Below are 141273 nucleotides of genomic sequence, written 5' to 3'. Positions count from 1 at the left end.
ATGCTTAGGAATTATAAATCTCTTTTCAAGTTAGCTACCATTATTTTCTCTCCATCTCCTTCTTCATTTAAAGATCATTGCATGATAATATATTTCTGAAGCTAAACATACTCTTAGCATTTCACCCATTACCACCTGCATTTGTAAGGACTTCCTGTATAGAACATTTTAAATTTGGTCATTCCTTTTAGTTGTTTATGGCACTTTCAGATGGCACTTTTTCCTGTAAAGTTGAGTGGTCTCACAGAAGCAGACTTTTTTAAAGTTACAATAATGCAGTCCATTTCCCAGCATAAGTGGGTAAGTGCCACCCTGGCTTGGGCTGGGCTTAAAAGCAAAGGAAAAGCCCTTGGACCAGAGAGGAAACACTTGCATAACTGTGTTGATAAATTACAAACCACTCTCCTTGCTCTCATTTGTGCTGCGGAAGACAGAGCACCTTTGATGTGGATCTTTTCAAACAGCAGAACCTCTGTGGGATACCACCCCACACAGGAAGGTGAGTATCAGGCCACAGAACCTGATAATGCAAACATTTGCAGATTTGGTCCCTTCTTCTATTATATGAGAGTTTATTTCTGCTTTCTTCAATAAAGTTATCGGTCAGAACTCACTGCATGACTTACTCTGTAGTTAGACTGGTTATTGATGTTTACAAGGAATATAATCTTCTGGCAGTAAATCTTTTTAAAATGCTGGTGCTAGGGTGGGAGATGGTGGAGGACAGCAATCAGGGGCTGGGGAAAATATAGGAATGTTAAAGATTTATCTTTCTGGGAACTTGAGGCTGTAGAAAATTAGACCTAGGAGATTCAGAAGAAAATCCCTGTGTGTAATGGCATTTTGTGGCAGGAGGACTGAGGGAGAGTAAACCACTACTAACTACTGCTTGATTTTGATGGAGAGAATCTAGGCTTTAGAATAAGACAAGCATCAGTTTGAATCCAGCCAGGGGGTCGCAAAGAGTCGGACACGACTGAGTGACTGAACTGAAAATGAAACTGAAGTCACTTACAAACTATGAGAGTTTTGGACTGATTATGTGACACTGTGAGCCACAGCTTCCATATCTGTAAAGTAGGGGTAATAATACCAACTCTGCAGGGATTTTAGGAAGGACAGATGAAATTTATGTAATGCAATTAGGACTTTGTAGACTCTTACTATCGCATCATACTTGTGTTTTTGCCAATCTTGCTGCTGGCTGTCAAAGTATTCATTGTGTGAAAGCAGCCTGAACCTCAAATGGGTTTATACTCTGAAACTGAATGCAGTTTCCTGATAACTCTTCTTAAAAGTAATTGAGATATAATTAACTTATTAGTTTCAAGTATACAACATAATGATTGAATATCTGTATGCAGTGTGACATGATCACCACATTAAGTCTAGTTAAGGTAACATATGTGGTGGCACTAATGGTAAAGAACATGCCAGCCAATACAGGAGATGTAAGGGATGTGGGTTCGATCCCTCGGTTGGGAAGATCCCCTGGAGGAGGGTGCGGCAACCCAATATTCTTGCCTGGAGAATCCCCATGGATAGAGGAGCCTGGCAGGCCCCAGTCCACAGGGTCGCAGAGTCGGCCTCAACTGAAGCAACTTAGCATGCACACATACCGCCATACATAGTTACAAAACTTTTCTCTTGTGATGAGAGCCTTTAAGGTCTACTGCCATGAAAGTGAAAGTTGCTCAGTTGTGTCCGACTCTTTGATACACCACAGACGGAATTCTCCAGGCCAGAATACTGGAGTGGGTAGCTGTTCCCTTCTCCAGGGGATCTTCCCAACCTAGGGATCGAACCCCGGTTTCCCACATTGCAGGCGGATTCTTTACCAGCTGAGCCACAAGGGAAGCCCATACATGGTTACAAATCTTTTCTGTTGTGATGAGAGCTTTTAAGGTCTACTGCCATAGCAACTTTCAAATATACAGTACAGTATTATTAACTAATATTAACATATTAGTCACCATGCTGACAGCTCTTAATCTCATCTTGATAAGGTGCATAAGCATTTCCTCACCCAAAAGGAAGATACAGTTAGTTTACTGGGCTGAAATTGCCAATATTTGACTGTTTTAGACTTATGAAAATAGCAATTTTGTATAATTCAACCTAAAAGTATGTTACTATCCCTAGAATTTACTTCTTTGTCCATCCTTTAAAAACTCAATTCCATACTCTGCAGTTTGTGGCACAGAATGGGTATCAGCACACATTAACTGAGTAAATGTATGAATGAATGAATGAATGAAAGCAGGGTCATATAGTGATATATTTGTGTGCAGGCGAAATCAGGTAAAACAGCCTCCAGGACACAGCCTTGAGTGGGAACTGAAGCTCCAAAGAACAGCCTGTGTGTGGGGTGGTGGAGGTGTTTGTGTGTGTGTAATGGGAGATTGCTAGAGAGGAAAACAGCCGTGCTATTGCTTCTGCTTGGGTGATAAGAGATAGAATGTGGAGAGGAAGGGATAGTTTAACATCAGCTGGCAAGAGCAGAGTCTCTTCCTTTGTTTTCTTGTCTCCAGCCACTGCTGTAGTCAGCAATAATTGGTTGGTTTCACTCCCAGTCATTGTACTCCTAACAGTAGCTACTACTTTAAAGATAAGTCACTAAAAATAACTCAAATGGCATCACATTATGTTCTGAGTCCTTTGGTTCAGCATGGAATATTCATAGTGTTGTTTGAGAATTCCAGAGCTCCTATTGTATTCAAATCAGGCACCACTAATGAGAAGGTGTATATTTCCTAGGAAGTGCCTCCTTAGTGGAGACAGTTATTCAAAGCTGCTGCATTTTAAAAGTTAGTGCTGATAAGTCAGGCAATGAAGGTAATGGTTTAATGGTTCTCCTTAAGAGCTCAGGATAATCTTCGTGAATTTTCTGTAGCCCACAGTCTTGCTGCACCCAGAATTGCTCAGATTTGGGGAGGCTGATTACCGCATGTAAGACTTCATGAGACCGGTATGTTTAAACAGAGGAGGGTAGTCTTTTCTAATTACTAGAAGACTTACATCCTTTGTTCAGGATTTGAACTTTTGCTAAATTATTAATAATCAGAAATGGCCTCACAGAATCAGAGCAATCATGGAAATTTTGGGGTTTGAGGTATCTTTCATCAAGGCTGTGGTGAAGTCTAATGATTGTCCTGTTATGGAGTACAGCTGACCCTTGAACAACATGGATTTTAACTGTGTGTCTTGTTTTCAATAGTAAATACTGTCGTACTACACTGTTTGTGATTGGTTGAATCCAAGGTTACAGAACCTCAGATGGGGAGGAACTGGGCGTATGGACAGAAGTTATGTGAGTGGATTTCTGACTGTGTGGAGAGCCTGTGCTCCTAACTTTGGCATTACTCAAGGTCAACTGTGTGTCACTCCAGCAATGGAAAACTTCATAATTTCCTCCCATGGATACTTAGTCAGTTGTGTCCGACTCTTTGTGACCTCATGGACTGCAGCCTGCCAGGCTCCTCTGTCCATGGGATTCTCCAGACAAGAATACTGGAGTGGGTTGCCATTTCCTCTTCCAGGGGATCTTCCTGACCCAGGGACCGAAACTGCATCTCCTGTGTTGCTGGCAGATTCTTTACCCCTGAGCTATCAGGGAAGCCCAATGAACACCGATGAACACTGCCAACTTTTTTTCTGTGACCTCTCCTTTCCATTTCCATAGTCTCCTTCCATTTAGGATACATTTAGTTGAATAAATTCCTGCAACTAAATGACAGTGTTAATTTTCCAGATCCAACTATCTTGAGTGTACACCCAGGCTTCCTTGGAAGAAGTTCAGAGTGAACTCAAGTTTTTCAAATGCCATTTTACAAATACATTATTGGTTTACTCCCACAGTTAACTAGAATCACTTCTGTGCACGCATTTTGCTAGTTGCACTCTCAGTTGAACTTATTTCTAAGTTCCTGGGAGGTACCTCACATTTGTCCACTTTTACTACCAATAAGCAGTCATGAGTGGTAGTTCTCTGGTGTGTGAGGGGAAGTGGAAAACGCCCTGGAGGACAAACAGGTGTTAGGGCATTGTCATTCTAGCAAAGCTTATTGACTTCCCCAGTCATCAGCTCTTCCCTCTCTTTGCACATTCTGTGCTCTCCTTGCACTATGGTAATTACAGCACTTATCAGGTGACATTTGCTATTACTATCTGTGCTTCTGTTGCTGCAAGTAGATCAGTGGTTCTCAACCCTTTTCTCTTCTACAGCTTTGTCTCTGGGTATAATTTAGTACTGTTAGTACTGCTGTTTTTTGTTAAGGCTTTAAAAATTCACAAATAATAAGTGAGTATTCTCACTGTAAAGCAAAGAAGCAATAATTAAAATTAATTAAAATATTTAAGTACAAAATATTCAATATTTAATATTGATAAGATTTTAAAATGCAAAAGCCTGTGTTGGAATAACAATTTGAGCTTTAGCACTTATAATTGCTTATTTATTCAATCATTGAGACTGTCACCATCATGTCTTGAATAGTGTCTTCATGACTGGGCCTCCCTCACTTGCCAGTATGCTTTTAGAACTTGTAAAGGCATGCTTTTTGGCTAAGAACCTGAGAAAATTAAGACATTGTGAATAGTTGGATGTTAAAAAGTGCTATTACTGGGAATTCCCTGGTGTTCCAATGGTTAGGACTCTGAGCTTCCATTGCAGAGGGCATGGATTCTGTCTCTGGTCAGAGGAGCAAGATCCCACATGCTTCAGGGCAAAAAAAAAAAAAAAAGAAAGAAAGAAAGAAAAAATTCTATTCAAGGCCAAAAAAAAAAAAATCTATTGCTGTTATAATTAATTTTCAAAGAACACTTTTATTCTTCAATGAAAAATTTAAAAACTTCATAAATTTTATACTCATTTAAATCAAAATGTTTTTGGAGAGATTAGCCACAGCTCTTGAGTAACAAGCATTAACTATTGCTGTTATGTAACCAGTCTTTTGTTGTTTCATAATGGTATTTCTATGACTATGGATCCAAGTTCTCACTCTGCTTTATTTTGCCTTAGGCACTTTCAGCTAGTTAGGTGTTTCAACTGGTTTGTGTGTGAGAAAACGTTATCCCTGTGGTTTTTGTCCAGAAATGCTGCATTCAACTTTTCCTAAAATGATTTATTTTGCTGAAAAGTCTCCTTTTCCCCCCATAATGGTATGTCAGCTGAAAATGTAGCATCATTTATTTCTTTCTGAAAGTGAGATATTGCCTTTACATTTGCTTTAATCCTTAGACTATCTCACCATCTCATCTGGAATGACGTGAGGCGCCAGCAGCCTTTTTATTCTAATTATTCCGCAAACAATAGTGAATGTCTACCAGGTACCAGGCACTGCCTTCCACACTCAGGCTTCACAGCGAGAGAAGCTCCACTCTTCAGCAGCTCCCTATCTGTAGAGAAGCCAGCAGGTAATCTACTAAACACCGTTCTGTGTGCTGCGTGCACAATACAGAAGGCGTGGAGGGCGGCTGGGGCGCAAAGGCTGACCGACCGGCGGGCCGAGTCCATCTGGGAGCTCAGGGAAGGTGCTTTGGAGAAGGCTGGCTCTGAGCTGAGTCTGGAAAGATGGATCACTTTGTCAGGAATAGGAAAGAAAGGACATTCTAGACAGAAGGAACCACATGGACAAAGCATGGAGATGTGAAATTGCATGGTGCTTTTGGGAAATGACGAGATGCCTTGTTTAGCTGGAGCGGTCAGCAACTGAGGCAGAGACTGGAGGACAGTACTGTCTTTCTGGAGTGTAATCTTGCTGGCTGGTGTACTTTTTGTATTATATAGTAGAATTGACTGTGGACAAAATAATTGACTGGGGTAATGGAATAATCACAGAGGGATCTATGTGATGCTAGCCAAATAAATATAACAAAACAGAATGTAATACAAAATATATAAAATAAAATACCTTTCCTCAAAATTCCCAGAATCTGCTTGTCACTAGAAACAGAACTGTTGAGGAGAGACAGGAAACAACTAACTCTTGACTGATGATATTCTCTGTTCTCTTTTCAGCCTCCCTGCATTATTTGGGAACAATGTGGGCCTGGACACTGTGGACGCTCCCTCTAATCTGCAGATTTGGCCTGGCAGGTAGGTCAGCCTGTGCCCTTTTATGGATTATGTGATTCTTTTTGCCTTTTTTGGATAAGAGTTGTTAACTTGAGAACCAAGGGGCACCTGAACATGGGCGTTCATGGATGAACAATGGGGGATTTGTGAACTCCCTGAATTTGTGTGGGGTTGTATGTGTGTGTTGATATATACTTATGCATGTGCAAGTTTGACAAGATGATCTATCATATTTTCAAAGGGAGATATGGCCCTTTGAAAGTAAAGATTCACTGTTTTAGAGTAATAGTAGGTGATTATCTTGGTGATTCCTGTGTTAAGTGTGCATTGGTTCATGTAGGATACACACACAAAAACATATATACATTTTCACACTATTTGCGATAAATTTCAAGGGTATAAAGGGAAATGAAGCAACATGTTTCTACAATGGTCCAACTCAAAACTATGGGCCTAAAGGCCATATAATACCTTGTAGATTTAAGATGTATTACTTAGATCACATATTATGTTAAAAAAGATAAGACCAGATTAAAAGAAATGGTGACTGAACACTAGGAATGTAGAAAAGGCATGTAGTATAATTATTAGTCTGGTCAGGCTGCTCTATAACAAAATACCACAGACTGGATAGCCTAAACAACAGAAGTTTATTTTCTCACCATTTTGGAGACTGGAAGTCCAAGGTCAAGGTGTCTGCAGAGTTGATTTTCTCTGATACCTCTCTCCTTGACTTGTAGATGACCATCATCTTGCTGCCTCTTCACATGGTCATCCCTCTGTGTATCTTAATCTCCTCTTATAAGGACACCAGTCAGATAGAATTAGGATACACTGTAAAGGCCCTATTTTAGTTAATACATCCTTATATGCCCTGTTTCCAAATGCAGAGCAGAGAGAGGGTAGGGCTTCAACATATGAGATTTGTGGGGAGAGACACAATTCAGTCCGTAACTTATCATCATCAGAGGTCACCCAGAAGGCAGTTGTGATCCAGAGATAATGAGAATGTCTTCTAGACCTCTGGCATACCTGGCCCACCTTGCAGGTCCCTGGGCTTATACTTGTGGACACTCCAGAGCTTTGGAGACAGTACAGGCAGGTAGGGCTTGTGTCTCTGTCTCTTTCAGCCATCTCAGAAATCCCCAATTGCTTCCAACTGTTCAATTTAAAGTTCTGCTTATAAGCATCATGACACCTTTCCTCTCAACTTGTATCTCGGTCTTGTATCTCAGTCTTCTCTTACTACCTTTCATTAATACCATTTCCTGTATAACTGATTCCAGTTTCCACACTACTTCCCTTCTAGACAATTTTTCCTTCGGTCTCAGCCTTGCCCTTCTTTTATTTCAAGGCATTGTTCACAACAAAACTTAACTTTGCAAAGACACCAAAGAGATATGAGCATAGAGGGGAAGAAGGGAGATTGAGAAGATCTTTTTAATTTTGAAAAATGTTCTTTTTGCATGTAGGAAATTTGCTGATAAGCAAGAGCAGAACATTCTCCTGGTCCTTCTTAGAGGAAAATTCTGAATATTTCTGCTTATTTCTAAAAATAGAGGAAATAGTTATTTCTAGAAATGTAGCAACATGTTTATATGCTTTTTCTTAACATGTGGAAGGATACATGTGTGTGAGGGGCAAATGTAGCCCTCAGTTGTCCATGTGTAAAAAATAAACATTCTGTTGTAGTTTTAAATTTACACAAAAATTGTGAAGATAGTACAGAGAATTCTTATATGCCCTTCATCCAGTTTCCCTTATTGCTAGTATTTTATAATAGCATCGTATGCTTGCTAAAACAAAGAAACTGATATTAGCACATGATTATTAAGTACATTCCAGACTTTATTTGATTTCACCAGTTTTTCCTTAATGTTCTCTTTCTATTCTGGGATCCAATTCAGGGTAGCATATTGCACTGAATTGTCATGTCTGCTTAGTCTCTTCTGGTGGATGAAAGCTCTTTAGTCTTCCCTTTTTTCTCATGACTGTGGCAGTCCTGAAGAGTACCGTGAGTACTCTTGGAGTTTTTTGAAAAATAGAACAGAGGTAAAATGCCCTTCATTGTCTATCACAATTATATAATGTTTGTGACAGTCTTTTGATGAAGAATTTATATTCTAATTAGAGGTAAGTTGAATAAGACTTAAAATAGGCACACTAGTTGCCAACAAATAGGCAGGACAACAGATGTATCAGCCTTGCTACTCACTGGCAGTTACATAAGTTAGGGCAATTCAGACATATGGGATCCACACCAGATAACTGAGGCTGTAAGTAATAAGTCTAAGTAAAGAAAGAAAGCAAAAATGAAACTGTTTGTTGATCTGGTTTTCCTTTTTATTCCAATTCCCCTTGACACCCTCATTTGTGATAAAACAAATCTACAGTGCCCTGAGATCATATGCAGAGTTAGAATGTCATGAGGACATAACAAAGAGAAGAAGAGGGAAAATTACTCTTAAATGAATTCCTCCCCCAAGTCCTAAAATCTTGGATTTTCAAGCAAGCTATTTTTCACATGAGACAGGGAAAGCTGTTTATGCCATGAAAATAAACAAGCCTAAAATCTTAGTGCTTAAGACAACAAAGTCTGTATGCCCATCACTGGTAAGTATGGACCTAGACTGATGGAGGCTGTACCAGCCTAAGACTCATCATCTCAACATGGATTTGCAGGGTGTGCAGGGCAGAGGGAGGAGAGAAAGGATAATAATGTACCAGTGCTTTAGTCTCCTCTCATATCAGGGGCCAAAGAAGTCATGTTGCTATGCCCAAGGAAGCAAGGAAATAAAATCTTCCCGTATGTCCAGGAAGGGGAAATACTGATGAGCACTGGAAATGTTCCTGGGCATTCATTTTATTTATCATAAATCTCTTCTGTAACACCAACATAGGGGATCAGACTATGCCAACCCAAAATATACCACTTTGTCCATAAGGATTTATTTTGATTCGGAGTCAAATGAGAATCAAGAGATGCAGAAGTGAAGTCTTTGTGAAACTTCTTTTATTTGTTTAAAAGAAGAAACTTCTGAAAAGTGAGGACTGCTATAAATCTCCTCTCCCGGAGGAGTTTTATGACCATGAGGAAGACAGAAAATCAGTGCCAGGATGGATCTGCACATGTAAACCCTGCTCCATTAGTGTCTCACATATATTTACCTTCTCACAGTTTGCCACCCTTGAAAGCCTAAGTTTGTTTTCCTTTGCCCTGTCAGTTCTCTGCAGATTTATTGGTTTTGTCTTAAGATGCTGTATCAGCCCAAGTTCTAACCACCTCTTTAAGTTACTCTTTATTGAGTTTTTGCCTGTGTAATTTCACTGCATGCATTAATATAATGGTTTCTCTTATTAACCTGTCTTTTGTCAGTCTGATTTTACAGGGTCCTGGCTGGAGAACCTAGGAGAGTAAAAGGAAGCAGAATTTTTTCCTTCTCTACACCAATATCAAGTGGCCTCTGCAAAAATATTTCTGTCTTGCCATGTACCAAACAGTGAGGGTAAAACAAATGTAGCTCCTTAAAAAAAGCTCAGGAGAAGAGGAAAACCATTTTTACAACTCCTTCCTCTTCTGATATCTGAGGACACTGATGGTTCTGGTAACCAGAGGTTGGATTCCCCTCTGACTTATGGTTTTTATAGATTTAATCAAAGCTTCTGAAAGAGCTAAAGAGAGATGTTCAAGGAAGAATAGTAAAGACCAGAGTTGACCATGGTTCGATAGGAATATGTTCAGATCCACAAGGATCTATTCCTGTGCTGTGCTATGCTAAGTCACCTCAGGCGTGTCTGAGGCTGCTCTGTCCATCTATTTCTACACTGGTTTTTTTGGTGGCTATCGTTGGAATCAGCCTGTGCAAGACAGACTGAGAACGAAGGTGGAAATAAAATGTGACTGTAGGGGGCCATAATGAGAATGGTGCAAAACTAAACACTGTTCTGAGGAGACAGGGAAAGGCATCTTATTTCTTTGTTTTCCAGCCAATGATCAACTTTGAAATCCTGCTAAGAGTTCATGTGCTGGTATGAGTAAAATGGAGGTGGAGGGCAGGCTAGCTTTGGATGACTATTTGTAAGGAACTTGGCTAGAGGACTAAAGACAGACCCACATGTACACACAAACATATCCAGCCAATATCTCTGAGCCAGAGAGTGAGTCAGTCAGTGTGAAAGCCGTTCCCCTGGGGACATTGTTGGCTAACCCTTGGCTCACCCTCTTGGAGAATTTTGCCTGTCCCACTGACAGTTGTGAAGTGTGTATCTGTTAATATTCTGCTTGCTCTCCTGAGGATTCCTGAAGGAGGGTTTTCAAGCTATGTGGGCTCTCTGAGGAATTACTGAGCTAATTGGTCTACCTTCTGATCTCCACTTAACATGTAGTATTATTTGGTTCAGGTCAGTTAACTTTGGTCCTTTAAGCAGTTGGACTTGGAGATCACCAGCTTTTTCATGGTTTTCAGCATGCAAGTAGCACAGATAGAAAGTCATTGACTTAACTACTGACTAGTGGATGTTGTCAGGATCAGGCTCATCTGCAGGACGCAGAGGAAGGCTTCTCAGGAAAAAGCTGGAAATGTGGACATGACATGAAGGCCCCTTGCTCTCCTTCACTCTTGTTTGGCACTCCCAGGGGCTGCTTTACCTATGTGGACAATTCTCATTTCTTAGACCACAGTCTCCCACATTGCAGGCAGATTCTTAACCATCTGAACCACCAGGGAAGCCCATGAATGAATATACAAATCCCGAAAGTCCCAAATCTAAGCAGTGAATACAACCTATTCTGAAACCGTTTATCACTGACTTCCTATTAGAAGGTGTTACCTCTGGAAGAGTTGAAAAGTATACATTAGTCAGATATGCAGATATATTTTATAGTATCCTTATCTTCTATGATTAAGCTAATCAGTTTTCAAAAAGTCCCTGCTCCCCTGGAAAGCCAGGCAAGCCCGAGGAAGGGAACAACATGGGCAGCACTTACATTTGTTAGCATTGTCTCAGTTTCTCCTGATTTATAGTGTTTTTCAGCTGATTCAGTCTCTCTGGGGTAACTGTGTGCAGTTCCAGAGTTTCTGCCTGTCCCCTACTCCTGCCTAGGGTGGTGTCTCAGTATATGATAGGGTTTACGTAACTTCGGAGTCCTGGTTTTTAAATCTGTGTGAGCAAGTCTTTGTTTTCCTCTGGACGGTCTGCTGGGGTCTTATCCCTTCTCCACTCTCTGCTGCCAGGCAGCCAGCTTTGCGTGGGCTTTGGGGTATCATTGCCAAACCCACTCCTGAAGTTCATGCCCCAGATGTTTGCCTGTGGTCTTGACATCCCCCTGTGCACAGAAGCCTCTTCATCTGAATCCCAGGCCTGATCTACAGCCATATCACCCTGAATGTGCCTGATCTCTTCTGAATCCCAGGCCTGGACCAACCCCACACATCTATACCCACCCCCAGTTCCTCACCCTGCGATACTGGGGACTTCTGAATCCCTGCTTGCTACTCTTACCTGTTCAGAGCTTACGTGAAGATCTTCACCAAGTCACGCTCTGCAGTTTAGGACTTCCATATTGTGCTGGAGTTGGTGCTGAGTGGTACACGAGGCTCCAACTAGACTTCCTATGCCTGGTGAAATAGGCCACCAGCCCAAATGACCTCGGTTCTTCACACCCATGCGTATTTGTACTGTTGCACCAAGAACGCTGATATCTGAGTTCTTTGCTCCATCTTACCTTCACTCCCCTGCTCCAATATTTTACTTGCTACAAGTGATGGACTTTTTACCTCTTATCTGGTAGGAACTTCCTTGAATAAAAATATAAGAAGTGTTTTTTAAGTAAAAATCTAGCTGTTTAAAGGGAGTAACTGCAGAGATGGAGTTAGATTGCTTCCATGGCCCTGATAAGGAGAACCTATTATACCTAGGAGCTTACCAAGAAGTTCAGCTTTTGATTAATCTGTTTTCATCAAACTCTTCAATGCTGGCAATATTTATCATGCACTAAATTTACTGTGTTTGTGTCTTTTTCTAGACCTGCCAACTAAGCCTGAGAACATTTCTTGCGTCTTCTACTATAGGAAAAATTTTACTTGCACCTGGAGTCCAGAGAAAGAAGGTGATTTTGTATCATACACAGTCAGGAGAACTCTGTGAGTATGGGAGCTTGTGTGCTGTCAGGGGGAGTAAGGGGAGGAGGCAGAGGTTCCCACTTTAACTCATGACTCAAGTCGCTTAGACAGTACAATGTTTTCTCAATTATAGCTTCTAGATAACCATTATTTGCATCTGGTGGCTGGGGTGATATCTTGGTTATTTGCAACCATACTGATAGGATCTACAGCTAAGAGGGTAGGGAGGATGCTTGTATAACCATGACGCAACATTACCCTGTTGGCCATTTTTTGCACTCTATGATAACCATGGAAAACCCTGAGATCCTTTCTGCTTTCAAAATTCCATGATTCTATATTTCTGTATGTTCAGTCTCTGCTCCCTCACCCCTGCCTTTACAAATCCTTACAAAGTGGGCCCCCTCTTCTGGTCTCAGCCTGTTTCATCTCCCACATAGTCCCTAGAGGACTATAGCAATACCCACCTACTTGATTCCTACCAATATGTGTATTGTTTTCATTAAGTTATAGCTTGATAGGGTTTAAGTTATCTATCTAAGAAAATAATTGTAATGAGTTTTCTGAAAACAGTGTACACCAGTGGCAAAAAATTCAATCTGAAAAATATGAAGAGTATAAAAAATCACCCAAAATCCCACCACCAAAGGTAACAATTTTTAACATTTTGATGAAGGCCTTTCTAGACACCTTTAAGAAGAGTTATGTAAATATGTAAGTTCATATTAATGTAATCATTATTTATATAATATGCATCTTGCTTTTTTTCACCATTAATAGAGTACCAGGCATCTTTCCCTATCAATAAATATAATTGTATTAAAAACCATCATTTTAAATTCTATTTATGTATCTACTGTAATTTATTTAACAAATTCTTTTTACTTTTTTCTTTTAAGAATCAGTTCTCAAGATTAGAATCTGAGATTTTCAAGAGCCTATTCATTATTTCTTACCAATAGGAAATATGTTATATGACTGTAACTTTTGATGGACTTACAAGATTCCCAGGGAGGTATCCATGGTAACTTTTCTCTCTCCTCGAAGGTGAGGAAGGAATCTGGAGAGATAAACATCAGTTTCTGGACTATACAGTTCTCAAGAGAGACCCAGAAGGAAGCTACCAAATACATGCTTAATATATTAAATATGCTTATGTTTCTAATCTGCTGTACTAAACTAATGCTGAATCATTTTTTCCTTCAAAGGTATTATTTACATGAAAATGATACTTGTAATTCTACAAGTGAAAATGGCTCTTCATGCTCTTTTTATTCAAGATTAACACCACCAGATATTTACATTATTCAAGTGGAGGCTCAAAATGCATACGGTATAATTAAATCTGATGTAACATATTGGGACTTATATACCATAAGTAAGTGTCACTTTATATTCTTATGTACTTTTTTATTAAAATATGCCCTCTTCTTTTTTTTTAAAAGAGATATCTGTGAACTAAAAAGTAGATTCACAGCTCAAGCATATAGTAGGTGTATGTTATGGATATATGGAAAATTTGTCTTCTTTTGAAGAAGGAAAAGAGAGGGAGGGTCAGAGAGAAGACGAAAGGAAGGAAGGAGGAATTGACCAAAAAAAAAAAAAAAAAAGAATGAGAAGAAACATTTTGCTGGTCCTTGATTTTCTTTTGCAGTTTGTACCATAAATTATATTAGAAGAAACAGTGTTTCTCCCTCAAAACATTATTGCTCCTGTAGGAGAAAGTAAAACTCTTATTTTAAAAAATATCTCACTGGTTGTTACCTTTTAAATTCTTTTTCAAAGAGTAATTTTTACTGTTTAATTTTAAAATAATATCATTTGTGAGATATAATTCACATGTGATTAGATTCACCTTTTTTGTTAATTTATTTATTTTTAACTGGAGGATAATTGCTTTACAATATTGCGTTGGTTTTTGCCATACCTCAACATGAATCAGCCATAGGTATACATATGTCCCCTCCCTATTGAACCTCCATCCCATCTCCCACTCCAACGATTCACCGTTTAAAAATGGCAATTCACCAGTTTTTAAAAATCATATTCACAAAGTTATACAAATATCATCAGGATCTAGTTCCAGAAACTTTTCATCACCCCTCAAAGAAACTTCATGCCCATTAGCAGAAATCCTTAATTCCACCTTCCCCTTGGTCTCTGGCAGTCACTAATCTATTTTTATGTCTTTATGGATTTACTTATTTTTGAAAATTCATATAAATGTGATGATACAGTATAGTCCTTGTATCTTATTTCTTTCACAGCATAATGTTTTAAAGGTTCAATCCATCTTGTAGCATTTATTCCTTTTTATAGCTGAATAATAATCCATCGTAGGGATATATCACATTATGTTTAACCACACGTTGGTTGATAGACATTTGAGTTGTTTCCACTTTTTGGTTATGAATGCTGCAATTATAAATATTTGTGTACAAATTTTTGTGTGGATATAGGCTTCAATTCTCTTAGATATATACATAATGAAATTGCTGGGTCGTATAACTCAGTCTTTAACTTTTTGAGGAACTGCCATATTTTACCAAAATGGCTGTATCATTTCACATTCCCACCAGCAATTTATAAAGTTACTAGCTTCTCCATATCCTCACCAACACTAGTTATTGCACTTTTTTTTTATCATAACCATCCTAGTAGGTATTAGGGAATTTCCCCGATGGGTATTACATCATACCTCACTGTTGTGATTTGCACTTACCAAATAATGAATGATACCGAGCATCTTTTCATGTGCTAATTGGCCATTTGTACATCTTCTCTGGAAAAATGTTAATCCATGTATTTGCTGATTTTACAATTACGTTGTCTTTTTATTGTTCAGTTTTAAGAGTTCTTGTTGCAAGGAGCAGTGCTTTGCAGCATGTGAGATCTCAGTTCCCCTACTAGGGATCAGCCTGAGCCCCCTGCAGTGGGAGAGTGAGTCCTAATCACTGGATTGCCAGGGAAGTTCGAGTTCTTTATATATTCTGGGTGTCAGCTCCTTATAAGATATGTTTTGCACATATTTTCTTTCTTCCTGTGGGTTACATTTTCAATTTCTTAATGATGTCCTTTGAAACTAAAACATGATTTAATTTTGATGATTTTATTATAATTTATCTATTTTTTCCTTTATTGCTTGTGCTCAGGAGTCAGAACGAATAAACTAGTGCCAAACCTGAGGTCACAAAGATTTCTACTCTGTTTTCTTTTAAAGACTATAGCTTTAGCTCTTACATTTAGTTCTATGATCCTTTCTGAGTTAATTTTTAAGCAAAATTAACAAACTTTATATTCCTGAAATAAATCTCACATGGTTGTAAGTGTACAATGCTTTCTATACGTTGCTGAATTTGGATTGATAGTTTTTTTGTTGAGGACTTTTTCTATCTTCATAGGGGATATTGGTCTGTTGCTTTCTTTTCTTGTGATATATTTGTCTGTTTTTGGCATCATGGAAATACTGGCCTCATAGAGTGAGTTGGAAAGTGTTTCCTGGTCCTGTTTTTTGCAAAAGTTACAGGGATCAAGACCATCCGCAAGAAAAAGAAATGAAAAGAGCAAAATGGCTGTCTGAGGAGGCCTTCGAATAGTTGTGTAAAGAAGAGAAGTGAAAAGCAAAGGAGAAAAGGAAAGATATACCCATTTGAATGCAGAGTTCCAAAGAATAGCAAGGAGAGATAAGAAAGCCTTCCTCAGTGATCAATGCAAAGAAATAGAGGAAAACAATAGAATGGGAAAGTCTAGAGATCTCTTCAGGAAAATTAGAGATACCAAGGGAACATTTCATGCAAAGAAGGGCACAATAAAGGACAGAAATGGTATGGACCTAACAGAAGCAGAAGATATTAAGAAGAGGTGGCAAGAATACACAGAATAACTGTACAAAAAAGATTTTCATGACCCAGATAATCATGATGGTGTAATCACTCACCTAGAGCCAGACATCCTGGAATGTGAAGTCAAGTGGGCCTTAGGAAGCATCACTATGAACAAAGCTAGTGGAGGTGATAGAATTCCAGTTGAGCTATTTCAAATCCTGAAAGATGATGCTGTGAAAGTGCTGCACTCAATATGCCAGCACATTTGGAAAACTCAGCAGTGGCCACAGGACTGGAAAAGGTCAGTTTTCATTCCAATCCCAAAGAAAGGCAATGCCAAAGAATGGTCAAACTACCGCACAATTGCACTCATCTCACATGCTAGCAAAGTAATGCTCAAAATTCTCCAAGCCAGGCTTCAGCAAAACATGAACCGTGAACTTCCAGATGTTCAAGCTGGTTTTAGAAAAGCCAGAGGAACCCGAGATCAAATTGCCAACATCCAATGGATCATCGAAAAAGGAAGAGAGTGCCAGAAAAAGGAAGAGAGTGCCATTTCTGCTTTATTGACTATGCCAAAGTCTTTGACTGTGTGGGTCAGAATAAACTGTGGAAAATTCTGAAAGAGATGGGAATACCAGACCACCTGACCTGCCTCTTGAGAAACTTGTATGCAGGTCAGGAAGCAACAGTTAGAACTGGACCTGGAATAACAGACTGGTTCCAAATAGGAAAAGGAGTATGTCAAGGCTGTATATTGTCACCCTGCTTATTTAACTTATATGCAGAATACATCATGAGAAACACTGGGCTGGAAGAAGCACAAGCTGGAATCAAGATTGCTGGGAGAAATATCAATAACCTCAGATATGCAGATGACACCACCCTTATGGTAGAAAGTGAAGAAGAACTAAAGAGACTCTTGATGAAAGTGAAAGAGGAGAGTGAAAAAGTTGGCTTAAAGCTCAACATTCAGAAAACTAAGATCATGACATCCGGTCCCATCACTTCATGGCAAATAGATGGGGAAACAGTGGAAACAGTGCTGACTTTATTTGGGGTCTCCCAAATCACTGCAGATGATGATTGCAGCCATGAAATCAAAAGACACTTGCTCCTTGGAAGGAAAGTTATGACCAGCCTAGACAGCATATTAAAAAGCAGAGCCATTACTTTGCCAACAAAGGTCCATTTAGTCAAGGCGTGGTTTTTCCAGTAGTCATGTATGGATGTGAGAGTTGAACTATAAAGAAAGCTGAGTGCAGAAGAACTGATGCTTTTAAACTGTGGTGTTGGAGAAGACTCTTGAAAGTCCCTTGGACTGCAAGGAGATCCAACCAGTCCATCCTAAAGGAAATCAATCCTGGGTGTTCATTGGAAGGACTGATGTTGAAGCTGAAACTCCAATACTTTGGCCACCTGATGAGAAGAGCTAAGTCATTTGAAAAGACCCTCTTGCTGGGAAGGATTGAGGGCAGGAGGAGAAGGGGATGACAGAAGCTGAGATGGCTGGATGGCATCACCGACTCAATGGACATGAGTCTGGGCAAACTCCAGGAGTTGGAGATGGACAGGGAGGCCTGGCGTCCCGTGGTTCATGGGATCGCAAAGAGTCGGACACAACTGAGTGACTGATCTGAACTGAACTGAACTGAAAGATCAGTGGTAATTTGTCTTTAAACCTCTGGTACATCTCAGCAGTGTAGGTATCTGGGCCTCAGGTTTTCTTTTTGTGAAGTGTTTTGACTTGGGTTTCTTTTAAAAACATTTTTAGGAACTTCCTTTGGAAGGCTTACATCACACTGCTAACATTGGCTCTACCTCTTGACGATGGGCCTGAAAGGGGCAAGGTTTTTAACTTCTTAAACACATACTTTTATTTTATTATTATCTTTACTTTCTTAAAATGAACATATATTACTTTAGCAATAATGTAAATTGATGGAAAACAGTATGAAAGTTCAAAAAAAAATTAAAACTACAACTACCATGTTAAAAATACAACTACCAAATTAAAAACTACAACTACCAAATTAAAAATACAACTACCAGCAATTCCAATTCTGGTATTATCTAAATAGGATCTTATTAGGATCTTAAAGAAATACTTGCATTTCCATGTTCATTGCAATATTATTCACAATAGCCAAGATATAGAAACAGCCTAAATGCCCACCACCAAGAGTCATGAATAAAGAAATTGTGCTATATATATACACTGCAATTACTGTAGCTATTTTGGAAAGCAAAACGACATTTTGTGGAAAGTAGCCCTAAAAATGTTTATGTTGTTGTTGTTTAGTCACTAAGTCATGTCCAGCTCTTTTGCAACCCCATGGACTCTAGCCTGCCAGGCTCCTCTGTCCATGGGATTCTCCAGGCAAGAATGCTGGAGTGGGTTGCCCTTTCCTTCTGCAAGGGATCTTCCCAACCCAGGGATCAAACCCACATCTGCACTGGCAGGTGGGTTCTTTACCACTGAACCACCTGGTAAGCCCCAAAATGTTTATACCTTTTAATTGAATCCTTCTGTCCTAGAGGATCTAAGGAAGCCATGAGAGATGTGGACAAGGATACAACTATTATCCACTTATGTGTTCACTTAACAAATATCTGAAATCTGCTAAGTGCCAAGTGTTAATCCAAGGCCTTGTGATCAAGTCTCTTCTGTTCTCAGAGGGGCTTTAAAAAGAGGAATTAGAAACACTATGTACACTAATAGAGAAAGTGTCAAATTCTGTTCCTCTGTAAGAGAATATTATGAAGCTTTGAATACATGTTTTGAAAAATTTTAATGCAAAGGGATGTTTGCTGATTTCATAATGTTTTTCAAAAAGACAAAAGATTTATTTAGCATAACATCAATTTTGTTTTAAAAAAATACAAATTCTTGTATAGGAAAAAGCCTGGAAATACACCAAAATGCTAATCAGGATGATCTCTGGTTGATGGCAAGGAGGACATGGCAACCCACTCCAGTACTCTTGCCTGGGGAATCCCATGGACAGAGGAGCCTGGTGGGCTACAGTCCATGGGGTCACAAAGAGTCAGACATGACTGAAGCAACTTAGCACGCATGCTGGTTGATAGAATTATGGTTGACTACGTTTTTCTTTGTAGTTTTTCTATATCTAAAAAATTTGGGGAGGACTTCCCTGATGGTCCAGTGGTCAAGGCTCCGCCTTCCAATACAGGGAGCGTGGGTTCGATCCCTGAACAGGGAACTAGATCCTACAAGCTACAATTATGAGTTCTCATGCTGCAACTTAGACCTGGCACAACCAAATAAATACATTTAAATAAATAATTTTTGAAATGAGCCTATATTACTTTTATAACCCCCCCCCCCGCCACACACACACACATTTTCAAGGAGAGATATAGGGTGAGAATGTTTGTAGTGTTCAGGGGAGATAAGAGGTACTTTCTACTGGGCACTTCTTCATCCTGGGGGTCAAAGAAAGAGAGATGGGGACAATAGACAAGAGGAACAACCCATTCTCTGGTCATGGAGTTTCTTTTTACCTCCCTTCTGTTTGACAAAATATCTCAACCAGTCAGTAAAAGGCTGATTTGTAAAAAAAAAAAAAAAAAATCGCAGAAATATAGCCTCTCCTCACTGGACATTCTCTTTTGAAGGAATGGGAGGTGGCAGCATTCTTTTTGCCCTGCTTTCCTAAAGCCTTGTGCATACACTAAATCACTAAATATGCACCATCATTTCCTTTGCGATTCTGGCTGGATGTTATTAGCACTTTCTGGTCTTTGTGCAAATACAAGAACTGTATGATTTTTATTTTCAGCTAAAATCGAGCCTCCTAAGATTTCCAGTGTGAAACCAGTTTTGGGCCTCAAAAAAATGGTTCAAATAAAATGGACACAGCCTGTGTTGGCACCTAAGTCATCTACTTTAAATTATACACTTCGATTCAGAGCAGTAAATAGTACCCACTGGGTAAGTTATGCCACTATAATGTTTCTCAGAGAATTATTGATGTTTGTTGATCTGGAATCATTTTTTCTATTTTCTACATTTAAAATAGAAGATAGACAATAGTGAATATTTTTCTCCCCAGTTTCCCATTTGGGCCTTTTAGATTGGAAAAGTGTTTTACTATATGCATCTTGCATTCTGAACATAGGGGCATACAAAAAAGTGAGAAATTTATTTTTGCATTTCATCCTGTTTTGTGTCTAGCTACGTTTGTTCTTGAGAGTCTATAGCTTGGGAATTTCCTTTTAAATTGTTCTAAACTTTGTGATCTATAACACATATTTAGAAAAGTGAACAAAATATAAATATTGCATTTAACAAATTATTATTAAGTCAGTGTGCATGTAAAAACCACTGATATAAAAAATAGCATGTGATAGCCCCCTGCCTACCTTTTTCTGATGACACACTCCTCCTGCCTTTAGAACTAATGATTATCCTAATTTTCATGGTCATTGCTTCTTTGCTTTTTATTATGGTATTACCATGTAGTCCTGCATCCCTAAACAATGTAGTTTGAGATGGTATATAAATGGAATCCACATACTTTGTATTTTCTTTATGTTTGACTCCTCTCTCTCAATATTGTGCTTTTAAGATCCATTCATGTTTTACAGTGCTTGAGTTTATACATTTTTATTCCAATGTAGTCTTCTGTTGCATGTACACAATGGAATTATGGCTTTGATTTGCATTTACCTGACTTTTAATGAGATTGTATGTCTTTTCATGTATTTATTGGCCACTTGGAATCCTTCTTTGTGAAGTATTGATTTAAGCCTTTTGCACACTTTTTTTCTGTTGGAAGATCTGATTTTTTAATTGACTTATAGGAGTTACTTACATATTCTGTTTATGAGTCTTTTATTATTTATGTGTCTTGTAAACATCTCTTACTATGCAGCTTGCCTTTTCACTTTCTTAATGGTAACTTTAGAGGAACAGAACTTCTTAATATGAATACTGTCAAATTTTATCAAGCTTTTCCTTTATATTTATTGTCTTTTGCATCTTGAGAAATATTTTCTTACCTCAAAATTCAGAAATAATTATCATATTTCCATAATGCAGTCTGATATTATATCAACTTTCTATTTCTAACCAACTTACATTATTGACTCTTAGCTTCCAGCCAATTAAATCATTTAAATCTTTAAGACTTCCCCCCCAACACACAAAAGATTTTCTAGTAAGAACATTTCCACTGTCTTATAACTTATCCCTTTTTAACCTAAAATACTGATGTTTTATTTATTCCTATTGAATTTCTTCAGGTTGGTCTTATCCATCATTTTGGCCTATTGAGAATCTTTATTCTATTACCCGAAGCTTGTAGTTAATTTTCTACTTTCTAACTTTTCAATAAACCTTAGAGTTAACTTTTTACTTTCTAATTTTTTTAAATATCTTCAGATTTGATAACATTTTTATACCTTCATCTAATCATTGATCAAAAAGAATGACTACATCGGAGCCCATCCGAAGACATCAGCCTCTCCTTTGTGCTAAAAGAAGCTCATTTACTCAAGCCTCTTTGAATATAGAAGACCACCACAATCATTCAGCCTGCTTTTTTCATCTTGGCCATGAGGCCATCACTAGACTTTTTCCTTTCTGAAGCCATGGTACTATATCTATTGCATCCTCCACCAGACTAGAATTCTTGCAGAAAAGAAAACTGGTTAAGTTTCACTTGTCTTATATTCAAGTCAAGAGAAATAATGAGTTCACTCTTCCTCTCAGCTTCTTTTCTGTGCCAACTCTGGATCCATTCTCCTAGAACTGACTATATGAACATAAGACTCACTGACTGGTAGTTTCTGGAACCCAGAAAGGAACCCCTAAGTAGGGCACTCCCCAGCACAACATAAGCTCATCTTCATACCACATAACATGGGCTCAGTGAATCTGAGGAACTTCTGTGTGATCTACTGTCTAGCAACTCTTGGTTTCTTTTGTCTGATCCCAGAGTCCTGTGACTACTTTGCAAAATCCAACAAGAAATAGAAGCCAGGAGCTATATTCCTCTGGAAAATTACTAAACCATTTAGAATACTAAGTGAGGGCAACACATGCAAATTACTTCAATCCCTAGCATCCTGTATCCCACCTCTTTGAAAAACTTACCTGCATCTGTACTCATCTTTGCCTCCTTCCTTCCAATCCCTTGGAAGGAAGAGGTCCTTCCTCCTGCTAACCTGGAGAAAGTGGGAAGGAGAGTGGAATGTACAACCAGAATCTCTCTCCTTTCAGTTCTCAAACACAACCAAGTCTAATCAGTTCTAAATCCAACTAAACCAATCCAGTCTTCCCTGGATGGTTCTCATCCCATTGTCAACGGAAAAAGGTCTAAATTCTTAACCCTCCAAGGCCTGGCCCCTATCAAGCCCTCCAAACTCATCTTCCATCTTGCTCTTGCTTCTCTAGTAGTTCTGAATTGCGTTTCCCTTGTGTCATGTCATTTCATTATTCTGTGCTTCTGCCTAGAACAGCTCTATGCTTTGTACCTCTCCTCTTGGCCTAAACCTTGCTAGAGTCACTCATCTCTCAGAACTCTGGTCTGACATATTTTCTTCTGGGAGTCTGAGATAGGTACTCCTCCTCTGTCATTGCACTTCACCTAGTCACTTAAACTCACCTCTCCTCATATTTGATGATAAGTTCCTCAAACACAGAGACCTTGATTTTCATCTTAGTATTCTCATTGCCTGCCATATGTGCTCAACAAATGTTTAGTTAAACTAAACCATATAAAAACCAATTCCAAAATCCCAATATGTTCATATAACAAGACTCATATTTGTGTGATGCTAATATATGGGTTTGCTTCCCAAGTGGCTCAATGGTAAAGAATCCTACTTGCCAATGCAGGAACTGCAGGAGACTTGTTTTCAATTCCTGGGTTGGAAAGATCCCCTGGAGGAGATAACGGCAACCCACTCCAAGATTCCTGCTGTGATAATCCCATGGACAGAGGAGTTTGGTGGGCTACAGTCCATGGGATTGCAAAGAGTCAAATATGACTGAGTGACTGAGCACCCATGCACACAATATATGGGTTACAGAGTGCTTTTTTATATTCCAAGCTACTTAATCCTTGCAAATACCCTATAAATTGTTGTTGTTTAGTTAATAAGTTGTGTCTGACTCTTTGCAATCCCATGGACCATAGTCTGCTCGGCTTCTCTTTCCATGGGATTTCCCAGGCAAGAATGTTGTTGTTCATTCGCTCTGTCGTGCCTGACTTTCTCCAACCCCATGGGACTGCAGCACGCCAGGGTTCCTGGTTCTTCACTATCTCCCAGAGTTTGCTCAAACACATGTCCACTGAGTCGGTGATGCCATCCAACCATCTCATCCCCTGTCACCCCTTCTCCTCCTGTCCTCAGTCTGTCCCAGCATCAGGATTTTTTCCAATGAATAGGCTTTTCACATCAGGTGGCCAAAGTACTGGAGCTTCAGCTTCAGTATCAGTCCTTCCAGTGAATATTCAGGGTTGATTTTCTTTCAGATTGACTGGTTTGATCTCCTTGCTGTCCAATGAACTCTCAAGAGTCTTCTCCAGCACCACAGTTCGAAAGCATCAATTCTTCAGTGCTCAGCCTTCTTTATGGTCCAATTCTCACATCCGTATGTGACTACTGGGAAAACATAAGCAAGAATACTAGTGTGGTTTACTAATTCCTTCTCCAGGAGATCTTCCCAACCCAGGGATTGAAACTGTGTCTCCTCCATTGGAAGGTTGATTCTTTACCACTGAGCCACCTGGGAAACCCCTCCTATAAATAAGATATCACTATTCTTCTTCTTCTTGTTGTTGTTTAGTCAGTAAGTTGTGTCCGACTCTTTGTGACCCCATGGACTGTAGACCACCAGGCTCCTCCTCCTTGGGATTTCTCAGGCAAGAATACTGGAATGAGTTGCTATTTCCTTCTTCTGGGGATCTTCCTGACACAGGAATCAAACCCACATCTCCTGCATTTACAGGTGAATTCTTTACCACTGAGCCACCAGGGAAGCCCCATTGTTATTACAGATTAGTAAACTGCAATGCATTGGAGAAGGAAATGGCAACCCACTCCAGTATTCTTACCTGGAGAATCCCAGGGATGGGGGAGCCTGGCGGGGTGCCGTCTATGGGGTCGCACAGAGTCGGACACAACTGAAGTGACTTAGCAGTAGCAGTAGCAAATTGCAATGTAGAGCACTTCGGTCATCTGTCCAAGATTTGTAAGTTACAGAGTTGAGCTCAGGTTTTGTGACGCCAAGTTCAGTCATTCATTTGACCATACTTTAGCCTCCAAACCACCCTCCCATGGCCGTAGTGTAAAGGGTTTCTACTTTTATAAAAGGGAACCATGTGAACACTCTACCAAAGGATTTCAAGACTGTTTTAAGAATTTGATTTAGGCTCTGCTCCAAAATTTCTGACTCATCTCTTAAGATATAAACACTTGGGATAAGCTAGGACTTGGCACAAAATATAGGTTGCTAGAAACAAAACTGGTGGTTAATTAGTGTTTTGGTAGGAGTCCATTGCTTGTTCTGAGTTAGGGGATTTTTAGATTTAAGCCTGTATATGGAGGATCAATTGGTCTTGGATCCACTGAGGACCAAAGCCATATAGCCTGGAAAAAAGCCACAGTAAAGAAGTCTTAGAGGAGCACTCTTTGGAACTTTAACTGCATTTTTTACTGCCCTGAGGCTGGGTCTGGGAAGAACAGGTTTGCACAGGTACAGTAAAGAGAGCTTTCTGATTGTGAGGAGACCCAACAAGAGACCAAGCATATGCTGAGGGTACTAGCAAAACAGGAGGAAAATTTTGAGAAATTAAAAATAGAATAAGAATATTATGTATTTTAAAAAGCATGAAAAGTAAAATAGAATGTCATTAGACTTCCTTACATGTGTTTTATGTATTAATACTGTTTTTATTTTGATTTACAATTTACTCATGGAGAGTACCATGTGGTTGACCTTCTCCCAAAGGTCTTAATCTGGTTTTAACTGAGCCCCATAACTGAGGTTGGTTGGGGAGGCTACTTCCCCAGAGATGATGAATTGCCCCAAGATATGTTCCCAGCAGCCCTGTTCTACCACTGCAACGTCTCCAGGGGCTTTTGCAGGAATGTGCTCAGGGAACCTGGGGCTCAGCCCCAAAATTGCCCTCAGGCCTGGATGCTGCTTCCTTGCTCTGATGCCATCTCACTAGCCTGGGAGTTCAGAACCGTCCACCTGCAGCTGGGATGCTCAGCTGTTGGCCACATAGACACATCCTGATTTTGCCCCAATTTCCTTTAGGGCCAGCACCTATAATTGTGTACCTATTTTTGCAGTTGTTGTTGTACACATAAGCGATATCAGGACTTCCTATTCTTGCCAGATTCTATGGGCTAGTGTGCATCCTCAGAAAGTAGTCATGTCTGTAAGTACAGTTTATTTTCATTAATAAGCTCAATATAAAGTTATATAAACCTACAGCTAAAAGTTCATGTTGCAGCAACAATGATCATGCTCAGTAAGACATAGCTGAATTTCTACTTTCTTGAGGAGAGTTAAGTCCAGAGGGGCTTTATAGAAAGCAACACGCTCATTTACTAACAAGGAAACAGGTCTAGAAAGGGGAGGTAGTTTATTTGCCTCTCCCTATTCTGCACATTGAGAGAGTGTCAAAATGAACTTATGTATCTAGGATACTGAGATCTTTAGCAACTTGACTGATCACCCAGAGACCAATCATTTGAAATGGGAAGTTTGAATAAAAGGAAAGAGTCTGGGCTTGAGGGAATCTGTGCTCTGATCCTAGTTCTGCTGATTATAAATGCTGAGGTAGTCCATAATCACTTAACTTGTCTGGGTTTTGTTCATGGCATGAGTTTGAACTGAATGCTGTCAAGGTATCTTTTACATACTGTTCCTTGAGATCTTATCTCTAGGTATTGTTGTCATCTCCAGAAATTAAACTGAGGCCTGTATTGGGTGCCAGGACTCCATCCACCCTGCATCTTCCAGGACAGCAAGATTCACTCACATCCAGCCCAGAGGCAGGAATATGTATCTCACAAGCTTAGAAACAAGAAAGGGGATGGGTGGTGGTTCTTGGGGTAACACCTCTATTTGATGCTAACAGTCTCCAAGCATGTGTAGAAGTTTATTTATGAAAATTAAAAAATTTGAAATATAATGCTACTAGTTCAGAAAGGTAAGAGAGGGTTGGGGAGTAAAGAAGAAACATGGAAAGATAACATGTGGTCTCCCATCCAGCTTAAGGCTGTCTTTGTCTTTTAGATGGAAGTCAACTTCACCAAGAGCTGTGTGAATGAAGAGGCAGCATATAACCTCACAGGGCTGCAGGCTTTTACAGAGTACGTTGTGGCTCTGCAATGTGTGGCTCACAAGTCAAGGTTCTGGAGTGGCTGGAGTCAAGAAAAAATGGGAATAACTATGGAAGAAGGCAAGTCGGTCCCTTGTGGTTTCTTTCTTGCCTGCTCTGGTTTAGGGCAAACTGAACTGAGCCCTTGTGGATTTTGTCAAGTACTTTGCCATACTTGGGAATCATGGAATCCCACAATCCCAGAGCCAGAGAGTCTGTACAGTGCGCCTCCACAGGGCATGCATGTCACATGCCTGAGCCTACAGGATAAGCTGGCCTTCCCCTGATGATGTTAGTGACATGAGCAGCTTTTTGCCTTGAAGGCAAAGGACCATATCTTGAATACTTTTATAAAGTTCTTATACTATGCTTGAAGTAGTATAATATTATTTAAAGATGTCCTATGATAAATTAAAGTTTGATGTTGCAAACCCTGAGCTACTGCTAAAAAATAAAGGTGTAACTAATGAGAAAAAAGGTCACATCTTTAATTATAGTGAAGGAAGGAAGGAGAAGAGGATTGCACCTTGATTGAATGGTTACCATGAGTCAGGAATGGTAATTAAGAACACTATTGGGTTGGCCAAAATGTTCATTTGAGTTTTTCTATAACATCTTACAGAAAAACTGGAATGAACTTTTTGGCCAACCTAATCTATGGGCTTAATATAAAATCCAGCCTGGCTGTGGAGTAACTTTGGGCAAGATACCCACCCTCTAAGATTCAGTCTCCTTACTAATTTTTCCCCTTTTCCATAATGAACTATAATTTATAAAATTGAGTTAATAGTAGTATCTACTTTTTAGTATTATGTTAAAGATTAAATGAAATAATTGTGTTTAGCCCATAATCAACATTCAGTAATTGACAAATTTCCTATTAGTGTTATTAATTCTCCTAAGAGCCCTATAAAATATGTAGAATCACCTCCATTTGCAAGTGAGATAGCTGAGATGTTAATTTGTTCAGGGTCACTCAGCATGTTACCATGCTCTATAAATCAAGAGCCTTGCCCAGAGCCTGACCCCAGTAGACGTTCAATAAGTGTTTGATGAATGTGTTCGTTTCCTGTGGCCACTGTAACAAATTGTGGGTGTGTGTGTGTGCTCAGTTATTCAGTCATATCTGACTCTTTGTAACCCCATGGACTATAGCGCGACAGACTCCTCTGTCCATGTAATTTTCCAGGTGAGAATACTGGAGCAGGCTACCATTTCCTACTCCAGGGGATCTTCCCAACCCAGAGACCGAACTCCCCTCTCTTGTGTCTCCTGCATTGGCAGGTGGATTCTTTGCCACTGTGCCACCTGGGAAGCCCGCAACTATTTTTTCTTTTCTAGTTCTAGAATTCAAAGGTCCAAAATCAGTTTCATTGGACTAAAGTCAAAGTGTTGGCACAGTTGGAGATTTTTAAGGGAGAATATATTTTCTTGCCTTTTCTATCTTCTAGTAGCTGTCTGTATTCCTTGGTTTGTGGCCCCTTCCTATGAACAAAGCATATTACTCCAGTCTCTGCTTCTGTCATCACATTACCTTTTTCTCCTCTTCTGTATCAAATCTGTCTGCTTCCTTCTTGTAATGACCATTGTGATAATATTCAGGGCCCACTGGGATAATCCAAGATAATCTCCCCATCTCAAGATCCTAACCCAATCACATATACAAAGTCCCTTTGGCCATAAATGGTAACGTTTATAGGTGATAAGAGATTTGTACTTAGATTTTGGGGCTTCATTTTTCAACCTAATACAATGAATGAATGACTAATTAAATGAATACTTATCAAAGGCCACACATCTTCTGAAATATGTAAGAGAAACAAAAATGCTGATCATTCTAACCTTCTGAGGCTTTAACTTTGTTTATGAGACATGTAAGTTCTAGACCATGAATTTCCCCTCACCCCACCCCGGGCATGATTTCAGGCCCTTTTTAATCAGTCTTACAACAAGTCCCTCACTGATCTTATGCAACATGTGGGGTCAGCTCCCGTGCTCCCTGGTCTATATGGCAAAAGTGTATTCCCCTGGATCCTGGTTGAGTTTCCCATGAGACCCAAGTTAGTGTTAACAGATATTTGCCATGTTTGCCCATATGATCATATATCTGGGAATAATCAGGTGCCTTCTGAATTTTGTATCTCCCACTGGAGATGTTCATACTTAGTCTGGACTACTCATTGGTGGATGTAGTTACAACAAAGATTCATGTGACACACATAGAGGATTGGGCTGGATGGCCTCTGAAGTCCCTTCTTACTCTAAGATTCTATTCATTTATGGCATTCAGGCATCCAGGCTTCCATGCTCAACTGTAGGAATACAGGAAAAAGTAACACAAAATTTCTAATCCCTATGTGTTTATATGCTTAGAACAGTGCCTTACAAATGGTAAGTGCTATATAAATTTTAAATAAATAAAAATACATGCATGATTAAAACAAAACTAGTCAAGTTGTGGACCTAATGTGAATTTTTGATTAAAATTATATGCAGTATTTGGGAACACTGTATAGACATCATCTTAAATAATCCTCAGATGGTAAAGCATCTGCCTACAATGCGGGAGACCTGGGTTCAATCCCTGGGTCGGGAAGATCCCCTGGAGAAGAAAATGACAACCCACTCCAGTACTCTTGCCTGGAAAATCCCATGGACAGAGGAGCCTGGTAGGCTACAGTCCATGGGGTTGCAAAGATTCGGACACTACTGAGCAACTTCACTTTCACTTTCAAAACAAATATACTAGTTTACAAATACCAAACAGCACTTAAATTATACAATATAAAATGACACAATGGTTATAATCTGTTGGAGTGCTCAGTTATTGCTGTCTGTGACTTGACTGACCCCTATCTTTTAAAATATTAGAACAAAATGCAAGCAATATCCTTGTGCAAGTTGTCCTCTCCCTCTGCTATACCTCTCAGCAGGCAATCTGGGAGAGTGAGTTCTACCCTGGGTTTGATCTTGTTTTGTACAATTCTCCTCCCTGTAGCTGTCATTCTTCTTAGAGACCTAACATCATTATGGTTCACTGTCTTAGGTTCATCACAGTCCAACCACTTGCTAATGTCAATTTCATACACTTGTTTCACCACTAGAAATGAGATTTACCATTTCAACTGATTTATTATTTCAGCTTGCTTGGCTAAGATTGACTACCAAAACATTAGATGCTAGTGTCCTCTGTGCCCTGTGCTAGTTAAATAAAATGAACATCTGTCAACATTGCCACTGGACAATTTTTGCTTTTCTTAATTTTTTCAGAATCCCAGAAGAAACTAATGAAAATGTACCCACCCCTGGCAAATCCTAATTTATCCTCTTCTAATTCATAAAGTGTTTCCCTGTTTCACAATGAAATGCCACTGTTTTATACACACCACCTCAAACCTTTTCTAATGTGAAATTTTCTGTTTTAAGTTGAATATGAAGTACTCTTCCCTTTTGCATTTCAATATATTGATTATTAGGATTATTTACTCACATTTAAGCATATAAATATATACTACATGAAACATGCATACTACATGAAACAGCTGATTCATTAGAAAAGACCCTGATACTGGGGAAGATTTAAGGCAAAAGGAGAAGAGGGCAGCAGGGGATGAGATGGCTGGATCACATCACCAACTTAATGGACATGACCTTGGGCACACCTCGGGAGACAGTGAGGGTCAGGGAGGCGTGGAGTGCTGCAATCCTTTGGATCGCAAAGAGTTGGGCATGACTTAGTGATTGAACAGTAACAGGAAACATATAATAATATTTAATTCCTGGCGCCATTACTTAAGAGTTATATTGGGCAATTTTCTCACTTCTTAGCACCTCAGAAGAGGAAATAGTAATATTGATGTACCTAATTATAGGTCTGTGGAGGTTAGATGAGATGAGTCAGGTAAAATGCTTAGTATGTGACACTTGCTAAAAGTGAGCGATTCTTAGTGTTAGTCTTCAGCAAAGGCAGCAGAATGTGTCTAAAGTGTTGATTGGTGGTGACTGTGAGTACTTCCAGATTGTAACTGGAACAACAGAGCGGCAAATTCTTACTACATCTGTCCAAACAGTTGATGCCTTGGAATATGTAAACTCCAATATGTAATTCGAGAAGGAAATGGCAACCCACTCCAATATTCCTTGCCTGGAGAATCCCATGGACAAAGGAACCTGGAGGGCTACAGTCCACGGGGTCACAAGAGTTGGACATGACTTAGCGACTAAACCACCACCACCAATATGTAAATATTTTGGCAAATTTGTGAAAGCTTAGTATTATTTCACAAATACAGAATTATTGCTTTTCCCCATTTGGTTAAGCTGGATTATTAATTTATTCATTATCAACTTATGATCTTGGAAAATTGACTGTAATAATTGTAGAAGAGGGTTTTTCAGATGGCTCAAGTGGTAAAGAATCCACCTGTGAATGCAGGAGATGCAGTTTCAATCCCTAGGTTGGGAAGATCTCCTGCAGGAGGAAATGGAAACCCACTCCAGTATTCTCGCATGAAAAATTCCATAGACAGAAGAGCCTGATGGGCTACAGTCCATGGGGTTGCAAAGAGTTGAACACAATTGAGCATGCACACATAATTATAGAAGATTTAAATGCTAGCCATTTGTTTTACTAAAAGTCGCGTCTGTAGGAAGTCTACATCAGAAAGACTGTTTCTCTTTGGAACACATCTGCAGGAAATAGTGACCACAGTGAAAGAAGAAAATACCTGATTAAATTCCTTCATCAGCACTGTTTACTATCTACTAGAACTAAATGGCTGCCTATGGGGTAAATCTAAGTAGAATTTTACTTTTTCTAATCAATGACTGGAATGATTGATTATTTAATAATCAGTTTATTTTTGTTTCTGTCTATGCTTCAGATGAGTATTTGGAACTGGCTTGTAATGAAAACTTTGCCTTTAGGCTTTTTCTTTCTTATTCTCAATATTATTATCCCAGAGTCTGACTTCCATGTAACTGGAACAGAGAGACTCTGCAAGTAAGAGATGGATTGAGAGTCTTTCCAGTTCCGTGGGTCACCTATGAAGGTCTCATGACTTTGTATCTTTGTGCTGAGAAGACTGTCTTCTGGGAGGAACACTGTCTTTGCTTACATCTCAGGCTGTAACCTGATGACAGGCTGAAACCTGTTACTCTCTGTCTGAGTAAGTTGAGTCCTGACTGTCCAGTCTCTTGATTCGGTAAGGACATTTGGGAAAACTCCTGGCAGAGCTTGTAAAACAACATTTCAATGGAATGAAGATTGAGTCATATATAAAGTTTAAATGTTCCAATTTCCTTATATGGAACTTACATGGAATTATAATAGGTCTCATCGGGACACTTGGAATCTAGCAGTTAGACTGTGTTAACCACACTTTGACTTCTGCAAGCATAGTTGTAGAAATGTCACCCTTCATTGATGACAAGACAGGTCATTGATTTAATTGCCCTTTAGTGCACTTTTCTACATTATGAAGTTGTCTTTAATTAGAGTTCAGTATGTAATTTCACATTGAACACTCAATTACCTAAATTAAAAACAAAAAAATCCTTAAAAATAGTCTCTCAGTACTAAAGTAGTTTAGATCTTGGCCTGAGTGGCAGACCCCATTTTTTGCAGACTCAATTACATTCTTTTCATCCATGTGAATTCCTCAAGAAAAGATTTAGTGTTCATAAACTGCAGCTTCAGTTAGAGACATTTCCTCAATTACAGGCCAATAGCCTTCTGAACAGTTCTTTAGAACGCTGCTTTCCTCTCTTGACTAAAGTGTATGTGTCATTCTTTAGTCAGTAGCTCAGCATTTTGAAATTTCAGGTGCATGTCAGAAGGTTCAACTATAAATTACCAGTGGCCCACTTTGTGCCAAAACTCCTTGAGACAAGATATTTGGGAGATACAGTCTAGAGGTCAAGTGTAATAGAAATTCCTCTCTCTCTCTCTCTTTTTTTTTTAAGTTTTATCCCTGAATAGTTAGATCATCAGAAGCTAACACACTTGAACTATGCTGTCTTCAGGTATGTTGTTTTTCACGGGAGAAATGCATGAACCTAGCTTTCACATTATGACCTTGTATTTCATAGAAGACAACCATGAGAAGTGTACACCTGCCATATTTATGTACTTTTGTTCAACTGTGATTGCAGACATCAGCTTTTAGGTTATCTTTCGTCTTTTTTGACTGGATCTACAAGATAATTCCATTTATGAATTTAATGCCCATAGCCTGAAAAAACTTGCCTCTTCACAATGATTTCTATGTGTTCTTTTTATCAGCCCATAAAGAGTACACAACTAAATTTTATTCTTTTTCACTCTTCCTGCCTGGAAGATCAGCATTAAATTTAGAGCTCAGAGAGGGGCTTAGGAAAGATTATTTCTCTGCTTCTTTCTTCTTTGATTCTTTGTTGTGCTTTATAATATTGTAAGTGTGTGGTTTCATCTCTTTGAGGAGTATATATGGCATAAATTATATATAAAATCTCCTTAGCAGTTATCTATGTTATTCCTAGCTTTCATGTATGTGAATGATAGAGGACATGAGATGTCATATTCCAATCTAGATTTGAATGATAAATTATATTACAGTGGGATCTATTGTAGTTTTATTTTAGCTTACCTTAAGTCATCAGATCCAAGAGCAGTTTTATTTTTTTATTTCATTTTTATTTTTGCCCTACATGATTCTGGTTTTATTTTTTTCACAAAATACAAAGCTTTTCACAACATTATAGTAGTGTTCTAATACAAGAAAATCCCAACATTTTCATTGCAGGGGAAGAGTGATTTATGTATAGGATATTAATTTTATAGATCCTTTGTTATTTTTGACTTTTGGTTGATTCTAGTCCTTCAACCACAGGATAAAGACGTCATTGCAATGAAGTCTTCCACTCTCCACCTTACTCCTGCTGAGCCCCTCGAGCAAATCCTCCCCAACTTCATTTTCTAAACAGACAGCCTCACTAATTTCACCATCTCCTGCTACAACTCCCTTCTGTCTCTGCTGAACACCTCACTCTTATTCTTTACAGCTCCACATGGCCTGGATCTATGGAGAGTCCTGAGATCAGACAAAGTGGATGGAAAAAGGACAGTGCAGTTGTTGTGGAAGGTGACCTCTCTCTGGGTTATTATTTACAATTCTGTGTAAAAGCCTTGGTCTCTTATACCTCTAAGAACTGTGATTATGGACATTTTACCTCCTTAATTTCCTTCCCTAGAGGCTTTGATACCCCAAATCTCACAATGGTTTCCTACCTCAGAAAAGCCCTATATGTCATTTTGTAGAAGTCCTGAATGGGCAATGCAGACCTTGAGCCTTCTTCTTTGATCTGAAATGTTAACACTTGGAAATGTTAACACCTGGGACAGGTACAAAATGTGAGTGCAAGTGTAAGTGCAGGAGGCTCCTTGACCTTCTGGAGAGAACTGTCGCTGGCTGGCCTTCACTCCAAGGCAATGTAAAATTATATAGTCCCCACCCGCACACTGGAGAAGAGCACTGCCTTGGGGTTGAGCTTACTCGTGTGTCCTGAGGTCATTGCACAAGTGCCCCCCAGAGCACTGGGGCAGTGGGGTGCAAGGATAGGACAGGGGCCAAGTGGTCCTTTGTAGGATGGAGGCCTCGGAATGAGGAACAAAGGAGGATCCAGGTGGTTAATATAGAGGACACGAGAGAGGGGATGAGAGATGACGGTAGGAAAAAGGACAGAAAAGGAGGGGAAGAGGGAATCAGTAGGAAAGGAAAGGGCAAACAGAGGGGGAAAACCAGCCAGAAAGCAGGAGAGAGGAGTTGGGGGGAAGAAGAGAGGGAGGAGAGCAGTGAGATGCCCCAATTCTTTGGTGTGTCTCCAGATTCCTCAGGAAATACTCATTGGGTTTTCTCATACTTGCTCAAGTCTGGGCAAGTTTCAAATGCTCTTGAAAATGGAGAAATCACCCTGCTTTTTCCAAATGACATCCCAATCCCAGTTACTTCAGGGTTGGAGCATCCTTCTACCTTTCTCCTCTCCCCACCCTGAGGACAGAAGGACACCCTCAGTGGCAGCAGGCAAGGGAGAACACAGCCAGTGAGTGGTGGTGGGAAATCTTCAAGAATTGCTCCCAGATGTTGTGAGTTCTTTCTCAGTCATCAAGTGTGGAAAGGAATTACTCTGTCAACATATTTCTGAGAAGGAAAGTAAACAAGGGCACATCCTGTGTGTGGCCAGACCCACATAGATCAAGTAGGCCAACCTGTGAAGTAGGTGAGTGAGATGGACTTGAATGCCCTTTTTCTTCTCCCCCTCACCTGGAGACTGGTCTTCCTTTTGCTTCAGTAGAGTTTTCTAAGAATTAGAGCTGCTTAAAAAAGAATGAACTAAAATCAGATCATGGTGATGATTGCACAACTCTTGACTATACTACAAGCCAGTGAGTTGCACATTCCAAAAAAGTGAATTTTCTGGTATGTGAATTATATCTCAATAAAACTATTATTTTATTATAAAAAAAGAATGAGTTATCATGAAAGATAAATGCCTCCCAGTCATTAGGAAGATTTTTAGCTGACTTTTTATGTCATGAGAGGTGTAAAGGAAATTCTCAAACCAAAAAGGCAGTGGGACAAAGTGACTTCTGAAGTCCTTCTGACCTTATGTTCAGTCATTCCGCTCATCTCTCTGTGTTATCAGTAACAGAAAGAGAAAAACAGGAAAGCCCTCTAATTCCTGAGAAATACTCAGCATGCTGATCTCTAGCAAAACATATGATTAATGGGCTCAGGTTCAAGGCTGAATAAAAGGTTGGCCTGGAGACCCTGGGGTCACCTTCATTTCTCACCAAGGATTTGGTCTGGTAGGGTAACCTTGAATGTTCTAGCCCTCTTAGCTGGAATGTCTGGTTGCGGAAGCTAGCTCTCTCCTTGGAGAGGGTGGTATGGAGATAAAAGGACAGGGCACTCTCCAACCCCTGAAGGTTTCCGTGAAAGAAATGACCCAGGGCCAGAACAGACTTGGGATTGGCTCAGAGGAAATGCCTCAACTTTTAAGTTTATGCTTCTCTGTCCATTACCAATATCCACTGGATCATAGAAATAGCAGAAGAATTCCAGAAAAATATCTGTATCTGCTTCATAGACTACACTAAAGCCTTTGACTGTGTGGATAACAACAAATGATGGAAAATTCTTCAAGAGATGGGAATATTAGACCACCTTACCTGCCTCCTGAGAAACCTTTATGAAGGTCAAGAAGCAACAGTTAGAACTGGACATGGAACAACAGACTGGTTCCAAATTGGGAAAGGAGTGTGTTAAGGCTGTATATTGTCACCCTGCTTATTTAACTTATATGCAGAGCACAGCATGTGAAATGACAGGCTGGATGAAGCACAAGTTGGAATCAAGATTGCCAGGAGAAACATCAATAAACTCAGATATGCATATGACAACACCCTTATGGCAGAAAGTGAAGAGGAAATAAAGAGCCTCTTGATGAAAGTGAAAGAAGAGAGTGAAAAAGTTGGCTTAAAACTCAACATTCAGAAAACTAAGATCATGGTATCTGGTCCCATCACTTCATGGCAAATAGATGGGGAAACAGTGGAAACAGTGAGAGACTTTATTTTCTTGGGCTTCAAAGAGCCCACTGTGGATGATAACTGCAGCCATGAAATTAAAAGACGCTTGCTCCTTGGAAGAAATGCTATGACAAACCTAGACAGTGTATTAAAAAGCAGACACATTACCTTGCCTACAAATGTCCATGTAGTCAAAGCTATGTTTTTTCCATTAGTTGTGTATGGATGTGAGAGCTGGACAATAAAAAAAGCTGAGCACCGAAAAATTTATGCCTTCGAACTGTGGTGCTGGAGAAGACTCTTGAGAGTCCCTTGGACAGCAAGGAGATCAAACCAGTCAATCCTAAAGAAAATCAACCCTGAATATTCTGAAGCTGAAGCTTCAATACTTTGGCCACCTGATGCGAAGCGCTGACTCACTGGATAAGACCCTGATGCTGGGAAAGATTGAAGGCAGGAAGAGAAGTGGGTAACAGAGGACAAGGTGGTTGAATGGCATCATCGACTCAATGAATTTGAGTTTGAGCAAACTCCGGGAAAGAGTGGAGGACAGGGAAGCCTGGCGTGTTGCAGTCCATGAAGTCGCAAAGAGTCGGACATGACTGAGCAAGTGAACAACAACCTCTCCCATTTAAGACAGAGAGAAAGATGCTGCCTAAAGGAATAGGAGTGGTTTGCTTGCATTGGTTTGGGCATCATGTTAGTTTAGCTTTGTGGAATTAGATTTATGTCAAGGGTTGATACCAAGAGACCATTTAGAAATCCCCTCTCCTGGCATCTGGAGGGTTAACATGGCATAGCGTATGTTACTCATTCCAGAGGGATCATCATATGATTATAGTTTAACACCTAATAGTTAATATTACCTCCCATCCCTGATTCCCACCATTTATTACTGTCTCAATGACTTTCTTTCTTTGCTGTTAGCAGTAAATTTTGTTTCCTTTGTGTTCAGAAGGCAAAAGGAACCCCAGTCCTGGAGAAAGTACTTGGTTACAACATATGGTATTTTCCAGAAAACAATACTAACCTCACAGAGACAATGAACACTACTGACCAGCAGCCTGAACTGTACCTGGGAAACCAGACCTACTGGGTACATGTGATTTCCTATAATTCTCTTGGGAAATCTCCAGAGGCCACCTTGAGGATTCCAGCTATTGATGAAAAGTGTAAGTATGACATAAACTTCCTAGTTAGATGCCTTACCCCATCTGATTTGCCAAGGAATTGTCCTTATCATGAGTTTGAGTAAACTCCGGGAGTTTGTGATGGACCGGGAGGCTTGGCGTGCTGCGATTCATGGGGTCACAAAGAGTTGGACACGACTGAGCGACTGAACTGACTGACTGACTGACTCTCCCTATCCTCTCAATGGTTGCTGTTTTTTTTAGCATCAAAATGAAAATGAAGTAAGGACATTTTAGGTTATGGTGAGGTAATCATAATCTTCAATTAATTAATGAGCTTCTTGAAATAATGTTCTTTTGGAATAAAGCCTGTGTTGAAAATCAGAGATTTCGTAAATCATAGGATACACAGTCATGAGCCTAGAAGTTCTATGTGCAGCAAGTATTTGTTTTATTCTGAGTGAATATAAGCTGGATTGAGCATTATACAACTGTCAGATCTGCCATGTTTATCCTCAGTGGCTAAAAGATGTCTTTCGAAATCTTCCCTTCACAGTTCTGACCACATCCCAGTCTTGATTTGTTCACTCTCCTGTTTTCTTCCTTTTCTCCCTTCCATTTGATTATCTAGTTAGGGATAGTTCTAATGTTAATTGTTGTTGTTGTTCAATTGCTAAGTAGTGTCTGACTCTTTGTAACTCCATGGACTGCCCCATGCCATAGGCTTCCCTGTCCTTCACTGTCTCCCTGGAGTTTGTTTGGATTCTTGTTCATTGAGTTGGTGATGCTATCTAACCATCTCATCCTCTGCCACCCTCTTCTTTTGCCTTCCATCTTTCCCAGCATCAGGGTCTTTTCTAATGAGTTGGCTCTAATGCTTATTCTTGCCAATAATTGCTCATTACACCTTTAATTAAGTAATTTTAAAAACGTTGCTACTCTCATGCAAACTTATATCCTGTTTTGGAATAAAATAGCTTCTTTGAGTCTTGTTCAAAGAATTGCAGGCAATCTATTTCCTCTTCCTGGCTTTATTTTCTCTCTAGATCTTGTTGCTGTTGTTCAGTTGATAAGTTATGTCTGACTCTTTTGCGACCCCATGGGCTGTAGCCCACCAAGTTCCTGTATCCATGGAATTCTTCAGGCAAGAATACTGGGATGAATTGCCATTTCCTTCTCCAGGGGATCTTCCTGACCCAGGGATCTGACCCTTGTCTCCTGCGTCTCCTGCAACAATGTGTAGCAATGGCAGTGTTGAGCACTTGCAACAGATGCCTGCAAAACCTAAAATGTTTCCTATTTGACCCTTTACAGACCTCTTTGCAATTCCCAGTCCAAGACATTTAAGAATGTGATGTTTTACAGAATTTTGTTTACTAGAGTCACCTGGAGAATAGTTATAATAATACTTGTAAGTTTAACAGTCATTAAGTACAATTATCCAATATTGTCCATTAGGATATGTCAGACATTGTGCTAAAATGATATGATTCAATCTAATTTTAGCCTCACATGACCCATGGGATAGGTGCTATCAGGTTTACTTTTTAGCTGATGAAACTGTGATTCAGGAAAGCTTAGTAATTTGCCCAAAGATCTCTCAGGTGGACTTTAAGCACAGGTCTACATGATTCCAAACTCGTCCAATATATTTTATCCAGAACCTTGGACTTAGTAAAGTAACTTAGAAATCTGATCACAGCTGCTGTGTGATACTGAATGATTATTTTCCTCTGTGGACCTCTGTTTTCCTATCTTTCAAATAAAGAATTGGAACAGAAACACCTTCAGGTTCCTTTTGGCCCCAAGACAAGAAGCTCTGCTTCTAGGAGACCTTAGCCAGCAGACAGCTGTGGAGTGGTCTGAGGTAGGACATGGCAAAACATGGCCAATTGTCCGAGGAGGAGGTTGGTACTGAGTTGAGGTAGGGTTCAGGTTGGGCTAGGATGGTGGGCAAAGACGAAGCACTGCTAGCATCTGAGAATGGTATTTGATGGGCCTGGAGTGACTGACTTCATGCAAATCATAAGAAATTAATGGCATGTGCAGTCTAAGTGCCTTTCCTCTTTTCTCAAGAGGGATCTATTTCCTACCACATCTGGGGGTGTATTGTGTTTGGAGAAGTTGCTCAAAAAGTGATTGTTGAGTGATGGAGGCAATTAGTCAACATTCAGTAGAACAATGACTTGGAAACTTCTTTCAACAACCCTTAATGCTGCCCAGGCCCTTTCGTCTTGCTAGGCTGACTCATGGCTTGATTCCACACCCTCTGTGGTCCAGAATCTGTGCTTATTTCTTAACTCTTTAGACCTGACTTCTGCTCCTCAGAGTTCCAATGCTGCTAAAGAGAAAGAGTGTGGGATTAGCAACCAACAGTCACTTCCATCTTCAAGTTGGGATGTTCGTGCAAGTGGTTTATTAATCAGAAAAGGAAGGAAGGCCAGGGAAGAGGAGGAAGAGGAGGCTGAGCCAAAGATGTTGATTGATTTTCCCAGATCTTCCCAACAAAGCACCATAGACTCGGTGACTTCAAACAACAGAAACTCAACTGCCTCATTGTTCTGCAGGATAGAAAGTCTGAAAATGAGGCTCTGGCAAGACCGTGCTCCCTTAAAAACTTGTAAGGGAGGATCCTTTTTATTCCAGCTTCTGGAAGCCCCAGGCTTTCCTTGGCTTGTAGCAGTCTGATTCTAATCCGACTCATTCCTCACATGACCAGCTTCCTGTGTGTATCTTTCTTTGCATTCAAATTCCACTTTTAAGGAGACCAGTTGTATTGGGCTAAGGACTCTCATCTTATTTTAGCTTCTTACACCTGCTTTCCAAATAAGGTTACATTCTGCAATACCAAGAATGTCTTCTGTGGGCACACAATTCAACCCAGAATGGTTCGATCTGAGTTGACAGTCCTGGGGAGGGTGGTTCCAGCCTGACCCTGCACAGGAACTCTGAAGTTTGTTACAGCTCAAAGTTATCCTAAGCAGGTGACATAAAGACAGCAAAAAGACATCAGAGGGGATTGGTTGGCAGTTTAGTCTCTAAGTCGTGTCCAACTCTTGTGACCCCATGGACCATAGCCTGCAGGCTCCTCTGCCCATGGGATTCTCCAGGCAAGAATACTGGAGTGGGTTGCCATTTCCTTTTCCAGGGGATCTTCCCAACCCAGGAATCAAACCTGGGTCTCCTGTATTGCAGGCAGATTCTTTACTGATTGAGGGGAACAGGGAACACTAATGTTACCTGCTTCAAGAGGCTGAGTAAGTTTCCTAATGCTCCAATAATGACTTTAAGCCTGACTGCAACAGTGACTAAGGATGTTTAGAGGCTGGGAGCCGGGGAGGGCAGGGAGGAGAGAGCTGGAACGCGAGGGCTCAGGTGGGGTTGGTTTCCTGGCTCTGTGCTCCTTGCCCTACTCCAGCTTCACAATTTCCCCATGGCTCCGTTGCTCTTCCGCAGAGCTGCCCTTTCAAGGTGACATATTCTCTGGCCTTGCTTCTAGACCAGACGCTAGAGTCTCTCATAAAGGCCTAGTATGGGGAAAGGACTCCTTTCCCTCCAATTGTGAGCTTCAAGGACAGAGGCTGTGGGGCTAACCCTAACCCTCTGGGGCTTGTTGTTGTTGTTGTTTTCCTTTTATTTATTTATTTATTTTAAATTAATTTTTATTGGAGTATAGTTGCTTTTGGAGTGGGGAGCTTCCTTGGTGGCTCAGACAGTAAAGAATCTGACTGCAATGCAGGAGACCGGGTTCGATCCGTGGGTCAGAAAGATTCCCCTGGAGAAGGAAGTGTCAGCCCATTCAAGTACTGCTGCCTGGGAAAGCCCATGAACAGAGGAAACTGGTGGGCTACAGTCCATGGACTTGCAAAGAGTTGGACACGACTGAGCAATTTTCGCTTTCCCATTTAGGTCACCACTGAGCACTGAATAGAGTTCCTTTTGCCATAGAGTAGGTTCTCATTAGTTATCTATTTTACACATAGTAATGTATTTGAGCTCCGGGAGTTGGTGATGGACAGGGAGACCTGGCGTGCTGCGATTCACGGGGTCGTAAAGAGTCAGACACGACTGAGCGACTGAACTGAACTGAACTGAATGTATTTGTTATATAGGCATAGTAGAACTTAGTACCCCCTGGCCTCTTATGCCAAATCTCTATACTTGCCTAGGTTTCCAACTTCCAGAGGCATTTTGGCTTTTTTGAGGGACTCCACCTCTTCTTCTGCCCTCATCCAGAACCATCTTTGATGTTAATTTAAACATGCTTCCTGTGGATTCCAATTCTATAGGCTCAGGGGTGTTGCAGGCGGTTAGGAGTAGAAGACGGGAAAGCCACATGCTGTGGTCTTCTGAGCCCCACTCCTTCATGCCCTCCTTCTCCTCCTTCTCTCCCCACATCTCCAGTAGTCCTCTCTTCTGCATATTCAGAACATTTTCAATAAGGGAACTCTCTAATTCTGATTAGATCCCAGGTACTAGACTTGAAGCCACACGTTCAACTTTTCTACTAAAGAACACTGTGGACTGTTCCCCCCTGTCTTTTTGCTAGGTCTGCAGGGAATGCAGTCATTTACCTATTGGTCCACATCTAGGTGCTTCAGTTGGGTGTGTCTATATCCTTCTGCACAGACACAGTTCTTCCTACCTGAAGATGGGATTGCATAGCCAGGTTGTATAGCACCAGTTTAGATAGTTGAAATTAGAAACCATCACCCTGGTATGATTTTAGGGTCACCAGCTTCTAGCTTCCCAGTCACAAAGTTATAGATGCCTGAAATTCTACCTTTAGAGATCTATTCTTTGTCTCAGGCTTACTTTCCTTTTGATTTGCACAGACCCCAGAGATGCCTGGTAATTTTTCTTAGGCATCAACAGTCTAGTAAGGTTCTCTGCTGGCAACAGGCAAATTTGGGGAAGATAACAAAAGGCACTTCATCAAATATTAAGAGTAAGGAAAAGGGATACAATAAAAACATTAAAAACAGCATCCCAGTGGAAGGTGGCAGTGGAGATCCTGAACTTTGACCTTCTTTACACTTTGGGCAGTGAATAGATGTAAATGTGGTTGGTGCATTTGGAGGATGAGTTCGGTGTTGTGAAGCAGTCTTTTCCTCTCCTTTCAGTGTTCCAGTGCATTGAGGCCATGCACACCTGCCTCACTCAGGACCAGCTGGTGGTGGAGTGGCAAAGCTCTGCTCTGGAGGTTGATACATGGATGGTGGAGTGGGTCCCAGACTTGGACTCAAAGCCCTTGGCCATTTCCTGGGAGTCTGTGTCTCATACCAGGAACTGGACAATCCAGCAAGGTAGCCAGTGCGGACCCCACAGGTTCTTGCTATGTAGGATTCACTTTCGTTTTCACCAGTTTTAAAATCCTTAATTTTGGCTTCAAACCTGTAAATTGTAAGTAATAGAATTTGACAGGCTAGGGCAAGCTTAGTGACGTGTGCTTCTTGGCATTTCCCAGCAATGCTGGAAGAATAAGCCGTGAGTATCGGACTAGGCAGCTGACATGCTTCCAGGCGGAAAGCACCATATTTGGTGGTGGACACCCACTATCAGAGAGCTCTTCCCAGATACCATGATCATGTGGATACAATGTGGAAATCATGCGATTGTGTGGAAACACCAGAGTTTGTATCCCATCTGTCCTATTCAGGGTGCCTCCTTCAGTTCTGGCTACATGTTTAGGTTCTAGGGCCCTTCCCCAAGTGACTGATACAGAGAATAGCCTTCTTTTCAAGAAAGTCCCTGCTCCGTATAAGACACATAAGTGAGGCTTTACTCTCCCAGTCCTATCACTCCAACCATTTTTTAATACTTAGTAGCATCTATATGAAGAATTATACTTATGTAGGGATGCAGACAGACAGAAGAGCTAGAACGTATGGTAGCTGAGTTCTCTAGGGTGATATGCTATTGAAAGAAGAATTAAATTTATTCTGTAGTGTTCCCCAAATGATGTAACAAAATCAGTGATGAAGGAGAGCCTGGATCTCTTACTTCTCCCTTCCTGGGTGGCTCCGCCATTTTGTCAGAGTGGTGCAGGTTTGGTTCTAAGAATTAATTTTAACATGTTAGAAACAACATAGATATTAGAGACCATCCAAGTTAACTTCCTTATTTTTCAGATGTGGAGATGATTGAGAAATAAAGTATCTTCTGTAAGTCACAGGTCATAAGTCTTAGTCTAGCATTCCGTCTTCTATGCCATGCTCTGCACCTAACGCTTCTTCCTCCCTCCCTCACTCCTTCTCTCTCTTTCCCTCCCTCTGCCCCCCGGCACCTCCCCTTTCTCTACAGATGAACTGAAACCTTTCTGGTGCTATAATATCTCTGTGTATCCAATGTTGCAAAACCGAGTGGGCGAGCCATATTCCGTTCAGGCTTATGTCAAAGAAGGTGGTACGTATGGACAAGGTTCCATTGGGCAAAGGAAACTCTGGGGCCTGTCCAACATTTACTTAAGGCTGTGAAGGCCTGTAGCTTGTTCACAGTTTCTTTAGTGCTCATCCGTGCTGCACATTTAGCTTGTAATAAGCTATGTATACTTATTACAGTTTGTAGAAGTTGACACAGTTGTGGTCAGAGTATGGAGTCACTGAATTTTAAAGCTGTGGTGGACATTAGAGATCATCAAGTCCAAGTCCCTCATCTCACAAAAGCAAGGCTCAGAGAGGTGAACCAACTTGCCCAAAGTCACAAAGAAACAGCGCTAACATCTCTATAATCAGAAAAGAAAGACCAAGCTAGGGACCCTAAGAGTTAACTGTAACTTGGAGATGCTAAAAAATTATATTTGATTGTATAGCAATAATCAAAGGTTTTATTGGTGAACCACTCAGACTTTAACTTCTACCTTTTTGGAAGTTAACATCTTCCAGATTCAGCCTTAGGAAATACATCCTGTCACTCAACGATAGCTCACGGAAGCATAATCTTCAACTGTTTGATAATAGCTATTACACATATGGATGAAAAAGCTGGGTGCCAAATTAGTGAGAAGTCTATGAGGAAGTACTCTTTCTCTGGTCTTTGACTCTGCTTCTCTTCCTGTTTGAGAGGCATGATTCCAGACAACAGTTTTCTCAAGACAAATTGATTCATCATTTCCCTACTCTGCCCCACCTCCCACCCCCAGCACTGATTACAGTTTGAGGACTGGGCAGAGACTTCGTAGGGGAAGGATGTGCTGGGGTGTGATTCAGTGTTCATTTGTCTCCCTGTCCTATAAAGTTCCATCAGCAGGTCCCGTGACGAAGGTGGAGAACATTGGTGTGAGGACAGTCACAATTACATGGAAGGAGATTCCCAAGCATCAGAGAAATGGTTTCATCAACAATTACACCATATTTTACCAAGCTGAAGATGGAAAGGAATTCTGTAAGTGAGCTTATAGTCAAGCTGAAAGAACCCTGAGCCCCAGATAGATGCTGCAGATAGACCTGCTATTGGGGTAGCTCCTATGGTGGGTGCCCTGCCATTTTGCAGGAATCACTTAACTTCCTTGAGATTCTCTGAAAACAGTGTCAAGGGTGTCCATCTCTTGAGTTTTTAAGAGTTAAATGAGATTGAAATGACTGTACCTGAGAGTCCTGTAGGGACTAGAGAAATTGATGTAATTTGTGCCCATCAGGCTGTGAACAGTGGGCCCCCAGGGAGCTCTTGACCTTTACTCCAGAGTGGGACATGCCTAGATTAAAGGCTAGAGGGGACAGACCCTGTTTGGTGGCACTTGCTTCAGTGCAGGACCCTTTACAATGGCTTCTATTGTCCACTGCCTTTTTCTTGCGTCTACAATATTGCCTGACATCCTCAATTGTGGGCTAGGCCTGAGTTTCTGTTTAGGCTAATTTTTTTTTTTTTTTTTGGTTACGGTAAAATACATATAATGTGCATATAATGTAAATTTTACCACTTCAAACATGTGAAAGTATACAATTTAGTGGCATTAAGTATTAAACATCTGTAATGTTGTAACCATAATACTACTCATTTCCACTCCAAACAGAAACCATGTACCCATTAATCAGTCACTTCCTTACCCTTGTCCCACAGTCTGCGGCAACCACAAAACTCCTTTCTATTTCTATGGGTTTACCTATTCTGGATATTTCATATAAACAGAATCCTACAATATGTGACTTTTTTTTTTTGCCTGGCTTCTTTCACTTAGCATAATGTGTTCAAAATTCATCCATGTTGTAGCATGTATTAGTATGTCATTCCTTTTTATGGCTAAATAATATTTTATTATATCAAGAAACATTTTTTTTAATCCATTTATCAGCTGATAAAACATTTTAGCCACTGTTATTAATGCTGCTATGAACATTGGTGTATAAATATCTGTTTGAATCTCTGCTTTTAATTCTTTGGGGGTATATACTAGAATTAGAATTGCTGGGTCATTTGGGAATTCTAAGTTAACTTACTGAGGGGCCACCAAACTGTTTTCCATAGCAGCTACACCAGTTTAAATTTCCACTAGCAATAAATTAGAGTTCTAATTTCTCTACATCCTTAACAACACTTGTTATTTTTCATTTTTAAAAAGCGTGGCTGTCCTAGTGGGTATAAAATGCTATCTCAATGTGGTTTTTTTTTAAAATGTATTTATTTTTAATTGAAGGATAATTGCTTTACAACATTGTGTTGGTTTCTGTCATATATCAACATGAATCAGCCATATCAACATGAATCAGCCATATCAATGTGATTTTGATTTGCACTTCCATAATAACTAATGATGTAGAGCATCTTTTATATGCGTTTGTTGGCCATTTATATATTTTCTTTAGAGAAAGTCTTCTCAGTCTCTTTGCTCGTTTTTAAGTTGGGCTGTTTGTCATTCAGTTGTTGAGTTGTTAGGGTTTGTTTTTGTTTTTTTTTAAAAAGCATTCTGATTACAAATTCCTTATCAAATGTATGATTTGCAAGTATTTTTTCCCATTCTGTGAGGTTTTCACTCTCTTGATAGTGTCTTTTGATGCACAAAAACTTTGAATTTTGATGAAGTCCAGTTTAATCTTTCTGCTGCTTCTGTGCTGGTGTCATATTTAAGAAGTCATTGTCATATTCAAGGCCATATAGATCTACCCTATGTGGTTTTCTAAGTGTTTTATAGTTTTAACTCTTATATTTAGGTCTTTGATCCATCTTAGTAAGCTAATTTTAATAGAGAGATAGGAGTATTAGATGGCCAAGCTTGGAAGCACAGGTTCCAGTGCTCTTATTTGAACTCCAATAAAGCACAGTTTTCACTTGGGTTTGGCTGTGGTGTTTGACTTCTGTATTTTTCCTTTAGCCAAGACAGTCAACTCCAGCATCCTGCAGTGTGACCTGGAGTCCCTGACACGAAAGACCTCTTACACTGTTTGGGTCATGGCCAGCACCAGTGCTGGGGGAGCTAATGGCCCCGGGATAAGCTTCAAGACATTGTCAATTAGTGAGTACTCTTTTAGTCCCTGGGAATGTCTCCTTGACATTTCCTTTAGGCCAGTCACAGATGGTGTTTGCCAGGGGCAGGGGAAAGCCAAATGAAAGGGCGAAGTAAGAAGAACCATTTGTTGTCTGACTCACTGGCCTTCCAGGAAAGCATATGAGTGATGGGACGGAGAACAGGAAGATTGAGAGCTGAATCTAGAAAGATGGTTCGTTTTGCTTCTTCCTCACGGGTAGCCCCAAATCTTCATAGAGAGAAGGGATCAAGTTAATGCCAACTTCACTGACACTTCAAACCAGCCCCACCTCAAGACTGTCCCCAGTTTACAGTCGTCAATCCCTGTGTGTCAAACAAGGAAAAACCTTGCACCATTGACCCACTTAATGTCATCATTCGTGGAGTCTTTTGAGTAAAAAAGTGCATAATATGTTCTAGTAATCAGATTTTATATTAAAAATGGGAGCAATAAAAATTTAATAAATAAAACAATAATGTAAAATGTGATTCATATGATGCTTGTGGGGCCTATTCAAGAGGGGAAAGAAGATGGGCTGAGAAGGGAGATGAAGGAGAAAGAAGGAAGGCAGATGGGAGAAACAGGTTAATTTTTCTAAGTCTTTGAATGACAGAGATTTGATTGTAAGGATATACTAACACTGTTCTTAAAAATGAAACTTAAAAGTGAAGGAATATTACACAATTTCAATAAAAGCTAGAAACAGTCTAAACATTCTTGGAAGTCCCTTGTTTATTATCATGTTTCCAAGAGAAGAAAAGCAGTTTATGGTTCCAGAAAATGTGGGTATAGTATGTGTTTCTACACAGAAAACATGTTCTTTTTTATTGACTGAAACATTGTCTTTAGGGACTTTTTTTTTGCTATTGCTGTCTAAAATCTTTAAAAATCATGTCATATTTTTACAACACTAGACACAAATTGCGTTATCTGGTGGAATTTCTCTAGGGGTCAACTTGAAGGCAAAAGTCTACCTTGGAGCCTAGAAGTTTTTTACCCTTGGTTCTTATAGATCTCCCTGCTTCTATCTTTGATCCTCTACCATCTGTTTTCCACACAGCAGCCAGAGTTTAAAATCCTAGACCCCTTGCTTAAAAGCCTCCAATGGCTTCTGTTGTATTTTAAATAAAACCCAAACTCCTTCCCATAGCTTTCAGGACACTTCCTCATCTGTCCCTTCCTGATCTCACCTCCCACCACTTCCCAATTATGTTCCCATTTATGCTCCTGCATCTGCTCTTTTTTCTGTCTGGAATGCTTTCCCCAGAATGAACATGGCTCATTCCTTCTTATTATTCACATTAGCTCAAATTTCACTTCTCCCAAGAGCCTTCCTTTGCTACCCTATCTAAAGGTGCTAACTCCTATCCCACTTTACCCTAGTTATTCTCTAATAATAAAAATAATTTTTAAAATACCCATTTTATCTGAAATAATCTTACATTATTTATTGTCTGAATTCTTGTACCAGAATGTAAACTCAATGAGAATAGGGATTCTTGTGTTTCTTGCTGTTTGTTTTATTACTCAGAATAGTGTTTGGCAAATTATAAGTGCTCAGAAAATGTTTATTAAATGAATGAAACTGGAGGATGAACCTGGGGAACATAATTTCAGTCAGTATTATTCAGGGAGAGGAGAAATGGAATGAATTTGAATTAAATTGAAAGGAAATTGACAAGGAATATGTTGCTAAAACTACTGGAAGGAAATATTACTCTTTGATTTTTGTCAAGAAAGTAAGGAGCTCAGCCTACTACTAATTTTGTTCTCTTTTTCCCAAAGGTGTCTTTGAGATTTTTCTTGTAACTTCTCTGGTTGGAGGGGGCCTTCTTATTCTCATCCTCCTGACAGTGGCATATGGCATCAAAAAACCCAAGTGAGTTTGGAGACAACAATGCGGGCCCTCAAAAGTGGAAGGCACCATGGGTGGAAGAGGGTGCTCTGCTATTTAGGCATGTTCATTCATGTTTTTGGTTTTTTACCTAGCTACTGAATTTATCATGTGCCTTACACTGTGGTACATTAGAATTCTAACTGGAGCAGAGGACCTCTACCCCCCACAGCCCCATGCACCAGGCCTAGGACTTTTTGAAGCCAGGGAAGTATCAGCTGCCTCACAGGCTTTATCTGCTATGTTCTGCAATTGAGACTAGAGTTGGGGAGAAGATCCTCTCTCTCAGTGTCTAGTGGGGACCACTGGCAGCAGCAAAGGGTCTCCAGGTGGCCAGCTTCTCTTCTAGGTAGAGTAGGGAGCAGGGTGCCCATGGAGTTGGAGCTCTGGCCAGCGCATGCCCAGCATAGACTAGTCCTTGCTAATTACACAGTGTTGGAGGGCTGGCTGAAGGCCATTTGTCCTGCCTGCTCTGGCCACTGTAGGGAAGGAAGCCTGTCTTCAGGGTCTTGTCCTTTCTCTCCCCAGAGAGCCTCATTCTACCCTGAGGGTCATGGGCTCCCTCCCTCTCTCCAGAACTGCACAGTTGTGAGTCTTCTCTGCCAAGCTGAGGTTGTGTGTGCATGTATGCTAAGTCACTTCAGTCGTGTCTGACTCATTGCAACCCTAGAGACCCTAACTAGGGACCATAGCCTGCCAGACTCCTCTGTCTGTGGAATTCTCCAGGCAAGAATACTGGAGTGGGTTGCCATGCCCACCTCCAGGGGATCTTCCCAGCCCAGGGATTGAACCCATGTCTCTAATGTCTCCTGCATTGGTAGGTGGGTTCTTTACCACTGACGCCACCTGGGAAGCCCAAGCTGTGCTTAGTTATGGTCAAACTAAGTCAACCTCAGTTCCCGTGGATTGTAACTGAATCTTCAACACAAATTCTTGTACATTTTGCATATCTAAAAGCTCCCAGGTGGTGACGATGCTGCTGGTTGGGAACCACACTTTGAGAATCACTGCTCTAAAATATGAGTATCTTCTAAGACTTATATTGTTACCTTTCCTGGGGAATAAATCTCAAACAAATGGCTCTGTGATAGTGTGATTCCCGGCACCAGGACCAGGGGGTGGAGATGCGGTGGCAGGAGAGTGGGAAAGAGTAACTTTGTCTGGGGAAAGCTCTCCCTCCATTACGTCCCACAAATGACTTGCAGTTTCGCCACTCTCCTGCCCCTACCGCAAAGCACTTTGTTTTCTCAGTTTCCATCAGGAGGCTGTGAGCTTGCCATTATTCAATAGGGAGTCGTACAATTCCCCATGTGTGTGTGCATGCTCAGTCGTGTCTGATTCTTTGTGACCCATGGACTGTAGCCCACCAGACTCCTCTGTCCATGGAAGTTTCCAGGCAAGAATATTGGAGTGGGCTGCCATTTCCTCCTCCAGGGGATCTTCCCAACTTGAACCTGGGTCTTGTGTCTCCTCCACTAGAAGGCGGGATAGCATTCTTTTGGCTTGGCCATGCAGTACAAGTAAAATGCTTCTTGGACTTACTTTCCATTTTAAAATCTTCTCTCTTATTAGCAAACTGAAGCACCTATGTTGGCCTGATGTTCCCAACCCTGCTGAAAGCAGTATAGCCACGTGGTGTGGAGATGATTTCAAGGTAAACACTCCTGTTTCTATTAAGGAGATTGTGAGCAGGCTGGTTATGGGAGGTGGACAAGATGATGCATGCGGGGAGCAGTCCTGGGCTGAGATTTGCACAGGGTTCACATAAGGGGAACTCAAGGTTTAAATATCCCAGGGAATGGGGCAGGACAAGTGGAATCAGCCTTCCTGGAACAACTTTGACCTCAATCTTTGGACAAGAGGAAAGGGCTTCACCAGGCTCATAGAACCTGGTGTTTGCTGGGCATAGAACTGATCCTTTAAGGGATGCCACAGAAGAAAGGCACTGGCCTTACCTTTAAGGACCTACTGTCCAGTTAGAAAGCAGGAGAGCCCAGCTATAAGGTTGGAGGACATTGAAACAGCAGCCAAGAGCAAATTAATACAGAAACCACCTGGGGACTGCTTATGTGCATTTCTGTCTGAAGGCTAGGGCAGGCTGCATCAAATTGTTTTTCTCAGATTGGAGAAGTTGGCAATGGGTACTCTCGTGAGTTATTCATAATAGAAAGTTTCCTTTCACATACATTTTGAAAGTGAAAACTGTTCTGAAATTTTTAAGGTTTAATTTCCTGGTTAAGTAGAAATAAGCCCAATCAAGTATAACCTTTAAATCCTTATTATTGAAGGACTATTTTCAGTATTCCTTGATGCAGGAATTTTTAGTATTAGCCCTCATTTCAACTCAGAAGACTTCTTTTAACGTGGACATTAAAATTATTTTATTATTTATTTAATTAAATTTTTGTTATTTCTATTTTCTTCTCTCATCATTCATGTATTATCCTATTTAATTTCCTACTGACCAAAAGTTATTAACAGAGTAAATTAATTCATAGGAAGTATTGTTTGATGTCTAAAATGTTTTTTGAATTATCTGCCGCACCCACTTATTAATCACTCTATATATGCCAAGCATTGAACTCGGCACTGGGAATGCAAAGATATCAGACCCTGCCCCTGCCAGGAAGCCATCTTTGATTTTTATGGTGATGTTGGGAAAGTCATTTGTCTTTATGGCTGTGGTTTTTCCATCTGTAACAGTTTTAATTTTGATGCTTCCATTTCCACTGGAATTTTGTGAGCCTATGATTATATGAAAAATAGCTTTGGGCTCCCTAGAAGAAGAAATTATTTGAATATAGTGTGTTCTTCTCAGGAAATGGGCCACTCTTGCCAAGGTCCCATGGAAGGACACCACTTCTGGTCTCTGAGATGAATGTGGCAGACTAGTGCAGAGGTGGGCTTTGGGTGTCCCAAGCCCAGTAGATTTTGGCTACATCATGTGTGGCCCCCATATAACCATTGGAGGCGTGTCTCTCTCACTTTTCCAGGGTAAGCTAAATCTGAAGAAGTTTGACAACTCTGTGTACAGAGAAGAAGACAGGATTCTAAAACCATGTTCTTCACCCAATGGCCTTATTGACAAGTTGGTGGTGAACTTTGAGAATTTTTTGGAAGTGGTTTCCGCTGAGCATCCTGGGAAGGGTTGGGAAAATATCTTGGGAGGGGAAAAGAATGAGTACGTGACCTCCCCAAACAGGCCTTATTGTCCCACTGTTTCAACCGAGATTCCACCCAGAGGGTCCCAGTGCCTGTGTCCTGGGATGCTAGAGGAGACCTGCTCAGAAACCAGAGAGCAGCTTCTCCCTCCCGCCCAAGGCTTTGGGCCAGACCATCTCTGTGAGGAAGGCGCATCAAACCCTTACTTGAAAAATTCAGTGACAACCAGAGAATTTCTTGTGTCTGAAAAACTTCCAGAGCAAATCCAAAAAGAAGTCTAAGTGCTGCTGTGACTTGAATTCCCCTGCGTCTCAGTGTGGCTGACACACAGAGGTAGAAGGTGTGGCTCCAAGAGCTTTCTTGGCATCTTCCCATCCTGCTTGTGTTAGAGAAAGCCTTGCACACCCCCAAACTTGGTTGGTACAGATGTGGAATTCTCTTGAGAAGAAAGGATGGTGATCAGCCCGAGCACCTTGCAGACGAAGAACAATCTTTTGTTGTTATCGTTGTTCAGCTAACAAGCTATCACTGAGGCCCCTGGCAGATGGACTCGGAGGGACAGTAGACACTGAAGGCAGACATATGTGGCCGTCCTGAGGAACTGGGCCTTGGGCACGGCCTCTGCTGGCGCCGCTCCTCACAGCTCCAGGAGAGACTTTCCCTGTTGCCAGAAGACCGTTGTTTAGTTGGCACCTGGGTGACCTGCTGGGAGGCAAGAGGCTTTCCCATCACCTTGACCTCCCCGGCTCTAGGCTCCACTCTGAGGCAGCCCTGGCATCACTTTAGAGTCGCTTTAAATCTCTCTTTCAACACAGAGGCAGAAAGCAGGGTGGCCTTCCAGATGGAGTGCCTGAAACACCTCATTATCCTCATTAAATCTCAAGTGTCTGCAGCAACACCCCACCCAGGACTCTTGCCCTTGGTCACTCCACGCCTGCAGCGGGGGATGGAGGAACAAGGGAGGGCCTCAGCAGGGCGCTGGAGAAGGGACTCTCGCCTGGGCTGGCAGGTCCGCCCCACTGGCCAGGTCATAGCCCAGCCCTGCCAACAGTTTCCGGAGGCCCCTGCTGCCCGTCTGTCTTGTACCCAAGCCTGGGAGTTGAAAGACACTGAAGATGGCGGCGGCTTTTAGACGGGGACTCTGGTGCCTCGTGCTGGCCTGGAGCCCAGGAATGCCTATGGAACACATCCTGCAAAGGCCTCTCCCCAGAAGCAGCTGAGCAGGGCCTGGGCCCATGGAATGCTCAGTAACTGTGCCGCTCCCACGCCGGGGCGCCTCTGCCTTCACCCGGCAAAGCCAGGAGCCCACAGCCTTGACTGGAACCATTAGCCCGAGGGCTGATGGCAGACCCTTGGGAACTTGCGGCTGGCCGTGGGCTCACACCCTGCGCACAGTGACTTGCTGGTGTTGGCGATGGCTTGTCTGGCCATTGCGGGAAGTTGCTGAGAGCCTGGTATGGTGGGGGCAGTGGGGTCCAGTGAGCCCAGCATTTGCCAGATAGAAAGGCTGATGGTATTTTCTCCAAGAGTGGGAAGTCTGTGCTTGTGGTCCACAAGCAGCAATCACAGACTTCACAAGCCACCGACTCGGGTGTGCAAAAACATTGCTTTCCTTTCCTATAACCAAGGTTGATTTCCAGTCCCAGCCCCTGACCTTTAGAAGGAACCACCCCAAGTTAGTGATTCTGAGTTGCCTTGGGTTTGGAGCTCGAGCTCACCTGGGATTTCAATGCCCCGTCCACCCTGGGACTGGCTCTGAGTGCCAGCAGATATTCAGGGGAGTGTGAGGTCTGCTGCCCAACCCCGGGCAGGGACGTGCCCTCTTCCCTGTCCCCTGCCACTTTCCTCCAGTCACTGCATCCTTATTGTGGGCACAAGCAAGGATGCTTTCCCAAAGCTGTCTCCTCATTAAGTCTCCAGTGTCTATAGCACCCCCCAAATTCATCAGGCCTGGTTCACAGAACAGTGACCACTGATAAATCTAGGAAGAAAGGATGCGTGGGGCAGGCGCTGGGGAGCCTATGTTCTCAGAGCAGAAAGGGACCAAATGAAAGGGACTCCAGGCTGTGGTGGGCGCTCTCTGCCCTGATGCCTCCCTCCCCAACCCTGTTGTTATGTGGGCACTTCTGTGAACCCCGTGTCCTCCAGAATCCCAGACAGGCCCTTTCCACCCGCCTCTGATCTCTGAGCTCACAGGAGGCCCTAGGCTGGTACCCCACATTCCTCTCTCTCTCCTGAGAAACACTCTGCTGCCTCCAGCTGAGGGGCAGGGAGTGCCAGTGAGTCCCTGTAGTCTTGTTCTCACGCCCTTTTGAACCTAAAGTCCAAGAATTTGATGATGGGGAGAGGGAAAAGGTCACAAATCGAAGTGGGTTTCAGAGGTGAAGCCATTACCCTTACTCTCCCTCCCTTAACCATTCATTAACACCTGAAGCTTCTGACGAATAGCTGGCAAATACCACACCCTGGGGCTTCCCAGGTGACAATACAGGTAAAGAACCTGCGTGCCAATGCAGGAGACAGGAGAGATGCGGGTTCAATCCCTGGGTCAGGAAGATCCCCTGGAGGAGGGCACAGCAATCCACTCCAGTATTCTTGCCTGGAAAATTCCATGGACGGAGGAGCCTGTCCGGCTGCATGACTGAAGTGACTTTAGCACGCATGCACCACACCCTTGGCCCTTCCTCCGTTTCATTCCCTTTCCCACTTTCCTTCTTGCCTCCTGTCTTCTGCTCCTTTTTTCCCACCATTCCCAGCAGCTTTGCATCTTTTTAAATGCTTCCTTTTTCCCCCTCTCCCATTTCTTGTTTCTTTTCTTTTTATCCTTTTCTCCCCTTTCCATTAGCCCCCTTATAACATCTCCAGATTTACTTTTGCTAGCTTTGAGGGCTAGGACATTTAGGGGCCTCTGTTTTGTTCTAGAAGGCCCAAGGCGGTTTCACAAGAGTCAGTGTTTCCTGCCAGGAAAAGGGGCACATTTCTGAGGCAGCCCGGGAAGCACCCTGCAGCGCCGGCCTGCAGAGCAGATCACAGGCCTGGCCTGGGAGAAGCCAGCGGTGACCTTCCTCCCCTGGAATCCGGTCACGGACTGTCCCTGCTCCAGGGTCCTGCGCTGCCTCTGTGACTGCAGATGGAGAGGGCCATCTGCGTTTTCTTCCTGTTGCTGTCAGAGAGACACTGAGCAGACACAAACAGGAAAACTTGTTTTATCAAGCTCATTAAAAACTGGTAAAATTCTCCTTCGAGTTTTCTAGGGCTCTGGGAACCACGCAAACAGCTACATTAGTGCCCTGTTACTAGCCTTTCTTTTACAGTAATATCAGAAAAAAATTTTTAAAGAATGGCAGAGAAGTGGTTAGTGGTTCAAAAAAGGGAGATGGTACCTTCATTCTTTCTCGGGCAGCTGCAATAAAACGCAGAGTAACAATACCATGTGAGGTGGGGGTCCTGGTGGAGGTGGGGGTTTGAAAGAGGCAGAAGATGGGGAGGTCCCGACACCCCCATGGCTGTTCCTACCTCGTGTGGGGAAAGCCTGTGCTGGCCTGCCCAATCCACCCCCCACCCCCGCCGTTACCCCCCACGCCCCCAATCCCTTCCCTGGGTCTCCAGTGGCTCTTAGCTATTGATGCTGCTGCAGGCATGCTTCAGCCCAGGTCCCTGCCAGCCGGCCCTTGAGCCCAGTCTGGGCTCTGTTTCTGAAGGGCCCATGAGCCAAAAATGATTCTTAACATTTTAAAAGACTAGAAAACAAAATTAAATGAAGAAAACATTTAATGATATGTGAAAATGCTACAGAATTCAGTGTCTACTGCTGAAACTTAGTTGGGACACTGTCACACTCATCTTTGATATATCATCTCCAGCTGCTTTCTGCACACAAAGACAGAAATGAATAGCTGTGACAGAGCTTCTTCCATAGAGCCTCAAGTGGTCACCATCTGGTCCTTTATAGAAAAAGTTTGCTGACCCACCCCTGTGAAGCCCACAGACACAGGCTCAGACTGCACAAAGTGTTTTAACTTTGAAGTATCTGCTAAGGAAAAACAAAATCAGGCTGTGTCATTCTGGACTCCTAATTGGATCGAGACAGCCCTCTTAAAAGGGCACACTGCGGCCCTCACGATCTCTGTCTGCCTCTGCCTGTGGCTAAGCTGGATAGTTGTGGCTATTTAGCACTCACTCCAGTAGTTCTTGACCCAGGTTATTTTGTCTCCCATCCCCGACCGTCAGACATTTGGCAATGCCTGAGGGCACTGCTGGGATTGAGTGGGTAAGAGCCAGCAAAGATGGTGGTCACCCTACAATGCACAGAACAGACCCCGCAACAAAGGGTTATGTGTCTCAAGGCATCAGTGGTGCTGAGGTGAGAAATCCTGACTGAGCTAACCTCTGCCCTGCGCCTACAGCAATGATCACAGGTGCCTCTCAGGGTCCACACATAGCTCTAGGGGGTCTCTCTTTTTAATTTTTTCATAAATTAAATTTTGTTTTGGACTCAACTTCACAACAGCAACAAGAACAAACATCTCAATACCAATTATTTCATTCTTAATTCATTTCTGATATGATCTGTGTCCCTTAAGTGAAATACATTTTCATTTAATTACTGATACATTAATTATTGATTCAGTTGGAGTCTCCCTTTACTGTTACTTATTATTTCATGTATAAAATTTCATATATGAATACAGTTCACAGTGGCCACACCGAACCTCTCAGTGTACCTGCATATCATGGTTTGCTCAGGATTGTTTTAAATGTCCTCCTCATATAAGTAGAAACTTCAATGAACCTTGTTGCACAAAATTTTCTTTTTGCACTTTTGTCCTCACTCCTTGGGTAGAATTGCTGGGTCAAAGTATTATGGTTATTGCATGACTGTGCCCCCCAAACAGCTGCACTGATTTGCAATAGCACCAGACACGGCTGTAAACTGAATTTTGTCTATTTACTGGGTATGGTCAATGAAACTTCATAGTCATTTGTGTTGCTTAAATCATTGTGAAGCAGACCATGAGAAGGGTCATTAGCAGGCTTTTACTGGACACTGGGGTCAGCAGGGGGAGACTTTGCTCAGAAGCTTGAACAGCCCCAGGCCACATTTGCAGACTCGTGGAGGCCGGCCCTGCCCTCCACACTGCTGGGCTGCTCTGTCACAGTACCTGCCCCCTTGCTGCTGAGAAAGGGGGGTGACTCCTGCGGGAGGGCAGCCAGCCAGCCCGAAGGGAGCCACGTGGTGGGGGGTGGGAGCGGGTCCAGGTCCTACCCAGCTTCACCATATGTGTGTGGGGGGGTGTGAAATGCCAGGAGGGTATCCCAAGGCCTGGACTTAGAAATCAAGATGTGCAAACCGGAATGCTGATGTCAGGGAGGAAAGCTGACCCCCTGTACCAGGGAAGCGTTTCTTTGTGGGCTCTGCCTGTCGTCTTTTCCATGGATTGTTCGTATGTCGATATAACATGTAATGCTTCTGCATGAAAGTTCATGTGTGTGAAAAACACGGTTATTGTAATGAGAATAGCTTTTCAGATGCTTTATTGTAAGTGCATTTATATTTTGATTTTTCAAATAATAAAGCTGTAACACCATTTGTATGTAATGCATCAGTTCAGTTCAGTTGCTTAATCGTGTTCCAACTCTTTGCGACCCCATGAATCACAGCACGCCAGGCCTCCCTGTCCATCACCAACTCCCGGAGTTTACTCAAACTCATGCCCATCGAGTTGGTGATGCCATCCAACCATCTCATCCTCTGTCATCCCCTTCTCCTCCTGCCCCCAATCCCTCCCAGCATCAAGGTCTTTTCCGATGAGTCAACTCTTCGCATGAGGTGGCCAAAGTATTGGAGGTAATGCATATACATCCATTTAAAAGTTTTACCCACTCAGATGTTTAAAATGAGACTTCAAAATGTAAAAGACCACCTTTGTTAGACATGAGGGGTGACTGTGGGAAACACCAGAGCTCCAGGTGGCCAGGAAGCAGAGGTAGGCAATTACTCCTGCACGCACACCACCCACCGCGGAGCCAGCCGGGCCTCAGGCAAGAGCCCTGGTTGTCCTCCGACCTGATTCCTCCTCGTGGCAGCGTTTCAAACTCCTTCCAGCTCCTCAAGCTCCCCGGGGTCTCCCCTCACAGCTCCCCTCACGTCAGCAGGTGACGTGGTCCCCACTCACGGAGGCCCGTCTCTCCTGCGAAGGTCAGAGGTGAAGGTGGCCCTGCTTGCATCCATCCCTTCCTTGGCCTCTCCTATACTGTCACCTTCTCCCTCTCCAGCAATTCCTCCCCCTCAGGCCTCTAAACAGGCTTCCAAGAGAAGAGGAAACGCACCTCCGTCTCCACCTCTGCTGTCTGTGACCCCACAGCTCTGCCAAACGTCAGGGTAGAAAGAGCCGCAACCCAGCAGCAGCTTCTCCAAGCAGCTTAAGTCTTTTATTTTTATTTTCGATACTGAGAAGATGGAACTGCTAAAATGTTCTACAGGAATAGAAAGACAGTGCTTTAGGAGCAGACAATTTGGGAACAAAGGCTTCAGACTGGCCTCTTAAGTGTTCACATATAAGGCACATGTGTGCCCACTGTTGTTGGAGAAGCCCTGGGGTGGGGGGATTACCTCAGGTTTTGTTCTGTTCATCACTAAGGTCAATCCTACCTGATGCTTAACGGCACTTACTAAGAGCTTTCTGCGCACTATCCAGCAATTCTCACAATTTGTGTGGTTATCCAACTTACAGAAAGGTGGGTACCATCGATAGGGTAGTGTTGTTCAGTCGCTAAGTCGTGTCTGACACTTTGCAACCCCAGGGACTGCAGCACAGCAGGCTTCCCTGTCCTTCACCGTCAAACTCATGTCCATTGAGTCAGTGATACCACTGAACCACCTCATCCTGTGCCACCCTCTTCTCCTTTTACCTTCAATCTTTGCCAGCAGCAGAGTCTTCTCCAGTGAGTCCTCTCTTCACATCAGGTGTCCAATGCTGGAGCTTCACCTTCAGCATCAGTCTTTCCAATGAATATCCAGAGTTGATTTCCTTTAGGATTGACTGGTTTGATCTCCCTGTAGTCCAAGGGATACACAAGGCTGTGATTCATGAAGGGGTGAAAGGGTAGTGAAAAAAGCGAAAGTGTCAGTTGCTCGTAACTCTTTGTGACCCCATGGACTGTATCTCTCCAGATTCCTCTGTCCATGGAATTCTCCAGGCAAGAATACTACAGTGGGTTGCCATGCCTTCCTCCAGGAGGTTTTCCCAACCCAGGGATCAAACTCCCTGCATTGCAGGCAGATTCTTTACTGTCTGAGCCGCCGGGGAAGCCCAATAGAGTAGTACCATTATCCAATTTACAGACAAGGAAATTGAGCTCAGAGAGGCTTCAGGGACTTGGCCAAGACTGGGCAACTGGGGAATGGTGGGTTGGAACTGGGCCGCTAATTCCCCTGAGCTGCTCTGCCTCTCTGGCCAATAACAAGTTGGCTCCTGAGGTCAGAGAGAGTTAAAGAGGAGTGGATTCTTCAAGGTGTGGAGGTGCCTGCCAGGACCCCGAGATTGGTTTTTGATCCAGGAGTGAGTGGAGGTGGAGGCAGACACCATGTCCCTGTTCTCAGAACAGGGAATGACAAGAAGAGAGAAGACCCAAGGGAGCCTGAGTTTCCGGATGGGCTTGGGATGCTGCAGAAGCAAGACAAGATGCCGCAACAGAGTGATAGACTCTGTGAACACCCTGGGCCCTCAAGCAGGACACAGGGAGGTCTGCTGGAAGAGGGGACTTCCCAGGAGAGTTGAATCAGGGCCCTGCATGTGACCTTCCCTCCCAACCAATTCGCTCTTTCCACTCCTCCCTAATCACTCTTCTGATCTTTGTTTCTCAGACTCCTCTTGGTTGACTTACCATCTGAACCTTGCAGATCCCTGGGGTTGAGTCCCTGGTGGACAGCTTACTCCACAAGCTCTCTGTCATCCACACCCAGGCTTCAGCTGCATCTGTGTCATCCCCAAATTTCCATCTGCACTGACCCCAGGATCTGCATTTCCAATTGCTCATTGGACATCTCCACTTGAAATGAGCATGTCCAAGACAAAGAACGTATATCCCCAACCCACCCCTCCTCTTTCAAACCTTGTTTCTCCATTCTCCTACTTGGACAACCTGAAGTCATTGAAACTCCTTCCTTCCTCGCCACCAGCATCCAGTGGGTCACCGAATTCTTACCTTTTCTCTGCAAAGCTTCTCTCCCCCATAAGCCTTTCTACTCTATTCTCCCAAATCCCATGCCAACCCCTAGCTAGGTCATCTTTGGTCTGGGTCTTTGAGCAGCCTCCTCCCTGGTTTTCCTTGCTGCAACCCTATGGATCCACCTTCCACATGACCTCTAGAATGATTTCTACACAGAGGTCTGGTTCCATCTTTGGCCTGTTTCCTAATCCCCAGTGGAATGGTCCATAGGTAACATCCAAACTCCATATCATAGTAATGGGTGAGGTTCCTTTTAAATTATTTGCTCATGTGCTACACTTTTAAAGAGTTAACAAATATTAGTTTTTTATGGCTTCTGTAACAAATTACCACAAACTTTGTTGTTCAGTTGCTTAGTGGTGTTCGACTCTTTGTGGCCTCGTGGACTCAGCACACCAGGCTTCCCTGTCCTTCACCGTCTCCTGGAGCTTGCTCAAACTCATGTCCATCAAGTCAGTGATGCCATCCAACCATCTCATCCTCTGTCATCCCCTTCTCCTCCTGCCTTCAATCTTTCCCAGCATCAGGATCTTTTCCAATGAGTTGACTCTTCTCATCAGGGGGCCAAGGTATTGGAGCTTCAGCTTCAGCATCAGTCCTTCCAATGAATATTCAGGACTGACTTCCTTTAGGATTGAGTGGTTTGATCTCCTTGTAGTCCACGGGACTCTCAAGAGTCTTCTCCAGCACCATGGTTTGAAGGCATCAATTCTTCAGCACTCAGCTTTTTTTATTGTCCAGTTCTCACATCCGTACATGACTACTGGAAAAACCATAGCTTTGACTAGACGGATGTTTGTCGGCAAAATAATGCCTCTGCTTTTTAATATGCTGTCTAGGTTGGTCACCACAAACTCAGTGCCTTTAGTGACATGAACTTGTTACCTTACAGTTCTGTAGGTTAGAAGTTCAATGTCATCTCACAGGGCTAAAATAAAGGTGCCATCGGGGTTCTGCTCCTTCTGTTTCAATGCCTTTTCCAGCTTCTAGAGGCAGCCTTTGTTCCTTAGCTTGTTGCCACCTCTTCCATCTACAAAGCCAGCACCATTGCATCGCTTTGATGGTTCCTCTGGAGTCCTGTCTCCCTCTTTCCCCTGGGGCTGAGCTCAGTCTGAGGTCTGAAGCACATCACTAAGGGTCCAACCAAGGCTTCACTCTGTCTCTGATTAAGTTTGTCTACCTCTTAGTGTTCCTGACCCAGGGTCCAGCCTTGTCTGGCTCAGTCCCTGAGTCTAATGGAAGCTAGATACAGACCATGCCTGGACAGAGACCTGAATAACCTTATTGCCAGCCAAGCTGCCTAGAGTGCCTGGCATGATCTGTGAACCAGAGGACTTACTAATGGTCACCCCAGAATTAGACACACTGGATTATGAGCTCATTTGGATTCCACAGGGCTCACTCTGCAGGGACAGGTCCCTTTTCTCTGGGGCGGAGAGCTGACCAGGGTGCATAGTCCTCTGGATGGGCTGGCTCCCAGACAGAGGCACCAAGAAACCAGACCGTGGGCTGACCCCTGGGGCCCTTGAGAGTCTTGGCCCATCAGAACTGCAAGGCCAAGGTCCTGGGAGAGGTGCAAGGGGAGTCTGTGCTGGGTCTAAATAACCTTCCACTCAGTTCAGAATTCCAAGTACTAACGTGATGTTTAGGACACAGCAGCGTTCTGCACTCCAAGGAAGCACATCCCAACTAGTGGAAAACCCCCGGTGCTGGGGGGTCAAAAACACAATGTGATATATACACATCTCAGAGTCACTTTATTCCAGATTTTCCTTCATAAGAGATCAACCTGAAGGATGGGAAAAACTCCCCTTTGCCCTTGCAAATAAATCACAAATAACTACTTAGAAGCTAAGTTGAACATATTCTCTACAGGAGTCAGCATGTGTCCGTAACTCGAGCCCCTCCCAAGACATAATTGATCAGCTAGCCTTTGTTGTCTTCTAGGGAAAAAAAAAAAAAGTTCCAGGAAAAAGCTTCTAGGATTGTCAATGAAGATTTTCTGATGGTAAGATAACAGCCTCCTAAACTGACAATTCCATGAAATCTCAGGACTGGTTCCAGAGAACACATAATACTTCGAACCAGACAGAGAACATGCTGTACAAAGGCAGTGTCTCTTGGATCCAAAGCAATATTTTCCACCTCTCCCTGCCAAAACAAAACAAAAACAAAATTAAAAAAATATCCCCCAAACAGGCATACAAAAACAAGAAACCAGAAACAAACAAACAACAACAACAAAAAACAAACGCAAAGGGAAAACTTCAAAAGGAAACAATCCTAAGAGAAAACAACAAAATGAAACCCAGGGCTCCTATCATCTGCATCTTGTGCTTTGAGACCCCCTGCCCTTCTTGGCTGGGAGAGCCTGATGCAAATGAGCTTGGGAGGGTCCCTCCAAGGTCTGCAGTCCCAGGTGATGACAGGGTGGTCCTGGGGACCCATGGCTGTGCTGCACACAGCAGAGTGGATGTGCAGGCCCACAGATGGACACATTCCTGACTTCACAGGCCGGGCAGGCAGCGAGGCTCTGTGAGAGCCTGGGGATAGCAGATGGTGGCATCAGAACCACTACATGTGAGTTGGGACCAAACCTGGGAGATGGGGCAGGGGGCTGCCACCCTCAGGGCTTGTGAATGGTCATCCCAGCTTCCCCCCATTCCTTTCTGGCCATGGTGCCTGGTCACCTTCGCTGGAGAGGGGCAGTGGGGGGAGGTGACTGATGGTAGTCTCTGGGTATTTGCATCCCTGTTTCAGTTCAGTTCAGTCACTCAGTCATGTCTGACACTTTGTGATCCCGTGGACGGCACCATGCCATGCTTCCCTGTCCATCACCAACTCCCAGAGCTTACTCAAACTCATGTCCATTGAGTTGGTGATGCCATCCAACGAACTCATCCTCTGTCGTCCCCTTCTCCTCCTGCCTTCAATCTTTCCCAGCATCAGGGTCTTTTCCAATGAGTCAATTCATCATATCAGGTGGCCAAAAACTGGAGTTTCAGCTTCAGCATCAGTCCTTCCAATGAATATTCAAGACTGGATTCCTTTAGGATGGACTGGTTGCATCTCCTTGCAGTCCAAGGGACTCTCAAGAGTCTTCTCCAACACCACAGTTCAAAAGCATCAACAATATGGTGCTCAGTTTTCTTTATAGTCCAATTCTCACATCCATACTTGATTACTGGAAAAACCATAGCCTTGACTAGATGGACCTTTGTTGGCAAAGTAATGTCTCTGCTTTTTAATATGCTACCAGTAGACCATTCAGGTATGACCTAAATAAAATGATTATGAATATACAGTAGAAGTGAGAAATACATTTAAGGGACTAGATCTGATAGACAGAGTGCCTGATGAACTATGATTGGAGGTTCATGACATTGTACATGAGACAGGAATCAAGACCATCCCCAAGAAAAAGAAATGCAAAAAAGCAAAATGGCTGTTTGAGGAGGGCTTACAAATAGCTGTGAAAAGAAGGGAAGTGAAAAGCAAAGGAGAAAAGGAAAGATATTCCCATTTGAACGCAGAGTTCCAAGCAAGGAGAGATAAGAAAGCCTTCCTCAGTGATCAGTGCAAAGAAATAGAGGGAAACAATAGAATGGGAATGACTAGAGATCTCTTCAAGAAAATTAGAGATACCAAGGGAATATTTCATGCAAAGATGGGCACAATAAAGGACAGAAATGGTAGGGATCTAACAGAAGCAGAAGATATTAAGAAGAGGTGGCAATGGGGAATAAGTGTAAATCTATGGCTGATTCATATCAATGTATGACAAAACCCACTGAAATGTTGTGAAGCAATTAGCCTCCAACTAATAAAAAAAATTTAAAAAAAAAAAAAAAAAAAGAAGAGGTGGCAAGACTACACAGAAGAACTATAAAAAAAGATCTTCATGACCCAGATAACCATGATGGTGTGATCACTCACCTAGAGCCAGACATCCTGGAATGCAAAGTCAAGTGGGCCTTAGGAAGCATCACTATGAACAAAGATAGTAGAGGTGATGGAATTCCAGTTGAGCTATTTCAAATCCTAAAAGATGATGCTGTGAAAGTGCTACACTCAATATGCCAGCAAATTTGGAAGACTCAGCAGTGACCACAGGACTGGAAAAGGTCCGTTTTCATTGTAATCCCAAAGAAAGGCAATGCCAAAGAATGCTCAAACTACCGCACAGTTGCACTCATCTCACACACTAGCAAAGTAATGCTCAAAATTCTCCCAGCCAGGCTTCAGCAATACGTGAACCGTGAACTTCCAAATGTTCAAGCTGGTTTTAGAAAAGGCAGAGGAACCAGAGATCAAATTGTCAACATCTGCTGGATCATCAAAAAGCCAAGAGAGTTTCAGAAAAACATCTATTTCTGCTTTATTGACTATGCCAAAGCCTTTGACTGTGTGGGTCACAATAAACTGTGGAAAATTCTTCAAGAGATGGGAATACCAGACCACCTGACCAGCCTCTTGAGAACTCTATATGTAGGTCAGGAAGCAACAGTTAGAACTGGACATGGAACAACAGACTGGTTCCAAACAGGAAAAGGAGTATATCAAGGCTGTATATTGTCACCCTGCTTATTTAACTCATATGCAGAGTACATCATGAGAAATGCTGGGCTGGAAGAAGCACAAGCTGGAATCAAGATTGCCGGGAGAAATATCAATAAACTCAGATATGCAGATTACACCACCCTTATGGCAGAAAATGAAGAACTAAAGAGCCTCTCGATAAATGTGAAACAGGAGAGTGAAAAAGTTGGCTTAAAGCTTAATATTCAGAAAACTAAGATCATGGCATCTGGTCCTATCACTTCATGGCAAGTAGACGGGGAAACAGTGGAAACAGCATCAGACTTTATTTTTGGGGGCTCCAAAATCACTGCAGATGGTGACTGCAGCCATGAAATTAAAAGATACTTGCTGCTTGGAAGGAAAATTATGACTAACAAAGGCGGTATATTAAAAAGCAGAGACATTACTTTGCCAACAAAGGTCTGTCTAGTCAAGGCTATGGTTTTTCCAGTGGTCATGTATGGATGTGAGACTTGGACTATAAAGAAAGCTGAGCACCAAAGAACTGATGCTTTTGAACTGTGGTGTTGGAGAAGACTCTTGAGAGTCCCTTGGACTGCAAGGAGATCCAACCAGGCCATCCTAAAGGAGATCAGTCCTGAATATTCATTGGAAGGACTGAAGCTGAAGCTGAAACTTCAATACTTTGGCCACCTGATGCGAAAAGCAGACTCATTGGAAAAGACCCTGATGCTGGGAAAGATTGAAGGTGGGAGAAGAAGGGGACGATGACAGAGGATGAGATGGTTGGATGGCATCAGTGACTCAATGGACATGAGTTTGAGTGGACTCCGGGAGTTGGTGATGGACAGGGAGGCCTGGTGTGCTGCAGTCCCTGGGGTCACAAAGAGTCAGATGCAACTGAGTGACTGCACTGAACTGAGGTAAGAATTTTCCAGCTGAGCTATGAATTGTGGCCAGGAGACCATTTTAGAAGAAACCATATTCATGGGCCGGGAGATCAGAAGAAACACAATATGATCTGGTAACTAGCGAGTGTATACCTGGAGATGAGGCTGTCTGAGGCTGGAAAAACAGGATCAGAAGATGAAGCCCGGAAAGCAAATGTTGACCTTTTGGTTGGAGTAGCAGGACCTCAGTGGGCCCTTCCTGCTGCCAATGCTGCCCTCTAGTGGGTTAACTGGAGTTGGGCAGGCACAGCTGGAAAACCACTTTGAAAAAAAGGCCTAGGAAGAGGTCAGGCTGGGAGGTGGGTACCTGCGCTTAGCAGCAGACACGTGAAGTTCATGGCAGAACCAACCAGGAGAGGAGGGGTGTGATCTGAGCACTGCGGAAAAATGCTCTCCCCTGGGTCTTTTTGTCACTGGCTGCAGTTGTCAGGTTCCACCGTTAAAAGAGTTGTTGTTGTTGTTTTTTTAATAAAGTAATGAGACTACATGGGCTTAGCTGGTGGCTCAGATTGGTAGAGAATCTACGTGCAATGTGGGAGAGCTGGTTTTGATCCCTGGGTTGGGAAGACCTCCTGGAGGAGGGCATGGCAACCCACTCCAGTATTCTTGCGTGGAGACTCCGTATGGACAGACGAGCCTGGCGGGCTACAGTCCTCACGGTAACAGAGTCGGACATGGCTGAGAGACTAAGCACACACAATGAGGATGCGGAAGCTGTGTTAACAGGCATTGTGCCTGGGAAAGAGAGACACCGGTACTTCTCTCTGAGGTCTTTCTACATGCGGCTGGAGCAAATGCATGTGCTGAGGGTGATCTCCACAAGGCAGCCGTGAGTAGTGGTATGAAGTGAGATCTTAATTCCCTGACCAGCAATTGAACTGAGGCAGCCTGGACATGAAAACCACAATCAGAGAAAGCGAACCAAAACGATCACGTGGATAACAGGCTTGTGTAGCTCAGTGAAACTGTGAGCCATGCCATGCAGGGCCACCCAAGATGGACGGGTCATGGTGGAGAGTTCTGACAAAACGTGGTCCACGGAGAAGGGAATGGCAAGTGACGTCAGTATCCTTGCCTTGAGAACCCCATGAATAGTGCTAGGCTTCTCAGGTGGCGCTAGTGGTAAAGAACCCACTTTGCCAATTCAGGAAACTTAAGAGAATGCAGGTCGGGGACTTAAGAGGATCTGTGGGTCGGGAAGATCCCCTGGAGAAGGAAATGGCAGCCCACTCCAATATTCTCGCCTGGGCTCTTCCACAGGGTTTCACAGAGTCAGACACGACTGAAATGACTGAGCACAGCACAGCTCATCCTTGCCCCAAGAACCCCATGGATAGTATGAAAAAGCAAAAAGATCTGACACCAGAAGATGAGCTCCCCCAGCTTGGTAGTTGTCCAATATGCTCCTGGGGAAGAGCAGAGAGAGAGTTCCAGAAAGAATGAAGAGGCTGGTCGAAAGCAGAAATGATACCCAGTTGCGGATGTGTCTGGTGGTGAAAGTAAAGTCCAGTGCTGTGCAGAACAATACTGCATAGGAACCTGGAAAGTTAGGTCCATGAATCAAGGTAAATTGGAGGTCGTCAAGCAGGAGATGGCAAGAGTGAACATCAACAGTTTAGGAATCAGCAAGCTCAAATGGACTGGAATGCGTGAATTTAATCCAGATGGCCATTATATCTACTACTGTGGACAAGAATCCCTTAGAAGAAATGGAATAGCCCTCGTAGTCAGTAAGAGTCTGAAATGCAGTACTTGGGTGCAGTCTCAAAAATGACAGAATGATCTCTGTTCATTTCCAAGGCAAACCATTCAACGTCACAGTAATCCAAGTCTGTGCTCCAACCACTAATGCTAAAGAAGCTGAACAGTTCTATGAAGACCTCTAAGACCTTCTAGAACTAACACCAAAAAAAAAAAAAAAGATGTCCTTTTCATCATAGGGGATTGGAATGCAAAAGTAGGAAGTCAAGAGACACCTGGAGTAATAGGTAAGTTTGGCCTTGGAGTACAACGTGAGGCAGGGTAACAACTAACAGAGTTTTGCCAAGAGAACACACGGTCATAGCAAACACGATTTTCCAAGAACACAAGGGAAGACTCTACACATGGACATCAGCAGATGGTCAATGCTGATATCAGATTGATTATATTCTTTGCAGCCAAAGATGGAGAAGCTCTATGCAGTCAGCAAAAACAAGACCTGGAGCTGACTGTGGCTCTAATTATGAGCTCCTTATTACAAAATTCAGACTTAAATTGAATTAAGTAGTGTAAACCACTAGGCCATTCAGGTATGACCTAAATCAAATCCTTTATCATTATTCAGTGGAGGTGATAAATAGATTCAAGGGATTAGACCTGGTAGACAGAATGCCTGAAGAACTATGGACGGAGGCTCATAACATAGTACAGGAGGCAGTACCAAAACCATCCCAAAGAAATGCAAGAAGGCAAAATGATTGTCTGAAGAGGGCTTTGTCTGAGAATATAAATAGCTGAGAAAAGAAGAGAAGTGAAAGGCAAAGGAGAAAGGTAAATATATACCCAACTGAATGCAGAGTTCCAGAGAACAGTCAAGAGAGATAAGAAAGCCTTCTTAAGTGAACAATGCAAAGAAAGTGGAAAATGGTAGAATGGGAAGGACTAGAGATCTCTTCAAGAAAACTAGAGATACCAAGGAACATTTCATGCAAAGACGTGCACAATAAAGGACAGGAATAGCAAGGACCTAGAAGAAGCAGAAAATATTAAGAAGAGGTGGCAAGAATTCACAGAACTGTACCAAAAAGGTCTTCATGACCTGGATAACTATGATGGTGTGGTCAGTCACCTAGAGTCAGACAACCTGGAGTGTGAAGTCAAGTGGGCATTATGAAGCATTACTATGAGCAAGGGCTTCCCTGGTGGCTCAGTTGGTAAAGAATCCGCCTGCAATGCAGAATAACTGGGTTCGATCCCTTGGTTGGGAACATCCCCACTCCAGTATTCTTGCCTAGAGAATCCCCATGGATAGAGGAGCCTGGTGGGCCACAGTCCACGGAGTCGCAAAGAGTCGGACACGACTGAGCAACAAAGCAGCTAGTGGAGGTCATGGAATTCCAGCTGAGCTATTTAAATCCTAAAAGATGATGCTGTTAAAGCGCTGCACTCAAAATGTCAGCAAATTTGGAAAACTCAGCAGTGGCCACAGGATTGGAAAAGGACAGTTTTCATTCCAATCCCAAAGAAAGGCAATGCCAAAGAATGTTCAAACTACCACACAATTGCACTAGTTTCACATGCTGGCAAGGTAATGCTCAAAATCTTTCAAGCTAGAGTTCAACAGTATGTGAACCAAGAATTTCCAGATGGAAGTTCTGGACTTAGAGAAGGCAGAGGAACAAGAGACCAAGTTGGCAATATCTGATGGATCATAGCAAAAGCAAGGGAATTCCAGAAAAACATCTACTTCTGCTTCATTGACTACACTAAAGTCTTTGTGTGGATCACAACAAACTGAGGAAAAAGAGATGGGAATACCACTGTGGACAGTGACTGCAGTCAAGAAATTCAGACACTTGCGCCTTGAAAGAAAAGTTATGACAAACCTAGACAGCATATTCAAAAGCACAGACATCACTTTGCCGACAAAAGTTCACATAATTGGAACTATGGTTTTTCCAGTAGTCACATAGGGATGTGAGAGTTGGATTCTAAAGAAGGCTGAGTGCTAGAGTTGATGCTTTCAAACTGTGGTGCTGGAGAAGACGAGTGTCCCTTGGACAGCAAGGAGATCAAACCAGTCAATCCTGAAGGAAATCAATGCTGAATATTCATTGAAAGGAGTGATGCTAAAGCTGAAGCTCCAATACTTTGGCCACCTGATGTGAAGAGTCACATTGGAAATGACCCTGATGCTGGGAAAGATTGATGGCAAGAGGAGAAGGGGGTGACAGGATGAGATGGTTGTGTTAGGTAGATAGAACAGGAAAAAAGAGTCCAAAATGGTGGTGTCTAAAAGACAGGCAAAGAAAGCAGAAAAGCCCTCGAAAATGGAACAAAGGAAAAATCCACAGACCGGAGTGAGAACCTCAGATGAAACAAACAGGCCCCCTTCCTGGCAAGCCCTAATTTGCATTGCGTGGGCAGGGGCGGGGCAGGGGAGGAGAAAAAAACGTATAAAAAATGGGGAGCCAAGATGGGTTGAGACCTCTCCTTTGGGGTCAGCCTGCCCTCATGCCTCAAGAGTGTACTATCCTTTGTTTATTGAATAAAACTCTGAGGTGTAACTGAGCTGTCACACTGGTCCACCATTTCAAATCTTTGTTGAGTCAAGACAGAACTGAGGAAATTATACACTATTCCAACAGTTGGATGGCATCACTGACTCAATGGATCTAAGTTTGAGCAAACTCTGGGAGATAGTAAAAGACAGAGAAGCCTGGCGTGCTGTGGTCCATGACACTGTGAAGAGTTGGATACGACTTAAGAGATTGAATAGCAACAAAGCCTGGATGAAAACCAGGACTCCTAGCCATCAGACCAACAAAAGCTAGAGGCCAGAAGCTAGTTTTCCCTGGATCTTTGCCCCAGTGAAAAATGCATTTATCACTGAGGCAAAACTGTAAATGTAGATATTATACAAAGTCTATTTTTAGAAACATAGCACAAGAAGTGGGAGAGCACACAGAGAAATTAAGACAGGTGAAGCAGAGATGTATACCCAGAGAAAGGATGTGGGGGTCCCCTCTGGTGAGGAGGGGCACAGAAAAGTCTCTCAGTCCTGTCTGACTCTCTGCAACTCCATAGACTTGCAGCCCGCCAAGCTCCTCTGTCCATGGGGATTCTCCCGGCAAGAGCACTGGAGTGGGTTGCCATGCCCTCCTCCAGGGGCTCTCTCCAACCCAGGGACTGTACCCAGGTCTCCTGCATTGCAGGTGAATTCTTTACTGTCTGAGCCCCCAGGAAAGCCCATTGACCTGGAGTCACTATATGCTTCCCTTTGCTTCTCCACTTCCTTCTCTATCTCAGGCCTCCTTGCCTCCTTCTCTTCTATACTCTATTAAGTAGCCAGAGCATGTTTAACTAGACTTAAACATGGAAAAGACCCTAATGCTGAGAAAAACTGATGGCAAAAGGGGGTGACAAAGGGTGAGATAGTTGGATGGCATCACCGACTCAATGGACTTGAGTTTGAGCGAACTCTAGGAGATAGTGAAGGACAGGGAAGCCTGGTGTGCTGCAGTCCATGGGGGTTGCAGAGTTGGAAATGACTTAGTGACTCAACATCAATGAAATATGTATGTGGGCTTCCCAGGGGGCTCAGTGGTTAAGAACCCACCAGCAATGCAGGAGACATGGGTTCAATCTCTGGGTCAGGAAGATCCCCTGGAAAAGGGAATGGCTACCCACTCTAGTGGGTAGAAACCCCATGGACAGAGAAACCTGGCGGGCTACAGTCCACAGGGTTGCAGAGTTGGACATGACTGAGCACACATGCAATGCAAACATGTATATAAGAGCACAGTTTGTACTATTCTTGTTTATATTTTGAGAGTGTTGAAGGAAGGTTTTATATTAAAAAGAATAAAATTTAAACCAGAAGTTAAAATTGTTTGTCTCTGGGCCAGGAAAACTGAATGCCTTTTTGGCAGTAGGATGGACTGGACCCATAATATAAATTAGGATAAGACAAGAAGTATTACAAAAAAGTCATGCTGTAACAGCCTGTAAGAGACCTAACCAAAGATTTACACAAACACATAGCCCAAGGCTGAGATGCTATTTCTACAACCTTTAGTATATATGTGAAAGGATGAAGTTAACTTGTGTGTGGATTTCTCACTCCCTGCATATTTAGATAAAATCACAATGTGAGGTTACAAAAATCCAGTAGTTCAGATTTCCTTCCAGGTGGAAGTAGTACTTTTATACACTACACTTAACAAGCTCAGGGGAGTGGTGGTGGGATGCTATGGATCAGTCGGCTTCACGCCTCACCGTGACAAGACCCCAGTAGGGTGTGGATACAGACAGGCCACAAGGTGGCACCGCACCTCTGCACTTTTCACTGGCAACCAGTTGAAAAATATCCAATGAGAGGTGAGATGCTGGGATTCTAGAAATCATGTTGTAAATCCAGAAAACTCATAAATTTGCCATCTCCAAGTCTATTCTGTATTTATTAAGGCTGAGGTAGGGTACTGATTTTCTTCTAAAACCTGATCTATTATGTTAAATGAGGAATTAAGAAACCACAGAACCCTCCAAAAGCACCAAGCTTACACAAAGCCTCAACACCAATAATGATAAACACCGCTACCTTAAATATTACGGGTAATGACATCAAATGGTAGTGACCACACCCAGAAAAAATTTGAGTAAGAATTTATTACATTTACTTAAAGGATTAGAGCTGATATATAACAGAACATTTAGTTATTTCAACATAAAAACAGTAGCTGTGGTTACGATTTGCACATGCAATTCATTCTGCAAAAGTAAAAATACACACACTACTCTTTCTAGACAAGCCTTCTATATGAAGTTAGATTAGGTCAGGGTAAAAGAGCAAGTGAACTTGAAAGGATTGCACTTATAATTAAATGGGACATAGCCAGGGTATAAAGAGGAGACATACCTAATGCTAACCACTGAATTGCAGTACTAGCAAATTGCACACTTATTTTTAGAGTATACTATTCAACACACATATACACTAAGACTAAAGAAATTTCAAATATCCACCTTTAAATTATCCCTTTATTTCTGACATATCACATTTTTATATTCATGTAATAGCATTTGAAATATGTAGTTATCATTGTCAAAGCTTATGTTTAAGGGATAAAAGGTCTGTAACATCTACCACCATTGGCCTCAAATGCACTTTCATCATGGTCTATCAAGTATAAAGAAGAACTGGGTAATGAAGTTAAACTAACCTGCTTTAACTACAAAAAGCCTTTAAAAATTTAGGAACAAATATGTAACAAAAGAGCTCATCCAGAGCCACCTTTTCATTTTTAATGCAATGTATATTAGAATATCATGTGAGTACACATACAAGTAGAATATACAATGAAAAAAAAATAGATTTAACTCCAAAGATCAGTATTTGGATTTGGAAAGTTTTGACTTGCATCTAAATTCTGCTTATAAATAGCCTGAAAGGAACTGCTATCAGGGACTAGTCTAAAGAACTAGGCTGTTAAGTTTGTTAGTTTAAAATTTCTTAAACCTAAATATCTTGCCATTGTATGGCTTCATATTCTTTTCGTTTACAAAAAAAAAGTGCAAAAATTTTTTTAAAGTAATCTTAGAGGGCAATAGAATCTAACACAACCTACAACAAAGTTATCCCAATATTTTTAATTAATTGAACTTTTAAGTTTTATGTAGCTTATTATGTTGACATTTTACCCATTTCAACAAACAGAAGTGTAAGGTATAGAAATTTGTTCTTGACACCAGAGGAGGAGATTGGTGTGGAATATAATGGAATAGAGGAAGAGCTTTCCTACTTGATTTACAGTTAGTCAATACATGCCAGTTAACAGAAATATTTTAGGGAATGCTACTATACAATTATTCTACTTCTAAATTTATGTCATGATTATTTAACTATTTAACTATGTGAGCAGAAAAAAGACATCTTTTTAAAACTTGTTTGATTGCTATTTATAGAGCTATTTTAGATGTTTCACTTTAAATGTGAATTTTCATAAATAAATGTTTTCATAATAAACTAGGGTCACTAGATGACTTCACATGTTAAAAAAAAAAATCTCTCATCAAAGAAAAAGGCTGAAGTTAAACAACTAGATGAAGAACACACGTGAACACAAAACATGGGAATGACTGCTTTTTCCCTTGTTTCTACTCACGTGTTGGGTATACTTCCCAGTGATGAATGATCCATGTTAAAAAAAGAATTAAACTGTAAGGTTTTAGTAGGTTTGAAGTCTGATAGTTTTCCAAGAATTATTTAGCATCGCGCCTTTATGAAGGATGAGGGTAAGATATCAAAGACACCAGTAATGAATAATCAAATTACAGTAATAACAAAGGTAACATATGCTTATTATTTTCAATCTTACAAGAGGGTAACTGCATCAAATTTTTGGATACTAGATATTTAATGAGTACTAAACCCACTATCTTAAATATAGTCTAACTTTCACATAAATTAACCTAATTTCTCTGCCGACCTAAAGTATAATTCACATGTATCAAAACTGATTATTCTATGACATGCCCTATGAAAGTAATCTTGTACTTAAGTTTTATAACTGCTTTTCTCTTTTGGGGCAAAGACGTATATTATATAAATATTTCCTGAATGAATTTTTGCACAGTATCCAAACATCCATTTAATATACCTAAAGTGCTTTTGTGGTTAGAGGGCATTCGCTCACTGCACCATGTTGTATGTAAAGTTTCAACATATAAATTTACTTATAATGATGTCCTTTCTTAAATAACTATTTGTTCTCATTCCTTTAGATCATGAGTTCACATTTTATAACTGCCCTCCCCCCATGTACAATCATTACATTAAAATGTTCTTCACAACACTGCTATGTGTCAGGAGGAAGGTCAGAGCTAAACATGGTTAAAACAACATGACTACTTATTTTGAGGAAACGAAAAAAATGTAGTAGATATAAATTTGTTGACATTTAGCAAGACCAATCCTTTCCTGATATGGACCAGCCTTTGATGGTCAACTTAAATGGTGGTGATGCTATTACCTTGTCGAGTGTGAGTTTGGGGTCTGTCCCTACTTTTCCTCATTTCCTTCTAATTCTGACAGTCTACCAATCTCATGTTGGTTTTGCCTAAATAACTGGATATATCAGAATAAAGCATCTGCTCTGTCTCACAAAGACCATTTATGTGAAAGAACTCTGTGAAGTGTTAGGCAAGAATACAAAGGATAAAGCATAACACGAAGTCTACTGTGAACAATACTGATGAGAGAGTAATGAGTCGACTTACATCTCAACTGTAAATGTGCACTAAATTTTCTCAACCTTTTATTCTTCAATAACCTCTGCAAATATTTTAAGTGGGCCTGGTTTCTGTATCTTAAATATGACAGAAAAACAAACTTACTTGAGAGCAGTAGTCAATACATGATCTATTTCTTCTTACTTACTCAGCCCCTGGCTTTCGCCCTGCCTCCTTGTCAAAGGTGGTGGGTAGAGGATAACATGAATGTGAAAGTGAGTATAGAACTAAACTCTGGAGGCTCAACTCACTTTTCCCCTGAAGAAGAGAACATGTGGGATGAGGTTTAAAATATTCCTAAATCATCATGTAGAGTTAAATTCCACCTACCTCAGAACTGGCAGACATTAAATACTATCTCTTCATTAAGTGCCTCTACAATAAGGATATTTGCTAACTGTGATCCTTACTAAGGTCAATATGTACATTTTAGGGGTGGTATTTTGTTTTGGTGATTATCGCCCAAGTCCTATAACTTATTAGTCTGCTTCAGATACCTACTAGGAAAAACAAACAAACTCAATCTTGGCCTACTGAAAAACAAAGCGTATTAAGTCAAAACACATTTTAAGGTGAAGATATATTGTATAAAGTGCTTAATCAACCAAATTCTCTGACGTCTTAAAAAGAAGGGTCAATGAAGTTTATATATAGGTATAGAAAAGTGTTAATAATCTAAGCCTTTATTAATGGCAAAGAATGTATTAAATGTTTGAGATAGTTTGTCATATTCATTCCTAGCTCTTATCCAGACACTCTGCTGAGTGTGTGAAGTGTATCTTCAAAGGTTGTCAATAACAATAGAAAGCAAATTTTTGAAAATTTACTTAATTATTGATTGTCTAATATTCAAAAATTAATATTTTTAGTTTGCTGTGTTAAAACAGAATTCCTTTTCTCCAGTAACTGGCAGTGTCACTACCAATGGAAGAGGACTAATATCTTACATGTTGGTATGATTATAAATGACCCCAATTTTTTCTGGCAGACAACAAAAGCTGGGCTCATATTAGCTGTATCATCTGGATTCTTCTTAAATTATGTTGTCAGCTAAAGTAGAGGGTCTAAGACCTTGTTCCTCTAATTTTTGTTAATTCTCTCCCTAAGATTTGATATTCAATGACTATTCTCATTAAAATCAGTATAGCTGTTTATGACTAGCTTTAATTTAAATACCCTCTGTTTTCTAGACAGCAACACAAAAAGTTTCACTTTATAAATTTTAGACAAACTTTGTTTTTTTCTTCAGTGCAAACATCCTGAAACAGCACAAAGTCATTCAGCTATTCAGAGGATGAAGTCAGTTTATGTAGTGCTTAAAGTTGAATCCCAGATATACTGGGATGGAAAAAGCCCACGTGGCAGGACAGTACATTCTTGTCCTTAAGGGCAAATGATCATCTTCAGCAAGTGAAGATCTGAAATCACAGATAAAGTACTTTTAGCTTTACTTTACAGGTACTTCTGAAGCTGTAACCGGGGCTGGTCTTTCACTGAGGCATGTAGCCGCCTCGTCTTACAGTCTGTGGTAAGTAGCTTTTAGGCATTCCTTCATCAACCACAGCCTCCATCCCAACTGTTTCAAATCTCTCTACTTGTCCCTCAATGCCTGGACCAAAAGCATCCACTGCAGGAACTTCCTGAAACATTTTCATTTTCCCAGATCCATAGGGCTGTGAAATATGATCTGAAATCTGCTGCTGTTTAAGTCTAACAAAATCTTCTTCACTGACTGAGGAAACTTGCTGTGACCTTTCAAAATGTGAAATATCTGGACTGGTTTCATGCTGACTGCAGTTTTGCTTGAAATACCGCTGCCTGGGCAGAATGCCATCGCTGCCATCCACATTATCTGCCAGCTGTAAATCTTCTGGCCGCTCCTCGGAGTCGAGCAACGGCTGGGTGGACTCAGATCTTGAGAAGACTTGGACTGACGGTACCTGGTGTCTGTAGCCACTGTGTACCACTGTGGAATACTGGACAGTGCTTGAAGTGTTCTGTGCAGATTCATTTTCATCACTGCTAGAAATGCTTGGCCTCGAAGATGACATGCACGAAGACCCTCCAATACCACTACTGTGTCCTTCAGTATTAACTTTTTCTTTCTTGAATAGGTCCAAAGATTTTAGATCCTCTGGGAAAGGCTTTTTGTCATTTGCTTCTATTTCCACAACACTTACATCAGTGAAATTGCCATCTGGATACATTTGATCTTTTGAATTAAAATGCTAAGAAAGACAGAAAATGAATTATTACCTATGGTACACATTCATTTAGAAAATCTGAAATAATTATGTATAACATATTAGAGGCACAAAGTATAACATAGTAGAGTCACAAAACGCATCTCTGAAACTTCTCAGTAACTTAATAGTGCAAAGATAATCTATATCACTAAGTCACTGCTAACTGCTTGAATCATGGATTTTGTGAAATTTGTTTAAAAGGTAAGAATTAGACTGTATTTCGTCAGAATTCCAAATCAATATTGTTGGGGTGTTACATTTTTATAAACTAACCAACTCAATGGACATAAATTTGAGCAAACTCCAGGAGATAGCGAAGGACAGGGAAGCCTGGTGTGCAGCAGTCCATGGGATCGCAAAGAGTTGGATACAACTTAGGGACTGAATAATAGTAACAAAAGTCTAGAAGTAAAATTTCATATTTCATGCCTAGTCTAGGCAGCCTAGGATTAACTGGATAGAAAAATGAAGAAAACATTAAGAAAAATCAAACTCAAGTTTCATAGGTTATGAAGGACTGTCAGAAGTAAAAAAATATAAATAACCTTCCCTTTAAGGAAATTTAAGAAATTTATTATAGGCTTCCAGAAGTCATTTAATCATATTAAAATCATAGATTTTAAGTTTGATTTTAATATACAATCTAAAATGCTTATCTTATAACAGAATTATCACATAGCTGTATTAAAACATTAGGCTTTCAACTTACAAGTTCAGTCAAATATTTTTAATGTATACTAAATAGAATTAGGAATATAAAGACAAATATGCTATGGTGATAATAAACTACTAGAATATGCAAGTACTATTTTTAATTTTGACTAAAATTCTAATTTATGTACTATTTTCATAAACTCTACAAATATATCCTAATATGCTTGTGTATTCTAACTAGTCAGAAACATTTTATCTTACCCTTGGAGGTGTGTGAGGTGACCACTGGGCAATATGACTCTTTGAAGGATCTGGAACATTAGGCCAGATGTGTTTTTTAATTCTGGAGAGGAAAGAAATACTGCATATGGAGAACCACTTGTAATAAATGTGATCATCTAAATCTTAAGAATAAAACCAATTAAACAAAAAATACCTACTGTACTCCAAAGCTAACAAAAACATCATTTTTCTTGTAACCAATAGAATAAAATACTATTTAAAAATACATAAGGATCTGAGTCTTTATCCTTAAAGAAAAACTGTTTGTTTATAAGACTAAAGCTGGTAATCAGTATTCAATTTTTAAAAATCTCTGAAATCAAATTCTGCAATAATAACCACTTAAAAACTTTAGCCAGGGGTACAAAACATTGTGGCACACCTTCTCTGCAAAACAAAAACCCCAAAATGTTCAATTTCCAACTAAAATAATTCAGACAATGATAAATTATCACACTGGTACAAGATAAAATAATATGATTTTTCACAAGGAAGAAAAGGCTAACATAAAAATAATTCAAGATATCCGTCATCAAAAACCTATTTAAATATGTTTAACATAGTCCCTAGCACAACATCAGAGGTTCACAAGGGTATGTGAGTACACAGGAAATGAGTCATCTTGAGAATAAGTTCAAATAAACAATAAAGATGGGTAGTAAGATCCTAACAGATTGTCCAGCAGGAACAACTATGAAGTCTGGACATAATAGAAAAAGCAATAGAGTAACAACCTAAATAAACTGACCAACCAAAAAAAAAAAAGGAATTCCTTGAAAGACACCAATTACTGAAACAGACTGGAAAAGAAAACTTCAATAGCCCTATACTTATAAGAAATTCAATTTCTAATTAAAAATCTCCCTACAAAGGAAAGAGCATCCCCAGACAGCTTCACTTGTGAATTCCATTAGTTATTTAAAGAGGAAATAATACAAACCCTGTACAAACTCTCCCAGAAAATTGAGGTAATATGTACTGATTAATTTTATGAGATAATCAGTATTACCCTGAATCCAAAATTAAACAATGATGCCACAAAAAAAGGACAAATCAATACCACTTCTTAACATAAAAATACAAAAATTTTTAACACACCGAATCCAGCAAATTCCAAGGAATGCAAGATATAACATCTGAAAATCAATGATAAAATTCACCATATTTATGAAAGGAAAAAAAAAATCATAAGCTCATCTCAACAGATGCAGAAAAAGCATTTGACAGAATTCAATAACCATTCATGACAAAAACTCTTAGCAAAACAGAAATATAAGAACTTCCTCAACTTACAGCTAATATAATATGCAATAGTGTTTAAGAAAAAATATATGCAATAGTGTTAAGAGTGAATGCTCTCTCCCCTAAGATTAGGAAGAATGGAAAGATGTTGGCTCTTAACACATCTATTCAACATTGTACTTACTGAAGGTCTTAGCTAGTAGAATAAGAAAAATAACTAAAAGTATAAAGACTGGAATAACCATCTTTACTTGCAGGCAGCATGACTGTATAGTCATAGGACTGTATAGTCCTATGGAATCTAAAAAGTGACTACAATAAATTAATTTATCAAGATCTCAGTATACAAGATCAATATGCTTAAAAGGATCAATTTTCAATACACCAGAAATGAACAACTAGAAAATAAAAATATTTAAATTCCATTTATAATAGCGTAAAAAAACACTTAGGAAGGAATAAATTTAACATAGCCTGAAGACTACGAAACATTGCAAAAGGAAACAAAAAATGTACCATGTTCATGTACTGAAAGATACATGTGACTCATGAACAAGTGACTCATGAACAAGTTCACACTGCACTTTCTCCTGAACTGATGTATAGATTCAATAAAATTCCACTAAAAATTCTAACAGATTTTTAAGGGAAATTTATAAGGTGATAATTTTATATGAAAAGGCAAAGAATCTAGAAAAAATAATTTTGAAAAAAAAAATACTGGAGGAATTCTGCCACCCGGTCTTACTGTAGAGCTATAATAAATCAAGACCATGTGGTATCAGCACCAATAGACATACATAACAAAGGAACGGGATTAAGAGTCCACAAATAGATCTAGACTTATACGAATAACTGATTTTGGTAAAGGTTGAAGGCAATTCAACAGGAAAAGACAGTCTTTTAATAAATAATGCTGGAATAGTTAGATATCTATGGAAAAAATTCTTTGACTTCACACCATGCACAGAAATTTATCCTAAACAGATCACAGCACAGGGTTAAAATCATTAAATTTCTAGAGGAAAATACAGGAGAACATTCTGTGACACTTGATTAAGCAAAGATTTCATAAAAAGGACATAACATCAATAACCATTAAAAAATAAAAACCCTAACAAAATGGATTTGATCAAAATTAAACACTTTTGCTTTTCTGAAGTCACAGTTAAGAAACCAAAAAGGCAAGCCACAGTCCAGAATTTGCAAAACATATGTGACAAAAAATTTGTAACAAGATATATAAAGAACTCTTAAAGCTCAATATTAACAAATCACCCAATTTAAAAATGGGCAGAAGATTTCAAGACGTATCACAAAAGAAGATGTAAGGTAGCACATGAAAGTATCTATTACTAGTCCTCAGGGAAACAGAAGTTACAATCACACTGAGATAGCACTATAAACCCCTGAGAAAGAATGGCTAAAATTAAAAACCTTGACAGTACCGAGAACTGGGGATGATATTGAGCAAATGGAACTTTTCACATTGCTGGTGGGAATACAGGATGATATGGCCACTTTGAAAAACAATTTGACAGTTTCTTATAAAGTTAAATATGCATCCAGCAATTCTGGATTATATGATCCAGCAATCCCACTGCTAAATATTGACTCAAGATAAATGATAATATATGCCTACACAAAGATATGTGTGTGAATGCTCATAATAGTCAAAAATCAAAGAAACAACTTAAATTTTCATAACAGATGTATGGGTAAACAAATTTTGATCTTTCTATACTACAGAATACTATTCAAGAATAAAAAGGAGAAAAATATTAGTATATGCAACAACATGGATGAATCTCAAAGAAGTGAAAGACATCATACACAAAAAATTACATGCTGCTTGATTCTATATATGTGAAATCCTAGAAAAGGCAAAAATACAACCACAGATCATTTGACTGCTGGGGCTAGGGGCTGAGGGAGAGGACAGACTACAAAACAGAACGAGGAAACTTCCAGGGTGATGGAAATGTTCTCCATCCTAAGTGTGGTGGTAGTTACACATCTACATACAGCTACAAAAATTCATCAAACTGTTCACTTCAAATGGATGAATTTCACTGCATGTAAATTATAGGTCAATAAAAGTGGGGGAAAATGCAAAAATATGAACAAGGGTACTTACAGGTCTCGCTTATTAAAGCAGAATAAAACTCCCAAAAGGGTTGTCAATAGGAATGCTAAGCAAACAGGTACAACAATAGCTTCGATTTCTCCTTGAGCTAAAAAACAAAAACGGGAAAGAAGGAAAATTGTTGACACATATGCTACAGACAAATAATGCAACTTTCCAACCAGATTACTGTTGAAAAGATGAAATACCATCCTAATTTTTTTTTTTTTACAAACTTTTCAAACTTAAAGGTGTTTTCCTCTCCCCATCCCTCCCCCTTGGTAAATCATATCCTAGTTGCTTATGCCTTAGGTCATGGTAACCTGACCACAAAGTATACATAAAATAGAAGTTGGCTGGGGGAATAAACTGATTAGTTCAGTTTACTGGATAGATAATATACCTGGTAACAGCTTTCAAACCTATTTATTTATTACATTTATCATTTGCACTCAGCAGAATCTTAGCAAAAGCTTACTTTTGAGTTAGAGGAGTAGAATTGGAAAAGCTCTAAACGATCTCAATAACTGAACTACAAATGTAACTTTCTATAAGGAATAAAAATGTAAAATTCAGATAAAATTTTTAATCGTTATTTACTGATATAGGGCTAAGAATTTTAGGAGAACCTTAACAGGCACAAGGAGTAGCAGAAGTAGGAATAATATCACCTAAAAAGCAGCAAGCCTCAGATTCCTCAATACCACATGAATCCCTCTCTGAATCTGAAAGACAGCTTAGTAATCAAATGAATCGCTAATTGGGAGAATTTATATTAGAGATTTTTAAATGATTGGTTGTTTCTGGTAAACTCCTCCAACCCTCCTTCACTTAGTCTTTTACAGGAAAAATGTATGAAAGTAGTGCGACAGCCACACATTACTCAGCCTTACCTTCCCACCACACATATCCCTTTACATCCTGTGAAGCATAATAGGAACTGAGAAATCAGAGGAATAAACTATAGGTTGGAAAATATTAATTCCTGAATGCTAAGATTCTCATACACATGACACATCAAATTCAGGCAGAACCTGTCCTCTACTGGCGCTGAACTTCCTTCTAAGCTTCCATGTCTTGGGCCTTTTGCTCATGCTGCTCCAGGATGCCTTCTTCTCCCTGTCTGTCCACATCTTAACCTCAAAGCTCAAGTACTGTCTTCTCCACAAAAATCTTTGAAGGTGAAATTTTCCACTACCAGTATCTTTAAATTCTTGTTCTATTTACTAGTAGCATGGTTCAAATGGCTCTCTGTATTGTTTACTTATACTTTATTTCTTCAACTAAGCTATATGGTCCTTGAGGGCAAAGTCAAAGCCATGTGAAGTAGGTATAATGGATCCATAAAACAATAGGTCAGAGGAAAAAGTGGATGAAACAATACTAAATATGATTTCAGTTTTGGGGAAAAAATGTATGCATAGAAAAGACTAGGAGGATATATAAATATGTTAAAAGATTATTTTGGATGAGGGATTAGGAGTGATTTTTCTTCCTCTTTGTGTTTTAGTGTATAGTCTAAATTCCTTATAATGAACACTACTTTTGTTAACAGCATAAATTTTTAAAGTTAATTACTTTTATTTTTTCTAAAGATCATGGCACAAAGTTTTATTTCCAATATTACAGGTATGCCCCCATTTTCAGAAAGTTTCAATTTTACCACTTCACTTTCACAAAAGATTTACATTAATATACTAAAAAACTTTTTCCATAAATTACATTGTCTGTTTTTGCTAACGAAAATAAACTTATAAAAAAAGCTTGTTAGTGCATTTAATGTAGGTCTTTCATGAAAATGCAGTGGCATAATGCAAACTTGCCCAAGGTGAGGGATACTCTTTGCTCTAAACCATTCTGGCTTATAAAAGGTTTCAGAGGAATGCTCAACTTTTGGTTAGAGGTAGAAACCTGTATTTGTTACATATATATTCTACAAACATGTCAACACAAATCTTATCCCACAGACTATATTCATTATTGGCCATCACACAGCAAAGCTCAGGATCTTTCAATGTCTATCTTATGTAGTAGTCACTTATCCACTTATTTTCTCATACAGCAAACATTCAACCAACAAGGAACATGGAGCTTACTATTTATCATTAACTGTGTTGGTTCTTGGATATGACAAAAACAATAACAATAAAATAAGGTAACTGAATGATGATTCAAAATGTAGTAGTTACAGGAAAGAATGCATTTTAAGTCTGCTGTAGAGAGGCTACAGAAATAGCCAAAACAAGAAAAGGTATAGGTGAATGTACTGGGAAAAGACATAGAGGTGGGGAAAATGAAGAGAGAGGTGGGGAAAATGAAGAGAAGTTTAGGGTCAAAGAAAGAGATTATGAAAGGGCATGCACAGCAGTAATTAGAAGGCATGAGCAACTGAACTTGCTAGTTTGCGTAAGTGAGAAACAGATGAGAAATTTACTACGACTACCCCTAAATTTCTGGGTCTGGCAAAGAGTTATGACATGGAACAAAGAAAGAGAAACCTGTCTGGGAAGAGCAGAGAGCATGGCTGGAGTCTTAGACAGGGACTCTGGAATGGAAGACAAGAAAACAGTGCCAGGAACAGAGCTCTGGAGAATACAAAACATTTAAAAGAGCAGAAAAGGAGACCAAGAAAAAAGTACCACACAAGGAGGAGACTCAGGAGAGTGCTACTAGAAAAATAAACCGAGGGAAGAGACTGTTTCAAGGATGAACAGGCCAATAGGAAGGATCAAATGTTGGCAAGTATAGGGAGAAAAGATGACTGAAAAGCATGCACTGGACAGGACAACTAAGAGGTCTTCCACGTGTGACAGCAGACAGGTTTCAGTGGAGTGGTGGGTGGGGTGGAAATCTGGTTTCAGCAGGTCAAAAACTGAGCTGGAGGTATGGAAACGAGACTGCAAGCGTGGATTAGTCTTTATAGCCTGTGTGTGTTAGTTGCTCAGTCGTGTCCAACTCTTTGCCACCCCATGAACTGTAGCCCGCCAGGCTCCTCTGTCTATGGAATTCTCCAGGCAACCTGCCCATTAAAGGAAGTACAAGAGAAGAGACTATACCCAAGTTTTTTTTTTTTTTTTAAGATAGTTGAAATACAACTTTATCCTGATTCTAAATGAAAAGGAGTGGGAATGACAGTAACAAACAAGATTCCACCTCTCAATATAGTCATGTGACTATAGCAGTCTTATATTTGAAACTCAAGGAGGAAACTGTGTTCCAAAATACCTAAATATGCAGGTCCAAAAAACTGAAGCTTTTCTTTATTTTTAAACAGCCACATTCATTCCAAAGCCCAAATATCTCCTTCAGCATCCAAAGATTAAGTACATGTTCTGCTTAGTTAGATAATAAAGTGGCAAACACGCTGCACCACTGACATTACAGGATAGTTGCCTATATAACTAGACTTCTGACATTGGGCCCCAGCTTCACTTTCTCACAGGTCATCGTTTTCATCTGGGAGAGCAGTCATCTGAGCAACCTCTAAATCGTGCTTGTACTGTGCTACCAAGGCTGTGTCCATGACCACCTCTGGTGGGGCAAGAGCAGGCATGGCGACAAACTCCAAGTTACGGTCTCCGATCAATTTTCTGGCAAGCCAGAGGAAGGGTTTTTCAAAGTTGTAGTTACTTTTGGCAGAAATGTCATAGTACTGAAGATTCTTCTTTCGGTGGAAGACAATTGACTTTGCCTTAACCTTTCTGTCCTTAATATCCAATTTGTTGCCACACAACACAATCGGGATGTTCTGACACACTCATACCAGATCTCTATGCCAGCTAGGCACATTCTTGTAAGTAACTCTCGACGTTACATCAAACATTATAATGGCACACTGACCTCTCAGTCCACCAAATTTCTCCTAACCACCTCTATCCCACACACTGAACTTAATCGGTCCTCTGTTGGTATGGAACACAAGAGGATGGACCTCAACACCCAAGGTAGCTATATACTTCTCAAATTCACAAGTCAGACATTTCACGAATGTAGTTTTTCCAGTACCACCATCACCAACCAATACAAGTTTGAATTGAACTTGGGGTTCTCCTTGGGCAGCCAACGCAATGTTACTTCCAGAAGCGTCTCCGCGCCCGTCTGTCTAAGCGAGACCATACCCAAGTTTTGCCAGTGAAAAAAATGAACCCGTTTAGAAAGATAAACAAATTATTTTGGGATTTATAGAGTACAGGTAAAATTAGAAGCAGTTGAAGAAACAACAACAAAGTATGGAAAACATTTTCTGTAGTTTAAAGAAATAACCAAACAAAACAAAAATCATAATTTATGAACACATCATTTATATGAATCCAAAGATGCACTTTAAACAAAATTTTGGCATGTAAGTTAGGCCCATTTTTAGTCTGATTAAATTTTTAAAAGAAAAGAGAAAGAAGGAAAACTCAAGCATCGTTATTCCTTACCAAACTTTGGTGTAGTAAAGGTGAATTCTGGACCATCCTTCCCACCTTCGTCTGTGTATGCTGCCATTCGCACCATATACAAAGTGTCACTAGTCAAAGAGGACAGTGTATATTCTGTGTGGGAAGAATCCACATTCACAGCTGGAAGAAAGCAGTAAGTGCACTTTAACCAACTACTCTTGCATGGTTTGGCCTATATTTGATATTGGGAGAGTACAAAAAAAGGAATCAAACCATATTTCACTAGAAAACAATGTATTTTTAGTAGGATCATGAAGGCAACCATAAAGCATATTTTCATGTATCTCTTTTCTGAGCATAAAATGCTATATTAAGATGTAAAAAACACAAGAAGGTAAGATTTAAATTAGTATTTAAAAGCCTAAGAAAATACACCTGATTCTTAATAACTGATATAGCTTTATTACCTGTTTCATTTCCAATGACGGTTCTATAAAATATAGTATAATTTCTGATAAATCCATTCTGAACATCAACAGGAAGTTGGTCCCACTCTAAGACAGCTTCATTTTTCCCCACTTTTTTTGTCCGAACAGTAGGTCCTTTGGAAGGTGCTAAAACAGAATAAGGTATTTACTAACTGAAAAGCGTAAGAATTTAGTAAACCACTAGAACTTGGTAGAATTTCATTATCATGGAAATTATTTGAACATAATGAAACATATCCTTATTTAAGAAGGATAAAATGTCTTTGTCAGTACAAAATGCGACTGTTTTTCAAAGAAAGTAGGCCTGGACTTACCAGCTTGTTTAAGGTATGCCTTTATATGCTCAGGGCTTCCTGGTCCATCAGCATATACTGGAGTAACTGTTATCAAGTAACATTTGCTCTCTACTAGGTTTCCTAAAATAAGAATAGTAGATTAAGCATTTTCTTCCTTACAATGAAAAAAACTTAATTAACTCCATTGCTTACTTTTACATTATAATTTCATGACCATTGAATTTTCTTTTATTTATTCATTTATGTTTTTAAAATTGAAACACAGTTGATATACAATGTTAATTTCAGGTATACTAAATAATAATGACATCTGCATACACTATGAAATGATTACCATTGAACTTTCTTTTAACACTACAATTTTTAAGTAAACATTGCCTTTTGTGTACTAGATTCAAGCTTAACAGAGTAAATCTTTATGAAAATAAAAGGCTATTTTTATTGCCAGTAAGTGAATAAAAATATTTATACTGTCAATAAAAGTAACAAATGACTGCATTTATATTCAGGATTTATCAAATGGGTCTTTCTTATAGTTTGACAATTTTTGTACATTTTACCTAATTGAGAACTGCCTATGAGCAAGATGTCAGTAATCAGAGCTAGGGAAAGCACAAACGGCTGTGGTTGGCCAGGTGACTGGGAAAAAGACAATTAAGTGTTATTTCCCACAATAACAGAATTTTAAAAGAAAAAATTATCTTAAATTCTTCCTTTATTTATAATCTTCCCAAATTAACACAGTAATCTATGTCTTTAGCACACAACAACAAAAAAACTTATTTTTGTTTATAAACTGAAGTTTATACCTTCAATAGGAACTTACATTTCCTTAACTGTTTATTCATGAAGTTATATATGCTTCTTTGTCTTCATAAACAGTCATTTTCTTAATGATTCAATATTATCAAGAAGATAATTTTTATATTCTGCTTATACAGTGATGTTTTATCAGGCCTACTTAGTTCTGTGGGAATACTTGCACAACCTGAAGGTCCCCAGAACCTTTGCTCTACTGTCCAGCTAGGGCTTCCCAGGTGGCACCAGTGGTAAAGAATCTGCCTGCCAATGCAGGAGATGCAAGAGATGCGGGTTCAGTCCCAGAGTGGGGAAGAGCCACTGGAGAGGGAAATGGCAACCCACCCTGGTATTCTTGCCTGGAGAATTCCAAGGACAGAGGAGCCTGGCGTGCTACAGTCCAGGAGGTCGCAAAGAGTCCAACATGACTGAGCACGTATGCCATCCACGGTCCAGTTACTACCAATCTATTTTCTCTCTAGCTCTACTTTGCTTTTACTTGGACAAGACTGATAAACTAGATAAGTGGGATTAGTAAAATTATATGTTAAATAATGGGTTAATGAGGGCCAAACAGCCTATGTTATGAATAAAGCTCTTTATGGCAATATATAAACAGTATATTTTTTAACAGCTCTTCTATGATTAATCATATTATTTGTAGCTGAATTCTAATGGTTATCCTCTTTACACACGTACAAACTGAGTGCTTTGTTTCCTCCTTAAAGTTGTTCTATCACTTTAAAGCTACTTGAAAAGTAGTAACTTGCAATGAAAGCAATCCATACTGGAGCTCTTACTTTCTGTCCTTTATTAGTACTTCCAGTTTAAAAGACAAGAAAATATAAGTTCTGATTCTGCTTCCCTTGTTCAACAGCTATAAAAAGTTAACAAGCCATCCAGAAGCTCAGGGAAATTTTTCTCATTAAAGGATGAAGTTAAATCAGGTACAGAGAACATACTAGTTAGGAGCAGAGATTGTACTACCTTGTATTTTTCTTACTTTACAGTTCTGTGAGCGTTCCTTTGATGATCAAAACAACAGAGAGTATTACAAGAAGATAGTATTAACCCCACTTAGTCCATAAACAGACCCTGCAGTTTAGTGAGGTTAGTAAGTATGACTTGCTGAGAGTCACAAGTCTAGTAAACAAGAGTTAACTAGTAACAATGATAAACTGGAAGTCTTTTCAATGGACCACAAAGTCTACAAAGCAGAAAAGATTAAGTACAAGAAAAATCTGTCTAAAGAACTAGAAAAAGGACAACGACTTAAGTGTTTCTAGCAAGGTATACCTCTTAAATAGGTGCGATGTACAGTACCATCTTCTTGTTGCCAGTCTGGGATACAGGGCGATTTATCAGATAACACACACCACTCAAGTATGTATCTGTTTACAGGTTCATTTGGAGCAGTCCATTCTACCCAAAGCACGTTATCTTTGGGAAATGCTTTAAGATCGGTTACGGGGTGAGTAGCTTTAAAACAAAGTATGAATACCGATATGATAAATGAACATTTAAAACTCTGAAGTTCCAACATTTTACATTCATTTTCATAACCATGTGAACTATCTTGCTATTACGTTTTCATAGCACATAAGATTAAACTGTATCTACATGAATAAAAGCACTAATTTATACAGTCAACTTATTTTCAAACTTCAATTCCTTTCCCCAAATTCTTCAAGTATTTTGTGTATATAACGCATTTTCTTCTTTGAAAGCTACAGATAAAGCTATAGAAAAATAATATATTTAAGTTTAATGTATATAATAAGTTCCTCAAACCTAAAAAATATATTTTTTAAAAAAGACAAATAATCATAAAATGCTTAAATAAATTTAAACCACTGCAGATACTGAGGACATAGTCTTAGAATACTTATGTTTTTACAGGAGTCCTGTCCATACCTAACTACCCTTTACCATTCTTAAGTGAGGCTCCATCTTAGGGACAAACCTTGAAAATCCCAGGCAGGGATAGTTAACACAGACGCATCTGATTTGCCAACAGTATTTCTCGCTGTCAGAGTTGCTACATAGCGATCATTTGTGAGGTTCACCATCAGTTTTGTGTCCTGAACTGTGTAATTTTGTAAACGTGATTTCCATCTTGTGAGAGTCACTTCATAATCCAAAATTTTCCCATTAGCTTCAAAAGGAGGCAATGTCTGTAATAAGACAATTTACTTTTAAAACATATTTCATAAATCTTGAATAAAGGTAATGTTTTTCTTCATGTTCAAATTCTATTATGTCAAATCTCTAAATATTTAATTGCAAGGGGCTGGCAACCTTACTTTGAACTCGCTACTGAAGGGAAACTACTACACACTGAATGAAGAGTAAACTAAGAAAGAAAGTAGCACCATTCTGTTAGCTATTAGCTCTCTATACAATTCTTCACTGATGGTGCGCTGGCCTAAACTATTTTAAGTCTCAATATTTTTCTTTCTACCTTATTTTAGCATGATCCATTCATGATCATTTATGGAGCGCACAACAACTTTATTTCCTATTACCAGCATACACTCTGACTACCCCAAATGTTATTTATTTGAGGCACTGAGGAAAGTTTGATAAAACACAGGCCCCTTATAGAACTTTGACAGAATTATGCTGAAATATCTATGAGGTATCACTGGCAATTTATGAACCTTTTCTTTTTAGTATATATAAAGCTTTGCATGTTTATTAAAGTTATCAAATACTATTTGATACCAAAAATTAAGCTCCACCCATGACACCACATAAAATATATTTATATGAGATAAAAGGATATAATCAAATTTTTTTTCTTACCTTCCATTTGAGTTGTACAGATCTAGTGCCATGAGCATGAGATGGCTCTATCTTATACCAGAAACTTGGTGCCCTGGATGGTCCTAAAGAGATGATATAAAATTTTTAAAATAAAAGTTTCTATTATAACAAGATAAGCTAAAATCCTAGAAATTATTCTTTTACTTTGTTTTTAATATTCTTGCCCTTCAATGATATGGTGTCTATATTTCTGTCTTTACACCAGCATTTTCCCACCTCAGCATGATATGTCTTGGACTTCACCTTTACTCAGGGTGATAGCTTGACAATTTAGATTATATTGCAACTCTTTAGTAATCTTAAAATTGTAAAGGTACAAATATATCCTAAGCAATAACCAAAGATGTATCACTATTTCTTATTGCTAAAAATCAAACTGAAATATATTTAAATACATGTGTACAATCCTTAAATGTATATATTTAAGGATATCAGACAAATAAAATAAATGGAGTAACATAGTATTAAGTTTATTACCTTACACTGGGAGTCAATGTAATGGAATATAATATAAATAAATTCACAGGATTGTTGTAATAATCACCAACCATGTGAAAAAGCACTTTACAAAACATCAAATCTGATTGCTAATTAGGTTTTAAAAATTCAAAAATTTTATAATTGTAAAATATGGCATTAAATAGGATAAAAAATAATCTGAGCAAAATCTAAGCAGTGTTGTGCTGATCATGAAGAAGTAACTACAGGTGGACAAAACAAAGGGGAAAGGCACACCAGGAAGGCTGGGGGAAAAGCTGCTGGTACAGGGGGTTTGAATAGATATATACATGAGTACAGTGCAGCACCCTCAAAGAATAAAGAACACAAAGCTATAAAGGAAATTTTAGAGGCTAGAAACTGTTTCTAATGTTAAAAAAAACCCTGGCTTCTTTCACTAATTTGAAGAAATGCATAATCCAATTGTTCATAACTTTTGGGACACCAGAAATCTCTTTTGATTTGACAAAGGTTATATGCCCTCTCTCCAGAAAATGCACACAAGTATGAACACAAATATTTTGTCTACCTCTTAAAGTAGTTTAGGAACTCCCCCAAACTGATCAATGTACTTTTAAACTCTTCAAGAATAACAGTTTCAAAATTCCTAGCCAAGACAAAGGAATCTGACTCCCAAACCAGCAAGAGTAGGATTACTTTCTTTCTTGGCATTTTTCAGAATAAGAGAAAATTTGTGGTGGAGAATGTTACTTTACTTTTCTGCCTTTGACATTCTCAATTCACATAACTCTCATGAAACCTCTGGCAGAGCTCTGTGGAAGTGAAGGGATTTAGGAGGTAGGGAAGGTTTCAAAGTCATAGCTGCTGCCACTGACACCTCAAGAGGGTGACTGTGACAAGAAAACGTTCAGAAAAAAGAAATCTGTATTCCATAGGATTATTTTTAATTGAAGGCTAACTGCTTTATAATATTGTGTTGGTTTCTGTCATGTATCACCATAAACCAGCCACAGGTATACACATGTCCCTTCCTCTTGAACCTTGCTCCCACCTCCCACCCCATCCCACTCCTCTAGGTTGTCACAGAGCACTGGTTTAAACTCCCTGAGTCATTCAGCAATTCCCACTGGCTGTCTGTTTTACATATGGTAGCATGTATGTTTCCATGCCACTCTATCCATTCGTCCAGCCCTCTCCTTCTCCCCTGTGTCCACAAGTCTGTTCTCTTATGTATGTGTCTCCACTGCTGCCCTGCAAATAGGTTCATCAGTACCAACTTTCTGGATTCCATTTATGTGTTAATATACAATGTTTATTTTTCTCTTTCTGATTTATTTCATTCTGTATAATAGGCTGTAGGTTCATCCACCTCATTAGAACTGACTCAAATGCGTTCCTTTTTATGGCCGAGTAACATTCCATTGTATACATGTACCACAGCCTCTATCCATTCATCTGTCGATGGACATCTAGGTTGCTTCCACGTCCTTGCTACTGTAAATCATGCTGCAGTGAACACTGGGGTACATGTGTCTTTTTCAATAATGGTTTTCTCAGGGTATACGCCAGTAATAGGATTGTTGGGTCATATGGTAGTTTTATTCCTAGTTTTTAAAGGAATCCCCATACTGTCCTCTATAGTGGGCTATATCAATTTGCATTCTCATCAACAGTGCAAGAGGGTACCCTTTTCTCCACACCCTCTCCAGCATTTATTGTTTGTAGATTTTTTGATGATGGCAATTCTGACTGGTATAAGGTGATTTCTCATTGTAATTTTGATTTGCATTTCTCTAATAATGAGTGATGTTAAGCATCTTTGCATGTATTTATCAGCCATCTGTCTTTGGTGAAATGTCCACTTAGGTCTTCTGCCCACTTTTTGATTGGGTTGTTTTTCTGGTATTGAGTTGCATGAGCTGCTTGTTTATTTTGGAGATTAATCCTTTGCCAGTTGTTCCATTTGCTAGTATTTTCTCCCATTCTAAGGGCTGTCTTTTCACCATGTTTTTAGTTTCCTTTGCTGTACAAAACCTTTTAATTAGGTCCCACTTGTTTTTGATTTTATTTCCATTATTCAAGGAGGTAGGTCATAGAGGAGCTTGCTGTGATTTATGTCAGAGTGTTTTGCCTATGTTTTCCTCTAAGAGTTTCATAGTTTCTGTCTTACATTTAGGTCTTTAATCCATTTTGAGTTTATTTTTCTTGAGTTTATTAAGTGTTCCAAGTTCATTCTTTTTCAGGTAGCTGTCTGGTTTTCCCAGCACCACTTATTGAAGAGACTATCTTTTCTCCATTGTATATCCTTGCCTCCTTTGTCAAAGATAAGGTGCCCACAGGTGCATGTGTTTATCTCTGGGCTTTTAATTAATCTTCTTTCATCGGTCTATATTTCTGTTTTTGTGCCAGTACCATACTGTCATGATAACTGTGTTTGAGTCTCCTTTTCCCAGCCTTTAGGGTTGTATTCCTTCTTCCTTTTGGTTTCTGCCCTTGGTGGGTGAGGTTGTTCCAGTGGTAGGCTTTGGTTGGGAAGGACTTGTGCCTGCCTTCTGAGGGGAGGAGGTGAGTTTTTTCCCTCTGATGGGCAGGGCTGTGTAAGGTGGTATTTTCGAGTGTCTGTGGGAAGCTGGTCTGCCGATGACTGGGTTTGTTTTTGTCTTGCTTGTTCTTTGGGTGAAGAATCCTGTACTGGGTGCTGCTGGGTCCTGGATACAGGTGGAAGTCTTCATGGGAGTTCTCACTGATTAACACTTCATGGGGTCAGGAGTTCTTTGGCAGTCTAGTGTCCTGGATGCATCCCTCTCACTCCAAAGGCTCAGGGCCTGATATCTGGCCAGGGAACCAAGATTCCACAAGCCATTTGTTATGGCATTAAAGAGGACTGAAACAAACACAGGGCTTCCCAGGTAGCTCAGATGGTAAAGAATTCGCCTTCAATGTAGGAGACCCAGGTTCTATCCCTGGGTCAGAAAGATCCCCTGGAGAAGAGCATGGCAACCCACTCCAGTATTCTTTCCTGGAGAATCCTACGGACAGAAGAGCCTGGCAGGCTACGGTTTCATGGGGTCACACAGAATCGGAATGACTGAGTGACTTTCACTTTCACAACAAACACACAAAACAGAAAACAAAACAAGAAACAAAAAATGAATCCCAAATAGTAAATACAAAATCAGACAAATATCAAAAACAAAGGCACACGCATGCGCGCACATACACACACAAAAGCAGAACAGTCCAAAGAAAAGAAAGTATAAGAGAGTGACCTGGTGAACAAAGGAAACCAAAAACGGTATCGACCAATTAAAAACAAAACACAAATCAGAAAACAAGACAAAAACAGACTGCCAACTGGGGAATAAAGAAAAAAAACAACAACAACAGACTAATGAATAGGGTGAAATAACAGGGTCAAAGAAAAGGAAGGCAAAAGATAGAAAAGCAAAGTTAAATAAAGTATATTAAAAAAGATTTATATATATTAAAGAATATACCAGGAAAAGAATAAGAAAAATAAACAAGTAAAACAATTTTCAAAAGAAAAAAACCCCATAAAACTGCAAAAAGAAAACACAGATGTAGAAGTATATAAAGGAAATACAAAGTGTGATGTAAAAAAAAAAGTTCTCCAAAGCTTAAATAGAGTTAATAATAATAAAATGAACAACCACAGCAAAGCAACAGGGGAAAAAAAGAATTCCAGAACCAACTACAGAATAAATCAGAATAAAAATAATAAATGTTTTTCTCTGATCTCAACTGTCAGCATCCTTTTCCTCACTGTGAATCACCTCTGCCTCCCTAGGATGCCCTCCAATACCAGGCTGGTCTCTGGACCTGCTGTGGGGACAGCTCAGACTCTATAATCTGGCCCTATTCCTGAATGTTCTTGCCTCCAATGTCCACAGCTGCCAGAGTTAGGCATTTTCTTTTGTGGGAATTCTCATTCTCCTTTTATATATTCCATACACACAGAGTCTGCGTACTTGACTGTGTGGGTTTAATCTGCAGCTTGTACAGCTGGTGGAAAGGTGAAAGGTTTTCAATCCTCTTCCTTAGCCACACTGCCCCTGAAGTTCAATTGTGGTTTTATCCCCACCTCTGAATGTGAGTCATTCACAGGAGTTTGCTCCTGAGGCTGCCCTGGAGGACTTGCGTCTGCCTCAGTGAGGACCGGGTATGGCGGTGGTGCAGCTACTTCGATTACGGGGCCCTGGCAGTGCCAGGAATGTAGGGGAGCTGGTGGCCACGGGTACAGGAGATATAGAGCTCTTAGGGTTTTTCTAGCTTCTGGCCACTCTGCCCCACAGAGGATAGAGCATGGAGGTGGTGTGGCTACTTGGATCATAGGGACCTTGGCAGCACAGGGGAGCCTGTGGCCATGGACACAGGAGGTATGTTACAGTTTTTTCTAGCCTCTGGCAGCTCTGCCCCAGTAGAGATCAAGTGTGGAGGTAATACAGTTGCTTGGATTGCGAGGACCCTTGAAAGGTTGTTGCTGAGCCATGAAAGATGCAAGGATTCTTGGCCTCCAGAGGAGAGGAATTCAACCCAGGGCCAGTAACGAGGCTTGATCGTTCAGAGCTTTTGTGTAATAAAGTTTTATTAAAGTATAAAAGAGACGGAGAACACTTCTGACATAGACATCAGAAGGGGGCAGAAAGAGTGCTCCCCTGCTGGTCTTTAGCAGGAAGTTGTATATATATATACACCTACTAGCAGGCTGCTAATTAGAGAAAGGAAATGGCTCAAAACTTCAGAGAATGGCACCAAACCCCTCACCCACAACATTCATTTTGAGATAACATTGGTACAAGGTGAGTCATCTCAGGCCATAAAATGATTGACATGAATCTTGAAGAAAGGCAGGTTTCCAAACAAATACATAGTCTCATTAACACAGAGTAGGAGGACAACTGTATGAGTAAAACACACTGGTTTGTTGAGCCATTGTCGGTTCTGTGTATGTGTGGGCGCTTAGTCGCTCAGCCATTTCTGACTCTTGTGACCCCACAGACTAGCCTGCCAGGCTCCTTTGTCCATGGGATTCTCCAGGCAAGAATACTGGAGTGGGTTGCTGTTTCCTTCTCCAGGTGATCTTCCCAAACCAGGAATCGAACCCAGGTCTCCTGCATTGCTGGCAGATTCTTTACCAACTAAGCTATGAGGGAAGCCCCATATATACATACAAAATAAATAATTTTGTATAGAGAAGGGGGAAAAAAAATCTGTCACTTGTAGTTTGTTTCCTCCTGCCACTTAAGAGACAGAAAATACGTCTGACACTTGCAGCCTACTTCCTCCGTCTGGAGACCCCTGGCCTTCCTGCCTGTTACCCTCTCACCCTGGAGTCACAAAGTGTGCAGGGATGCCAGCTGCCTCAGGTGCAGGAGCGGTGGCACTATTAAGAGTTTTTTTCTAGCCTCAAAGGGTCTCCCTGGCTGGTCCTTTTCTTGTTTCTTGGTAAAGAAGGCACTCAAAGGTCCCCCCCAGGGTGGTGATGAAGTGTCAAAGTGTTAGTCACTCAGTCATGTCTGACTCTGCAACCCCATGGACTGCAGCCCACTGGGTTCCTGTCCATGGCATTCTCCAGGCAAGCAAACTGGAGGGGCTTGTCACTCCCTTCTTCAGGGAACCTTCCCAACCCAGGAATTGAACCCGGGCCTCCAGCACGACAGGCAGACACTTTACTGTCTGAGTCACCAGGGAAGCTGGCTGGGTGCTTCTCTTGCTCAGTGCACTCGAAGGGCCTCCTTCTCTGGGTTCTTTCTCTGCTGATCAGCTGGCATGTGGGGAGAGACAGACTACAGTGATGGCTCCATCCCCCTGCATGTGACTCAGCAGTATCACCCTACCTCCATGACTACCCGACTTTCCTCCAGAGTCATTCCCCTCTGAGATCTCCTCCCTCACGTCCCTGGGGGCCATCTCCCTGCAGTCAACAGCAGACCTCACCCTGGGATTGCTCCTCAATCCCTACATTCCAGCTCCCAGCCACCATGCATTCTAGAGGACTTGCATTCCTGTCTGGGATACATATGGATGCGGCAAGGATCATCTGTGGGGTTCTCACTCCATTCAGACTGTCACAGATCAATTGCTGCACTCTCTAACAGCCTCAAATGCTTCCCTGCATCCCAAACAATGCCCCAGTGTGGTGATCTGACCCCTGCTTCAGTTCCCTCACCCTCCATGTATGGGTCCAGTCCTGCTCACTCTCCTCTTTTTCACTTCCTTCCTTCGTCCTACCAAGTTTTATGTGGATCTATATATATTCCTTTCCAGGGGTCAGGGACTCCTGCCTGCTCTCAGCTGGTATTCTGAAAGATCTGTATCTGAAGATGCATTCCTGAAACATTTGTGGAGATGTACTCCATGTCCACTACTCCTTTGCCATCTTGTCTTCCCCCCTCCATAGGATTATTTCTTGATGGTTATAGATGAAATTAGTAACATCAGATGCTTTGGGGGAAGGAATCTTACTTTATATCGTGTATCCTTTTATGCCTTTTGGATTCTACGCTATATGCACTGTATTATCATGAAAAACAAAGGGAAAATGAAAATAAACCAACCAATCAAAACACAAAAATGCTTTTTCAGGGGCTTATTAAGTACTGATAAAAAAATGAATAAAAGCTACACTACAGCTATCTTTATGATAGTGAAAGTCTAATGCATATTTTGGTAGGTAGTATGATTTTAAAGATTCAGGATATGATCCTCCAGTTAAGATATATTTCTAGACTACTCTCCTTTAATAAAATGTCCTGGATTTACCAACTATTAATGGTTTTCTCTTCGTATCTAAGACACCATTCCACAATTTCCTTTAATTAGGTATTAAATAGATTTGTACTATCAATAATGTATATTAAATTTTACATCTTGAGATCCTTTAAAAAGTGTAAAATAACAGTTTGAATAAAATGGCCACAAAAGATGCAATGAAGTCTATATTATTAAAAGCAGGTAAAATTTATAGTCAAAATTCAAATTTTTTTTCTTCATGTATTTATCTACTTACTATCTTCATATGTGATACCACTTGCTTCTTCACTCCAGTCACTCCAAAATCCTTTACCATCTTCCTTCATACAACGAATCCTAAACACATATTCTGTAAAAGGTTTAAGGTCCTGAACAGTGAATGAAGATCGGGTAGATGATGTATCTTCAGGAGGAACCTGAAAACAAAGCAAATTGACCAACAAAAAGTACAGAGGTATTTATTACAGATCTTCTAAACTGCCTAATATTTAGAAGCTAATTAATGAAACAAGCCTAATAACTAATGAAAAAAAACTAATTTGACTCAAGCTCTGCAGAGAAATAAATTCAAGTGAAAAAAGCAGTCAAAATTAGTAAAAGTTAATAGGTTTGGGAAATATGGAAACAACTATTATTAATCTTTTCATCCTTTATTTCTTTTCATCCTTTATTTCTTTCTTCTATGCTCCTATAACACTCATGGTCTTAATAGGAAAAAGAGAAATTCCAATTAAAATTTAATTCAAGAAGGGTTTACTAAAGGAAATATGAGCAGAGTGTAAGAAACCTTACTAGGTAGTATAGGCAGTACTCTGGAGCTTAGTGGTGTTACCACCTCTAGAATCAAAGGGAAGAGGGGTGGCACCAGAACCTGGAAGAACAGGGTCACAAAGGGTTAACTTGAGCGCAGTAGTGACTTTAGGTTGAGACAGGAGAGCTCTAGGGAGGAAGCAGCGCAAAAAAATATGCTGATCTCACTTCTCTCTCTCCTCCCTCTTGCCAAGACCCCTCTACCCATTAACTAGCAACTTACTAGGAAACTAGAGAACCAACAGATAAAATCCATACAGGTCTGCATACCAAGACCAAGAGTAGGTGGAGAAGGGTAGAATATAAATCTAGATGGGCAAAAGGAAGATATCCAGCCCAATTACGAAAAACAAAAACTATCTTTGTAGATAAACTTGGTTTTCAGAAAAAAAGAGAGTAGACTAAACATAGATTTAGTGACTTCCCTGGTGGCTCAGGCAGTAAAGCGTTTGCCTACAATGTAGGAGACCCAGGTTCTATTCCTAGGTCAGGAGGATCCCCTGGAGAAGGAAATGGCAACCAACTCCAGTATCCTTGCCTGGAGTATTTCATGGATGGAGGATCCTGGCAGGCCCCAGTCCAAGGAGTCGCAACAACTGGGCGACTTCTCTTCACTTCACTTCAAACATAGACAAATAACAGGTTCTTTCTACCACTCTGAGATCTCAATATTGAATACAAAATGTGTCAGTCTTTTTTCTATAAGTGAATTAAGATTCTATGGTATTGAAAAAATTTTGAAGAACTTCTAGTAGGTATCTTCTCTGTACAATCCTCACGTACAACATGAAGCATTAATCCACTTTAGTTTGCTGCTTTTTCTGATTGTATTCTGAGTCCATGTGGAATGGAGGACAGAAGCAGGAAAGTCACGGGCTCAATTCCCTTCGGAACTCATTATTGCAACCAGAGAAACAAAGCAAAGGCATACTGTTAATGGTAAACCGAGTTACAACAGAAGAGTAGTATGCAGATCTCAATGCTATGATGTTGGCCTTTTAAATTAAAAGCTCCTAGTATTTCTTCTGCTTATAACATCATCTTTGGATGGTGGTGGTGGTATTCAGTCACTAAGTCGGATCTGACTCTTTGCAACCCCATGGGCTGCAGCACGCCAGGCTTCCCTGTCCTTCACTATTTCTCAAAGTTTGCTCAAACTCATGTCCACTAAGTCAATGATGCCATCCAACCATCTCATCCTCTGTAACCGCCTTCTCCTCCTGCTCTCAATCTTTCCTAGCATCAGGGTCTTTTCCAGTGAGTTGGCTCTTCACATCAGGTGGCCAAAATATTGACACTTCAGCTTTAGCATCAGTCCTTCCAATGAATATTCAGGGTTGATTTCCTTTAGGATTGACTGGTTTGATCTCCCTGCAGTTCAAAGGACTCTCAAGAGTCTTCTCCAGCACCACAGTTTGAAAGGATCAATACTTTGGTGCTCAGCCTTCTGTTATGGTCCAACTCTCACATCTGTATGTGACTAGTGGAAAAACTATAGCTTTGACTAGATGGACCTTTGTTAGCAAAATGATGTCTCTGCTTTTTAATACACTGTCTAGGTTTGTGATAGCTTTTCTTCCAAAGAGCAAGTGTCTTTTAATTTCATGGCTGCAGTCACCATCCACAGTGATTTTGGAGCCCAAGAAAATAAAATCTACTACTGTTTCCATTTTTTCCCTGTCTATCTGCCATGAAGTGATGTGACCAGATGCCATAATCTTAGGTTTTTGAATGCTGAGTTTTAAGCCAGCTTGTTCACTCTTCTTTTTCACCTTCATCAACAGGCTCTTAAGTTCCTCTTCAATTTCTGCCATTAGGGTGGTATTATCTACATATCTGAGGTTGTTGATATTTCTCCAGCAATCTTGATTTCAGTTGGTGACTCACCCAGTGCAACATTTCACATGATGTGAAAGAAAGTTAAAAGTAAAGTGTTAGTTGCTCAGTCATGTCCAACTTTGCAACTTCACGGACTGTAGCCTATCAGGCTCTTCTGTCCATGGAATTCTCCAGGCAAAAACACTGGAGTGGGTTGCCATTCCCTTCTCCAGGGGATCTTCCCGACCCAGGGACTGAACCTGAGTTTGCTGTGTTGCAAGCAGATTCTTCGCCATCTGAGCCACCAGGGAAGCTCACATGATGTACTCTGCATATAAGTTAAATAAGAAGGGTGACAATATATAGCCTTGACATGGTCCTTTCCCAATTTTGAACCAGTCCATTGTTCTGTGTTCGGTTCTAACTGCTGCTTCTTGATCTGCATATAGGTTTCTCAGGAGGCAGGTAAGATACTCCCATCTCTAAGAATTTTCCACAGTTTATTGTAACTTTGGGTATACAGTCCTTTTATTTTTCAATCTTATAATCCCTCTGTTTCATGGGCTGGCAATCTTTCTATAAAGGGCTGGACTGTAAATACTTTAGGCTGTGGGCCAGATGGTCTCTGTTGCAGTTATTCAACTCTTTCTATGTAGCATAAAAATCATCAGAAAGAACATGTAAACAAACGTTTGTGGCTGTGTTCCAATAACACTTTATTTACAAAAACAGATGAGAGGCTGAATTTGGCCTACAGATGTAGTTTGTTAATGCCTGCTCTACCTTACCCATATAACCTCTTCATTCTTACTCCTCTACCTAATCTGCTTCCTGTTATCTGTGGTCATTTCACCTCTCACCAAAAATGCTATTCCTTCTCATTCTGCATCACTTCCATATTTCACTTAAAATCTACTGTGCTGAGCAAAATTGTATTATCTATCTGGATGTCTTCCTGTTGGTCCTTGCTTGAAATACAGATCTAGAAGTGTCAAGCAAACTACTTCACATAACCAGAAATTTAAGACATTCAGAAAATGACTGAGACTTTTAGGTTAGTGGGTTAAAGAAAAGACTACTTGAATAAACAGTAACTTTCAATTTACCTGGTTCCAAGTTGAGGCATCTTTGGTCCTATATTGAATGTCATATTTCAGAGTTATAAAACTCTTAAAAGGTGAGTCAGTCCATGTCAATTTTAAAATACTAGACAGTTCCTTTGAGTTGTTGACTGATAAAATATGTGGTGGATTGAGCTTCACTGAAAAATAAAAAAGATCCTAATGTTTACCATGGTTTACTTTTACAACTTCTTACAAAGTCCAATATACTCTATATTTTATTTCACAATATGCATTTATTCTCACCAAATGAACAAATTTGTCTAAAAAAATGCTATACCATACTACTATAATGGAAGGAAAAGGTTCCTAAAGAAATTCTAGTTCTTTTCCTTGTCAATTTATTACATTTGTTAATATTTTCAGGTTCAGATATTAAAAGTTAAATAGTGATGACATATGGAATTTAAAAAAATAAAAATGAAGCATATATACTATGACTATAATGCTACAAGATGTTTGATATCTGAATAGATATCAGAGATAATATTAAAAGTAAAAACAGCTGTCAGTGTGGTTGGATTACAGATATTTTTCTTTTTCCAAAGTATTTTTAATGTTCTTGATAAAGTTAATTTGTAGAAGTCACTAAGAAAATAAATGCTTATTATTTTTACATTAATTAAACTCAAAACAAATTTATAAGACACATATATTCTAATAAATTCTCAAATTTAGGTTTATAAATACCTTTATCTATAGGATCAAAATTGATATGATCTGAGGCAACCTTCCCAAGGGCATTCTCTGCTTCTACCCAGACTTCAATGTTGACAAAATACACAGAAGGATAAGCAACAGTGCATGAGGTGGGGGTGTCACGTTTTGCTTTACAATCCTCAAACTTCTCTGTTGCCCTAAATACAAAAATGGTAAAAATCAGTCATTAAAAACAGATTTGAATAAATTAGAGTGAAAAAGGTTACTTGAAAATCGAGTTTGATGAGACCCAGATTATCACAGCTTAGAATAAATAAGTTAATTTCAATAAGTTTAAAACAAACTGTTGAACACTAGAAACAAAATTTGTTAAACATTCATCTGTTTTTCTTCAAAACTGAGTTTGATCTATATCTTAAAACACAAGATTATTTTCAAAATTTTACTTTAAGAATATCATATTTAGAATCTTATGCTCTAACCCAATGACCCTTCTCCAACCAAAACTTATTAGTGATATCAGTGCTGTTTCTTTCTTTTCCTTGAACAGAATCTTTACGGTATCAGCAATGTCTCTTTAATCACAGTATGCTTTTTCAAAACACAATATGACAGGAGGTGATAGAGCAGGGGTAGAATTTCTATCCTTCCAGAAAATTCCCTCAGCTCTTTCCAACCACTTTCTAATTTCTATTATCATAGAAAGTTTCAAGTGATATGACTAAATTTACTCACATATGTTTAAATCATGCATCAATTAAGAATATATATGCATATGTATGCATATGTGTGTGTGTATATATACACACACACTGTTTTTTAAAATAGGATAAATCAAAACCAAATCAAAACAGGTATCCTTTGGGAGGAGGGGGGAAATAAGACAAAGGAGACAGGGAACAGAGACTTCTATAAACATACTTTGTCTTAGAAATTTGTGTGGATTAATTTATTACTTTATACAATGAAGAAAATTCTTAATAACCACAAGCAAAATGAAACAGCTAGAAGAAGGGAGATATAGATGTTAGATAGGTGAATTAACTAAAAACCTATAGTCTGGATTTTAAATTGGAAATACCAGTACGAGTTCATGATGTATTTTATCTTAAAAACATTTTTAGTTCTTTTCACTAAAAAAGCCTAAAAACAACAACCCAGTAGCAATAAGCTCCCCAACACCCAGACTACAGTCTCTAAATTGTATTCCACACTAAGTGGAACCATGATTACTTGGGAATTGGTTGATTCTAGGTCTGGAGCAGAAAACATATTAAGATGAACCTGGAACATCATGTCACTTTAGAAATCAGGAAGCTATCAAAGAACTAATGAAGTTGTGTCAAAAGGATAAAACTGAAAAGTTCCCACTAACCAAAGATGGGACAATTTAAGTATTAAGAAGAATAACTGTAATGGACTAAAACACATCAAATCAGGAATTCCCAATGGTCCAGTAGCTAAGACTCTGTGCTCCCAATGCAGGTGGTCTGGGTTCCACCCCTGATCTGGGAACTAAATCCCACATGCCACAACTTAAGAGTTTGCATGTTGCAACTAAAAAAACTGAATGATGTAATGAAGATCAAAGATCCTGCATGCTACAACTAAGACCTGGCGCAGCCAGATAAATAAATAACAAGACATCCAATGTTTAAATATGAATTCATAATGAGGAGAAAAATCCCTTGTATCTACCTTTGGAAGATGCTGCTGCTGCTGCTGCTAAGTCATGTCAGTCGTGTCTGACTCTGTGCGACCCCATAGATGGCAGCCCAAGAGGCTCCTCTGTCCCTGGGATTCTCCAGGCAAGAATACTGGAGTGGGTTGCCATTTCCTTCTCCAATGCATGAAAGTGAAAAGTGAAAGTGAAGTCGCACAGTCATGTCTGACTCTTAGCGACCCCATGGACTGCAGCCTACCAGGCTCCTCTGTCCATGGGATTCTCCAGGCAAGAGTACTGGAGTGGGTTGCCATTGCCTTCTCCGTTGGAAGATGCTAGGGATTCATTAATCTAATTAATGATGTAAATGCTCAAGTGATTAAGGTGGAAGTATATGGATGTCTCTAACTCATTCTGAAATTCATTAAAAAGAGATGGGTTGGTAGATGGAGACAAGTACAGTAAAATGTCAACTGTAGAATCTAGGTAACAAGCATGTATAAATGTTCACTGTAAAATTCTTTCAACTTTTCTTTATATTTGAAAAAAAAACCAAACAGAAATTCTGTAATACCTGAAACCATTGCTCAAATTTTAATATAAGAAAAAGAAAAACAAACAAACATTATATGGTCGTTCCTAATGAAAATATATATAACTCCTCTATGAATTATTTTTTTGGGGAAAAAAAACTGATTAACTGTCTAGATCTAATGGCAAGTTTTAGTAAATAAAGGGACAGACAAAGGAATGTGTTAAATAATGTATAACCATTATTTTAACAGCTGAACTGCAAAGAAAGAAGGGAGAACCTATGGTTAGGAGAGACAAGATATATGAAAAAGCAATATATGGTGATTACTTAAATCTTGATTTGACAAGTGTCAAAATATATACATACATTCATGAGACAACTGGGAAAATTTGAACACTAATTAAAAATGTAACAATATGAGAGTATTTTCAATTATATTTGGATTTTTTTTAAAGTGTCCTTATCTTTTCCATAAAAGTACTAAAATATTTATGGATGAGATGATATGATGTCTATTTCTTTAAAATAATCTGAGTGTGGGGATTATATAAAGTAAGACTAGTAATGAGCTGATAATTATTGATGCTCGGTGATGAGCGTGAGGATTTCTTACACTATTCTTTCTACTTTCATGTTTCAGGTGTTCTAAAATAAAAAAACATTTAAAATTTGCATTTAATAATACTACCTCACAAGATAAAAATTCTACCACAAAGGCAAACTTAATAAATTCAATGTACAACAAATTTAAAATAACTTGCCATTCAGATTTTAAAGTGTAGTTTGTTTCCAGGTGTGTTTCCCTTCCAAGATCCCACTGACACATCATTCTCTTTCCTTCATTCACAATGCAACTCAAATTTTCAGGTTTTTCAGGAGGCACTAAAAGGGAAAAATTAGCAATTTTCAAAAAGCTTCATATTCACAAAAAGCATGCAATTTATATACTCCTCCAGACACTTAAGATAACCAAAATCAGACAGAAAAAAACAAAACCAAGAAAAGACATAACGAAATACTGGTGACTAAAAAAATTCATTTCTTTTCTATGTAAATTCAAACATTTTAGATAGTAACATACATTTTCTATCATACCTGTCATTAATAGGTATGTTTCTAATTAACTTTCTAGACAAAGTCAACTTTCATTTATAGCTGGAAAGCATTGTCAACAACTGACTTCTCAAGTGTATTTTAGAAACTAATACTTGAACATTAGTAAGAGGCAAGTAATTAGAAGCAAAAATGATTCATTTATATCTCTCCCTTCCCAAACTCTGCTGCAGAGAAAGCAAATGCTAAAATTATGGTGTTAGATAATCCACAAATTTGGTGATCCATTCTTGGATCACAATAAATTTATTTGTCTACTTCAATATAAAAGGGTTCTCCAGTACTGATTCACCTTCTTCAGATAGCGGCTTTACACTGAATTTTTTCCACAACTAAGGGATATTGAAAGTTACTATGAACACAGTCACAGATTTCAACTCAACATTTTTGGTGGGTGTCTCATGTCAAAATATTTTTCTAGAAAGTTGACAGATGCTTGACTTTCAGGAAAAATATAAAACTTGTGTTACTCTTTAGGCTTTTATACATTTGTAATGCAAGTGCAGTTCTACTTCTAAGCTTATTTTTTTTTAAAACGTTAAAAAAAATCCAAAACTCACTGAGCTGACAGTTACTGCATTTCAAAAAGACCAAAAGACAATGGACATTAAAGATGCAATTCAACAGTCATGACAAAGTCTGAAATAAAAAAGGTAAAACAAAACTTACAGCCTGAAATGATTCTGATTCCATAAACACTCCGATTAATCTGTCCAAACATACGAATATTGCAAGTGAGCAGAACATTTATTAAAGGTATATTTAAAAATGTGACACTAGATGATGTTCTGTTTATGACAGTATATTGATCACGAGAAACAGTAGCACGGTTTATTTTCCAGAAAATGTCATCAGCATTCACATGATAATCATCCATACATTTTTCCTTTAGCACACAAACTGCCGTGAAATTCGAACCAATTTGTACAACTGAAGATTCAGGGTGGATATGAGCACATGGAACTATAAGTTCACCTGGAAAGGAATAATAACAGAAAATGTAAGAATAAACTGAAATTTCCTGGTACGAAATGACATTCTATATTAGTACAGTTCCTCTATCATCACTAAAATATCTCTAAAGACACAGAAAAAGAAGAAACACAGTGAAAGTTAGTATCACCAGAATTTAATGTCTAAATTTGAAAAGAATTATACCAATTACGTGGCAGATGAAGCTGGATTTTACAGAGAAAAAAAAAAAAAAACCTATGCAAATTTCAGCCGTTTTTATAACAATCTACTTTGCTTTAGGAAACAGTTTGCCTGCAGGGTGATTCATATTTGCTCCGCCACCAATTGTGTTTCTCAACTCACACCCAGTGTCTATATAGACCCACCAGAACACAGGCAGTGGTCTCTGCTCTCGCCAGTCCTGAATGCCGTTGAGGGTGCAGATGGGGGCATGCAAAGACAGTATACGTTGTTCGTATGTCAAAATCAGACAAAAAAGAGCAAGGGTGTAGTAAAAAACAGGATGAGTAAAATAAGATGACCAAATACATTGGTTTTAACAATAAGTATATGGGATACAATCTCATATTAAAAAACAAAGAACCAAATTATATAAAAAAATAAAATGCAACTACACGATTTACCTATGACCTACTCCATGTTGACGACATCTAAAACCCTCTTTCTGACTCTAACTTCCCGTTTTCAGTGGCTTATAAGACATCCACCTGAGATACTTCATAAGTACTTTAAAATGAACATGCCTAAAATTCTATGTATCATAGTTCAGTTTAGTCACTCAGTCGTGTCCGACTCTTTGTAACCCCACGGACTGCACCATACCAGGCTTCCATCACCAACTCCCGGAGTTTACTCAAACTCATATCCATCAAGTCGGTGATGCCACCCAACCATCTCATCCTCTGTTGTCCCTTCTCCTCTCATCTTCAATCTTTCTCAGCATCAGGGTCTTTCCAAATGAGTCAGTTCTTCGCATCAGGTGGCCAAAGTACTGGAGTTTCAGCTTCAGCATCATTCCTTCCAATGAATATTCAGGACTGATTTCCTTTTGGATGAACTGGTTGGATATCCTTGTAGTCCATGGGACTCTCAAGGGTCTTTTCCAACACCACAGTTCAAAAGCATCAATTCTTTGGCACTCAGTTTTCTTTATAGTCCAACTCTCACATCCATGCACGACCACTGGAAAAACCATAGCTTTGACTAGATGGATCTTTGTTGGCAAAGTAATGTCTCTGCTTATTAATAAGCTGTCTAGGTTGGTCATAGCTTTTCTTCCAAGGAGCAAGTGTCTTTTAATTTCATGGCTGCAATCACCATCTGCAGTGATTCTGGAGGCCCCCAAAATAAAGTCTGTCACTGTTTCCACTGTTTCCCCATCTATTTGCCCTGAAGTGATGGGACTGGATGCCATGATTATAGTTTTCTGAATGTTGAGCTTTAAGCCAACTTTTTCACTCTCCTCTTTCAGTTTCATCAAGAGGCTCTTTAGTTCCTCTTCACTTTCTGCAGTAAAGGTGGTGTCATCTGCATATCTGAGGTTATTGATCTTTCTCCCAGCAATTTTGATTTCAGCTTGTGCTTCCTCCAGTCCAGCATTTCTCATGATGTACTCTGCATATAAATTAAATAAGCAGGGTGACAATATACAGCCTTGACATACTCCTTTCCCAATTTGGAACCAGTCTGTGTCCATGTCCAGTTCTAACTGTTGCTTCTTGACCTGCATACAGATTGGTCAGGAGGCAGGTCAGGTGGTTTGGTATACCCATTTCTTGAAGAATTTTCCACAGTTTGTTGTGATTCACACAGTCAAAGGCTTTGGCATAGTCAATAAAGCAGAAATAGATGTTCTGAAACTCTCTTGCTTTTTCGATGATCCATTGGATGTTGGCAATCTGATCTCTGGTTCCTCTGCCTTTTCTAAAACCAGCTTGAACATCTGGAAGTTCTCAGGTCACATACTGGTGAAGCCTGGCTTGGAGAATTTTGAGCATTACTTTGCTAGCATGTGAGATGAGTCCAATTGTGCCGTAGTTTGAGCATTCTCCGGCATTGCCTTTCTTTGGGATTGGAATGAAAACGGACCTTCTCCAGTCCTGTGGCCACTGCTGAGTTTTCCAAATTTGCTGGCATACAGAGTGCAACACTTTTACAGCATCATCTTTTAGGATCTGAAATAGCTCAACTGGAATTCCATCACATCCACTAGCTTTGTTCATAGTGATGCGTCCTAAGGCCCACTTGACTTCACATTTCAGGATGTCTGGCTTTAGGTGAGTGATCATATCATCATGATTATCTGGGTTGTGAAGATCTTTTTTGTATAGTTCTTCTGTGTGTCCCTGCCACCTATTCTTAATATCTTCTGCTTCTGTTAGGTCCCTACCATTTCTGTCCTTTATTGTGCCCATCTTTGCATGAAAAGCCCCCTTAATATCTCTAATTTTCTAGAAGAAATCGCTAGTTTTTTTTTCATTCTATTGTTTTCCTCTATTTCTTTGCATTGATCGCTGAGGAAGGCCTTCTTATCTCTCCTTGCTATTCTTTGGAACTATGCATTCAAATGGGTATATCTTTCCTTTTCTCCTTTGCCTTTCACTTCTCTTCTTTTCATAGCTGTTTGTAAGGCCTCTTCAGACAACCATTTTGCCTTTTTGCATTTCTTTTTCTTGGGGATGGTCTTGATTAATGCCTCCTGTACAATGTCATGAACCTCCATTCATAGTTCTTCAGGTACTCTGTCTGTCAGATCTAATCCCCTGAATCTATTTGTCACTTCCACTGTATAATCGTAAGGGATTTAATTTAGGTCATACCTGAAGGGTCTAGTGGTGTTCCATACTTTCTTCAATTTAAGTCTGAATTTGACAATAAGGAGCTCATGATCTGAGCCATAGTAGCTCCAGGTCTTGTTTTTGCTGACGGTATAGAACTTCTCCATCTTTGGCTGCAAAGGATATAATCAATCTGATTTCGCTATTGACCATCTGGTGATGTTTATATGTAGAGTCTTCTCTTGTGTTGTTGGAAGAGGGTATTTGCTATGACCAGGGCGTTCTCTCGGCAAAACTCTGTTAGCCTTTGCCCTCCTTCATTCCGTACTGCAAGGCCCAATCTGCCTGTTACTTCAGATATTTCTTGACTTCCTGCTTTTGCATTCCAGTCCCCTATGATGAAAAGGACATCTTTTTTGGGTGTTAGTTCTAGAAGGTCTTGTAGGTCTTCATAGAACTGTTCAACTTCAGCTTCTTCAGCCTTCCTGGTCGGGGCATAGGCTATGTATCACAGTCCCCTCCAAACTTATTCTTTCTTCTTATTATTTCTCTATTGCTGCGAACAACACCACTCTCATCTAGTCACCTAGGCCAGATAACTTTGTAGTCCTCCCTCTCTAATTAGCCTCCTCCCACACTCCCTGGCTCTTTTTGTTTCCACATTCTTAGTATGTAAAGCAACCTCTTCTCATCAACCCTATTTTGGCTGCTGGCCCTCAGGCTATCATATTATATCACAATATGACCTCCTTCTCGTTTATCTTAAACATACAGCTCCCAAAGTTACTGTTCAAAAATGATTATGCCATTTCCCTATTTTAAATTATTTAATGACTACCTATTACCATCAAGATAAAATGCTCAATATTTGACATGATTCCATCCTCCTTCTCTATCCTCACTGTCTAGAAACTTAAGGCAGCTTTCTTGAGTGAATCCCATTTGCCAATGGAATTTGAAGTTCTAACAGCTTCAATTTATTCACTTGGAAAATGAAGTTAATCATGGCTATCTTGAAAGTTTCTTGAGATCAGATATTAGTTATGTAAAGAACCTACTACAATGCCTGGTCTTCACAAGGCCTCCAATAAATGGTAGCCTATCACCATTACTTGGCTTCCCTGGTGTCTTAGTGGTAAAGAATCCACCTGCCAATGCAGGAGATGCAGGTTTGCTCCCTGGGTTGGGAAGATCCTCTGGAGAAGGAAATGGCAACCCACTCTAGTATTCTTGCCCAGGAAATCCCATGGACAGCAGAGCCTGGTGGGCTACCGTCCCTGGCATTGCAGAAGAGTCGGATATGACTTAGAGACTAAACAACAACAAATCATCATTACTACTACTATCCAGAGACAAGTAATCTAGTCACACTGACAGAATCTGGAAAGGTCTCTCAGAGGTGACTGGTTCTAGCAGTTAAGGTAAAAGACGTACAGAATCAGAGAATAAAAAAACTGACAAAAACCGTGGAGAGAATTTACTTCAATCCTTTATTTTATAAAGAACACTAAGATACTTTTATGGAGTCAACCTCAAATATCTGGCAGATTTTTCCAATTCTCAACTTGGTCCCAGGCTAGACTGCACAAAGGAAAAAACTACTTTTAAAAACTAAACAATTAACTTCTTATTCCATATCTGTCATTAAGCTCATAAGGCCCAGAGTCAAAATGTTTGTTTCAAAACTCATGATGTGGCCTATTTACATGACCTTGCCATTATTGATTCATGTCAATGGCAAGTCCTAGTGCACAAACTCCTTTCAATTTCCATCTTGTGACATGCTAGTAAGTTACCTTGTGATAATGAGCAAGTCCTTAAAACTCCTCCAATCTTACTTTGTTCCTTGGTAAAATCATTCCTGTTTGACTTTCTCTTTAATAATGAGAGGGAACCTTAACCTAGGAATATACTTCAGAGTACTAAAGAACATGAGATATAGCCAGAGACTAAATAACAATTTTTAATCACACAGAATAAGAAATACTAGAAACAGGCAAATGTTCCAGTTTTTGAAATGAAACACAGGCTCACTGAAACCATCCTGTGCCAAATGAAACCCGTGTTTACAGGGCTACTAGGCTGATTTTTGACTACTCTTGATCTATAAAAACAGGTATTTCATAACTTCAAACTAATAGATTTTCACTTGATTGATTACCTACATATAAAAAAATCACTGACTAAAAAAAGTCAATGAGAGGGGGGCTATAGTAGTATGCTGAAGTGCCTCCCCGCAAACCTTGGGGCAGACTGTACTTTCCAAAGAAGGTCATACTTATAAATGTATCCCATTCAACATGCTCATCTTACAAAGTGACAAATACTCCTCCAAAGAAATGAGGGTCTATGTTTCCCTTTTGCTCTCAGATCTTTAAGAGTGCTTATGCCTGCCCTAGCCAACAGAGTGTGCTAAATGACTTCTAAGGCTAGATGATCAAAAAATACAACTTCTGACTAGCTCTCTTTTTCTCTTGCGACATTTGCCATGGAATCCAGCCACATGTAAGGAAGCCAAGGCCGCAAGGAGAGACCACATGTCGTGTTCTAGCCAAGAGCCCAAAAGCCCTCAATCTACAGCCAGCATCAACACCAGACATAATAAGTGAATGAGACTTCAGATGACTCCAGGTCCTCATCTCTGAATATTCTAGCTGAGGACCCAGATATCACAGAGAAAAGGAGAAACTGTGTGTCTGACAGCCTGTCACACATAAACCATGAAAAATAATAAGTAATGCCATTTTAAGGCATGAAGCTTTAGAGTAATCTGTCTGGCAGCAACAGATAATGTAGTTCTGTCATTTTCAATCTTTTTATCAACAACTTAGGGGGAAAATAGACACACACACTTATCAAATCAGCAAAAGATTATAATGGATTGCTAACAATTTGGATAATGTCAGGATTCAAAATTGTGCTGAAGGACTAGACTGATAGGCTAATAAATTTGGCAAAATCATCTTCTGTTTAGTTTGATAAATAAATATAGAGTGAAGGGGAAATGGCTTAAAAGTAACTGACATGAAAACAATCTGAGAATTTTCAATGACTGGTAGATAGCTTAACATAAAACTACAGTGTATCTTAACTGGCAAAAAATTATGTTGCTTTAATAAAGATGATCCTTCAAAAGTAAATAATAAAATCACTATACTCAGAATATGTCAAGTTCTGATATATTTTTTCCTTAAGTGCATTTTATTCAAACCTTAATAATAAATAATAAATATACTATTACATTTCTTTTTATAAAGCATACTATGCGCCAGGTACTACCCAAATGCCTTCTGTGTATTAACTCATTTAAGTCTCACAATAACCCTAGAAGTTAGAGACATTACTATCCCCATCTTACAGATCATGAAACTGAGACACAGATTAAGTGAATGGCTAAAGTTTCATTGTTGCTAACTAGAATTAAGTGGGATGGCATTATATGTTAAATATGATATGGAAAATCAAGAGAAGAGTCAGGAGGGTAATCAGTGCATACAGATTGGAAGCCAAGTCCTACAAAGAATAATTAGGATAACTAGGTAAATTTAATTTGGGCAAGAGAGGTGTTAGAAAGCAGTCCTTCAATACTTGAAGACTTGAGCAGTGGCAAAGGAAAGTGGAACTACAATAGAAGGATTTTTAAGATTAATGAGAAAAGGTTACAAGGAAGAAAATTTGGGTTTAAGACTAAGGAAAGACTTTTAAATGAGAAAAAATTTCAGCGTAAGGTTTGTATCATTTTCAGTGTTTAAAAAGAGGCTGCATTCTTGAATTTGGAGAGGGTTTGACTTAGAGCAATGCTTCTCAAATTATCTGGGGTGAAGGAGCAGTTTAGGTTTTCTTCACCCAATCCTTTACACAGACATACACTTTTGTTTTACATTACGTTTGATGAGGCAAATCCACTGATCACATGCTTGGATATCATGGCTATGTCAAATTGTTAAAAGAGTTTCTAAACATTTATTCTTAATTTCTGTATCCATCTCATTATGGACCAATAACAACCAGTTCTCAGGCTGTGGACCAGTTGAGGCAGTACTGCTCTAGGTGATCTTTCTTCTGATATCACAATCTCACTGCTGCTCAGTGACATCTTTGGCTATTAAGGAGTGAAGTGCTAAAAGTTAACAAACCTGATCCTGTTTCTTTATTTAAAAAAATAAACAAAATCCCCTTTTTTCCTTCTCAACATTAAACTTAACTATTAGTACAGCTGAACAAGATTTAGGATTATAGACTGCTTCAACTCAAATGATACAAATTATAATTTGTCAAGAGCATTTTAACTTGAGCCCATTTTTAAGACAACATTGTTCTTTCAATAATGATCCTAAAGAATAAATATGTAAGCATAATTATATAATTATTCAGCAATACACAAACCTAATTTGTGGGATTGGGAGGTACGATATCTCATGAACCTTACCTATAGATTCAGTGATGAGGAAAATAAACAAGGCTTGCACTATCCAAGTTTGCAATGTGAACATCTTGCATAGATATTTCTGTAAAAGACACATGCAATATTATTTTCAATATTTTACTCTTACTGTGCATAATAAAGACACAAGTTCTAAAGCTCTTTTGTTTCCATTGTATAGTTGTTTTTCTAAACGGTGGTAAAATTCTTGTAAGAATGCAGAAAACAAACTTAACTCTTTAGAATATTTTTCTTTATTCCCCCTAACGTTATGGCTACATAAAATACTGCTGGGAAACATACTTTATACTTTGGTGGTTTTAGTCACTAAGTCATGTCCAACTCTTGGTACCCCATGGACTGGAGCCCACCAGACTCCTGTGTCCATGAGATTTCCCAGGCAAGAATACTGGAGTGAGTTGCCATTTCCTTCTCCAGGGGATCTTCTGGACCCAGGGATTAAATCCAGGTCTCCTGCATTGCAGGCATATTCTTGACTGACTGAGCCACCAGGGAAGCCCAATTTATACTTTAAGGTCAATTAAAAGAGCAAACCTGTTTCTATATTATGAAGTCTTGCACTGCTAGTAAATACTCTCTGAGACTGAAGAGTTCAGAGAGACAAATTTCTACATGGCAAAACCTCACCATTGGCAAGTTCAAAAGATAATAGCCAAATGGGAAAAAAGAAGCTTGTAATTCATAGCCTAACCAAAATTATCCCAACATATGAAGAATGCCTACAAATCATTACAAAAATTCCAACACCTCACCTTCCCTGTTTAGAAGAAAACATGTAAGATGAGCCAAACAGGCAATTTATAGAGAAGGAAATACAAGTAACTCAAACATATGAAAAGATACTTTCAACCTCACTCATAATGAGATATAAATTAAATCAAGTCAGATAGGAATGTAAGATGATACAAACACTTTGGAAAACAATTTGGCAGTTCTTTACGAATTAAAAGCACATCATAAGACTTAGCATTTCCACTCCTAATAATGTATCCAAGAGAAAGAAAAATAAATGTCCACATGAAGACTTATATCCAAACCTACAGCAGTTTTGTTTATAATAGTCCCAAACTAGAAACAATCCAAATGTGAATCAACTGGTGAAAGGATAAACAAATATCCAAACAGTAGTATATCCATACAATAGAATACTGCTGCTGCTGCTGCTGCTAAGTCACTTCAGTCGTGTGTCCGACTCTGTGCGACCCCACAGAGGGCAGCCCACCAGGCTCCGCCGTCCCTGGGATTCTCCAGGCAAGAACACTGGAGTGGGCTGCCATTTCCTTCTCTAATGCATGAAAGTGAAAAGTGAAAGTGAAGTTGCTCAGTCGTGTCTGACTCTTTGCGACTCCATGGACTGCAGCCTACCAGGCTCCTCTGCCCATGGGATTTTCCAGGCAAGAGTACTGGAGTGGGCTGCCATTGCCTTCTCTGACAATAGAATACTACTCAGCAATAAAAGGGGACAAACTAGTGATATAGGCAACAGCATGAACAAATCTCAAAAGCACTATGTTGAATGAAAGAAGCCATAAAAAACAGGCTATATTCCAAATAGGGAAAGGAGTATGTCAAGGCTGTATATTGTCATCCTGCTTATTTAACTTATATGCAGAGTTCATCATGAGAAACACGGGGCTAGATAAAGTACAAGCTGGAATCAAGATTGCCGGGAAAAATATCAATAACCTCAGATATGCAGATGACACCACCCTTATGGTAGAAAGCGAAGAACTAAAGAGCCTCTTGATGAAACTGAAAAGAGGAGAGTGAAAAAGTTGGCTTAAAGCTCAACATTCATAAAACTAAGATCATGGCATCCAGTCCCATCACTTCATGGCAAATAGATGGGGAAACAGTAGAAACAGTGACAGACTTTATCTTTTGGGGCTCCAAAATAACTGCAGATGGTGATTGCAGCCATGAAGTTAAAAGACACTTGCTCCTTGGAAGAAAAGCTATGACAAACCTAGACGGCATATTAAAAAGCAGAGACGTTACTTTGCCAACAAAGGTCCATCTAGTCAAGGCTATGGTTTTTCCAGTAGTCATGTATGGATATGTGAGTTGGACTATAAAGAAAACTAAGTGCCAAAGAAGTAATGCTTTTGAACTGTGGTGTTGAAGAAGAGTCTTCAGAGTCCCTTGGACTGCAACCAGTACATCCTAAAGGAAATAAGTACTGAATATTCATTAGAAGGACTGATGCTGAAGCTGAAACTCCAAATCTTTGGCCACCTGATGCAAAGAACTGACTCATTTGAAAAGACCCTGAGGCTGAGAAAGATTGAAGGCAGGAGGAGAAGGGGATGACACAGAATGAGATGGTTGGATGGCATCACTGACTCAATGGACACGAGTTTGAGTAAACTCTGGGAGTTGGTGATGGACAGGGAGGCCTGGCATGCTGCAGTCCATGGGGTCGCAAAGAGTCGGACATGACTAAGCAAGTGAACTGAGCTGATACAATATAAAATTCTATGTATGAGAAATTCAGTAAATGGCAAAACTAGGGAAAGGGGAATAGATACAAAGGGGCACAAAGGAGCTTTTTGGGACAGAAATGTGCTATGAATTGACTAGGGTGGTAATAAGATTCTACACATTTGTCAAAATTTACCACATTGTGTCAAGAATTATGAAGGCTCTGAGATTTAATCCTACTTACAAGTTAACAAGTTAACCTGTTAGTTTCATGGATACTGGCAGAAGACACGAGACTCTTGAGTCAGATACATATGATTTTATTACTCATACCAGGAACACCAGTTAGAATTAACAGCATTTTCCTGTGCCAGGTGCCCAAACCCCAATTCACAGAACACTGTGAAAGGAGTCATGGAACACCTGTACCTGCAGAGGGTTGTGTTCCAGGAGAGGAAGACTAAGCCTATGGAAGCCTGTCTTTTAAAATGGCAGGAAGCACCCCTGCTGGAGAAGGAGATGGCAACCCACCCCAGTATTCTCGCCTGGAAAATCCCAGGCATGGAGAAGCCTGGCCGGCTACGGTCCACGGGGTCGCCAAGAGTCAGACGTGGCCGAGCGACTAACACACACACACACAAGTACACCTGCCCTCTACTCTGGAGGGAAACACGGTATCTGCTTTCCACGGCTGTCAGAAACCTGCTCTTTGCTTTATGAAGAGATACCATTTCTATCTTTCAATATCCTTGAAAAGATAGTCTGGAAGGAAAGGCAGTTAGGGCTATTGCTCGTAAGACATGTAGAAATGCAAGAGACCCAGGGGAAATTGCTTTCTAAATAACTGTACAGGAAAAGTTCGTCAATTTTATTGTTTATAAATTGACCTCAATTAAAAACAAATAAAACCTATCCAGATAACACGTCCAGGCAAAAGAAATGAGTGCTAAATTTCTTCAAGAAATGTAGAAGAATTTTCACAGAAATCATATTCATAAAAGTGGAAAAGTAGAAGCAACCAAACCAAAAATCCACAAGCAGTAGAATAAATTGTGGTATATTCAAGTAACTAAATCACAGCAATGAAAAAGGATAAAATAAAGGTACTCACAGCAACATAACTAAATTTCACATATAACAGAGAAGAATCCAAATGCAATAAAAGTATGGTCTATATGATTTCCTTTATATTAAGTTCAAAAATAAGCTAACTTAAATCTATGGGGATAGGTCACAATAGTGGTTATCTTTTGTAGGGAGGGTAGTGTAAGGGCAGAGAAAACACTCTGGGATAGTGAACCATGAGCTCTATACTATGATTTGTGGACTTCATTGTATGTAAGTTGTATTTAGTAAAAATAGTAAACAAACAAAAGTACTGCAATATTCTCACCTTGAGTGCTGGCAAAAAAATTAAAAACTAAAAAATAATTAAGTGTTGTGAAATATGACATAAAAGCATTCTCATAAACTGATAGTTACAGTGTAAACTAGCATAACCTTCCCCTCAAATTCTACACCTAAAACTGTGAATTTCATTGTTTGTACATTAGACCTCAGTTAAAAACAAAAACCCTACCTACACAAGGTGTATGGCCAGTGTTGCTCTATCAAAATTAAAGTACACATGTTTGAATCTAATTATTCTACTTCTACTACAGTATGCTATGGATATAAGCAAAACAACACATGTACAAAGTTAAAGTTATTCACTATAGCATTCAATTTAATAGTAAAAGCCTGCAGCAACCTAAATGTTTGTGAATAAGGGACTAGGTAAACTATGGCATATACAAATATAGCATACTGTAGTCATAAAACATGTACAGATATAGAAGTGTATCTAAAATACATTGCTAAAGTATAAACAGTGTATTTATTATTCATGGGCAAAGACACAGCAAAAAAGACAAAACACATACTAATTTAAATATGTACATAAAATATCTCAGCAAGGATAAAAATTCAAATACTAGCTGCCACGGGCTGTCTGAGACACTAGACTGGGAGGGAGCCTCTATACAGTACACTCTGTACCTTTCCGACTTTGTACCATGTGGCTTCAGTACTAGAAAGTAAATAAAATTTAAATTAAAAAACACTTACTTAATGTGTTTTATCTCCCAGATAAAACTACTAACTTCTTGATGAGGACTTCAGAGTACTATGTATGAAACAGTATTATTTTATGAAATACTAATGCTAACTTCACTTTTATATTCCCTAACCAGGTAATAGTCAATCTATAACAAAGCAATTTCATAGTGAATTCTTTAAACTGTCTCAGGTGAAGCTATAAAAATGAACTAAGTTGCAGGATCCCTTTTTTTCTACCTGCTTTACTCCTTTACTTCCCAACTTTGAATAGTCCTAGAATAGAAAAATCTACCATGTCATTCAACTGTTTATCAAAGCAACAGAACGAAAAATACATACATATTGGTAGAGTACTACGAGGGGATTCTCAGATGTCTCAGTGGTAAAGAATCCACCTGCCAATGCGGGAGATGTGGGGTTCAAGCCCTGGGTTGGGAAGATGCTCTGGAAGAAGAAATGGCAACCCACTCCAGTATTCTTGCCTGGATAATTCTCTTGCCATGGACAGAGAAGCCTCTGGGCTATAACACACAGGATCACAAAGAGTCTGACACCACAGCAACTGAGTATGCATGCAAAGTACTATGTGGTCATGTCATCCTGACCCACTACCCTAGCAAGTACCTTGTTCACACTGTAGAGAGGTTTCTGTATAGTTCTGAAAAAGGGCAATCTTTCTATTTATGCACTATAGTCTCATAACAAAACTCTGAAACAAGAAGTCCCATGAAAGTACTTATTACTTCAAAGCAATTAGATTTATGGGAGTAGTGCCATGAAACACAGTAAAAGGAAAATAGGCAAAGGCAGGTTTCACATTTTAACTGTTAGAAAGTAATGTTTCCTAATTTTTATAGGACTGTCACTGAAATGTGATAAAGGAACATCTATTAAGAAACTTGATTTCATAGTCCAACCTAAGAGATGGAGACTCAAGACTACTATCAAAAACATTATGTGTAATATAGCCCATTTGAGGGTTTCAGTTCAGTTCAGTTCAGTCGCTGCTCAGTCGTGTCTACCTCTTTGCAATCCCGTGGACTGCAGCAAGCCAGGCTTCCCTGTTCGGCATTTCGCATGATGTATTCCACATACAAGTTAACTTAGCAGGGTGATAATATACTGCCTTGATGTACTCCCTTCATAATTTGGAACCAGTTCACTGTTCTATGTATGGTTCTAACTGTTGCTTCTTGACCTGCATACAGATTTCTCAGGAGGAAGGGAAGGTGGTCTTGTATTCCCATCTCTTGAAGAATTTTCCACAGTTCACTGTGATCCACAGAGTTAAAGGCTTCGGCTTAATCAATAAAGCAGAAATAGATGTTTTTTTCTAATTCTTTTGCTTTTTTTATTCGAGGGCTTACCTTGTTTTAAAATTGACAGAATGGTTCAGTTTAATTGTCGCTCAGTCACGTCCGACACTTTGTGACCCCATGGACTGTAGCACGCCAGGTTTCCCTGTCCATCACCAACTCTCAGAGCTTACTCAAACTCATGTCCTTTGAGTTGGTGATGCCATCCAACCATCTCATTGTCTGTCGTCCCCTTCACCTCTTCCCTTCAATCTTTCCCAGCATCAGGGTCTTTTCCAGTGAGTCAGTTCTTCACATAAGCTGACCAAAGTATTGGAGCTTCAGCGTCAGTACTTTCAATGAATATTTAGGACTGATTTCCTTTAGGATTTGACTGGTTGGATCTCCTTGCTGTCCAAAGGACTCTCAAGAGTCCTCCAACACCACAGTCCAAAAGCCATCAATCCTTTGGTGCTCAGCTTTCTTTATGGTCCAACTCTCACATCCATACATGACTACTGGAAAAACCATGACTAGACCTTTGTTGGTAAAGAAATGTCTCTGCTTTTTAATATGCTGTCTAGGTTTGTCACAGTTTTTCTTCCAAGGAGCAAGCATCTTTTAATTTCATGGCTGAGGTCACCATATGTAGTGATTTTGGAGCTCAAGAAATGTCTGTCACTGTTTCCATTGTTTCCACATCTATTTGCCATGAAATGATGGGACTGGATGCCATGATCTTCGTTTTTTGATGCTGAGCTTTAAGCCAACTTTTTCACTCGCTTCTTTCACTTTCATCAAGAGGCTCTTTAGTTCTTCTTCACTGGGAGGGAGCCTCTATACAGCCATAAGGGGTGGTGTCATCTGCATATCTGAGGTTATTGATATTTCTCCCAGCAATCTTGATTCCAGCTGGTGCTTCATCCAGCCCAGAATTTTGCATGATGTACTCTGCATATAAGTTAAATAAGCAGGGTGATAATATACAGCCTGGATGTACTCCCTTCACAATTTGGAAACTGTTTGTTGTTCCATGTCTGGTTCTAACTGTTGCTTCTTAACCTGCATACAGATTTCACAGGAGGCAGGTAAGGGGGCCCGGTATTCCCATCTCTTGAAGAGTTTTCCAGTTTGTTGTGATCCACACAGTCAAAGGCTTTAGCGTAGTCAATGAAGCAGAAGATGTTTAGTCACTACACTGTGTCCAACTCTGCAACCCCATCAGGCTCCTCTGTCCATGGGATTTCCCAGGCAAGAATACTGGAATGGGTTGCCATTCCCTTCTCTAGTGGATCTTCCTGACCCAGGATCAAAACCATATCTCCTGCATTAGCAGGAAGATTCTTGTACCAGTGAGCCACCAGGGAAGCCCCGAATTATATATATATTATTACAGCAATATATGTTATCCACCTGCTTCAAAAATGAACTCAGTTTATTCATTCAACAAATAAATATTAAGTGTTTACTATGCTGAGTGTGATTCTAGATACTAGGAATACAGAATGGAGCAAAACATGCAAAATCCTTACACTCTATTTTGAGGACACAAACAAAGTATTAGTTTCCTAGGGCTGTTGTAACAAAGTACCACAAACTTAAAACAAACTTATTCTCTTAAAATTCTGTAGATCAAAAGTCCTTCTGAGACTCTAGATAGATTTCTTCTTTGCCTATTCATAACTTCTGGTGGCAGCTGATAGTTCTTGACATAGCTTATTACCTACAGCACCACACAGTAAATATTTTAGGCTCTTTTGGCACTATTGATATATGTATCTTTCCCCATCCTTTTATGTTTAGACTGTTTGTCTCTTCATATTTAGAGTACTATCTTCTTTGTTGCTGGTGTTTGTTTTGCTTTGGTTTTCTAAGCAGCATGTACTTGTTTCCTGGTTTTTGTTCTCCTTTTTTTTTGTTGTTTTTCTGTCCCTATCTTTTTTTTTTTTTTTTGCTGTAGGGTGCAGTATGCAGGATCTTAATTCCCTGACCAGGGATGGAACCTGTACTTGCTGCAGTGGAAGCACAGAGTCTTAACTACTGGACCGCCAAGGAAGTCCTGTCCTTATTTTTGTTAACTAAGCATTTGTTTTTGTTTGTCACTTGTCACCTTTGGTTGACTTATAATCTATAATTCTTTGTTTTTTATTTTACAGGTTGCTTCATGGTTTATAATATACATTGTTTCGCGGGATCACAGAGACAGACTGAGCGATTAACACTTTCACTTTCATATATCTTTAACGTATCACAATCTACCTGCATGTGATACTGTTATCACCTCATGTAAAGTAAACTCTTTACATGGAGTATATACCCATTTCTCCTCTCTTGACTTTGTGCTATTTTGGAATGTAACTTTTATATGTTATAAACTCCCCATGCATATTTTGTTTGAACAATTATTTTAAGAGAGACTTAAACAATAGGAAAATTTTATGTATTTACGCATGTAGTGACCAGAGTGTCTCACTTCTTTGTATAGAGCCACATGTCCATATGATACTTCCCCTCTGTTTGAAGGACTCCTTTAACATTCTTTTCAGAATATGGGTCAACTGGTGATAAATTTTTAAAATTTCTGTATATCTAAAATATCTTTCATTATCATTTTTTAAAAAAGACTTTAATGAATTTGTTACAATATTGCTTCTGTATTGTGTCTTGGCTTTTGGCTTGGAGGCATGTGGGATTTAAGCTCCCCAACCAGGTATCGAACATGCACCCCTGGCACTGGAAGGCAAAGTCTTAACTACTGACTGCCAGGGAAGTTCCAGCAGTTTCTTTATATGCACCCACTGGTCAGTACTCGGCTCAATAGTTGAAGGGGCGCGCTGAAGCATTTAAGAATCCTCTTACTTCAAGAGCTCTCCAGTATTCTATTCTATGAACTCCACCCATCTTGGGGTCCCTAGTCGTCATCTTTAACTCAAAAAGTATCCACTGGGCTTAGCCTAGACCTAGATTTCTCCTACCTCTGACATGGTTTGTAAACTCAATGTAGTGTGTGTGTGTTCACATGTGCACGCTCAGTCACTCAGTTATGTCCCACTCTTTGCAACCCCAAGACAGTACAAGCTCCCCTGTCCATGGAATTTTTCAGGAAAGAATACTGGAGTGGGATGCCATTTACTTCTCCAGGGGATCTCAAACCTTCATCTCTTGCATCTCCTGCATTGGTAGGCAGATTATTTACCACTGCGCCACCAGGGAAGCCCTCTCAAGGTGGTAAGCTAGTTCAATCACAGGCTCACTTTTTCCCATCTTGCAAGATCATTGCCTTTCACCACCAAGTGTCGAGTCTCTTGATTATGACTATTCTTTGTATGCTAACAATTACAGAAAACTAACCAAACTGATCACTTGGACCACAGCCTTGTCTAACTCAATGAAACTATGAGTCATGCCGTGTAGGGACACCCAAGACAGATGGGTCATGATGGGTAGTTCTGATAAAAAGTGGTCCACTGGAGAAGGGAATGGCGAACCACTTAAGCATTCTTGCCTTGAGAACCCCATGAACAGTATGAAAAGGCAAAAAGATGGGACAGTGAAAGATGAACTCCCAGGCCCAATATGCTACTGGAGAAGAGAGGAAAAATAACTCCAGAAAGAATGAAGAGACGGAACCAAAGCAAAAACAATGCCCAGCTGAGGATGCGACTGGTGATGGAAGGAAAGTCCAATGCTGTGAAGAACAATATTACATAGGAAACTGGGATCTTCGGTTCATCAATCAAGGTACACTGGAAGTGCTCAAACAGGAGATGGCAAGAGTGAACATCAGCATTTTAGGAATCAGTGAACAAAAATGGACTGGAATGGGTGAATTTAATTCAGATGGCCATTATATCTACTACTGTGGGCAAGAATCCATTAGAAGAAACGGAATAGCCCTCAGAGTCAACAAAAGAGTCTGAAAAGCAGTAGTTGGGTGCAATCTCAAAAATGACAGAATGATCTTGGTTCATTTCCAAGGCAAACCATTCAACATTACAGTAATCCAAGTCTATGCCTCAACCACTAATGCTGAAGAAGCTGATGTTGAACAGTTCTATGAAGACCTAAAAGACCTTCTTAGAACTAACACTAAAAAAAGATGTCCTTTTCATCATAGTGGACTGGAAGGCAAAAGTAGGAAGTCAAGAAAAACCTGGAATAACAGTCAAATTTGGCCTTGGAGTATAAAATGAAGCAAGGCAAACACTAACAGAGTTCTGCCAAGAGAACACACAGGTCATAGCAAACACCCTCTTCCAACAACACAAGAAATAACTCTACACATGGACATCACCAGGTGGTCAATAGCGAAATCAAACTGATTATACTCTTTGCAGCCAAAGATGGAGAAGCTCCATGCAGTCAGCAAAAACAAAACCAGGAGCTGACTGTAGTTCAGATCATGAACCCCTTATTGCCAAATTCAGACTTAAATTGGGGAAAACTATTAGACCATTCAGGTATGACTTAAATCATATCCCTTACTATTATACAGTGGAAGTGACAAATAGATTCAAGGGATTAGGTCTGATAGACAGAGTGCCTGAAGAACTATGGACAAAGGTTCATGACATTGTATAGGAAGCACTGATCAAAACCATCCCCAAGAAGAATAAGTGCAAAAAGGCAAAATGGTTGCCTGAGGAGGCCTTACAAAAAGATGAGTAAAGAAGAGAAGTGAAAGGCAAAGGAGAAAAGGAAAGGTATACCCATTTGAATGCAGAGTTCCAAAGAATAGCAAGGAGAGATAAGAAAGCCTTCCTCAGTGACCAATGCAAAGAAATAGAGGAAAACAATAAAATGGAAAAGACTAGAGATACCTTTAAGAGAACTAGAGATAGCAAGGGGACATTTTATGCAAAGATGGGCACAATAAAGGACAGAAATGGTATGGACCTAACAGAAGCAGAAGACATTAAGAAGACATGGCAAGAATACACAGGACTATACAGAAAAGATCTTAATGACCTAGAAACCACGATGGTGTGATCACTCACCTAGAGCCAGACATCCTGGAATGCAAAGTCAAGTGGGCCTTAGGACGCATCACTATGAACAAAGCTAGTGGAAGTGATGGAATTCCAGTTGAGCTATTTCAAATCCTAAAAGATGATGCTGTGAAAGTGCCGCACTCAATATACCAGCAAATTTGGAAAACTCAGTAGTGGCCACAGGACTGGAAAAGGTCAGTTTTCATTCCAATCCCAAAGAAAGACAATGCCAAAGAATGTTCAAACTACCACTCAATTGCACTCATTTCACACGCTAGCAAAGTAATGCTCAAAATTCTCCAAGCCAGGCTTCACCAGTACGTGAACTGAGAACTTCCAGATGTTCAAGCTGGATTTAGAAAAGACAGAGAAACCAAAGATCAAAATGCTAACATTCACTGGATCATATAAAAAGCAAGAGAATTCCAGAAAACAGCTATTTTTGCTTCATTGACTATGCTAAAGCCTTTGTGTGGATCACAGCAAATTCTGAAAAATTCTTCAAGAGATGGGAATACAACTGCCTTATCTGCCTCCTGAGCAATCTGTATGCAGGTCAAGAAGCAATAGTTAGAACTGGACATGGAAAAACAAACTGGTTCCAAATTGAGAAAGGAGTACGTACGTCAAGGCTGTATACTGTCACCCTGGTCATTTAACTCATATGCAGATTACATCATGCAAAATGCCAGACTGAATGAAGCACCAGCTGTAATCAAGACTGCTGGGAGAATATCAGTAACCTCAGATAGGCAGATGACACCACCTTTATGGCAGAAAGCGAAGAGGAACTTAAGAGCCTCTTGATGAAAGTGAAAGAGGAGAGTGAAAAAGCTGGTTTAAAACTCAACATTCAGAAAAAAAGATCATATCTGGTCCCTTCACTTAATGGCCAACAGATGTAGAAACAATGAAAACAGTGACAGATTTTATTTTCTTGGGCTCCAAAATCACTGTTGATGGTGACCTCAGCCATGAAATTAAAAGATGTTTGTTTCTTAGAAGAAAAGCTATGACAAATCTAGACAGCATATTAAAAAGCAGAGACATTACCTTACCGACAAACGTCCATCTAGTCATGGTTTTTCCAGTAGTCATGTATGGATGTAAGAGTCGGACCATAAAGAAAGTTGAGCACCAAAGGATTGATGCTTTTGAACTGTGGTGTTGGAGAAGACTCTTGTGAGTCCCTTGGACAGCAAGGAGATCAAACCAGTCCATCCTAAAGGAAATCAATCCTGAATATTTATTGGAAGGACTGAGGCTGAAGCTGAAGCTCAAATACTTTGGCCACCTGATGTGAAGACCTGACTCACTGGAAAAGACCCTGATGCTGGGAAAGATTGAAGGGAGGAAGAGAAGAGGACGACAGACAATGAAATGGTTGGATGACATCACCAACTCCATGGACATAAGTTTGTACAAGCTCTGGGAGTTGGTGATGGACAGGGAAGCCTGGCATGCTGCAGTCCATGGGGTCACAAAGAGACAGACATGACTGAGTGACTGAAATGAATAAGTATTCTGCCTAAACAACACAAGTATCTTTCAGCATAAGAAAATACACCAATGCTATCCCCTAGATTTATGAAAAGATTGAAAAGAAAACAACACAATCATTGCACTAGATGCTTCAAAAGCATCTCATACTATTCAACAACTGTTCACTTAAAATTTTTAAATAACAACAAGGTACTGCAAAACTACAACTGAAAGAGACGGATCTTTCGCTTAATGAAGTAGATAAGAGGATGGACTCTATAATCAGACTGCCTGTATTAAAATTCTAGATCCTCTATTTTTTGTAAAACATCTTAAGCAAGTTATTTACTAGCTCTAAATTTCATTTTCCCTATTTATAAAAATGAGGATGATACCACCACCTACTGAAATGTCAGGAGTAAATAAGTCAGCACACACAGACTGCTTAGAATCCATTTGCCTCATACTCAATAAACAGTAACAGCTGTTAGCAGTGCTGCTCTTGCTGTTTCTGCCACAGTACTTTATCAGAAACCTGGAGTAAACACATTTAAAGAAAAAAATCAGAAGCATTCCTATTAAGGTCAGGCGTCAAACAAGATGCTTTGAGTCAACAGTTATTCAACATTGTTCTAGCAGGCTTAAACAAAAAATAATAAACTGATAAGATATAAAAATGGAAAAGGAAAAACTTGTAGATGATATGAAAACAAAGGGAATCAATTAACAAACTACTAAGACCACTGAGAGTGTAACGTAACAGTTGAACAAAAAGATCATGAAAAAATCCCTCTCCCGTACACTGGCAATATCCAGTTAGAAAATGTAATAGAAAACAAAAATCCTATTGACAATAGCATTTAAAATAATAAAATATATCTAGGCAAAACAGTAAAATCTGAGCAATGCCATAAGTTTATGGAGAAAACTACAAAACTTTACTAAAAATTGTTGATTAGTAAGACCTAAATACCGTGGAAAGAAAAAATATATATACACACATATAGACACATCAGTTCTTCACAAATATATTAATGCAATATAATTTTAGTTTAACTTGCAATGTGGTTTACTTTACAAACCAACTTAAAATTTTACATAAAATATTAGAGAACAGCCTGAAGCCAATTTTCAAAAAGAATAAACAGAATACTTGATGTTACATCTATTGACATACTATATAAAGTTATAGTAATTAAAACATGGCATTGGCATAGGAACAATTAAATCAGGTATAAAACAAAAAGTCCAGAAACAGACACAAGTGTGTATGTGTATGTGTGTCTCTGTGTGTATAAGAATTTAATATTTTATGGGAAAAAAAGCTACTGCTATCACTGGGGAAATAGAGGACTATTCAACAAATAGCATTGAGACAACTGGTTCCACAAGCAAAAAAATAAAGAGCATATATATCCCAGATTGATTAAGGATCTAAATGCAAAACCAAAATTGTAGGACTACTGAAGAAAATACAGTCTATTTTTGACCTTATAGTTGGAGAAAGTCTTTTACAAATTATTACTACAGGGGAACACATACCACAGAACACCCAAACAAAAACAGACTGCACAGAAGACTAATATAAAATGCATTATTCAGAAGTAATGATAAAACCAATCTATCTTAGAGCAAACGGTGAAACTAGTTCATTTGGGTCAAAAGCAAATGAGAATTTAGAAGCAGAATATTCAGATTTTCACAGGGCAACAAATTCATTGTGCTGAAAGGAATGAAGTTCCTTCTATGGATATATATACATTCAGCTTTAAAACAATAATTCATAATATACCACATTTCAAGGGATGGAGCTCTCTTATTCAAGTCAATTGGCTCAAGTCAATTGGCTAATATTTCTCATGAAATTGCACTAAGATATAATAAATAGAATAAAAAAGAGACTGTAGCCATTTAACAATGTCACAAACATTCTGAAGCATTTCACATTGATTATCTCTGCTTCCTGAATTTTCTTATCTCTCAGTTTCTATGTAACCATATCATGAGGTTGAATTCTTTCCTTTATTCACTTTACTGTCTCATTCACAGAATTCTCTGCTAGGTCTTATCTTCTAGCTATGAATGTACCCAAAAGTATCTGGCATCTATTCTTCTTTTAAAATACCAACTTCTTTGAAAATGTATGACTTCAACTGCTACCTTCACACAAAATAATTTCAAATATTCTGAGATCTTCCTTCTAAGTTCAGTTATATATCATCATCTTAGATATTCTGCCTGTAACTCAAATAAGTTTAATAGGTCTAAAAATACACACTCAACACACACATAAATATATAAATGCACCCACTTAAAAAAAAAAAAAAAAATCACAGTGCTTTCTGCAAGTCACTCAGTCCTGTTCGACTCTGCAAGCCCATGGACTATACAGTCCATGGAATTCTCCAGGCCAGAACACTGGAGTGGGTAGCCTTTCCCTTCTCCAGGGGATCTTGCCAACCCAGGGATAGAACCCAGGTCTCCCGCATTGTGGGCAGATTCTTTACCAGCTGAGCCACAAGGGAAGCCCAAGAATATTGGAGTGGGTAGCCTATCCCTTCTCCAAGGTATCTTCCCAACTCAGGAATCAAACCAGGGTCTTCAGCATTGCAGGCGGATTCTTTATCAACTGAGCTATCACGGAATCCTCATCTAAAAACACATCCTTCTTGAATTTTCTTCAGTAGGGTCTATCGTTGTCTCTTGCCTATCCATTACATTCTAGCTTTTCTCAGTTACAAATCTTATTCAATCTTCTTTCATAATCTTTCCCACTTGTTTTTCTTTTCTACTCTCTACCATGACCAACCTAATTTAGGTACTGATCACCTCAGTTCTTACAAATTGCCTTCCTGTTTCTGGTCTCTTTCTTCCCTCCAACTCATTCTGAATATTATTACTGATGGGTGAAATATCTCTAAACATATTTCAAACCTGTCATTCTTTTCCTCATAGCTTTTTAAAGGGTGAATAATGATGCCCAATATTTTAGCTACTTAAGAACTTGAAAATTTGGTTTCAGCGTGCTTGTCCAATTTCTCTTTTTTAATATTTAAATCTATTCTTAAAAAAAACCAAAACCCTCTATTCAGATTTTGCCCTCAAACTCTAGAGAAAACTACAACTAATCTGGTTTCTACTCTGATCATGCTGAAATTATTTTTATAGTTTCCTAAGTGCAAAGCAAATAATTAAGCTCTTCATTTTACTTAACTTTACCATGCCACACAATTTGCTCTTTCCTTATATCACGTCCTCCTAGCTACCCTTACAGACTTTAAGCTCAAGTTACAGCAAACTACTGCTTTCTCTAACACACGTTTTTTTTCAGAGTGTGCTTCCACAAATGCTGTTCCTTGACTCTAGAAATGTCTTTCCCCAAACTCTGCTTTGTAGTAATGGTTTATAACTCAGATGAAACATCATCTCTTCTGTGGAATTCCTCCCCACTCCCATAAACATCTTTGCTCCCAAAGCACTTGTTTATAGTTCCCTAATAGGATTCAGAGCATTTACAACGTAATTTTTGTTTATATTTTTTATATCCTGAGAATCTAACATACTTTAAAGCACACTGTTGCTGTTGTTTAGTTGTTAAGTTATGTATGACTCTTTTTGCAACCCCATGGACTACAGCCCCCCAGGTTCCTCTGTCCATGGGATTTCCCAGACAAGCAGACTGGAGTGGGTTGCCATTTCGTTCTCCAGCAGATCTTTGAGACCCAGGGATTGAACTCACATCTCCTGCATTGGCAAGTGGATTCTTTACCACTGAGCCAACAGGGAAGCCCTCTGAAGCACACAGTGGACAATTAAGAGTAGGTTTTAAAAGACCTTCTGGAATGGCCATATTATTCCAGCTGTCACTCAAGTATACTGTATGAAGAGGTAGTATACTTACAGCTTTAGGAGTTCAGATTCTGAAGTCAGGATGTCTAGGTATAAATTCTGGATATACCTCAGAAGATACCACTTCAATGGCAGAAAGCGAAGAGGAACTAAAGAGCCTCCTGATGAAGGTGAAAGAGGAGAGTGAAAAAGCTGGCTTAAAACTCAACATTCAAAAACTAAGATCATGGATCCAGTCCCATCACTTCATGGCAAATAGATGGGGGAAAAGTGGAAATGGTGACAGATTTTATTTCCTTGGGCTCCAAAATCACTGCAGACAGTGACTGCAGCCATGAAATTAAAAGACACTTGCTCCTTGGAAGAAAAGCCATGACAAAGCCTCGGCAGTGTATTAAAAAGCAAAGACGTCACTTTGTCGACAAAGGTTCATCTAGTTAAAGTCATGGTTTTCCAGAAGTCATACACGGATGTGAGATCTGGACCATAAAGAAGGCTGAAGAATTGATCCTTTCAAATTGTGAGTCTCTTGGACAGTAAGGAGATCAAACCAGTCAATCCTAAAGGAAATTAACCCTTTATATTCATTGGAAGGACTGAAGCTGAAGCAGAAGCTCCAATACTTAGGCCACCTGATGTGAAGAGCTGACTCACTGGAAAAGACCCTGCTGCTAGGGAAGATCGAAGGCAAGAGGAGAAAGGGGTAATGGGATGAGATGGTTGGATGGCATCATCGACTCAATGGATATGAGTTTGAGCAAACTCTGGAAGACAGTGATGGACAGGGAAGCCTGGTGTGCTGCAGTTCACAAGTCTGCAGAGTCAGAACCAACTTAGCGAATGAACAATAACCACCACCACTTAATAGCCCCGTGGCACCAGGTGAGTTAATTAAGCTCTCTATGCCTTGGCTTCTTTCTTTATAAAAGGAAAATAATATGATCTACTTTATAAGGTTATGAGGATTAAATGAATTAATATAAGCAAAGTGTTCAAAACAGTGACTGACACAAAGTAAGTATTACATACACATTGTACTACTATCCTTACTATACCTTGATTATTTTTTACCCTTTCCACATAAATCTCTATTTGGAATGGGCTCCTTTCATTTTTCCCCTTATCCAAATCTTACCCAGGTTTCACCTACTGCAGTATTCTTGCCTGGAAAATCCCATGGATAGAAGAGCCTGGCAAGCTACAGTCCACGGGGTTGAAAAAGTCGGACACAACTTATCGACTAAACCACCACCTACCCAGGTTTCAAGGTTGATGACCTCTGGTAAATCCTTTGATCATTTCAACCCATAAATGATTACTTCCTAATCTGGATATTTATAGCATCTTCTGTATCACTCTGCATTTAATTAAAACTATCTTGCATTCTTGTTGTTTTTCACAAAATGTCTACCCAATTGCTGTAAACTCTTTGAAGGTCCTAAGGACAATTCATGCATTTTTCTGAGTTCCTAAAGTAACTACTAAGTGTTTAGTACTTGTTATGTAAAATAATAAAGCTCAGTAGAAACTTCAACTCTGATCAAAATGTCTTTGCAATCAAAGAAATGGAGAAGACTGGGAGAACATTCCATGCTTCTCTAAGAGCCAAACTGCAAATGTATTAGCGCCAGGGAAGACTGACTCCCATTAAAATAAGCTGCTCTCAAATAGCTTCTAGGAGGAAAAAAACCCTCCCTGCAGAGGAATTTTGGGGAGTTCTTCCCAAACCAAATTGTAGCAGTGAACCCTCTATGAGAAATGTGTTAGCATGACAAAATGACTGATTGAGGATTTGGAATTACACAGATCTATGTTTCAAAGGGACACTGAGCTTTAGTTTCCTTCTTTATAAAGTGTGTACTGTAACATCAACTTCACAGGTATCGGACAATCAACATCCACCCTAACATTTAACTGAAATGTAAATCCCCTTGGAAAAATTTTAAATACATTGAAAATATGGTAATTCATAAATAACTGAACACATTTTTCAGTACATAAGAAAATGCATTAAATTAGCCATGTATAGTCCAAATTACCTATGAGAAAATTAAACATGTAGAGTCAATAATACAGAATTGGGATGAAGGAAAAATTCTACCATAAAATTTATCTTTTATGACACTTTCTCCATCCAGTAATTTTTTCTTCCACTTGTGATTAAAAACAAGTATTCAAAATTGTCCCCAAAGAGAAATATTTGGAAAGCATAATTTAACTTAATAGCAAGTTGGTTCTATAATTGTAGTATTCCAGTTTACAGTTCAAAAAAACTTCCAAATAGGAATTAAGATGAATTTAAGAAATTATGATAATGGCGAATAGCTCATATGATGATCTGAGTCAGTAATTTCAAATTAAGAGTTGTTCCAACTTGAAGCTGGCAGTCACACAGTCTAAAGGATTTGTTTACAGTACTGACTAAACCAAACACTCCAATCTTTTAGAATTTCATCCTGGCACCCTAACAATTATTTTAAAGCAGTATAATCGCTGAAATGCCCAATACTACACAAATCAAACCGAAATGGGAAAAAAAAAAGAAAAGAACAAAAGTGGCAGGTCTTATTTTTAAGCTGTGATTTTTTTTCTTTTTCAGTTCGAAAAAATACTGAAAAACAGAACTCTGCTGCTTGGAATGATCTTTAAACTTGGGGGAGGGGTGATAGAATTTTTTAAAAATCCGGCGCCTTCAGGTTACAGTGGTATGTGGGGTTCATTAGGGCCTGGCTCTGTAAGCAATCAAAAGATGAAAAGAGGCGTTAGTGAGGAATTTTAGTACACGGTGTAACTTTCAGCAATCTTGAAGGGTTACAATGATGAAAAGGAAATTAATCTCCAAGTTGAAAATGTAGGGTCAAGTGCGGGGCTAATGGAATTTAAGGGAGACAGAAGGCGACGGGGGGAAAACCAGGACTTGGTAGCCAAAAAGGGGTAAAGTCAAGAAAGGCGTTGGAAACTAGAGGCTTAAGAAGGGGGGTGTGTGTGTGTGTCGTGTGTGCGTGTGTGTTTGTGTGTAAGTGAGGCTTTTTTTAGCGTTGGGAAATCTAGGTGATAAACTTGTGGAGATCAAATTCGGAGATGTGGGAACAGGGAGAGAAAGGAATGTGGGGATTGCCAGGCTGGAATAACAAGAAGTTTGGGGCGCGCGCTGTCGGGGCGCCCCTCCCCCGGAGAAGGATGGCCCCCTCGAGTCCCCTGACCCGGCCGCCCCGACGCAGCCCTCACCCTCCGGCTACGCGGCCCTTCAACACGGCCAAGGCCCCTCCTCACCTCAGGCCGCGGTGACTCGCTCCTCCGCGACTCCACAGAGCACGTCCCACTCGGCGCCTGGCCCGGCCGAGTCCGTCCGCCGGCAGCCGCGGCCCCCCAGCTCAGCTGCGCCCGGGCCTTCCCCGCGCGGCTCCGCTGGCCTGTCGGCTCCTCGTCCCAGCTCCGGCTAGCTCCCGGGACCTTCCAGCAGACGCTGCACGCGGCCCTCCTCCCGCTGCGGGGCAAAGCGCCCCCTGACCCCGCCCCGCGGCGCCCCGTAACGCCCCGCCCCCGGACTTGGACTCTGTAAACTGATTGGCCCCTGTGATACCCGGCGCGCTCCGGCATTGGCTCAGCTGTAGCCCGAAGGCGAGGAGGCGGTACTCCGAGAGGCTGCTATTCCCGTAACGCGGTTCCTGGCGTCCCGGATTCCGGTGGCTGCGCCCGCGTCGCCTCTCCCAGACTAGATCGAAGGGTTCCCCCACCTTCCCTCTGCGGGCGGAAGGAGCGGAATGTTCCATTTTCCCGTGGAATAACGGGGTCGTGAACTAAAGCCCGGGTGCTACCTGCGCCGTCCGTCCTCGATTCTTGCCGCGGCTCTTTTGGCTTGCGTTCAGTGCCTTCCCCAAGGACCTCGGAGCCGCGAGGGACCGCCGGCTGTCCTTGGGGACTGGGGAAGCGTGGGAGTTCCTCAGGGAACGTGAAGGGCTCGGTGACAATGATTCCACGTGAGATTACCGCAGATTGTGGCGGCTTTGGTCCAAGTCTTACATAAAAGAACCTTGCCATAATATATGTTTTTAAATTAATATGTTTGGGCGTGATTGATCAGAGAAACTCAGAGTTGGTGACACGCCAAGAAACTAGTTTTTCTTGCAATTTGTACCTCCCAATCTGTGACAAAAATACCAAATAAAAACCAGTTTCATTACAACCTTTCTCTTTCCCGCTAGTGGTCTGGAAAATGAACCTTTAGGCTCACTTTGATATATATTTTTTTCAAAGTAAGATGAGAAGCTTAAAAGATAAATGTGTGTGTGTGTTTATCAAGAAACACACCCAAGGCCAGCGCCTTTTGTGGAAGAATGGCAGGCTATTGGAGGGCAATAATGATTTAATAGACTTGAACAAATTATACCCATAAATTAACAATTGTAAGGTTCTTCATTATATTGAGGATTCAGATACAGAAAAACACAAAGCAAATTATGATCTCTTAGTTGATCAGATCATTTTTAAATCACAGGAAAGTGGGCCTGTTTTGTGTCTAGCTAAGGGAGTCCCAGGCCAGCTGGGGATTGTGCTGCAGAAGAGACAAAGCTTCATTGTGTCTTTGGTTCTTGCTGCTTCCTGTCATCCTATATCTAACCCCCAGAGAGTGACTGGAGTGTATTCTAGCTCAGCCATTTATGGAGGTATTTATTTTAAAGCAAACTTATAAAATGTTAAATAAGGGGGGATAAATTAGGAATTTTATATGTACACTACTATATATAAATCAGATAACCAAGGACCTACTGTATAGCGCAGGGAACTATAGTCAATATCAACAACCTCAGATATGCAGATGATACCACCCTAAAGGCAGAAAGTTAAGAGGAACTAAAGAGTCTCTTGATGAAGGTGAAAGAGGAGAGTGAAAAAGCTGGCTTAAAACTCAACATTAAAAACTAAGATCATGAAAAACAAAAAAAAAACTAAAACCATGGCACCCTGTTTCATCACTCCATGGCAAATGGATGGGGAAAAAGTGGAAACAGTGATAGATTTTATTTTCTTGGGGTCCAAAACCACTGTTGACAGTGACTGCAGCCTCGAAATTAAAAGACACTTGCTCCTTGGAAGAAAAGTTGTGACCCACCTAGACAGCATATTAAAAAGCAGAGACATTACTTTGCCAACAAAGGTCCATCTAGTCAAAGCTATGGTTTTTCCAGTAGTCATGTACAGATGTGAGAGTTGGACTATAAAGAAAGCTGAGCACCAAACTGATTCGGTCAAACCATGGTGCTGGAGAAGACTCTTGAGAGTCCCTTGGACAGCAAGGAGATCAAATCAGTCAATCCTAAAGGAAATCAGTCCTGAATATTCATTGGAAGGGCTAAAGGTGAAGCTCCAATACTTTGACCACATGATTCAAAGAGCCAACTCATTGGAAAAGACTTTCATGCTGGGAAAGATTGAGGGCAAGAGGAGAGCGGGTGACAGAGGATGAGACGGTTGAATGGCATCACTGACTCAATGGACATGAGTTTGAGCAAACTCAGGGAGATAGTGGAGGACAGGGAAGCCTGGTGTGCTGCTCTCCATGGGGTTTCAAAGAGTTGGACACGTTAGTGACTGAACGGCAACAATAAGGGAAAATAATCTGAAAAAATAGTATATGTAACTGAATCGCTTTGCTATACTCTTGAACCTAACACAACATTGTAAATAAAGTATTATTCAGTTAAAAAATAAAAAAAAAAAATTGAGGCTTCTCTAGTGGGTCAGTGGTAAAGAATTCACCAGCCAATGCAGGAGACACAGGTTTGATCCCTGACCTGGGATCATCCCACGTACTGCAGAGCAGCTGAGTCCCTGTGCCACAACTATTGAGCCTGTGCTCTAGAGTCGGGGAGCCACAGCTACTGAGCTCATGTGCTGCAACAACTGAAGCCCGCACGCTTTGGAGCCTGTGCTCTGCAACAAGAGAAGCCACCATAATGAGGAGCCTGCAAACTGAAACTAGAGAGCTACAGAGTAGCCCCTGCTTGCCACAACTGGAGAAAAACCCATGCAGCAGCGAAGACCCAACACAGCCAAAAAAAAAAAAACTTAAAAATTTCATTTAAATCTAATGGACATTTATTTAGGGGCAATGTATACTAATAACCTCAGATATGCAGATGACACCACCCTTATGGCAGAAAGTGAAGAGGAACTAAAAAGCCTCTTGATGAAAGGGAAGGAGGAGAGTGAAAAAGTTGGCTTAAAGCTTAACATTTGGAAAACTAAGATCATGGCATCTAGTCCCATCACTTCATGGGAAATAGATGGGGAGACAGTGGAAACAGTGTCAGACTTTATTTTGGGGGGCTCCAAAATCACTGCAGATGGTGACTGCAGCCATGAAATTAAAAGATGCTTACTCCTTGGAAGGAAAGTTATGACAAACCTAGATAGCATATTTAAAAGCAGAGATATTACTTGGCCAACAAAGGTCCATCTAATCAAGGCTATGGTTTTTCCAGTGGTCATGTATGGATGTGAGAGTTGGACTGTGAAGAAAGCTGAGCACAGAAGAATTGATGCTTTTGAACTGTGGTGTTGGAGAAGACTCTTGAGAGTCCCTTGGACTGCAAGGAGATCCAACCAGCCCATCCTCAAGGAGATCAGTCCTGGGTGTTCATTGGAAGGACTGATGCTGAAGCTGAAACTCCAAAACTTTGGCCACCTCATGCAAAGAGTTGACTCATTGGAAAAGACCCTAATGCTGGGAAGGATTGGGGGCAGAAGGAGAAGGGGATGACAGAGGATAAGATGGCTGGATGGCGTCACCGACTCAGTGGACATGGGTTTGGGTAGACTCTGGGAGTTGGTGATGGACAGGAACACCTGGCGTGCTGCGATTCATGGGGTCGCAGAGAGTCAGACACGACTGAGTGACTGAACTGAGCTGAACTGATACCAGTTAAGTGTATTTTCTGTTTTCAGATTGCATGGGTTTGAATACTGGTGCTGCTATCTTCCACGTCTATGAACTTGGGCAGGTCTTCTCAGATTCTTCAATCAAATGAGAAGAAAACAGTACTGTCAACTTAAAAAAAGTGTAAAATGTGAGAGTTGCAAGTTAAGTTTCATTTGGGGCAAAATGAAGACAATAGTGCAGGAGACAGCACCTCAGATACCTCTGAGAAACTGCTCCAAAGAGGTAGGGGGAAGGTCCATATATCCGGGATTTTGGTGAAAGGGGAGTATATGCACTAAAGCACTTTTTTTTTTTTTTTTCAGGTTTCTGCTAGTCACAAGGAGCAGTCATCACCATGAAGGATTTTGGTGCTTTTCTAGATATGAAGAGATACAAGAACTGGGCTCTTGAAATCAGCTTCTGAAAATATCTAACCATCTGAAGACCTGTCCTGCCAGTTTTTCCCAGAGCACAGAATGCCTCATTTCTCCTCTGATTGAAAATCAGCAGCTGCAGCAGTAAATTATTTAGTCTGTGTAGAGATAGATGGCAAATGCCAATTTGTAGTTGACAGTACCAACCTAACAGAATTTCTTGCTCCCAAGGTTAAATGAACTAAAATACATGAAATGCTTGGCACACAGTAGATGCTCAATAAACATCTGCTGTTATCTTTCTTGAATGTCTACTATGAAAGTGCTTCCTCAACCTTTTTGTTTGTATTGCAGTGTATACTGAAAATGACAATACTTCTCTGGCATAGAGGTAGACAGAGGGAATCAATGTATTACAGCACAGTAGCCTGTATTGTACACTAGGCGGGAAAGCAAATAACTGAGTGAGTTCTTTTGTGGATATTTTTGTGTTGGCTAACACTAACCCATAAAAGACTCCCATTTTGTGGGGAATGGTTAATTTGTGTGCTTCACTCCATCGTGTCTGACTCTTTACAACCCCATGGACTATAGCCCGCTAGGCTCTTCTGTCCATGAAGTTTTCCATTCAAGAATACTGAAATGGGTTGCCATTTCCTCCTCCAGGAGATCTTCCTGACCCAGGGGTCAAACTGCATCTCCTGCATTGCAGGAGAATTCTTTACTGCCAAGCCATCGTGGAAGCCCAGGGAATGGTTAAAGTCCTTGGCTAAAACAATAAATCAATATTGGAGAAAGATTTTTCAGGACAGCAAGAGCTCATCTCCCCTGGGCTGGAATTACATGACTTTGCAAAACCTCTGTAAGGTACTGGTCCTGAAACAACCACTTTCAGGATAAGGATTTGTCATTAGAATACCCTGTAAAATGCAAAGAAAAGTGGGAAAAAACGATATAACAATTGAGAACTTTCCATTTGTGCTTTGAGACTTATTCAGGATTTTAGATATATCAGAATCAGAGGGGGAACCTGTACAGTGAGAGGACATGAGAACTTGGAGGCTACTTGAGACTAAATGAACAAAACTAAGAGAAACTGCTACAGAACAAACAAAGGTGATAAATTTCAAAGACCAACTGCCTGCCTTGCTATTTGCATAAATCTGGCCCTGCCCAGGTTGGCCATCCACTTCCCTGCCTGTGCCCAACTGTGTTTCTGAAACTCTGTGTCAGCCTTGAACTATCCCCAAGTCCTTCATCGACCCAATGATTTCAGCATTCACAATAATGACTCATTAGCACCCTGACCTCACAATTTCTCATCTTTCTTTTTTTCAGTCATCTTCAACTTCACTGTATATCAGGAACCCACACATGTAGCCACACCTTGAAGCCAGTCATCAGATGAAAGTACACTACCTGAAAAATTTTGGATTGTGAGTTTCCCTCTCTACCCACAGCCACCCACCTTCTGCCTCTCTTACTCCCACTGAGCCTGTCATTTGTCCTTAGTGTGACCTCCAATCTTTTTTCTCATAGTTTATCTGTTACTTCCCACCTTCTCTTATCTTCCTAAACTCTGAGAACCCTTTTATCAACCATTTTAGTTGCACTCTCACTAGTATCTTTAATTCCCTTGACCTTCAGCCATGACACCTTGTCAGCATTATTTCCTAATTCCCTGAACTGGCAGCTCTATCCCAACACTATAGCAGAGCCTTGTTTCATTATTCCCTGGAAAAACCAGGACCATCATTCTTTAGTATCTTTTTCCTCTCTTCTGAATGTCCAAGAAGAACAATCTTATTCTTTAAAAAGTTTCCCTCCTTCTCAGTTTTTGGTCCTGCATTAACCAGGTTCATAGTTTTACAGTTTTCATTATTAGTATAAAATACCTTGGAAAATTAAAAAATTAAACATCAGCTCAAAGAACTGGAGACAGTATTGCTGTGTGTCTTAAAATCTTTAGAACCTCAGTTCAGTTCAGTTCAGTTCAGTCGCTCAGTCATGTCCGACTCTTTGTGACCCCATGAATCGCAGCACGCCAGACCTCCCTGTCCATCATCAACTCCCGGAGCTTGCTCAAACTCATGCCCATCGAGTCGGTGATGCCATCCAGCCATCTCATCCTCTGTCGACCCCTTCTCCTCCTGCCCCCAATCCCTCCAAGCATCAGGGTCTTTTCCAACGAGTCAACTCTTCACATGAGGTGGCCCAAGTATTGGAGTTTCAGCTTCAGCATCAGTTCTTCCAATGAACACCCAGGACTGATCTCCTTTAGGATGGACTGGTTGGATCACCTTGCAGTCCAAGGGACTCTCAAGAGTCTTCTCCAACACCACAGTTCAAAAGCATCATTTTTCGGCACTCAACTTTCTTCACAGTCCAACTCTCACATCCATACATGACCACTGGAAAAACCATAGCCTTGACCAGACAGACCTTTGTTGGCAAAGTAATGTCTCTGCTTTTTGATATGCCATCTAGGTTGGTCATACCTTTCCTTCCAAGGAGTAAGCGTCTTTTAATTTCATGGCTGCAGTCACCATCTGCAGTGATTTTGGAGCCCAAAAAATAAAGTCTGACACTGTTTCCACTGTCTCCCCATCTATTTCCCATGAGGTGATGGGACTAGATGCCATGATCTTAGTTTTCTGAATATTAAGCTTTAAGCCAACTTTTTCACTCTCCTCTTTCACTTTCATCAAGAGGCTTTTTAGTTCCTCTTCACTTTCTGCCATAAGGGTGGTGTCATCTGCATATCTGAGGTTATTGATATTTCTCCCAACAATCTTGATTCCAGCTTGTGCTTCTTCCAGCCCAGCGTTTCTCATGATGTCCTCTGCATATGAGTTAAATAAGCAGGGTGACAATATACAGCCTTGACGTACTCCTTTTCCTATTTGGATCCAGTCTTTTGTTCCATGTCCAGTTCTGACTGTCGCTTCCTGACCTACATACAGAGTTCTCAAGAGGCAGGTCAAGTGGTCTGGTATTCCCATCTCTTGAAGAATTTTCCACAGTTTATTGTGACCCACACAGTCAAAGGCTTTGGCGTAGTCAATAAAGCAGAAATAGATGTTTTTCTGAAACTCTCTTGCCTTTTCGATGATCCAGCAGATGTTGACAATTTGATCTCTGGTTCCTCTGCCTTTTCTAAAACCAGCTTGAACATCTGGAAGTTCATGGTTCACGTATTGCTGAAGCCTGGCTTGGAGAATTTTGAGCATTACTTTACTAGCGTGTGAGATGAGTGCAATTGTGCGGTAGTTTGAGCATTCTTTGGCATTGCCTTTCTTTGGGATTGGAATGAAAACTGACCTTTTCCAGTCCTGTGGCCACTGTTGAGTTTTCCAAATTTGCTGGCATATTGAGTGCAGCACTTTCACAGCATCATCTTTCAGGATTTGAAATAGCTCAACTGGAATTCCATCACATCCACTAGCTTTGTTCGTAGTGATGCTTTCTAAGGCCCACTTGACTTCACATTCCAAGATGTCTGGCTCTAGGTGAGTGATCACACCATTGTGATTATCTGGGTCATGAAGATCTTTTTTTACAGTTCTTCTGTGTATTCTTGCCACCTCTTCTTAATATCTTCTGATTCTGTTAGGTCCATACCATTTCTGTCCTTTATCGAGCCCATCTTTGCATGAAATGTTCCCTTGGTATCTCTAATTTTCTTGAAGAGATATCTAGTCTTTCCCATTCTGTTGTTTTCCTCTATTTCTTTGCAGTGATCACTGAGGAAGGCTTTCTTATCTCTCCTTGCTAGTCTTTGGAACTCTGCATTCAAATGGGAATATCTTTCCTTTTCTCCCTTGCTTTTCGCCTCTCTTCATTTCACGGCTATTTGTAAGGCCTCCTCAGGCAACCATTTTGCCTTTTTGCATTTCTTTTCCATGGGGATGGTCTTGATCCCTGTCTCCTGTACAATGTCACGAACCTCTGTCCATAGTTCATCAGGCTCTCTGTCTATCAGATCTAGTCCCTTAAATCTATTTCTCACTTCCACTGTATAGTCATAAGGGACTTGATTTAGGTAATACCTGAATGGTCTTGTGGTTATCCCTACTTTCTTCAGTTTAAGTCTGAATTTGGCAATAAGGAGTTCATGATCTGAGCCACAGTCAGCTCTAGGTCTTGTTTTTGCGGACTGTATAGCTCCATCTTTGGCTGCAAAGAATATAATCAGTCTGATTTTGGTGTTGACCATCTGGTGATGTCCATGTGTAGGGTCTTCTCTTGTGTTGTTGGAAGAGGGTGTTTGCTATGACAAGTGCATTCTCTTGGCAAAACTCTATTAGCCTTTGCCCTGCTTCATTCCGTCCTCCAAGGCCAAATTTGCCTGTTACTCCAGGTGTTTCTTGACTTCCTACTTTTGCATTCCAGTCCCCTATAATGAAAAGGACATCTTTTTTGGGTGTTAGTTCTAAAAGGTCTTGTAGGTCTTCACAGAACCGTTCAACTTCAGCTTCTTCAGCATTACTAGTTGGGGCATAGGCTTGGATTACCGTGATATTGAATGGCTTGCCTTGGAAACGATCAGAGATCATTCTGTCATTTTTGAGATTGCATCCAAGTACTGCATTTCGAACTCTTTTGTTGACTGTGATGGCTACTCCATTTCTTCTAAGGGATTCCTGCCCACAGTAGTAGATATAATGGTCATATGAGTCAAATTCACCCATTCCAGTCCATTTTAGTTCACTGATTCCTAGAATGTCGACATTCACTCTTGCCATCTCCTGTTTGACCACTTCCAACTTGCCTTGATTCATGGACCTAACATTCCTAATATTGCAACTGTTATGCAATATTGCTCTTTACAGCATTGGACCTTGCTTCTATCACCAGTCCCATCCACAACTGGGTATTGTTTTTGCTTTGGCTCCATCCGTTCATTCTTTCTGGAGTTATTTCTCCACTGATCTCCAGTAGCATATTGGGCACCTACCGACCTGGGGAGTTCCTCTTTCATTATCCTATCATTTTGCCTTCTCATACTGTTCATGGGGTTCTCAAGGCAAAA

At 40.2% G+C, this 141273-nt stretch overlaps 2 protein-coding genes and 1 pseudogene across 4 annotated transcripts; 1 reads left to right on the top strand and 2 right to left on the bottom strand.

Moving 5' to 3' along the window:
• Positions 1–417: 417 nt before the first annotated feature.
• IL31RA (interleukin 31 receptor A) lies at positions 418–57192 on the top strand. Its single transcript, XM_043887915.1, has 16 exons — positions 418–499; positions 5240–5415; positions 6020–6097; positions 12102–12219; positions 13407–13576; positions 19826–19977; positions 26305–26470; positions 33431–33510; positions 36913–37129; positions 42211–42393; positions 43391–43492; positions 44324–44470; positions 46395–46535; positions 48334–48427; positions 50015–50096; positions 51436–57192. Exons 3-16 carry the CDS (start codon positions 6043–6045, stop codon positions 51883–51885), a joined length of 2157 nt encoding a protein of 718 aa, XP_043743850.1. The 5' UTR covers positions 418–499; positions 5240–5415; positions 6020–6042; the 3' UTR covers positions 51886–57192.
• A 14486-nt stretch (positions 57193–71678) lies between these two features.
• On the bottom strand, positions 71679–132449 carry IL6ST (interleukin 6 cytokine family signal transducer). 3 transcript variants are annotated; one of them, XM_043887210.1, is made up of 17 exons: positions 132219–132355; positions 128998–129106; positions 112796–112874; positions 105284–105589; positions 104263–104383; positions 101334–101500; positions 100629–100783; positions 97151–97310; positions 89641–89723; positions 88799–89009; positions 88132–88314; positions 86056–86157; positions 85721–85867; positions 85293–85433; positions 80881–80977; positions 77481–77562; positions 71679–76547 (listed from the first exon to the last, which is right to left on the bottom strand). In XM_043887210.1, the coding sequence occupies exons 3-17, from the start codon at positions 112857–112859 to the stop codon at positions 75810–75812; spliced, it is 2757 nt and encodes a 918-aa protein (XP_043743145.1). In that variant the 5' UTR covers positions 112860–112874; positions 128998–129106; positions 132219–132355; the 3' UTR covers positions 71679–75809. The 3 variants fall into 3 exon arrangements, with proteins under 3 accessions (XP_043743145.1, XP_043743144.1, XP_043743146.1); XM_043887209.1 differs by lacking the exon at positions 128998–129106 and having other exon boundaries at positions 132219–132449; XM_043887211.1 differs by lacking the exons at positions 112796–112874; positions 128998–129106 and having other exon boundaries at positions 132219–132351.
• Positions 80984–85280, bottom strand: LOC122683552 (annotated as a pseudogene).
• Positions 132450–141273: the final 8824 nt, after the last annotated feature.

Source organism: Cervus elaphus, chromosome 25 (genome assembly GCF_910594005.1).
Source record: "Cervus elaphus chromosome 25, mCerEla1.1, whole genome shotgun sequence".
In the NCBI taxonomy this organism is placed as follows: Eukaryota; Metazoa; Chordata; class Mammalia; order Artiodactyla; family Cervidae; genus Cervus; species Cervus elaphus.
Note: the sequence above shows the minus strand (reverse complement) of the source record. Positions and strands in the feature narration are given on the sequence as shown.

Coding starts and splice junctions, on each gene's coding strand:
- IL31RA (XM_043887915.1), top strand. CDS start 6,043: ATGTGGGCCTGGACACTGTGGACGCTCCCTCTAATCTGCAGATTTGGC. Junction 42,394..43,390: donor GAACTGGACAATCCAGCAAG/GTAGCCAGTGCG, acceptor CTTTCTCTACAG/ATGAACTGAAACCTTTCTGG. Junction 46,536..48,333: donor CTTCAAGACATTGTCAATTA/GTGAGTACTCTT, acceptor TTTTTCCCAAAG/GTGTCTTTGAGATTTTTCTT.
- IL6ST (XM_043887209.1), bottom strand. CDS start 112,859: ATGTTCACATTGCAAACTTGGATAGTGCAAGCCTTGTTTATTTTCCTC. Junction 104,384..105,283: donor AATCAGAATCATTTCAGGCT/GTAAGTTTTGTT, acceptor TTTCCCTTTTAG/TGCCTCCTGAAAAACCTGAA. Junction 100,784..101,333: donor TTTTGATCCTATAGATAAAG/GTATTTATAAAC, acceptor TTTATTTTTCAG/TGAAGCTCAATCCACCACAT.